We start from the raw sequence: 144,179 nt of genomic DNA, 5'->3' as shown, positions 1-144,179 counted from the left end.
GTTCCATATAAAATTTCTGGTTCTGTGAAAAATGACATTGGTAGTTTGATAGGAATAGCATTGAGGCCTTGTGCGGGGACTCACACCTGTAATCCTAGCACTTTGGGAAGCTGAGATAGGCGGATCACCTGAGGTCAGGAGTTTGAGACCAGACTGGCCAACATGGTGAAACCCCGTCTCTACTAAAAATACAGAAATTAGCCAGGTGTGGTGGCATGTACCTGTGATCCCAGCTACTTGGGAGGCTGAAGCAGGAGATTCATTTGAACTTAGGCGGGTGGAGGTTGCAATGAGCCAAGATCACGCCACTGCACTCCAGTCTGGGTGACAGAGCAAGACTTCATCTCAAAAAAAAAAAAAAAAAAAAAAAAAATTAAATTAAAAAATAAAAATAAAAGGAAAAGGAATAGCATTGACTCTGTAGATTGCTTTGGGTTTTATGGCCATTATAATGACATTAATTCTTTCAATCCATGAACATGGAAAGGTTTTTCCATTTGTTTGTGACTTCTATGATTTTCTTTTTCTTTTTTTTTTTTTGAGATGAGTCTCGCTCTGTCACCCAGGCTGGAGTGCAGTGGCGCAACCTCGGCTTACTGCAAGCTCTGCCTCCCAGGTTCGCGGCATTCTCCTGTCTCAGCCTCCCAAGTAGCTGGGACTACAGGCGCCTGCCACCACGCCTGGCTAATTTTTTTGTATTTTTTAGTAGAGACGGGGTTTCACCATGCTAGCCAGGATGGTCTCAATCTCTCCTGACCTCGTGATCCACCCACCTCAGCCTCCCAAAATGCTGGGATTACAGGCATGAGCCATCGCGCCCAGCCTGTGTCATCTATGATTTCTTTTACTGGTGTTTTGTAGTTCTTCTTGTAGAAATCTTTCACCTCCTTGGTTAAATGTGTTCTGAGGTATTTTATTTTTTGTGTGGCTACTGTAAATGGAATTGAATCATTGATTTGGTGCTCAGACTGATCATCATTGGTATATAGAAATGATACTGATTGTTGTACATTGATTTTTGTATCCTCAAATCTTGTTAAAATTGTTTATCAGTTATAGTAGCCTTTCGCAGAGTTTTCTAAACATACAATCATATCACCAATAAAGAGAGATAATTTGACTTCTTTTCCATTTGGATGCCTTTTATTTCCTTCTCTTGACTAATTGGTCTGACTAGCTCTTCCAGTATTATGTTGAGTAGGAGTGGTAACAGTGAGCATCTTTGTCTTATTCTAGTTCTCAAGGGGAGTGCTTCCAGTTTTTGACTGCTCAGTATGATGTTGGCTGCGGGTTTTTCATTAATAGCTCTTATTATTATGAGGTATTTTCCTTCACGCCTAGTGTCTTGAGGGTCATTCTCATGAAGGAATGTAGGATGTTACCAAAAGCTATTTCCATGTCTACTGTGATGATTATACGGTTTTTAATTTTATGTGGTGAATCACATTTATTGATTTGCATATGTTAGAACCAACCTTGAATCCTGGGAATGAAACCTACTTGATCATGGTAAATTAACTTTTTGTCATGTTGTTAAATTCAGTTTGCTAGTATTTTGTTGCAGATTTTTGCATCTGTGTTTATCAGGGATATTTGCCTGTAGTTTTCTTTTTTTGTTGTGTCTTTGCCAGGTTTTAGCATCAGGGTGATGCTGGATTCATAGAATAAGTTAGAGAGGAGTCTGTCCTCCCCCATTTTTTAGAATAGTTACAGTAGAATTGGTACCAGCTCTTCTTTGTACATTTGGTATAATTCTTTGGTACAATTTGACTGTGAATCCATCTGGTCTGGGGCTTATTTTGGTTGGTAGGTTTTTTATTACTGATTCCGTTTGGGAACTTGATATTGGTAGGTTCAGTGTTTCAATTTCTTCCTGATTCCATCTTGGGAGATTGTATCTTTCTAGAAATTTATACATTTCCTCTAGATTTTCCAGTTTGTGTGTGTAGAAGTGTTCTGAAGATCTTTTATATTCCTGTGGGATTCGTTGTAATGTCAGCTTTGTCATTTCTGGTTGTGCTTATTTGGATCACCTCTCTTTTTTCTTTGTTAATCTAACTAATGTTCTATTAATCTTGTTTATTCTTTAAAAAAAAACTTTTAAAAAAAATTCTTTGTATGAATGTTTGTCTCTCAATTTCATTCAGTTTTGCTTGATTGTAGTTATTTATTTTCTTTTGCTAGCTTTGGGGTTAGTTTTTTCTTGCTTTTTTAGTTTCTCTAGCTATGATGTTGATCATTAATTTGAGATATTTCTAACATTTTGAGATAGGTATTTAATTCTATAAACTTTCCTCTTAACACTGCTTTTACTGCATCCCAGAGATTTTTGGTACGTTGTGTCTGTTTTTATTAATTTCAAAGAAATTTTAAATTTCTGCTTTGGTTTTGTTGTTTTATAAAAAGTCATTCAGGAGGAAGTTATTTAATTTCCATGTAATTGTGTGTGTGTTTTGTTTTTGTTTTTGTTTTTTGTTTGTTTGTTTTGAGATTGAAGTCTTGCTCTGTCACCAAGCCAGAGTGCCGTGGCGCAATCTCGGCTCACTGCAACCTCTGCCTTCTGGGTTCAAGTGATTCTCCTGCCTCAGCCTCCCAAGTAGCTGAGACTACAAGCACGTGCCACCATGCCCCGCTAATTTTTGTATTTTTAGTAGAGATCGGGTTTCACCATGTTGGCCAGGATGGTCTCGACCTCTTGACCTCATGATCCACCTGCCTTGGCCTCCCAAAGTGCTGGGATTATAGGCAAATTGTGTGGTTTTGAGAGATCTTCTTGGTATTGATTTCTATTTTTATTCCACCGTGATCCAAGAGTATGATTGTTATGATTTTGAGTCTTGTGAATTTATTGAAACTTGCTTTATGGCTGAACAAGTGGTCAATCTTGGAGTATGTTTCATGTGTATATGAGAAGAATATATATTCTGTGTTTGATGAGCAGAGTATTCTGTGAATGTCTATTAGGTCCAATTGGTCAAGTGTCGAGTTTACGTCCAGAATTTGCTACTTTTCTGTCTTGATGATCTGTCTAACACTGCCAGTGGTGTTTTGAAGTCCCCTGTTATTATTATGTGGCTCTTTTGGTCTTTCTGTAAGTCCAGAAGTACTTGTTTTATAAATATGGGTGCTCCAATGTTGGGTGCATAGATACTTAGAATAGGTAAATCTTCTTGTTGAATTGAACTCTTTATCATTATGTCATGCCCTTCTTTGCCCCTTTTTACTGTTGTTGGTTTAAAGTCTATTTTATCCAATGTAAGAATAACAACTCCTGCTCTTTTTTGTTTTCTGTTTGCATGGTATATCTTTCTCCAACCCTTTACTTTGAGCCTATGGGTGTTATTACATGTGAGATGAGTCTCTTGAAGACAGTAGACAGATGGGTCTTGGTTTTGTTTGACACAGAGTCCTGTTCTGTCACCCAATCTGGAGTGCAGTGATGCAATCTCAGCTCACTGCAACCTCAGCCCCCCAGACTTAGGTGATCCTCCCACCTCAGTCTCCCAAGTAGCTGGGACTACAGGTGCATGCCACCATGTCTAGCTAATTTTTGTATTTTTCATAGGGACAGGGTTTTGCCATGTTGTTAAGGCTGATCTTAAACTCCTGGGCTCAAGCAATCCACCTGGGGTCTTGTTTGTTTTTTTAATTCAACTTGCCACCCTCTGCCTTTTAAGTGGGATGTACAGGCAATTTACATTCAAGGTTAGTATTGACATGTGAAGTTTTGATCCTATTATGAAGTTGTTAGCTTGTTGCTTTGTAGTTTTATTGTGTGGTTGTTTTGTATGATCTGTAGGCTATGTACTTATATGTGCTTTTGTGGTAGTAGGTATCATTCTTTTGCTTCCATGTGTGGAACTCCCTTAAGGATCTCTTGTAAGCCTGGTCTAGTGGTAATGAATTCCCTTAGTGCTTGTTTATCTAGAAGAGATTTTATGTAGTTTTAACTTATGAAGCTTATTTTGGCAAGATATTAAATTATTGGTTGGAATTTCTTTTCTTTAAGAATACTGAATGTAGGCCTCCAATCTCTCCTGGCTCATAGGGTTTCTGCTGAGAAGTCTGCTGTCAGCCTGATAGGGTTCCATTTGTATGTGATCTGCCCTTTATCTCTAGCTGCCTTTAAGTTTTTTCTTTAGTGTTGACCTTGGACAATCTGGTGACTGTATACCTTGGTGATGTTTATTTCGTATGGTATTTTCAGGTGTTCTCCGTGTTTCTTGTATCTGAATGTCTCCCTCTCTAGCAAGATTAGGGATGTTTTCTCAAATTATTCCCTCAAATATATTGTCCAGGTTGTTTACTTTTTCTCCTTCTTTCTCAAGAATGCCAATAATTTCATAGGTTTCATCACTTTACATAATCCCATATTTCTCAAAGACTTTGTTCATTTTTGGAGTCTTTATTCTCTATTTTCGTCTGACTGGGTTAGTTCAAAACACCAATCTTCAAGCTCTGAAATTCTTTCTTCTGCTTGGTCCAATCTATCAATAAAGCTTTCTATTGTATTTTCAAATTCCTTAAGTGAGTTTTAAAATCTAAAAGCTCTTATTGATTTCTTTTTAAGACGCTTTTCTCTTCCTTCACTTCCTGGATTGCTTTATAAGTTTCTTTGTGTTGATTTTCAGTCTTGCCTTGGATCTCATTGAGCTTCCTTGCAATCCATGCTTTGAATTCATCTATCATTTCTGAGTTTCCATTTTTACTAGGGATTATTGCTGGAGAGCTAGTGGAATCCTTTGGTGCTGTCACTACATTCAGATTTTTCATGGTGCCAAAAGTCTTGCCCTGGTTCCTTGTCATCTGGAGACACTCGCACTTCTGATTTTTGTAATATATTTTCATGTGGGTAGGATTTTTCTTTTTTTTTTTTTTCTTTCCCTATAATGTTATTTTTTTTTTCTCTCCCTTTTCCTTTTCCCCCGCTCCCAGTGGGGAGGGGTAACTGTAGTGAATGCCGGGTAGGGTATTTTGACTTTGTTCTATAGCCCTATGCACTTCTTTCAGAATGTTTTATATTGGGCTGTGCAGTTTAGCTTGAAAGCCCATAGATGGCGCTATAGGTAAGAGCTGGCTATAGCCAACATGGTATATACTTGATCCTTGTTTCCTGGCAGCTCTCAGGAAAATGGTCTGACTCATGGAATGCACAGTGGTCTAAGCTCCCTGCTCAACCCTGGGGAGGTGTAGGGCTATGAAGGGCAGGGCCAGGCTTAGCAGGTACACCTTCTTTTCCCCCAATAGCAGGCACCGGCACCAGCACTGAGGGAGAATCCAGTGCGCAGTCCACTAAGTGCCCAGAGGTGTGCCTAGGCATGACGTTGGGAAACCTTGGCTCCAGGTTCACTGCAAGGGGTTTGGAGATGGCCTAAAGTTCTAATCCAAGAGAGTGGGTACTCCAGATGCCTAGAGATCTGCCTGGATGTGTAGCAGAGAGGGCCCCACATACAAGGATCTCTTCACAGGAAGGGTGGGATGACTCAGACTGCTGAACCAAGCAAGTAGGTGCTCTGAATGCTTTAAGGTCTGCCTAGGTGTGTAGCACAGAGGGCCACCCTGTACCAGGATCTCTGCATAGGAAGGGTAGGATGGCTCAGGCTACTGATCCATGTTAGACAATGCTGCAAGTGCTTAGAGATCTGCCTGGGTGTGGCACAGAGAAAGTCCCATTGCACCATGATCTATGTCTGGGAAAGGTGGAGTGGCTCAGGCTGTTGAACCATTCCAAGTGGATACTCCTAAAGCCTGGAGATCTGCCTGGGCACAGGACAAAGAGGGCCCCCTATTCCAAGATCTCTGCAGAGGAGGGATGGGGTGGCTCAGGCTGTTGGACTAAGCAAGCAGGTGCTCTGCATGCCTGAAGATTTGCCTTGGTGTGGAGCACAGAGAGCCCCACTGCACCATGATCTCTTCATAGGAAGGGTGGAGTGGGTCAGGCTGGTAATACAGGCGAGTGAATGCTCTGAATGCCTGGAGATCTGCCTGGACATGGTGCAGAGAGAGCCCCACTGCACCATGACCTCTGCACAGAAAGGGTGGGTCAGTCTGGTGAATCAGGTGAATGGGTGCTCCAAATGCCTGCAGATCTACCTGGGTATGGAGCAGAAAGAGCCCACTGCAAAATATCTATGTCCAGGAATGATGGGAAAATTAAGGTGCTCATCCAGGCAAGCAGGTGCTCCAAATGCCTGGATTTCAGCCTAGGGGTAGAGCAGAGAGGGCCCCACTCCATTGCTATCTCAGGAGAGCAGGATGGAGGACCCAGCAATGGCACACACAGACCAGTTCCAGGTCACCAAGCTGGCCCTGGCTGCAAGTCTTGACACCCAGGAGAAACTGCAGCTACAGCAGCTCTCCTCCCACCCTAGGCTTGCAATAGGGGAGAATACGATTCCAGAGCCTACTGGTGAGACACTTTCCTCATTTCTGGCTATGGAAGCTCCTACTCAGCTCCAAAGCAAGTGCAAAAATCTGTGGCCTGGGACTAAAATGCCTGCACAGCCATGCGGCTGGCTCACCAAGGAACGGCTGATTTTTGTATGCGTCCAGATTAAAAATGGCATCCTGTTCTCAGCCCTAGGTCTAGGAAAATGTCTGCAGCTCTTCCTGGTGTTTTTCATTCAGTGTCTCCAAGCCTCCTCCCCAAGTTAGCTGCAGGGCTTGGGAGAAACAAAGTGCTCTCCTATGGTCTGGGATGCTGAGCTCCACAGTGGCAAGGTGAGTCACAGAATGAGGCCCTCTGCCTGTCTCACGTACTGGGGCTTCACTCACTTATATCAGCTGGACACCATTATGGAAGCTTTTGCTGGCATTCTCCTTTCCAGGACTCGGACTGTCCTTCATGATTCCGGTGGATTCCTATTTTCCTTCTTAAATTAAAGCTCACGGAGTTGATCTTCATGTACTATCTTGCTGTTTCTAAGTGGCTGAGGCATGCTGAAAGTCTCTAATCTGCCATCTTGGGGGAAAAAAGCTTTTTCTGCTTCATAGATATTTTCTTGTGTACCATTTTATTCCCTCCTGTTTTTTTAACTACAAATTTTTTAGTTATTTTCTAACTAGTCATCTAGCAATTACAATTAACATCTTAATTTATAACAACCTGGTTCAAATTCATACCAAGTTAGTTTCAGCAGTATGCAAAAAACTTAGCCTTTATGTTGCTATTGTCATAAGTTACATCTTTGTACATTGGGTTATAAATTATAAACATATATTTATAATTATTGTTTTATGCATTTGCCTTTTAAATCATATAGGAAAGAGAGTTACAAATCAAAAATACATTAAAACTGACTTTGTATTTACCTATTAGTTACCATTCTTTAAAATTTATATATATTTTTTGATACGGAGTCTCGCTGTGTTGCCATGCTGGAGTGCAGTAGTGTGATCTCAGCTCACTGCAACTTCCACCTCCCAGGTTCAAGCAATTCTTCTGCCTCAGCTTCCCAAGTAGCTGGGACTACAGGTGTGCATCACCATTCCTGACTAATTTTTGTATTTTTAGTAGAGACAGGGTTTCACCATGTTGGCCAAGATGGTCTTGATCTCCTGACCTTGTGATCTGCCCACACTGGCCTCCCAAAGTGCTAGGATTACAGGTGTGAGCCACCACACCCAGCCATTAGTTATCTTTACCAGTGTTTTTTATTTCTTCATGTGGATCTGAGCAGGTCTATAGCACTGTCAAAGTTTATCTGGGAATATCTTAATTTCTCCTTCATTTTTAAAGCATAGTCTTGCAAAATATAGAATTTTTGCTTGTCTTAGTCTGCTAGGACTGCAATAACCACAGACTGGGAGGCTTAAACAGCGGAAATTTGTTTTCTCACAGTTCTAGAGGCTGGAAGTATAAGATCAAGGTGCCAGCAGGGTTGGTTTCTGGTAAGGCCTATCACTTTGGCTTGCAGGTGGCCCCTTCTTACTATGCCCTCACATGGCCTTTTCTCTGTGTTTGTGCACTGAGAGAGGTCTCTGGTGTCTCTTCCTCTTTTTATAAGGACATCAGTCCTATTGGATTAGGACCTCCACCTTTATGACCTTATTTAACCTTAGTTACCTCCTTAGAATCCCTATATTTGAATACTGTCACATTAGGAGTTAGGACTTAATATATGAATTTTGTAAGGGACTACAACTCAGTCTGTAAGAATTGTCTTTTGACAATTTGATTATAATGTGTCTTGGTGTGTACCTCATTGAGTTTATCTTACACTCTTTTGAGCTTCTTAGATGTGTATATTCATGTCTTTCATCCCTTTGGGCCATTACTTCTTCATTTATTCTTTCTGCCTCTTTCTCTTCTCTCCTCTGGAACACATTTTTTATGTTATGTAAAGGGGTTGGAGATGGCCCTTCAATTCTGGCCTAAAATAATTCCCATGTTGTTTACCTCTTGACAGCAGCCCAGGACCATTAGCCCAAAGCCCACTGGTGCCAAACACAAATTCTCACACATCCAGTTCCTTTGGACATAGTCCAAACAATTTTTAGCCATTTACAACCTACTCACTTTACACATTCCCTGAAACTGCTCTCAATATTTTCTAACCATAGATAAGACAAACCCTGTAACTATATTTAAAACCCAACAAACCCACTGCTACTTTTTGAAGCTCTCTGACTTCCCACATTGCTACTTAGCAACATCACCTAGACATCTAAGCCCCTTCTCCTATTTTCACTTCTTCCCTGGGAGTGCTCTTGTCCTATTTCCTTTCTAGTTGGTGGGTTCATGATGTTGTCTCAAAGATTTCTTCTTGGGAGGAACATCTTTCATGCAGCCCTATCTAAGCACTGCCTAACAAAGCTCATGTATTACTTCTTCTCATGGTCCTGTCTCTGCCTTAATTCTAGATGTTTGATGGTGACTCAGAAGTATCATTACCTCTGTTTACTTTTTCATCATTCATTTTCTTTTCTCCTACTCACACTGGATAATATCAATGGACCTGTCTTCAAGTTCAGGGATCCTTTCTTTTGCATGCTCAGATCTGCTGTTGAACGCCTCAGTGATTGCTTCATTTCAGTTATTGTACTTTTAAACTTCAGGATTTCTATTTGATACCTTTCTATGATTTCTTACTCTTTGGCTAGGTGCAGGACCTCACACTTGCAATCCCAACATGTTGGGAGGCCAAAGCAGGATAATTGCTTGAGTTCAGGAGTTCAAGACCAGACTTGGTAACATAGGGAGACCTCGTTTCTACAAAAAATGAAAAATTAGCTGGGTGCAGTTGCATGCACCTGTAGTCCCAGTTCCATAAGAGGCTAAGGCTGGAAGATTGCTTGAGCCCAGGAGTTTGATGCTGCAGTGAGCTGTGATAACACCACTTGCTCTTCAGCCTGGGCAACAGATCAAGACCCCAAGAAAGAAAAAAGAATACATTTCTTACTCTTTGATGTTCTTTGATGAGGCATTTTTCTTGTGGTTTCTTTTCATTCTGTATATATTTTTTCCTTAAGCACTTTGAGCACACTTAAAATTACTTGAATTAAAGTCTAGTAAGTCCAATAACTGAGCTTCCTCAGAGACAATTTCTATTTTTTTTTTCTTCTTATATATGGGCCATACCATATTGTTTATTTGCATGCTTTGTAATGTTGTGTTGAAACTGGACATTTCAAAATCTAAAATGTAGCAATATTATAACATTCTCCTCCCTCAACAGGTTTCTTATTGCTGCTTGTTGTAGCTGTGAACTCAAAAGTATCTGAGACAGGTCCAAATCAATTTAGAAAGTTTGTTTTGCCAAAGTTAAGGATGTGCCCATGACACACACAACCTTGGAAGGTCCTGATGACATGTGCTTGAGGTGGTTGTGACACAGCTTGCTTTTATATATTTTAGGGAGACATAATACATCAGTCAATACCTATAAGATGCATACTGGTTCAATCTGGAAAGGCAGGACAACTTGAAGCACAGGCTTTCAAGTTATACATAGATTTAAATTTTTTCTGATTGGTAATTGGTTGAAAGAGTTAAGTTACTATCTGAAGACCTGAAATCAACAGAAAAGAATGGTGTGATGATAAGGAGTTGTGAGGACCAAAGTTTTATAATGCAGCTGAAGCCTCCAGGTAGTAGGCTTCTGAAAGAATAGATTGCAAATGTTTCTTGTCAGACTTAAGGTCTAGGTTGATGTTAATGCTGTTTGGTTTTTCCCGAATTCCAAAAGGGAAGAGGGTTTAATGAGGCACGTCCTGCCTCCCTTCCCATAATGGCCTGAACTAGTTTTTTAGGTTAACTTTGGAATGCCCTTGGCTGAAAGAAGGGGTCTGTTCAGATGGTTGGAGGGCCTTAAAATTTTATTTTTGGTTTACATAGTCATTGCTTGTTTATTCAATTAATAGCTGTACAAACTAATTTTCTGAAGTCTGTATCCTTTATCATATGTAGCCACTGAAGTCTCTGTTTCATTAACTTAGTGGTCAGCTAGTGATTTGATAGAGATTTCTTTAAACAACTGGAACAGCAACAACAAAACTCTCTTTGACTTTGCCAACACTCCCTGTGTTGGTTAGGGCACTGAGCCAAGCAGTTTACAACTCTACCTTGGCCTTCCCTTTCTGTTTGTGTGGACTCTGAGGGTCAGATAGAGATGAAGACATAAGGCCTCCTGAGGTATTTTCTAAAATGCACCCATCACTGGGCATCATATGACCTTCTAGATTGCCAACAATATGCAGGAATTTATCAAAGTCCTTATTCCCCAAAGCATCTCTTCTCTACCCTTGCCTTCCAGGCTTTTTAGCTTCTCTGTTGTTCATGCCAACTATTATTCCTTGCTCCAAGTGGCAGCAGCAAATACCTTTGCATTGTAAGTTAGGCAAAATAAAGGCAAAGTTCTAAACTGGTATTTGGGAAGACCACCACAGGTCAAAACTAACAGCCACAATTCTTTGAGAATAATGCCTATATTGCTCTTTCAGGTACCAGCAATATGTACTAGGAATGAGGGCTGTGCTTCTTAAAGGTCACTGCCATGCTGGGGAGTGAGAAATGATATCAATGGTTCCAAGGAAAATTGTACCAAGTTGTGTATAATTTATTAAGGGTTTCCTTTCTTGTAATCTTTAGTTAGATTCCATAATCTCCACCCCCACCCTTGCAACACACACACACACACACACACACACACACACACACACACACACACACACAGAGTTAATTCTGAGTTTTTGCCAGCTTATTCATTGCTTTTGTGGAATGATGGACTTTCGGAGTTCCCTTTTCTGTCATTTTCACTAATATCTCTCCAATCATCAAATTGGTTTGTTTGTTTTCCTATTGTTGAGTTTTAAGAGTTCTTTGTGCATTTTGGATACAAATTCTTAATTTTTTTTTTTTTTTTTTTTTTTTTTTGAGATGGAGTCTGGCTCTGTCGCCCAGGCTGGAGTGCAGTGGCCGGATCTCAGCTCACTGCAAGCTCCGCCTCCCGGGTTTACGCCATTCTCCTGCCTCAGCCTCCCGAGTAGCTGGGACTACAGGTGCCCGCCACCTCTCCCGGCTAGTTTTTTTGTATTTTTTAGTAGAGACGGGGTTTCACCGTGTTAGCCAGGATGGTCTCGATCTCCTGACCTCGTGATCCGCCCGTCTCGGCCTCCCAAAGTGCTGGGATTACAGGCTTGAGCCACCGCGCCCGGCCACAAATTCTTTATATTATATGTAATCTGTATATATTATTTCCTAGTTGATGACTCATTTTTCATTTTCTTAACAGTGCTTTTTTGCAAAGCAAAGGTCTGTAATTGTATTAAACTAATGTATCAAAGTTTTTCTTTTACAAATCATGCTTTTGGTATTGTATCTAAAACCTCATCACCAAACTCAAAATTATGTAGATTGTCTCATATGTTTTCTTCTTCAAGCTTCATAAATTTTCACTTTGTAGGTCTATAATCTATTTTAAGTTAACTTAAAATAATGAGTGTAATGAGTAAGGCCTGTGCCTAGGTTTACTTTTTTTCTTTTTGCACATGGTTGCCTGATCATTCCAGCACTATTTGTGAAAAGACTATTCTTTCTCCATTGAATTGACTTTGTGTTTTTATCAAAAATCATTTTACTATATTTGTGCCAATATATTTCTTTATTCTATTAATATATGCTATTTCATCTATCTATGTGTGTATTCTTTCACTAATACATGCTGCTTGATTATTGCAGCGTTGGAGTAGGTATTAAAATAGGGCAGTGTCAGCTGGGTACAGTGGCTCACGCCTGTAATCCCAATGCTTTGGGAGCCTGAGGCAGGTGGATCAGCTGAGTCAGGAGCTCAAGACCAGCCTGACCAATGTGGTAAAACCCTGTCTTTACGGAAAATACAAAAATTAGACAGGTGTGGTGACACACACCTGTGGTCCCAGCTATTCAGGAGGCTAAGGCAGGAGAATCACTGGAACCCAGGAGGCAGAGGTTGCAGTGAGCCAAGATAGTGCCACTGCACTCCAGCCTGGCAACAGAGCAAGACTCAGTCTCAAAAAATTAAAATAAAATAAATAAAATAAAATAAAATAGGTCAGTGTGAGTCCTCCCATTTCTTTTTCTTTTTTTCTGGGAGGGGTCTTGTGTTGGCTATTCTGGGATCAGATCTATATCTTTGGCATTGTCTTTTTTAAACACCTCATAAAAGAACCACCACCAAGCATGGTGACCTTTAAACTATGCATTAGGTAAATGTGTTTGAGAAAGAGGAATAAAGGTGTACCAATTGTCCTCTGTTAGTCAAACATGAAAAACAATAAAAGGATTTGTTGAAAAGACATTTAAAAATGTATGAAACATTAGAAAATGTGTGAAGCTTGCTACCCTAAAAAACTGTGGAGAATGTGGAGTTATTAATACCACCATTTTGGATCCCTAGACTCCATATATGATTATCACACAAAAGATTTAGTTAGATCAATGTTTGAATTTGTGAATCTACTATTAAAAAAAACTATTACTATTACCAGAACTACTATGACACCTTGATCACGATAGAGATCTAACTTTACTAGATTTAACACACAAAGGCTTTGACCCAAGCCTATGCTTTAAAATTAGGATAACTAAGAGTATTGGGATTTTTATCTAAAAGTAACGTCTGTGACAAAATGCACCCAAGAGATAGTCTGTCACATTCCATGCTAGTTTTGCCAGTGAATTTTTTTTAACTTTTTTTATTTACTTTAATTTCTGGGATACATGTGCAGAATGTGCAGGTTTGTTACATAGGTATACACGTGCTATGGTGGTTTGCTGCACCCATCAATCCATTATCTACATTGGGTATTTCTCCTAATGCTATCCCTCCCCTAGCCCTCCACCCCCTTACAAGCAATGGTGTGTGATGTTCCCCTCCCTATGTCCATGTGTTTTCACTGTTCAACTCCCACTTATGAGTGAGAACATGCAGTGTTTGGTTTTCTGTTCTTGTGTTAGTTTTCTGAGAATGATGGTTTCCAGCTGCATCCACGTCTCTGCAAAGGACAGGAACTCATCCTTTTTATGGCTGCATAGTATTCCATGGTGTATATGTGCCGCATTTTCTTAATCCAGTCTATCATTGACGGGCATTTGGGTTGGTTCCAAGTCTTTGCTATTGTTAAGAGTGCTGCAATAAACATACATGTGCGTGTGTCTTCATAGTACAATGATTTATAATCCTTTGGGTATATACCCAGTAATGGGATTGCTGGGTCAAATGGTATTTCTGGTTCTAGATCCTTGAGGGAATGCCACACTGTCTTCCACAATGGTTGAACAAATTTATATTCCCACCAACAGTGTAAAAGCATTCCTGTTTCTCCACATCCTCTCCAGCACCTGTTGTTTCCTGAGTTTTTAATGATCACCATTCTTAGTGGTGCGAGACGGTATCTCATTGTGGTTTTTATTTGCATTTCTCTAATGACCAGTGATGATGAGCTTTTTTTTCATATTCGTTGGCCCCATAAATGTCTTCTTTTGAGAAGTGTCTGTTCATATCCTTTGCCCACTTTTTGATGGGGTTGATTTTTCTTTTAAATTTGTTTAAGTTCTTTGTAGAGTCTGGATATTAACCCTTTGTCAGAAAGATAGATTGCAAAAATTTTCTCCCATTCTGTAGGTTGCCTGTTCACTCTAATGATAGTTTCTTTTGCTGTGCAGAAGCTCTTTAGTTTAATTAGATCCCATTTGTCTATTTTGGTTTGTTGCCATTGCTTTTTGTGTGTTAGTCCTGAAGTCTTTGCCCATGCCTATGTCCTGAGTGGTATTGCCTAGGTTTTCTTCTAGGGTTTCTATGGTTATAGGTCTTACATTTAAGTGTTAATCCATCTTGAATTAATTTTTGTATATGGTGTAAAAAAACGGTCCAGTTTCAGTTTTTTTGCATATGGCTAGCCAGTTTTCCCAACAAGATTTATTAAATAGGGAATCCTTTCCCCATTGATTGTTTTTGTCAGGTTTGTCAAAGATCAGATGGTTGTAGATGTGTGGCATTATTTCTGAGGCCTGTGTTCTGTTCCATTGGTTTATATCTCTGTTTTGGTACCAGTCCCATGCTGTTTTGGTTACTGTAGCCTTGTAGTATGGTTTGAAGTCAGGTAGCATGATGCCTCCAGCTTTGATCTTTTTGCTTAGAATAGTCTTGGCTATACAGGCTCTTTTTTGGTTCCATATGAAATTTAAAGTAGTTTTTTCTAATTCTATGAAGAAAATCAATGCTAGCTTGATGGGGATAGCATTGAATTTATAAATTACTTTGGTCAGTATGGCCATTTTCATGATATTGATTCTTCCTATCCATTAAAATGGAATGTTTTTCCATTTGTTTGTGTCCTCTCTTATTTTCTTGTGTAGTGGTTTGTAGTTCTCCTTGAAGAGGTCCTTCATGTCCTTTGTAAGTTGTATTCCTAGGCATTTTATTCTCTTTGTAGCAATTGTGAATGGGACTTCACTCATGATTTGGCTCTCTGTTTGTCTATTATTGGTGTATAGGAATGCTTGTGATTTTTGCACATTGATTTTGTATCCTGAGACTTTGCTGAAGTTGCTTATCAGCCTAAGGAGGTTTTGGGCTGAGATGATGGGGTTTTCTAAATATACAATCATGTCATCTGCAAACAAGGACAATTTAACTTCCTCTCTTCTTATTTGAACATGCTTTATTTCTTTCTCTTGTCTGATTGCCCTGGTCAGAACTTCCAATACTATGTTGAATAGGAGTGGTGAGAGAGGGCATCCTTGTCTTGTGCCAGTTTTCAAAGGGAATGCTTCCAGCTTTTGCTCATTGAGTATGATATTGGCTGTGGGTTTGTCATAAATATCTCTTATTATTTTGAGATACATTCCATCAATACCTAGTTTATTGAAAGTTTTTAGCATGAAAGGGAGTTGAATTTTATCGAAGGCCTTTTCCGCATCTATTGAGACAATCATGTGGTTTTTGTCATTGGTTCTCTTTATGTGATGGATTACACTTATTGATTTTCATATGTTGAACCAGCTTTGCATCCCAGGGATGAAGCTGACTTGATCGTGCTGCTGGTTTGCCAGTATTTTATTCAGGATTTTCACATCAATATTCATCAGGGATATTGGCCTGAAATTGTTGTTGTTGTTGTGTCTCTGCCAGGTTTTTGTATCAGAATGATGCTGGCCTCATAAAATGAGTTAGGGAGGAGTCCCTCTTTTTCTATTGCTTGGAATAGTTTCAGAAGAAATGGTAGCAGCTCCCCTTTGTACCTCTGGTGGAGTTTGGCTGTGAATCCATCTGGTCGTGGGCTTTTTTAGGTTGGTAGGCTATTAATTACTGCCTAAATTTTAGAATTTGTTATTTGTCTATTCAGAGACTAAATTTCTTCCTGGTTTAGTCTTGGGAGGGTGTATGCATCCAGGAATTTATCCATTTCTTCCAGATTTTCTAGTTTATTTGTGTAGAGGTGTTTATAGTATTCTCTGAGGGTAGTTTGTATTTCCTTGGGATCAGTGGTGATATCCCCTCGATCATGTTTTATTGTGTCTATAGGATTCTTCTCTTTTCTTCTTTATTAGACTGGCTAGAAGTCTATCTTTTTTGTTAATCTTTAAAAAAAAAAACAGCTCCTGGATTCATTGACTTTTTGAAGGATTTTTTGTGTCTCTATCTCCTTTAGTTCTGCTCTGATCTTAGTTATTTTTTGTCTCCTGCTAGCTTTTGAATTTGTTTGCTCTTGCTTCTCTAGTTCTTTTAATTGTGATGTTAGGGTGTCGATTTTAGATCTTTCCTGCTTTCTCTTGTGGGTATTTGGTGCCATAAACTTCCCTCTACACACTGTGTTAACTGTGTCCCAGAGATTCTGGTACATTGTGTCTTTGTTCTCATTGGTTTCAAATAACTTATTTATTTCTGCCTTAATTTCGTTATTTTCCCAGTAGTCATTCAGGAGCAGGTTGTTCAGTATCCATGTAGTTGTGCAGTTTTGAGTGAAATTCTTAATCCTGAGTTCTAATTTGATTGCACTGTGGTCTGAGAGACTGTTTGTTATGATTTCCATTCTTCTGCATTTGCTGAGGAGTGTTTTACTTCCAATTATGTGGTCAATTTTAGAATAAGTGCAATGTGGTGCTGAGAAGAATGTATATTCTGTTGATTTGAAATGGAGAGTTCTGTAGATGTTTATTAGGTCTGCTTGGTCCAGAGCTGAGTTCAATTCCTGGATATCCTTGTTAATTTTCTGTCTCGTTGATCTGTCTAATATTGACAATGGGGTGTTAAAATCTCCCACTATTATTGTGTGAGAGTCTAAGTCTCTTTGTAGATCTCTTACAACTTGCTTCATGAATCTGGGTGCTCCTTTATTGGGTTCATATATATTTAGGATTGTTAGCTCCTCTTGTTGCATTGATCCATTTACTATTATGTAATGCCCTTCATTGTCTTTTTTTAATCTTTGCTGGTTTAAAGTCTGTTTTAATCAGAGGCTAGGATTACAATCCCTGCTTTTTTTTTTTTTTTTTTTTTTTTTTTTGGCTTTCCATTTGCTTGGCAAATATTCCTCCAGCCCTTTATTTTGAGCCTATGTGTGTCTTTGCGTGAGAGATGGGTGTCCTGAATACAGCACATCAATGGGACTTGACTCTTTATCTAATTTGCCAGTCTGTGTCTTTTAATTGGGGCATTCAGCCCATTTACATTTAAGGTTAATATTGTTATGTGTGAATTTCATCCTGTCATTATGATGCTAGCTGTTTATTTTGCCCGTTAGTTGATGCAGTTTCTTCATAGTGTTGATGGTCTTTACAATTTGGTATGTTTTTGCAGTGGCTGGTACTCTTTTTTTCCTTCCATGATTAGTGCTTCCTTCAGGAGATCTTGTAAGGCAGGCCTGGTGGTGACAAAAATCTCTCAGCATTTGCTTGTCTGTAAAGGGTTTTAGTTCTCCTTCACTTATGAAGCTTAGTTTGGCTGGATATGAAATTCTGGGTTGAAAATTCTTTTATTTAAGAATGTTGACTATTGGCCCCCACTCTCTTATGGCTTATAGGGTTTCTGTAGAGAGATCGGCTGTTAGTCTGATGGTTTCCCTTTGTGGATAACCCGACCTTTCTCTCTGGCTGCCCTTAACATTTTTTCCTTCATTTCAACCTTGGTGAGTCTGACCATTCAGTGCCTTGGGGTTGCTATTCCTGAGGAGTATCTTCATGGTGTCCTCTGTAAGTCCTGTATTTGAATGTTGGCCTATCTTGCTAGGTTGGGGAAGTTCTCCTGGATAATAACCTGAAGAGTGTTTTCAAATTTGGTTCCATTCTCCCTGTCACTTTCAAGTACACCAATCAAACCCAGGTTTGGTCTTTTCACATAGTACCATATTTCTTGGAGGCTTTGTTCATTCCTTTTCATTCTTTTTTCTCTGAGCTTGTCTTCAGGCTTTATTTCATTAAGCTGAGCTTCAATTTCTGATACCCTTTCTTCTACGTGATCAATTTGGCTATTGATATTTGTGTATGCTTCACGAAGTTCTTGTGCTGTGTTTTTCAGCTCCATCAGGTCATTTATGTTCTCTTTAAACTGGTTATTCTAGTTAGCAATTCCTCTAACCTTTTTTCAAGGTTCTTAGCTTCCTTGCATTGCATTAGAACATGCTCTTTTAGCTCGGAAGAGTTTGTTATTACCCACCTTCTGAAGTCTACCTCTGTCAGTTCATCAAACTCATTCTCTGTCCAGTTTTGTTCCCTTGCTGTCGAGGAGTTGTGATCCTTTGGAGGAGAAGAGGCATTCTGGTTTTGGGAATTTTCGGACTTTTTGCACTGGTTTTTCCTCATCTTTGTGGATTTATCTACCTTTGATCTTTGTTATTGGTGACCTTTGGATGGGGTCTCTGTGTTGATGTCCTCTTTGTTGATGTTGATGCTATTCCTTTCTGTTTATTAGTTTTCCTTCTACCAGACAGGCCCCTCTGCTGCAAGTCTGCTGGGGTTTGCTGGAGGTACCCTCCAGACCCTGTTTGCCTGGGTATCACCAGTGAAGGCTGCAAAACAGCAAAGACTGCTGCCTGTTCCTTCATCTATAAGCTTTGTCCCAGAGGGGCACCCGCCAGATGTCAGCAGGATCTCTCCTGTATGAGGTGTCTGTCAACCCCTGCTGGGAGGTGTCTCCCAATTAGGAATCATGGGGGTCAGGGACCCACTTGAGGAGGCAGTCTGTCCCTTAGCAGAGCTTGAGCACTGTGCTGGGAGGTTCACTGCCCTCTTCGGGGCTGGCAGGCAGAAACTTCTAAATCTGCTGAAGCTGCGTCCACAGCTTCCCCTTCCCCCAGGTTCTCTGTCCCTGGGAGATGGGAGTGTTATCTATAAGCCTCTGACTGTGGCTGCTGCGTTTCTTTCAGAGATGCCCTGCCCAGAGAGGACGAATCTAGAGAGGCAGTCTGGCTACAGCAGCTTTGCTGAGTTGCAGTGGGCTCCACCCTGTTCGAACTTCCCTGTGATTTTGTTTACACTGTGAGGGGAAATATCGCCTACTCAAGCTTCAGTAATGGTGGACGCCCATCCCCCCACCAAGTTCCAGAGTCCCAGGCGGACTTCAGACTGCTGTGCCAGCAGTGAGAATTTCAAGCCAGTGGATCTCAACTTGCTGGGCTCTGTGGGTATGGGATCCACTGAGCTAGACCACTTGGCTCCCTGGCTTCAGTTCCTTTTCCAGGGGGGTGAACGGTTCTGTGTTGCTGGCATTCCAGTCACCACTGGGTATGAAAAGAAACTCCTGTAGCTAGCTTGGTGTCTGCCCAAACAGCCTCCCAGTTTTATGCTTGAAACCCAGGGCACTGGTGGCATAGGAACCCAAGAGAATCTCCTGGTCTGAGGGTTGAGAAGACCATGGGAAAAGAGTAGTTTCTGGGCCAGAATGCACCATTCCTCACGACACAGTCCCTCAAGGCTTCCCTTGGCTAGGGGAGGGAGTTCCCCGACTCCTTATGCTTTCCAGGTGAGGTGACACCCTACCCTGCTTCGGCTTGCCGTATGTGGGCTGCACCCACTATCTAACCAGTCCCAATGAGATAAGCCAGGTACCTCAATTGGAAATGCAGAAATCACCCACCTTCTGCGTTGATCTCACTGGGAGCTGCAGACCAGAGCTGTTCCTATTCGGCCATCTTGCCAGCCCTCTACCAATGAATAAATTTTTAAGAAAATGTTGCTAATATGGACAAATGCCCCATATTGATCCCTGATGTCTCTGGAAGACGTGAGTAAATCTGAGAAAAAGTCATGAGAGTAGGCTCTTTTAAAGGACTGTAAAAACCCTTTCAGCTTCAGGGACAATTCAAGGCTGCAAACGAATTAATGTTCCTGCCTCTAAATTAGTCAAGGTACTCAGAATGATGGATTTTTTAAACAAGCAAGAAATCTCAGGGAAATTCATTTTTATTATAATTTAAAAAGAAACAATAATTCTCACTTCTTCCCTTGAGTAATATAAATTTCAAATGTCTTCTCTTTAGTAAAAAATGTTTCAGAATTTTCAGGAAATGTTAAATATTAGAACTAAAACAATATGATATTAAAATAATCAATGAGGATTCCACTTGAAATAACTTTATCTCTACTTAAGGGAAACTGTCTATCCAATATTTTCCTCAGGAGACAATATAGCAGGACAGCATTACATGGGCAATTATCTAACATCTCACTTCCTTGTACCTCCAGAACACAGGAATTCTTTCTTTGGGGCTCTGTAATGAAGAAACTTTTTCTGTTTGATGCTATTAAAATTTTCTTTGTGTGTTTTAATTTGGAAGAGACAGTGTCGAGGTTGGTGGTCTTTAAATTAGATTTGTACTTTATTTTAAAATGTGCTGTGGGTGGGGGAGTGGAAGTTCTTCAATTTCCTTAGAAGAAATTAGGAAGAGTCCTTTCTTCAATATAGATTAATATAAAAAAAAATCATTGTGAAGAAGGAATAATGTGATTTATGGGTAATAAATATTGGCTTGCTCTATCCCCTTTCACGCTGTATGTAAGCCCATGAATGATACTTCAACCTCTCAGCAGATGAGTAGTTGTGATTTTAGCAGAGGTTCTTTCACCTTATTTGCCTCATTCCTTCAATGATTGCACTTCAGTCTAAGAAAAAAATCTTCTTACTTATGGTAACAAGAGTAGGGAGGGCACAAGTCAAGGTATTACATGGATATTAATATAGTACAGCCTAAATTTCATTTGGCATCACAAATTATGACACAATGTTATTAAGGCCCACATTTATCTCCTGGTTACTCCCTGATGATGATGCACAGTCTCTGATTTCTTACAAAGTGTCCTCTAAGTATTCCTGAAACATCTCATTTGTCCTAAACTTCTGCCATATTTATTTCATTGGACTGCAAAAAAACAAACAAAAAAAATCTCCTGCTGTTCCATCTAGCAAAGTAATTCTCTACTGATGACTAGTGCTACTCTATCAAGCACTTGTGGAAATTTAACGCCATCCCACACTGTTCCCCTATATTCAATATAATCCACCTACTGAGACTTTGCCACATGCAGCAGTTCTCCAGAGGTACACTTAGACCTCAAGGTGTGCAAACTGCATTGCTGTGCATATCAGGGATTAGCAGATGTTTCCTCAGCATTATAACTCAACTCTATGAGTGTAATACTAAAGACATTTGGGAACCCATGGGTTAAAAATTTTAATGAAACAGCTGTTTTGGGTTTTACTTAAATATGTAGTTTTCTCTGCCTGAAACCCAGAAATGTATCCAAAAGGCTGGATTGAAGACAGATTGATCAACAACCATGAAGCTTTATGCAGAATCTTTTTTCTCTCAGAAGAAAATATGGCCAAATCTCAAGCTGAGATTTGAGAATCTTCTGTGCTCAATTAGAGAGAAACTTCAACAAGTTGTTGTTTTTCTTATTAAATATAGTGTTCAAAGGGATAATATCTAACTTTCAACTGTTTTATTTTTGATTTGGCAATTATTTATTATTCCTTCAAGTTCTTGTTTTAATCACTGTAAAGCTATCATGAGACTTTTGGTCTCTGCTCTAGCATGTAAAGAAATTGAAAGTCACCATGCCATCCTAATTACAAGTAAAAGCCGGAACAAACTGAAAAAGGAACAACTCTTCTTAGATCTGTCAGAGGAGTAAGGTCATAGGGCAAACCATCGTCCTACAAATTGGAGAGACAGAGAATCACAACTTATAGGAACTGAAACTCTTAAGAAAAAATCTCCATGGGAACCAATGCCTGGGTAGCAAAATGTGAACTGTAATTGATGAATTGCTGGAGGCTCAGTGTGGAAAAACTCCAGTGCAATCCAGTCCTAGGGCTGAAGCCACAGTTTTGTGAAGTTTAATATCCAGAAGGTTGACCCGGTTTTCACAGTGAATATTGGAGGAAAATTCATTCATGCTTATGGTGGTGAAGGGGGAAAGAAACCTTTTGAAATTTGCCAGAACCTTTTGTTCTTCTTAAGAAGGTCTGCACTCTCCAGAGAAAGTATTTTACCAGAGCCTAAATTATTGAGGCTTTGCAAGAGCCTAACTGACTTGAGGGAAGGAAAATAACCAACTCCAGCCTACTCTAACCATCTTGTCTCCAAATCTAAGAGGTGGGGGAGAGTGTGGGAGACGGAGAAGCACTTGGGAAATTCATAGTCTAGAGACACAGGTTCACTAAAAGACTGAGACCTAATCGTAGGACTACAGAACACATCCCATTCCCACAATTTACCACCACATTACTAAGGTCTCATTTATAGCAATTCTTTAACTGCAATACATCAAAAAAAGATTATAAGGCACACTAAGAGGCAAAAGATACATTTTGAAGAGAAGAACATGCACAAGATCCAGACTTCAACATGGCAGGGATATTGAAATTATCAGAAAGGGAATTTAGAACTATGACTAATATGCTTAATGTGGCTATAACTAACCTGCAGATAATCACCAGAGGTCCTCCCCCTAGCTTAGCACAGAAAGAGTAGGCAATAAACTCGAGCTCACAGCTTCTTCCAGAAGAGTAAAAGAGTTGGACTGCACATCTAGTGCCCCAAAGTATTTAGGTGCTACCTGAGGAACTGGCTTCCATCTTCCTGTCTTAGAAAGTTGATATGGCCTGGCATACACTGTCTTCTAGGAGTAACAGAGAACAAAGCAGTGGTTTGAACTAGTATCCAGGCAGTCAGCACAAATTCTCTCTATGGCTCAATTCAGAGCAAGTGGGTAAAAAAACAAAAACCCCAAAAACTTCAGCAACCAGCTTATTCCTGGAGAGGGAAAGAGTTGGACCATGCACCTAGAGTTCCAACTTCTATAGGAGCTACCTGATGACTTGGCTTCTTTTCCAGCTATTCAAGAGTGTTGACAGAACCTGGCGAACTCTAAAGGCCTGGAAATCACTTAGAACAAAGACAGAAGTTTGAACTAGCATTAAGGTTTGAGAGGCCCGCAAAAGTTTGGACTAGGTTGATTGGTGAAGCTCTTCTCCTATACAAGGTAAATCCAGAAAGACTGGGAGATGGTAAAGTTTTTTCTAATACACAGATACCAACAGGAAGAATCAAGGAAAATTAAGAAACAGAGAGAAACATTATCCAAACAAAAGAAAAAGATAAAATTCCAGAAAATGATCATAATGAAATGGGAATATACAAATTACTTCAGAGAAAAATCAAAATAAGTGTCACAAAAAATACTTCATGAGCTTGGGGGAGAAATGTAAAAACGAAAGGATAATTTCAACTGAGAGAGAAAATTTTTTAAAGGACCAAACAAATCATGGAGCTGAAGGATACAATAGCTGAATTGGAAAAATCAAAAAAATCAAAAGGGGGTAAAACGTGAGTAAAGCAAACAGAAGAGAAAGAGGGAACTTGGAGAAAGATCACATGAAATTATTCATCAGAGGAGTAAAAAGAAAAAGAGCAAAGACAGCTTAAGGGATATATAGCACACCATTAAGAAAGACCAATACAAGCATTATAGAAGTCTCAGAAGAGGAAGAGAGACAGACAGTGAGAGAAAAAAGAAGCAGAAATCTTATTCTAAGAAATAATTGCTGAAAAAGTCCCAAATGTGAGAAAGGAAATGGACATTTAGATGCAGGATACTTAAGGAACCCAACTTAAGATGAACCTTAACAATCCACACTAAGAAACATTATAATTAAATTGTCAAAGATAAAGAAAGATTTTTGAAAAAACACCAAGAGAAGAACAACATATCACATACAAGAGAATCCTCATGAGACTATCACTGGTTTTTAGCAGAAATCTTGCAGGTCTGAATGGCATGGGATGATATATATTCCAAGTGCTGTGGGAAAAAACAAACAAACAATCAAATAATAATATACATGGCAACACTATCCTTCAAGAATGAAAAAGAGATAAAGACACTCTGAGACAGAAAGGGGCTTCCAGTTCCAAAAGTGGCATACAGGGCTGAGATTACCACCAGCAATATCCCAGAACTAAAAAATGAAGATAAAGCAGTTCCTGGGGTCACAGGGAAGTGAAAAAACTCTGAGGAGATGATAAGAAAATCAGACTTCCATGTCCATAACACCCCTTCCCTCGATTTGCCCCACACCAAACATGCAGAAAATTTCTACCCAACTCACAATTTATACACTGGAAAAAGTGAGATCAAGATGAATAACCAGCTTCCCCACTATGTTGAGTTCCATGACAGAAGACATGTCCCTGCCCCAACCCAGAGGAAGCATTGCAAATGCCTAATAGGAGAAATAGCCCTGTGGACAGCCAGAGACAAAGGGAGATGGTGGGACTACCATCCCCTACCCTGGAAACTGCTCTGTAACTCAGCCAAAGACAATACTAAACCAGAATGAATGTTCAGCAGCACCATGCTATAGGAAATGTGTTCCATAGGTCTCCTGGACATGCACCCCTAACCAGCCTTCCCACACTGCTAGGATGTACCTTTGGGGCATTCTCCATTTGGGACAGGCAGCACTTTAATCCTTTTCTAGACCTGAAATAAACCTGGGCTTAAAATACTATCTATTGCTAAATGGACACAGCAATCTAGTGGGAAAAAGGGAAAGAAATTCAACACGAAAGCTAGGCGCTGTGGCTCACGCCTGTAATCCCAGCACTTTGGGAGGCCGAGGCAGGTAGATCACGAGGTCAGGAAATTGAGACCATCCTGGCTAACATGGTGAAACCCCGTCTTTACTAAAAATACAAAAAAAATTAGCCAGGCATGGTGGCAGGCACCTGTAGTCCCAGCTACTCGGAGGCTGAGGCAGGAGAATGGCGTCAACTTGTGAGGCGGAGCTTGCAGTGAGCCGAGATCATGCCACTGCACTCCAGCCTAAGCGATAGAGCAAGACTCCGTCTCAAAAAAAAAAAAACACAAAAAACAAAAAATGGAAAAAAAATAAATTCAACAGGAAAATTATCCAAAAAAAAAAAAAAAAGGTCTAAGAAAAATATCCAATTAAAAAAAAAAAACAAGCTAGTCAGAGAAAACTGGAAAAATAAATAATCCGTGCAAAGACAGAGATGTACATCATCAATAAACAACAGCAAACAGGGAATCAAGACCTCCACAAACTAATGAAGCAAGAAACCAGTGACGGACCCTAAAGAGATGGCAATACGTAAGCTCTCTGACCAAGAATTCAAAAGAGCAAATTGCTAGGTGTGTCAACTCACACCTGTAATCCTAGCACTTTGGGAGGCCAAGGTAGGAGGGTCAGTTGAGCCCAGGAGTTCAAGACCAGCCTGGGCAACATGGTAAGACCTCATCTCTACACACACACACACACACACACACACACACACACACACACACAATGTAAAAATTAGCCAGGCATGGTGATGCGTGCCTATAGTTGCAGCTACTCAGGTGGCTGAGGCAGGAGGATCGCTTAAGCCCAGGAGGTCAAGGCTGCAGTAAGTCAGGTTCAGGTCACTGCACTCCAGTCTGGGTGACAGAGTGAGACCCTGTCTCCAAACATACACACACACACACACACACACACACCAAGGCACAGTTTTAAGAAAATTCAGTGATCTCCAAGATAACACAGAAAAGCAATTCAGAAACTTATCAAAAAATTTAACAGAGATTGAAATAATGAAATCAAAAAGAAATCTTGGAACTGAGAAATACATTGGCTGAACTAAAAAACTCATTAAGGGGTCCTCAATAGCGGAATAGATCATGCAGAGGAAAGAATCAGTGAGCTTCCCCTCCCCTGCTCCCAAGATGGGGAACTGGAGGCAATGTTAGCATGACTCTCCCACTTGGAAGGACAAAATAGTGTGTAGAGATTCACATTGTGAACTTTTTTTCCAAGAAGCAACGCAGGAACTTCACAGGAAAAGTGAAAGAATCCACAGACTCTTTGAAAGAAGTGGCAGGCTTCAGCCTACAACATGAAACAGGCCAAAAACTAAGTCCCCAGAGTGTTAGAGTGGGAGAGACTGCCTCCAGGATATACATCCCCACCAGGGAACCTAAAAATCCAGGCCACAGGGGAAGGCCTTAATCTAACACAGAACTGGAACAGTGAAATATAAAACTAGAAGCAGCAGTGGGAAGTGCCTTGCAGGCATCCCCAATCTCCAGTGCAGACCAAGGGAAACCATTTCTTGTTATATCTCACAGGAACCTCAGGTAAGTCAACCAACAAGCTCAGGTAGTAGTCACAACTCCCAGCTGAATTTCACAATATAACATTGAGTGGGGACAAATTGTCTTGGCCAGAACCCCAGAAGGGTGGGGGTGGCAAGCATAAAGTATGCTATATTCATGAGCACAGGAGCCAGGCATCCATCCTTGCAGGTGGATGGGGAAGGATGTGGCCTGAAAGCTGTGGTTGCTATCCTCATGGGGAAAGTTTATGGCCTGAGAAAGGTTTGAGTTCTGAGTGCAGGCTACCTGAAACTTAGCCCAGTGCTACTAGCAGGGCACTGTGGGAGTGAGATCTGCCTGGCCAACTGTGTGGGATCTAAGTGAGGCTTACTGTCACCTGCTATTCCCCACTTCTTGTAAAAGTTCTTCTGAACAGTAGATGCAATTACACTCACCTATGGAACATTACCTCAGAGGCTTAAGAACCACCTTCCTGCCCCCAACAGGGGTCACAGCTTGCCCCACACACAGACAGTCAGAACACAGACCCACCTAACTCAGATCCCACCTGGTTGTGGCCCTCCACCCACCCTGGTAGCTTAACACAAAGGACAGAACTTTGGGGAATTTTATGTCCTCACCCATCACCTGAGAACCCAAAATACCTTCCCTGGGCAACATAAGGTAAGCTCAAATCCCACAGTTACTACTGCAGCTGCTGCTCTTTTGCAAGCACCACCTGCTGGCTGGAGGGTAACTGACAGTTCATTACAACATCTGCAGGCACACTAACATAGTACCCAGGAAGAAGAAAACCAGTGTGTGACCTCAGCTATCATCATTGTTAATCAGGAGGTCCTGAGTCTGTCCACATGACTAGTTTACTACTATTGTAACAAGCATTTGAGAAAGCCAGCATGCTAAGGCTATCTATAACCAAGGAATATCACAGAGTTTACATTACTCTCCTGCCCCCTTCATTGGAGCTGGTGCTGGCACTCACTGCTGGGAGACTTGAGGACAGGTCACATCACCAGATCGCTTGCAGACATTTCCCAGCACCAACCTGGAGTATGGCAGCCCCACGGGTGGCTAGACCCAGAAGAGCAATAGCAATCACTGCAGTCTTGCTCTCAGAAACTCCTACTCCTAGGGGAAGGGGGAGAACATTACATGAAAGGAACACCTCATAGGACAAAAGAATCTGTACAGCAGGCCTTGAGTTCCAGATCTTCACTCTGGTGGGAAGTTTCTTTCTGCAGAAATGCTATTGCAGTGCTGGGTTCAGCAGGGAAAGTCTGCAGTTCTATCCCAACAGTCAGGCAGCCTTGGTGCTCATGAAGGGTCTTCTTTCTCTCCTTGTCCACCACTGGAGACACAGCTGAGGCTTCTTCTGTGGTAGCTCAGCATGGATGCACCTACAGATATCCTTTCTGGAACATTTCAGGGTGACTGCATCCCCACAGGAGGAGCACCTTCCAGGTTCAGGCTTCCATGAGAGGCAGAGTCACAATTCTTCTTCACGTGGAATGTCAACATTCATGCAAAAGAAAAGGGGTGCCTGTCTAATCTGAATAGCTGAAACATTGGGACAGGAGTGAGTCTTGGAGGTGGACAGCTTTCCTGCTGGCCTGGCAGGTGAGCTGGGGTGGCTCCTACCCTTTCCCCTGTTAAGAGCTCAGTGCATCTAATGGAGAGCCCTCCCAGCTACCATTATCAAGGCTGGGATCTCTGCCCACCACTGGCTATTGCACTTACCCACCTGCTTTAGCTACAACCACTTTCTACCTAGGAAAATTTACAGTACTCACCTGAGACCTGAATCATCAACTCAGTAAACAGAATACTGGGGAATAAATAAATAAATAAATAAGTGCACACCACAGGAAAATGGGATAAGCTTCAAGAGACCTCTGCCATTCCAACCCCATAGGAGGCAGTGAACTTACCCACACACCAAGTACACAGCTTCTACAACCAGTATCTGAGGAAGCCATCATACAAACACTCTTCATAACCAAGGAACTCATACAGAGTCGTCACCCTAAAAGCACCAAGAACCAAATTATGCTATAATAAACTGCACACATTAAAGTCACATCCTTAAGGATAGAAAGAAAGAAAGAAAAAAAAATCTTAAATTCAAGAATAATTAACAGAAATAATCTACCCAAATGAGAAGGAATCAGAAAAGTAATTTTGGTGATACGAAAAAAAAACAAAAAAAACCCAAAAAACAGGGTTCTATAACAGAAGATCACACTAGCTCCCCAGCAATGGATCCAAACCAAGATGAAATCTTTGAAATACCAAATAAGGATTCAGAAGGTTATTTATTAAGCTACTTGAAGAGATACCACAGAACGGTGAAAATCAACATAAAGAAATTTTAAAAACAATTCAGGATATATGCCAGGCATATAATAGGTCACAAAACAGGTCTCAATAAGTTTAAGAAAATCAAAATCATCTCAAGTATCTTTCAGACCAAGGTATAAGTGGTTCACACCTGTAATCATAATCATAGCACTCTGAGAGGCCAAGGTGGTGGATTTCTTGAGCTCAGGAGTTCAACACTAGCCTGGGCAACATGGTGAAACTCCATCTCTACAAAAAATAGAAAAATTAGTTGGGTATGGTGGCACATGCCTGTAGTCCCAGCTACTCAGGAGGCTGAGAGGTTGAAGGATTAATTGAGCCTTGGTAGTGGAGGCTGCAGCGAGCTGTGATCATACCTACTGCACTCCAGTCTGAGTAACAGAGCGAGACTCTGTCTCAAAAAAAAAAAGGAGGATAGAATGAAAAGTGTGTTAGAGAGATCGATAACATAAAGAAAAACCAGGCCGGGCGCGGTGGCTCACGCCTGTAATCTCAGCACTTTGGGAGGCTGAGACGGGCAGATCATGAGGGCAGGAGATGGAGACCATCCTGGCTAACACGGTGAAACCCCATCTCTATTAAAAATACAAAAAAAAAAAAAAAAAAAGAGCCGGGCATGGTGGCAGGCACCTGTAGTCCCAGCTACTCGGGAGGCTGAGGCAGGAGAATGGTGTTAACCCGGGAGGTGGAGCTTGTAGTGAGCCGAGATCGTGCCACTGCACTCAAGCTTAGGTGATGAGCGAGACTCTGTCTCAAAAAAAAAAAAAAAAAAAAAAAAAAAGAAAGAAAGAAAAACCAGTCAGAACTTCTGGAAATGAAAGACACACTTAGAGAAATATAAAATGCAGTGGGAAGTTTAAACAACAGATTAGAACAAGTAGAAGAAAGAATTTCAGAGCTCAAAGACAAGGCTTTTGAATTAACTCAGTCAGAAAAAGATAAAGGAAAAAGAATAAAAAGAAAGAACACAGTCTCTAAGAAATACGGTATTATGTAAAATGGCCAAACCTAAGAATAATTGGTGTTTCTGAGGGAAAAGAGAAGGCTAAAAGTTTGAAAAATTTATTTGAGGAAATAATTGAGAAAAACATCCCTGGCCTTGCTAAAGATTTAAATTTCCAAATACAAGAACCTCAAAGAAAAGAAAATACTGAGAAATTCACTGTAAAAAGATTACACCAAGGAACATGACCATCAGGCCACCTAAAGTCAACAACAAGGAAAGAATGCCAAGAGCTGTGAGACAAAAGCAGCAAGTAAGTTATAAAGGAAAAACTTTTCAGACTAACAGGAGAGTTCTTAGCAAAAACCTTACAAACTAGAAGAGATTAGAATCCTACATTTAGCCTCTAGAAATGAAATCATTTCCAGACAAGTAAATGCTGAGGGAATTTGCCACTACCAGACCAGCGCTACAGGAAATATTAAAAGGAGTTCTAAATCTTGAAACAAAAGCCTAATACGCATCCAAATAGAACCTCTTGAAAGCATAAAACAGGGCCTATAAAACAATAACACAACAAAAAAGTATCTAGGCAACATCTAACATGATGAATGGAACAGTACCTCATATCTCAATATTAATGTTGAATGTAAATGGCCTAAGTGCTCCAATTAAAAGATACTGGATGGTAGCATGGATTAAAAAAACCTCACAAACCAAATATCTGCTGTCTTCAAGAGACTCACCTAACATATAAGGACTCTTATAAACTCAAGGTAAAGGGGTGGAAAAGAAACTCCATGCAAATGGAAACAAAAAGTGAGCAGGAGGAGCTATTCTTATATCAGACCAAACAGGCTTTAAAGCAACAACAGCAAAAAGGAAAAAGGTCATTATATAATGATTAAAAGACCAATCCAACAAGATTACAATTCTTAATTTATATGCACCTAATATTTGAACTTCCAGAAGTATAAAGCAATTACTACTAGATCTAAAAAGTGAAGTAGACAGCAACACAATATTAGTGGGGGACTTAAATACTCCACTGACAGGACTAGAAAGATCACTGAGACAGAAAGTAAACACAGAAACAATGGACTGAAACTACATTCTAGAACAAATGGACTTAACAGATATTTACAGAACATTCTACCTAAGAACTGCAGAATATACATTCTTCTCCTCAGCGCATGGAAAATTCTCCAAGATAGACCATATAATAGGTCACAAAACAAGTCTCAATAAATTTAAGAAAATCAAAATAATCTCAAGTATCTTTCAGATCAAAGTATAATAAAACTAGAACTCAATGGCAAAAGAATCCTCAACACTATACAAATACATAAAAATTAATCTGGTTCTGAATGATTTTTGGATTAACAATGAAATCAAGATGGAAATTTTTAAATTATTTGAAATGAATGATGGTAGTGACACAAGTTATCAAAACCCCTGATATACAGCAAAAGCAACGCTAAGAAGAAAGTTCATAGCATTAAATACCTACATCAAAAAGTCTGAAAGAGCACAAAGTGACAACCTAAGGTCACACCTCAAAAAACCAGAGAAATAGGAATAAACTAAACCTAAAGCCAGCAGAAGAAAATAAATAACAAAAATCAGAGAAGAAATAAATGAAATTGAGACCAAAAAATACAAAAAATAAATGCAATAAAAAGCTGGTACTTTGAAAAGATAAAATTGATAGAACGTTAGCAAGATTAATCGAGAAAATAAGAGAGAAGATCTAAATAAGCTCAATTAGAAATGAAACCGGAGACATTACAACTGATACTACAGAAATACAGAAGATAATTCAAGACAACTATGAACACGTTTATGTGCACAAATTAGAAAATCTAGAGGAAATGTATAAACTCCTGGAAACATACAACTCTCCTAGATTAAATCAGGAAGAAATAAAAACCCTAAACAGATCAAAAAATAAATAAATAAAAGCAGAAAGATGGAATCAATAATAAAAAAAAAAATTGCCAACAACAACAAAAAAAGCCAAGGAGCAGATGGATTCACAGCTGAATTCTACCAGGCATTCAAAGAAAGAATTGGTACCAATTTTACTTAAACTTATTCAAAAAGATTGAGAAAATGGGTAATATCTTGAGACACATGCCAAATAAATAAATAAAAGAGAAAGAGGGAATCCTCTATAAATCATTCTATGAAGCCCATATCACCCTGATTCCAAAACCAGGAAAGGTATTTAAAAAAGAAAACTACAGACCAATATTCCTGATGAACAGAGCTGGAAAAATCCTCAACAAAATCCAGCTAACCAAATCCAACAGCACATTAAAAAGAAAATATATCATGATCAAGTGGGTTTCATCCCATTGAGGCAGAGATGATTTAATATATGCAAGTCAGTAAATATGATAGATCACATAAACAGAATTAAAAACAAAAACAATATGATCATCTCAATAGATGCAGAAAACACATTTGATAAAATCCAGTATCCCTTATGATTAAAAATTCTCAATAAACTAGGCACAGAAGGGATTTACCTCAAAATAATAAAAGCCATGCATAACAAACCCATAGCCAACATTATACTGGATTGGGAAAAGTGGAAAACATTCCCTCTGAGAACTGGAACAAGACAAGGATGCCCACTTGTACCACTTCTATTCAGCATAGTACTGGAAGTCCTAGCCAGAGCAACCAGGCAAGAGAAAGAAATAAAGTACATCCAAATTGGAAAAGAGGAAATCAAACTAGCATTGTTTGCTGATGATATGATTGTATACCTAGAAAACCCTAAAGACTCATCCAAAAGATTCCTAGACATAATGCATAAATTCAGCAAAGTCTAAGGTTACAGAATCAATGTACACAAATTAGTTGTCCTACTATACAACAACAATGACCAAGCTGAGAATAAAATCAAGAACTCAATCCCTTTTACAATGGCTGCAAAAATAATAATAAAAGTAAAATACTTAGCAATATCCTTAACCAGAGTTGAAAGATATCTACAAAGAAAACCACAAAACACTACTGAAAGAAATCATAAATGACACAAATGAATGGAAACACATTCCATGATGATAGATGAAAAGAATCAATAGTATGAAAATAACCATAACTGCCCAAAGCAATCTATAGATTTAATGTAATTTCCATCAAAATACCATCATCATTTTTCAAAGAACTATAAAAAGCAATCCAAAACTTCATATGGAACCAAAAAAGAGCCCAAATAACCCCACTAAGCAAAAAGAACAAAACTGGAGGCATCACATTACTGGATTTCAAATTATACAGAACTAGAATAAACAATTATAAAATTCATATGGAACCAAAAAAGAGCCCACATAGCCCAAGAAACCCTAAGGAAGAAGAACAAATCTGGATTTGTTCATATTACCCAACCTCAAACTATACTAAAAGGCTACAGTTACCAAAACAGCATGGTACTGATATAAAAATAGGCATGTAGACCAATGGAACAGAATAGAGAATCCAGAAATAAAGCCAAATACTTACAACCAAATGATCTTTGATAAGGCATACAAAAGCATAAATTGGGGAAAGGACATCCCATTCAATAAATGGTGCTAGGAAATCTGGCAAGCCACATGTAGAAGAATGAAACTGGATTCCCATCTCTCACCTTATACAAAAATCAACTCAAGACTGATCAAAGACTTAAGTCTTAAACCTGAAACAATAAAAATTCTAAAAGATAATACTGGGCAAACACTTCTGGGCATTGGCCTAGGAAAAGAATTCATGACTAAGACCCCAAAAGCAAATACAACAATAACAAAAATAAATGAATAAGACCTAATTAAACAAAAAAGCTTCTACCCAGCAAAAGAGATAGTCATCAGAGTAAACAGACAATCCACAGAATAGGAGAATATATTTGCAAACTATGCATCTGAGAAAGGGCTAGTATGCAGAATCTATAAGGAACTTAAATGAATTAGAAAAAAAAACACAAATAATCCATCAAAAAGTAGGCAAAAGACACGAATAGAAATTTATCAAAAAAAGATATACAAATAGCCAAAAAATGTATGAAAAAATTCTCAACATCACTAATCATCAGGAAAATACAAATTAAAACCACAGTGAGATACCACCTTACTCCTGCAAGAATGGCCATGATAAAACAGTCAAAAAACAATAGATGTTGGTGTGGATGTGGTGAAAAGGGAACACTTTTACACTACTGGTAGGAATATAAATTAGTACAACCTCTGTGGGAAACAGCATAGAGATCCCTTAAAGAACTAAAAGTAGATCTATCATTCGATCTAACAATCCCACTACTGGGTATCTACCCAAAAGTAAAGAAGACTATATGAAAAAGACACATGCACAAGTATGTTCATAGCAGCACAATTCACAATTGCAAAGATATGGAACCAACCTAAGTACCCATTGACAAATGAGTAGGTAAAGAGAATGTGGTATATATATACACCACATATATACATGGTATGTATGTATAGACACCATATATATACATGGTATATGTGTATAGACACCATATATACACATGGTATGTGTGTATAGACACTATACACATGGTATGTATGTATAGACACCATATATATACATGTGTATATATATATATACACACATACCATGGAATACTACTCAGCCATAAAAAGGAATGAAATAAGGCCAGGCGTGGTAATCATGCCTGTAATCACAGCACTTTGGGAGGATGAGGCAGGTGCATCACGAGGTCAGGAGATCAAGACCATCCTGGCTAACACGGTGAAACCCCATCTCTACTAAAAATACAAAAAATTAGCCACACATGGTGGCGGGTGCCTGTAGTCCCAGCTACTCGTGAGGCTGAGGCAGGAGAATGGTGTGAACCCGGGAAGCGGAGCTTGTATTGAGCGGAGATCACACCACTGCACTCTAGCCTGTGCAACAGAGTGAAACTCTGTCTTAAAAAAAAAACAAAGAAAAGAATGAAATAATGTATTCTGCAGTAACTTTTGCAGCAACTGGGATGAAGCTAGAGGCCATTATGCTAAGTGAAGTAACTCAGAAATGGAAAACCAAATACCATATGTTCTCACTTATACATGGGAGCTAAGCTATGAGGATGCAAAGATATACACAGTGATGTAATGACATTGGGGACTCGGTGGAGGGGGGGAGGGATAAAAGACTAACTATTGGGTACAGCATACACTGCTCAGGTGATGAGTGCACTAAAATCTCAGAACTCACTACTATAGAATTCATCCATGTAACCAAAAATGACTTGTACCTCAAAAGCTATTGAAATAAAAAATAAACAGAATTTTAAAAGAATTAGTGAACTTGAAGACAGAATATTTGAAAATACATAGTCTAAGTAGAAATAATGAAAAAGAATACAAAGGAACAAAGATTGCTTTCAAGATACAGAAAATTACCTCAAAAGACCAAATGTAAGAATCACTGGTGTCCAAGAGGGGGTTGAGCAAGAACAGGGTTAGAAAACTTATTGAAAGACATAATAACAGAAAACTCTCCACACTTTGAGAAAGATATAAATATCAAGGTACCAGAAGGTCAGAGAACACCAAACCGATTTGATCCAAATAAGACTACCCCAAGTTATCTAATAATCAAACTCTCAAACGTCAAGGACAAAGAGAGGAGCCAAAGGTGGCAAAATAAAAGAATCAAATAACATATAAAGGAGCTCCAATTTGTTTGGCAATGGCCTTCTCTATGGAGATCAGATAGGCCAGGAAAAAGCAGAATGGTAAGTTGAAAGTGCCGAAATTCTAAAAACTGCTATCAAAGTATACTATATCCAGAAAAGCTATCCTTCAAATATGGAGACATAAAGTCCTTCACAGAAAAACAAAAGGTGAGAACATTTAATACCACCAGACCCATCTTACTAGAACTATTATAGGGAATTATTCAGTCTGAAAGGAAAAGAAAAACACTAACATGCAAAAAAACTATTTGAAGGTATAAAATCCAAGGTAAAAATTAAGCATATAGACAAACCCAGAATAATACTGTAATTGTGGTGTGCAATCAATCCACTCACAACTCTAGTACAAAGTCTAAAATGCAAATCTAATTTTTTAAAAAAGACACAGCAACCTGTTAAGAGATAGGTAATATAAAAATATGTACTCGAGTAAAAATTTATAAAAATATAATAATTATATATAACATGCATAATGATATATATTGTTACTAATATAGAATGTAATATAATAATTATATATAAATTATGTAAATTGAGACAACAAAAAGTCAAAATGTGGGATGCAAGGAGCTAAAGTGTATTGTTTTCATTTTTTTTATATTTGATTGTTTCTATTATTGTCTTTTTGATCTAAGATAAGTTGTCTTTTTAAAACAACTTGTTATATCTATAAGATGTTTTTTGTAAGCCTCATGGTAACCACAATACAAAAACCTATAAAGATTCACTAAAAATTAAAAGCAAAAAGTTAAAACATACTACCAGAGAAAATCACTTACCCACAAAGTAAGGGAGCAAGAAAGGAAGAAGGAAAAAAAGGCGTTACAAAACAATCAGAAAACAAGCAACAAATAGCAGTAGTAAGTCCTTACTTATCCATAATAACACAATGTAAAATGGACTCAAATCTCCAATTAAAAGGTATACTGTTGCTGAATGGATAAAGAAACAAGACCCAACTCTATCCTACCTGCAAGAAACCCACTTCACCTATAAGGACACATATAAACTGAAGGTGAAAGGATAGAAAAGATATTCCACACAACAGGAAACCAAGAAAAAGCAGGAGTAGCTATATGTATGTCAGATAAAATAGACTACACGTGAAAGACTGTAAAGACAGACAAAGATCACTATATAATAATAATGGGGTCAATACAGTAAGAGGAACTAACAGTTATAAATATGTATGCACCCGGCTGGGTGCAGTGGCTCACGCCTGTAATCCTAGCATTTTTGGAGGCCAAGGCGGGAGGATCACCTGAGGTCAGGAGTTTGAGATCAGCTTGACCAACATGGTGAAACCCTGTATACAAAATTAGCTGGGTGTGGTGGCGTATGTCTGTAATCCCAGCTACTCAGAAGGCTGAGGCAGGAGACTAGCTTGAACACAGGAGGCAGAGGATGCAGTGAGCCAGGATTGGGCCATTGTACTCCAGCCTGGACAACAAGAGTGAAACTCCATCTCAAAAAAAACAAAAAACAAAACAAAACAAAAAAATAAATATGCAACCAACAATGGAGCCCCTAAAAGTATAAAGCAAACACTAATAGATATAAAGGGAGAGATAGACTGCAATATTATTGAAGGGGATTTTAACACTCCATTGTCAGTAATGGTCAAATCATTCAAACAGAAAATCAACAACAACAACAAAAAACACTGAAATTAAACTGCGCACGAGATCAAAGTACCTAAGTGACATGTACAGAACATTTTACCCAGCTGCTGTAGAATATACATTCTTTTCATCAGTACCTGGAACCTTCTGCAGAATAGACCATATCTCAAGTCATAAAACAAGTCTCAACAATTTTAAAAAAGCAGACATCATATGACAAGTCTTTTCTGTCCACAATGAAATAAAACTAGAAATCAGGCCAGGCACAGTGGCTCACGTCCATAATCCCAGAACTTTGGGAGGCCAAGGCAGGCAGATCACTTGCAGTCGGGAGTTCGAGACCAGCCTGAGCAACAGGGTGAAACCCCGTCTCTACTAAAAATACAAAAATTAGTTGGGTATAATGGTGCATGCCTGTAGTCCCAGCTACTTGGGAGACTAAAGTGGGAGGATCGCTTGAACCTGGGAGGTAGAGGTTGCAATGAGCTGAGATTGCACCACCGCACTCCAGCCTGGGTGACAAAGTGAGATTCCATCTCAAAACAAAAATTTAAAAAAAGTAAATTAAACTAAATTTTTTTCATTTTTTATTTTTTGTGGAGACAGGGTCCCACTATATTGCCCAGGATGGTCTTGAACTCCTGGCCTCAAGCAATCCTCCTGCCTAAGCTTCTCAAAGTGCTGGGATTATAGACGTGAGCCACTGTGCTTGGTCTCCCATATGTTTTAATAAAGAAAATCATGAATGTGAATATACATTTGTCTAATAAGTCCTAATGTGTCTTTTCAATTATCAGTGTTTAAGAGAGTATTTCTTTTTATTTCCTAAGAGAGCTTCCAGAAAATAGTCATAATTTTTAAAGGGTAAAAAAACTCACTTAACATTAAAATTTTTAATTAAGAAAGGTACTGCTAATTATGCATTAATGCTTTGAGTAGGACCACCATCTTTTCTGTAGCCTATTTCTTTTAATTAGTTGTAAGACCTTGGGCAAGTCATATTATCAATCTGGACATCAGTTTTCTAATTTTTAATGAATTACAGGTGGAGAAAAAAGACACATAAACAGTTATATGATTTTTGTGCCAAAGGCAGTGGGGGCAGCTTATCTAAAGATGACATGAAATCTAGATGTCATAAAGAAAGCTTTTATTTCTTAGAAACAAAATGAAAAAGTCTGTTTTGCTTTTTAGGAAAACAAGCAAAACTTCATCATAAACAATGTCAAATGTCAAATAACAACCTGGGAAACAATTTGCAATATTTATGCTATGTACTAATATTCCCTGTATATGAAGAGCTTAAAAGAATCTACAAAAGAATAAGAAAAAGACTAATATTTCAACGTGGAAAAATAGTTAAAATAACGGACAATTCAGAAAAGAAGAAATCCTAGTCCACAATTTAAAAAAATGCGATAGGCTGGGCACAGTGTCTCATGCCTGTAATCCCAGCATTTTGGGAGGCTGAGGCGGGCAGATAACCTGAGGTCAGGAGTTTGAAACCAGCCTCGTCAACATGGTGAAACCCCGTCTCTACTAAAAACACAAAAAAATTAGCCAAGAGTGGTGGTGGACACCTGTAATCCCAGCTACTTGGGAGGCTGAGACCGGAGAATTCCTTGAGCCCAGAAGGCAAAGGTTGCAGTAAGCTGAGATCACTCCACTGCACTCCAGCTTGGGTGACCGAGTGAGACTCTGTCCAAAAACAACAACAATAAATGCAACAAATCTGAGTTTGTATAAGTGTGATATCTTTTGTTACCTGTCAGATTGGCAATGACAAAGCAACATGCAATTGTAATGTGGTGGTCTGTTCACACACTGCTATAAAGAAACACCCGAAACTGGGTAATTTATAAAGGGAAGAGGTTTAATTGACTCACAGTTCGGCATGGCTGGGGAGACCTCAGAAAACTTACAATGATAGCAGAAGGGGAAGAGACATATCTTACATAGCAGCAGGTGAGAGACAGCCAGCAACAGTCGGGAAAACTGCCTTATAAAACCATCAGATCGGCCGGGCGCCGTGGCTCTCGCCTGTAATCCCAGCACTTTGGGAGGCCGAGGCAGGCGGATCACGAGGTCAGGAGATCGAGACCATCCTGGCTAACACGGTGAAACCCCATCTTTACTAAAAACACAAAAAATTAGCCAGGCGTGGTAGTGGGCGCCTGTAGTCCCAGCTACTGGGGAGGCTGAGGCAGGAGAATGGTGTGAACCCGGGAGGCGGAGCTTGCAGTGAGCCCAGATCGCGCCACTGCACTCCAGCCTGGGCACAAAGCGAGCCTCAGTCAAAAACAAAACAAAACAAAACAAAAAACCAAAAAACACCATCAGATCTCATGAGGACTCACTCTTACAAGAACAGCATGGGGGAAACAGCCCTATTATCCAATCACCTCCCTCAGTCAACACACGGGGATTACAAGTCCCTCCCTTGACATGTGGGGATTACAATTTGAGACGAGATTTGGGTGGGACCACAGAGCCAAACCATATCAGGTGGGATGAAACAAAAGGGGAACCATTTTGTTTTAGGGAAAAGAGGTGCCTTTATTTGTGAAAAGTTCTTTAAAACTTACTTGGGATTGGCGAGAAAAAAGAGTTAGATAAACTCCTCTACTTAAGAAATGATCAAGGATTTAGGGATGGAGCCGGGAGAATAAAATGTAAAGAGAATGGAGTAAAGCACTTTGTGGAAGGCTGGGGCCATGTTGGGAGGAATGGACAACACTATTCTTTTCAAAATGAAAGTCAAATATTCAATATTAAATTATTTTCTGTATGGTTCGTCATTGATGTAATCTCTGACATCATCTCCTGAATTACTGCTATTAGTCAACTAACAACAATGCCATATGTGAGTGTTTTATCTGACAAGGCTACTAGTTGCTCTTAATAAAAGTGGACTATGGCTGAATTAAGCAAAAAGGGACTTATTAAAAGGAAATTGTTTGCTCATGGTGATCAAAAAGAAAAATAAAAGTAAAAAAAACTTGGCAGTGCCATGAATTACTAAGAGAGCTAGAGAACTAGGCTTGAGACTAAATAGCTGAATAAAACACCCTAAATCATGCCTCAAGCCTGATTCTGCTATGCAAACAGTATCGCTGTAGAAAGAAAGACCTTACTTTAGGTGTCATTCACTACCAAATTAAGTATTAATTAATGTATGTCTGAATGACCATATGCCTCTTCCCTAGCACCAAGGAAGATAGCAAAAGTAAATTTTTTTTTAATTCTTTTTTTTTTTTTTTTTTTTTTGAGCTAGGATCTCACTCTGTTGCCCAGGCTGGAGTGCCATGCAGTGGTGTGATCACAGCTCAATGCAAGCTCCAACTCCTGGGCTCAAATAATCCTCCCTCCTCAGCCTCCTGTGTAGCTGGGACTACAGGCACAAGTCACCACACCTGACTTTCCTTTTTATTTTTTGAGACGGGATTTCAACATGTTACCCAGGCTAGTCTTGAACTCCTGGGCTCAAGCGATCTGCCCATCTTGGCCTACCAATTACAGGCATGAGCCACCATGCCTAGCTTTTAATTCTTATAGTAAGAAATAATATTAAACTCATACAGTAATAATAATTTGTTTTAATTCTTACAGTAAGAAATGGACTTTGTTCCCTAGCAAGACTCATAAAGAGTTCCATTTCCAGGCACCAGAATGAGTGAAAAATGACCAAAACAGTCTTATCTAGGAAAATATCAAAAAGTGGACATGCCCCATATTTGGCCTAATATCTGGACATTGACAAAGAATCAATTGCAAAGTATAGAAGAGAACTAGCAAACGGAATCCAGAAACACATAAAAAGAATTATACACCATGACTAAGTGGGATTTATCCCTGAAATGCAAGCTGGCTAATATCAGAAAATCAATTAATTTAATATACCATTATCATTAGAATAAGAAACAAAAATGACATAATTATATAAATACACGCAGAAAGAGCATTTGACAAAATCCCTTCAGGATGAAAACATTAAACAAACTAAGAATACAAAGGAACTTCTTCAGCCTGATAAAAGATGTGTGTTTTATCAGGCATCGGACTTCTCCCTCCTCAACCGCCTACAGTGTTAAGATTACAGACATGGTGGCTCACTCCTGTAATCTCCACGCTTTAAGAGGCCAAGGTGGGAGGACTGCTTGAGCCCATGAGTTCAGGACAAGCCTAGGCAACACAGTGAGACCTCTTTATTAAAAAAAAAAAAAAAAAAGCCAGGCATGCTGGCACACACCTGTGATCCCAGATACTCCAGAGGCTAAGGTAGGAGGATTGCTTGAGCCTGGGAAGTTGAGGCTGCAGTGAACCAAGATTGGACTACTGCTCTCCAGCCTAAGTGACAGAGTGAGACCCTGTCGCAAAAAAGAAAAAAAAAGACATCTACGAAAAGCCACAACTAACATTATACTTAATGATGAAAGACTGAAAGCTTTCCTCCTAAGATCAAGAACAAGAAAAGAATGTCTGCTCTCACCACTTTTATTCAACATTGCATTGGAGGTTGTAGAAAGGGCAATTGGGCAAGAAAAAGAAGTAAAAGGCATTCAGATTGGAAAGAAAGAAGTAAAACTATATTTGTAGATGACACAATCTTGTATGTAGAAAATCCTAAGGAATCCACTAAAACATCATTACAACTAATAAACAAGTTCAGCAAGGTTTCAGGCTACAAGATTGATATACAAAAATTAGTTATATTTCTATATGCTGCAATGAACAATCTGAAAATAAAAGTAAGAAAACTGATGCAATAGCATCAAAAAGTATAAAATAGTTGGGAATAAGTTAAACCAAAAAACTGTAAAACTTATACCCTAAAAACTACAAAACATTGTTAAAATAAATTAAAGAAGAATTAAATAAATGAAAAGGCACTCCAGGTGCTAGATTGAAAGACTTATTACTGTTAAAATGGCAGTATTTCTCAGTTGATCTACAGATTCAACCTATCGTTGTCAAAATCCCAGTTAAATTTTTTATAGAAATTGACAAGCTGACCCTGAAATTTATATGGAAATTCTCTTGAATTTCCTTTAGAATAAGTTTGAATTTGCTTTAGAATAAGCAAAACAACCTTGAAAAAAAAGGAGCAAAGTTGAAAGACTCACACTTCCCAATTCCAAAATTTACTACAAAACGACACTAGCCAAAATGGTAAGGTACTGGCATTAAAGATGGAAATAAAGAGCAATGGAGGAGAATTAAGGGTCTAGAAATAAACTCTCAAATTCATGGTCAATTGGTTTTTGACAAGGCTGTCATGACAATTCAATGGGGAAAGGATAATCTTTCCAGCAAATGATGCTGGTACGACTGCATATCCAGAAGCAAAAGAATAAAGTTGCATGTACACAAAATTTATGCATATACATAAGCAAAAACCAATGGATCAAAGGCCTAACTGTATGAGCTAAAACTATTAAATTCTTGGAAGAAAACATAGGCATAACTATAACTCTTTGTGACATTAGATGAGACAATAGTTTCTTAGATATGACACCAAAGCACACTCAAGGAAAGAAAAGAAAGGATAAATTGGGCATCATGAAAATTAAAAACATTTGTGTTTTGCAAAGGACACCATCAAGAAAGTGAAGACAATCCATAGAATGGGAGAAAATACTTGCAAACACATATCTAATAAGAGACTTGTATCTAGAATACGTTAAGAATTATTACAATTCAATAATAAAGAACCAAATAGCTCAATTAAAAGTGCACAAATGATCTAAGTGACAGTCAAAAAAGATACACAAATGACCAATAAGCACATGAAAAGATGTTCAGCATCATTAGCTATGAGGGAAAGGCTAATTAAAACCACAATGAGATACCAATCCACACTCAATGGAATGGCAATAACCAACAACACAGACTATTACAAGCATTGTTGAGGGCATGAAGAAATTGGAACTCTCATGCACTGCTGGCGGGAATGTCAAATGGTGCAGCTGCTTTGGAAAAGCAGTTTGGCAGTTCCTCAAAAGGTTAGACAGAGTTACCATATGACATTTCACTCCTAGATATATACCCAATATATATACCTAGATATATAGAAAAACTTGTACATGAATGTTTATAACAGCATCATTCATAACAGCCAAAAAGTAGATACAACCCAAATGTTCATTAACTGATGAATGGATAAATAAAATGTGATATGTATATATAACAGACTATTATTCAACAATAGAAAAGAAGTACTACTACATGCTATAAGATGAATGAATCCTGAAAACATTATGCTAAGTAAAAGAAGCCATGGCAAAAGCCCCCATACTTGACTATTCTATTTTTATATAATATCCACAAAGGGTAAATCCACCCAAAAAGTAGATTAGTGGTTGCCTAGGACTGGGGGATTATGAGAAAATAGGGAGTGACTGCTGAGGTATATGGGGTTTTAGAGGGTGATGAAAAAACCATTGTGCAGGGCCCAGTGGCCCACCCCTGTAATCCCAACAATTTGGGAGGTTGAGGTCAGTGGTTTGCTTGAGCCCAGGAGTTAGTGAAACTCCATCTCTACCAAAAATACAAAAATTAGCTGGGCATGGTGGTGTGAACCTGTAGTCCCAGCTACTTGGGCGGTTGAGGTGGGAGGATCACTTGAGCCTGGGAGGTGGAGGTTGCAGTGAGCTGAGACTGGCCACTGCACTCCAGCCTGGGCAAATGAGTGAGACCCTGTCTCAAAAAACAAAAAGAAAAGAAAAGAAAAGAAAAGAGAAAAACATGTTCTAAAATTGATTGTAGTAGTAGTTGCATGTCTCTGTGAATGTACTAAAAACCACTGAAGTGTACACATTAAATATGTGAATTGTGTAGTGTATGAAGTATATCTCAATATAGCTGTTATTTTTAAAAAGTGGAAAAGAGAAATCAATTAAAGTCAGAAATTAAAACCAGAAATTACTAGAAATAAAGTAAAATCCTGGAACTTTCAGAATCACATGAAGGACTCTACCCTAGGACACAGAATAGAAATTTTAAGAAAATCTTAACTAGCTTTTAAGGGAAGAGTGACTTGCATATGGAAGAGGACTACATTTGTCACAGTCCCCACTTAAGTGTTGCTGTAATGGAATACCTGAAGCTGGGTAATTTATACAGAAAATAGATTTAGTTGGTTCATGATTCTGGTGACTGGAAAGTTCAAGATTGGGCAGCTGTATCTAGAGAGGTCCTCATACTGCTTCCTTACACTCATGATAGAGAGTGGAAGGTGGGGCAGGTGTATGCAAAGAGGCCACATGGTAAGAGAAGAAGCAAGAGAGAGAAACTGAGGAACCCAGGCACTATTTAGCAAGCTGCTGTCTCTGATGTAAAATAATCCATTCCTGAGAAAGGAAGAACTCATTGCAGCCAGAAGGCATTCATGACAGTGGTGTCCCTGTAACCTAAACATCCCCAAGTAGGTCCCACCTCTGAACACTGCTGCCACATTAGGTATCAAATTTCAATATGAGTTTTGGCAAAATAATCACATCCAAACCATGGCAACATTATTGTTGGTGAACATATGAGGAAACTGGCACTCTCATGCCCTGTTGGTATATAGGTGAATTGGTACAATGTGCCGAATTTCTGCACATGTGGACCATCTGGCCTAACAAACCCACTGCAAAACATGAGTATACAAAGGTGTTCATCAGAATATTTTTAGTATTGAAAATTGAAGATACTCTGTGTTCATCTATAAGCAGTGCTTCTCAATCCCAGCTGACTTCATGCCCTTTTGATAATAAATACTTTGTAACACTCCCTTACAGTCCTGAAATGAAAGTCATAGGTACATACAACAAAATATACCTAACTGTAATGTGAAAAGGAATTTATAACAAAATATGCATTTCATCGTGTAAATAGTAAAAAAAAAAGATGTATGTCTAAATTCATTGACATAGTGTTTAGTTTTTTAAAAAAAGCAATTTGGATGGATTCAGTAGCTCATGCCTATAACCAAAGCACCTTGGGAGGCTGAGGAGGGAGGATTGCTTGACACCAGGAATTTAAGGTCAGCTTGGGCAACATAGCGATGCCCTGTCTGTACAACAAACAAACAAACAAACAAAAAACAATTAACCAGATGTGGTGGTGTGCCTATAGTCCCAGCTACTGGGGAGGCTGAGATGGGAGGGTCATTTGATCCCATGAGTTGGAGGCTGCAGTGAGTTTGATTATGCCACAGCACTCCTGCCTGGGTGACAGAGCAAGACCCCGTCTCTATAAACAAAGTAAATAATAAATAAAAAACAAAATTTAAAAAAAGCAGCAATTACAGACGTAGTTCTCTTTGTATAAATATATAGTAAAAGGTCTAAAAGAATGCTCACTAGGATATTGATGAATTGACAAATTGTCTCCAGTTATGGGATTTGGAAAGATTTTTATTTTCTTACGCATTTCAATGTTTGAATTTCCTTGCCTTTGTAAAAATTAAAAAGTTTGCATCAAGTCCCATTTAAAGATCACAACACAGATCTCTATGGTTATGGAGCAAGGTCATGCCATCTGCAGTGCAGACTTAAACCCCTTTGGTAAAATAGTTTCTGGCCTTTTCCAAGTGGCTGTTGAAGATGTTGAAGGGGCAGGTTCTGGTAATCGGATGGCCTAGGCCTTTCCTGAGTTGCCTGGTGGTCATAATGGCCAAGCAGGTACTGCTGGGCAGGAAGCTGGAGGTCCTGCACTGCAAGGACATCAGCATTTTTGTCAACTTCTACAGGAACAAGTTTCAGTATCTAACCTTCCACAAGACCATGAGCACCAACTCTCTCTTTAGACCCTACCACTTCTGAGTCTCTTCCACTTTCGGGCACCTAACTGCATCTTTTGGCTGAACCATGAGTGGCATATTGCCCCATAAAACCAAGTGAGGCCTGGCCACCTTGGACCACCTCAAGGTATTTGATGGGATCCACACTCCCTGTGCCCTGCCCTTTGCAAAAGTGGATGGTGATTTCTGCTCTACTCAGGGTTGTGCACCTGAAGCCCACACAGAAGTTTGCCTACCTGGGGCGCCTGGTTCATAAATTTGCCTGGAAGTTCCAAGCAGTGACAGCCATTCTGGAGGAGAAGAGGAAGGAGAAAGTCAAGATCCATTAGGAGAAAGAATGGGGAGGGGCAAAGGGGGAAGGAGCAGTTTATGAGGCTGCAGAAACAGGCTGAGAAGAATGTGAAGAAGAGTATCGGCAGATACACAGAGGTACTCAAGACCCATGGACTCCTGGTCCGAACCCAATAAAGAGTATTTATTCCTCACTCTTGGCCTAGCCTGCCCTTTTTCCGTTGCTGCCCTAGTTTTTGGGGGAACCCAAAGGTGACAGTTCTGATGTCCAAGTGCCACAGGCAATCACTAAGGAGTGGCCTGAAAGACAGCAGTGAGGGGAATACCTGTAAGTGGGCAGAGCTTTGGTTTATGGCTCAAAGTAAAGTTATACATTAATTTATGGGCACTAGCAAAAGGCTTCCTGTTTGGTCACGGGCTGGAAGGACAAATATTGGGGATAAAGAGGTCTGGGAAAGAGGCATGTGGATGACCCTATAAAATGGACATGAAATGTGAAGATCTTTGCTTCATGTGTTAATACCCAACAGAGAGAATCCATCAAAGAAGCACCAGATAACCATAAGGAACGACGTCCCGGCCAGATGACATCAGCCAGTCTCTGCCATTGGCTACACTAGTATTGGCCCAATAGGTAGCCATAGGTGCAGAGATGGAGGTTATACATGGGCCTAATAGCATGGCTCCCAATTAACAAGGCTGATCTAGCTACCACCACTGTCAAATGTCCAATTTACCAGCAACAGAGGCCAATGCTTGGCCCCCAAGGCAGCACCATTCCTTCAGCAGACCTACGAGCTATTTGGTGACAAGTTGTCTACACAGGACCCATTCCATCCTGGAAGTAGTATCAATTTATCTTTATTGGAACTGAAACATATTCCAAGTTGGATCTCCTGCCTGAAGGGTCTCAGGTAGTACCACTGAGGGCTTAAAGTGTTTGATCCACTGACCTAGGATTTGGTACAGCAGTGAGCACAGGACCATGGGCTCCACTGGTCCTACTATATACTACACCACCTAGAAACTGGTACTGATTGAGCACTGGGATGACCTGTTAGAGGTTCAGCTGGGGTGCTAGGTTGCAAAGGATACCCTGTGAGGAGGCACCATACCCCAGGACTCAGTGTACACTCTAAACTGATATTCTCAAATGTGAGAATACAAGAATCCAGGAGCTAAAGAGTAGAAATAGGAATATCTCTGTATATTATGATTCCCAGAGATTTGCTTAGGGAAGTCGTACCTTCTTTCTCCTTAACTTAGAGATTTCGGCTACCAGAGAGAAAATGTTTCCACTAGCAGACACAACAAGAGTCCCATGGAGTGGAGTGTAAGCTGCTGCCTGGTCATTTTAGACTTCTCATTCCAAGAAACAAGGAGACAAGGAGAGGAGTCACCATTCTGGCAAGGGTAATTGATCCTGATTTCAGTAGGGTAGCTGTTCCACAAAAGGGATACGAAAGAATATGTTTGATACCCAAGTGACCCATTTGTGTTTCTCTTGGTTTTTGCTTGCCCAATTTACATGGTCCATGGAAAAGTGTAGCAGCTACAACCTGAGAAGAATTTGGTGATGAAGGACTTGGGCCCCTCACTGAAGAGGGTTTGAGTTATTCCACTAGCTAAGCTACTGTCTTAGTGTGTTTGGGCTGCTATAATAAGTATCACAAATTACATGGCCTATAACAACAGAGTTATTTCTTGTAGTTCTGTAACCTGTAAAATGCAAGATCAAGGTACAAGCAAATTTAGTGTTTAATGAGGGCTCACTTCCTGGTACCTTCTTGCTGTGTCTTCACATGGTGGAAGAGGCAAGGCAGGTGTCTGGGACCTCTTTTATAAAGGCACTAATTGTATTCACGAGGGCTCTGTCTTCATGACCTAATCACTTCCAAATCACCCACCTAATACTATCACATTGGTGACTAGTTTCAACATACAAATTCTGGGGATACCCAAACATTCAGTCCATAGCAGCTACCTAGACCAGCAGAGAGTGAGGGGAATCTAGAATGGGTAGTGGAGGAAGGAAATTACTGCACCAATTATGGCCCCAAGAGCAGCTTTCGAGGCTGTAATTAATCCCACCAACCTTCCTCTAGTAAGTTTCTCCAGTTTCTTGGAAGCCCCACAGAATTTTGGAAGAGCTGCTCCTAGATCTTATATTCATAGAGGTAGACAGTAGCGGATATCATGCGTGGTGTACTACAGATTTCCCCCAATCCAGGAATGAAGCAGTCATTCCACCAGATGCTGAAAGTGTTCAAGGCTGACAACTCTCAACTGAATCCTTCACCATCACTTACCCTCTGCTGAAGAAGGCCTTCTCACCTTTCTGGGTACAGCCAAAATGATTGGTCAATGAGATGGCATAAAGTCTTCAGAATTCCCTGCAGGAATGGCTGAGGCCTCTGTTGGACTTCACTGCAGGTCAACTTCTTCCTTTGCCTAAGCCTGCTTTCTTTACTTGTTCTACAGGTGGATCCTAAGAGCACCCACCAATGAAATATCTGCACTCTAATCTTTATCTCAAAATATTTCCCATGGAATTTGACCTGTGACAGTTTCCTTTCCCCACATATCCCTTAACTGTGAAGACCCTTAATATTGTAAATTTTTAAAAAATCAAAATTGCTTAAATAATGAAGGAGACTTATTGGCTTACATAACTAGACAGGTATCAGGATTTATTTGATCAGGGGCTTACTAATTTCAACAAGAACCTAGTTTTGCTCCACCTGCTTTCTGGGCCTTCCACAGAGGCAGCATTATTCCAAAGCTAGGCTAGTTCATGATAACAGAGTAGCTACAGTAATTCTAGGTTTAAATTCTCACCTCTCATCATCCAAACAGGAAGAGAGCACGCTTTTAGTAGCTTTATCTGAAGAACAAGGAAGTCTTTCTCAGTCACCAGCTCTTCGAGTGTTAGTGACACAAATTGGCCAAAGGAATGTTTGGGTTTCCTAAACTATCCACTGTAGCAAGAAGTATAGGATTACCTTGAATGGTCTGAAATAGTCAGGGCTGCTTCCTGGAATTTGTGTTGTGTTTTAATCTTTGCCCCCAACAATCACATGACTACTACACAAGGTGTTAGAATGGAAGTGATGTTGTGGAGGCAAAGTCTATTGGTTTGTTAGGGCTGCCATAAGGAAAAAAAAAAAAAAATCACAGACTAAGAGGCTTCAACAAACAGAAATTTATTCTCTCACAGTTCTGGAGGCTTGAAGTCCAAGATCAAGGTGTTGGCAGGAGTGCTTCTTCAGAACCCTCTCTACTTAACTTGTAGATGGCTGTCTTGTCTCTGTTTTTATGGTCTTCCTTCTGTGTGCACACATGTCTGTGTCTGTATCTCCTCTTCCTAAAAGGACATCAGTCATATTGGATTGAGGCCTACCCTAAAGAGCTCATTTTAAAACAGTCACCTCTTTAAAGACCTTATATACAATATGGTTATGTTCTCAGTTACTGGGAGTTAGGACTTCAACACATGAATTTCAGGGGACACATTTCAGCCCGTAACACAAACCCAACATCAGCATCAATTACATATTATGTTCATCTGCTTGACTGCTGCACTAAATTGTAATTTCTTTAAGGGCAGGGACAACATCCCTCGTGTAGAGCCCAGTACACAGTAGGTACTCAATATGAGATAACTGCTTGTTGAAGACTATAAAGAGTTCATTGTAGGCCAGGGGTGCTGGCTCACACCTATAATTCCAGCATTTTGGGAGGTCAAGGCAGGCGGATCACCTGAGGTCAGGAGTTTGAGACCAGCCTGGCTAACTAATAGCAAAACCCTGACTCTACTAAATATACAAAAATTAGCTGGGCGTGGTGGTGATGCCTGTAGTCCCAGCTACTCGGGAGGCTGAGGCAGGGAGAATTGCTTGAACCGGGGAGGCAGAGGAGGTTGCAGTGAGCCGAGATTGCGTCACTGCACTCCAGCCTGGGTGACAGAGCAAGACTCCTTCTCAAAAAAACCAAAACCAAAACAAAACAAAAAAAGAGTTCAGTGTATTTGGCACTTACGAGGTCACAGTGACTTTTTCCAGGTCAGACTTCACAATATAAAAATTAAAACCTTATGACAAAAGCTACCATGAGCAAAGTCCAAAGATGATTATGAAAAAAAAATAGTACCTGCACATATGGAACACCAGGAGTTAAGAGTTGTAATACACAAGGGATCATATAGATAGATCAGAAAAGGATGAAAACTCAACACAAAATACGACGACTATGAACAGTCCAAAAATATGAAAAGAATTCAACTCCACTAGCAGTCAGCAAAAAGCGAATTGAAACAACAGTGAAATAGCATTTAATGCCTATCAGACTGACAAAAATTTAAGATTCATGCGTTAGTCCTGGCAAGGGTGTGGGAAATGGGTTTGTTCTACATTTAGATTGGAATATGAACTAAAATAATTCTAGCAGTAGAGGTAATCTGGCAGTGTGTCAGTCATAACAGCATTGGTCACAAGTAACAGCAAACTCAACTCAAAAAAGTTACTTATTAAGTCACATAATTGAAAGTCTACACACAGCCCTATTTAGGTTACCTAAATGGTATCATTAGAACCTAGTCTCTTTTCATGTCTTACTTTTGTCCTCTGAGGAGAAGTCATTCTCAGTAAGGGTCTCTTTTTGTGAAGGGAGGTTACGTATTCCCATCGACAAGTCCAGCACAGAACAAACGTCTCTGATCTAATTCTGGTTGGCTTGAATTGATTCATGTGCCTATCCCTGAACTACAGAACATTAAAACTAGTGGGGTACTACATTCTTATTAGCCAGTCCTGAGTCAAAGTCCAATGTAGAAGCCAACGGAGGACCCAATTCCATTTGTAACCTACAGATTGAGAGGAAGAAGACTAATTCATCTGAAAACTGTTATGGAAAAAACCCAACAAAACAACAAAACATAAAACCCACAACCCTCTACAGGCAGTATCTATTAAAATATATTTTTAAAGGCACATATCTATGGTTTTGACAATCTCACTTTTAGGATCAATTCTATACAAAAATGCGTAATTTTAAAAAGATATACATATAAGGATATTTATTCCAGCATCACTTGTAATGACACAAAATCTAATCTGTATTATCTATCAATACAGAAATAGTTTCAAAAATTATGGTACAACAGGCCAAGTATGGTGGCTCACATCTGTAATCCTAGTGCTTTGGGAAGCTAAGGCAGGAGGATCACTTGAGGCCAGGAGCTGGACACCAGCCTGGGCAACATTGCAAGACCCTGTTTCTACCAAAAGTTAAAAAAAAAAAAAAAAAAATTAGCCAGGCATGGTGGCTCATGCCTGTAGTCCCAGCTACTGGCAAAGTTGAGTCCAGGAATTCAAGGCTGCTGCAGTCAGCTATGATCACTCCTGGGTGATGATACAGAAAGATCCCTCCCCCCCAAAAAATGGTACATTAATACTATAAAATATTATGCAACTAGTTAAAAGAATGAGCTGAATATTTATAATTAACTATTGAGTTAGAAAATGTGCAGAAAAACATACATAGTGTGATTATTTGTAAAAATAAAAATAAAGCCGGGCGCGGTGGCTCACGCCTGTAATCCCAGCACTTTGGGAGGCCGAGGCGGGCGGATCACAAGGTCAGGAGATCGAGACCATGGTGAAACCCCGTCTCTACTAAAAATACAAAAAAAAAAATTAGCCGGGCGCGGTTGTGGGCGCCTGTAGTCCCAGCTACTCGGGAGGCTGAGGCAGGAGAATGGCGTGAACCCGGGAGGCGGAGCTTGCAGTGAGCCGAGATCGCGCCACTGCACTCCAGCCTGGGCGACAGAGCGAGACTCCGTCTCAAAAAAAAAAAAAAAAAAAAAAAAAAAAACCTATGTGTTTCTAAAACACATTAGAAAAAGTATTGAGAGAAACGCCAATCTTTTAACATTGGTATTGTCTAGGACTGGGATAGGGAGAAGAAAATGATCTTTTTCTTTATATACTTCTGAATATATTCTATATAGTTCTGTGTGGTTAGAATTGTTAAAATTAATGCGTATTACCTTTTAAAAAGAGTAAATAGAAACTGAAATGAAGAAGCAGTCTTAGAATTTAAATTGTGTTTAAACCTGGAGGAAAGAGACATAAGATAGTCTTCAGTAAAGGAGACATTAAACCTATTGAAGACCAACTAACTCACGGAGCCACATCCTGAGGGGACAGAAGGGAGCTGTTTCAGATCAGAGTCCCAATGTACAAGGGCTGTGATGGTTTCACTGTTCCACAGGGAAATGTAAACAAACAGAATAGTATTACATAACATTTAGTTTTTTTGGCTTGAAAATGCATTTCTTTTCTTTCTTTTTTTTTTTTTTTGATACGGAATCTCGCTCTGTTGCCCAGGCTGGAGTGCAGTGGCCGGATCTCAGCTCACTGCAAGCTCCGCCTCCCGGGTTTACGCCATTCTCCTGCCTCAGCCTCCCGAGTAGCTGGGACTACAGGTGCCCGCCACCTCCCCCGGCTAATTTTTTGTATTTTTTAGTAGAGATGGGGTTTCACCGTGTTAGCCAGGATGGTCTCCATCTCCTGATCTCATGATCTGGAAAATGTATTTCTTTTAAAGAAATCATGGTGACAAAAGATGGAAGGACTTCACAAATATATACTGTTACTTGTCAAGATTAAAAAGATACCAGCCCTATATCTGCTTTCAAATTGTTAGAAATGTGAATGGTCTATAAAGCAAGTCTGAAAAAAACAGATCTATGGCACAAGTAGAAAGCTAAGCCATGCCTAGTGTTCCATTATTGGAACGCTAAGCATGTGGGAGTTATATCCTACTGCTCAAGGTCATCGCCTAGGTCTGATTGCAAAAATTCAAAAAATTGCAGCCAGGCGTGGTGGCTCACGCCTGTAATCACAGTACTTTGGGAGACCAAGGCAGGCGGATCACAAGGTCAGGAGATCGAGACCATCCTAGCTAACATGGTGAAACTCCGAGGCTACTAAAAATACAAAAAATTAGTAGGGCATCGTGGCGGGAGCCTGTAGTCCCAGCTACTCGGGAGGCTGAGGCAGGAGAATGGCGTGAACCCGGGAGGCGGAGGTTGCAGTGAGCCCTGATCGCGCCACTGCACTCCAGCCTGAGCGACAGAGTGAGACTCGGTCTCAAAAAAAAATTGCAACCTCAGGCATAAATGGGTTAAACAAGAGAATAGATAGTTCTTCCTCTGTGATAGAGGAAGACAACTAGGCATGGATGTACACAGTTGTAGATAGACTGTTGGTAGAGGGAAAGAAGTTGAGGAGTTTCTCTCTTACAATGACTGGTGAGATCGTTTGCTGGGTTCAGGGTTAAGGGGCTCAGCAGCAGTGGCTGTGAGGCTGAGACTTGAGGGGAGTGATAAACATGTAGAAGAGGTGCTGTTGGGGATGGAAGACCAACCTGAGAGTGTACTAGAGTCTTCAAATTTGGATATACCTGTCTGTATTTGGTTTGGGTTACCAGCCCTTTAATGAAATTGTCTTTGGTTCCTGTATTAGGGTTCTCCAAAGAGAGTTCTCCGTCTCAAAAAAAAAAAAAAAAAAAAAAAATTATGGTACATTAATTCTACATAATATTATGCAGCTAGTTAAAAGAATGAGCTATTTATAATTAACTGTTGAGTTAGAAAGAGTTGAAGAAAAATATATATGGTGTGATTATTTGTAAATACACAAATGAAAACTTCCATGTGTTTTAAAACGTTAGAAAAAGTATTGAGAGAAACTTCAATCTGTTAACATTGGTTTTGTCTAGGACTGGGATATGGAGAAGAAAACAATCTTTTTCTTTATATACTTCTGAGTATATTTTACATACTTCTGTGTTGTTTGAATTGTTAAAATGAATGCCTATTACGTTTAAAAAAGAGTAAATATAAACTGAAAAGAAGAAGTACTCTTAGAATTTAAACTATTTTTAGATCTGAGGCAAACAGAACTAATAGGATATATAGATACATGAGAGGGGATTTATTACGGGAATTGGCTCCTGTGATTATGGAGGCTAACAAGTCCCACAACAGGCTATTTGCAAGCTGGAGATGCTGGTATGCTGGGAGTGCAGCTCAGTCTAAGTCTGAAGACCTGATGGTGGGGGTGCTGGTGTTAAGCACTGGAGCCCAAAGGCCAGAGAGCCTGGCGTTTTGATGTCCAAGGCCAGGAGAAGAGTGTATCCCAGTTCCAGAAGAGAGACCGTTTTTGTTCTACCCAGGCTCCCAGCTGATTGGATAGTGCCTGCCCACATTGAGGGTGGATCCTTCCCTTTTAGTCCACTCAGACTCACATGCCAATCTCCTCTGTAAACACCCTCACTGACATACCCAAAAATAATGCTTTACCAATTCTCTAGGTATTCCTAATCCAGTCAAGTTGACATCTAAAATTAACCATCACAGTTTCCTTTCTATGTTCTCCTTCTTTTATTCCATCTCCCTCCCCAGGCTTTGTTTTTATTATTTTATATTCTTTTTATATTTATATTCTTCCTTAGTTTTTTGCTAAGGAATTTTTCAAGGAATGCAATTTTGTTTTTGTACATATTTGAAACCACTATACTGTCTGAGACACTGTATTCATTTATATACATTCTCAAAGCACCTCCCAAATAGATGTCCAATTAATTGTTGCTGAAATAAATTTAATTCCACATAGAAAATAATTGGATAGTATCATCCTGATTAAAACACTTCATAGTTGTGACATGAAATAACTATTCTTCTTCTTATTATTGGAGACAGGGTCTTACTCTGTTGCCCAGCCTGGAGTGAGGTGGCATGATCATGGTTCACTGCAGCCTCAACCTCCTGGGCTCAAACGATTCTCCCACCTCAGCCTCCCAAGTAGCTGGACTACAGGTGTGTGCCACCATGCTGGGTCACCATTAGGTTTTTAAAAAATTCCTGCAAACTATTTTTTCCTCACATGGATATTGTATATTTGGTCATGTTTTCCTTATATGAATTTTAAAATTTATATCACTCCTTTCTTTTTTTGAGACAGTGTCTTGCTCTGTCATCCAGGCTGGAGTGCAGTGGCATGATCACAGCTCACTGCATCCCTGACCTCCCAGGCTCAAGCAATCCTTCCAGTGCGCACCACTACAGCTGGTGTTTTTTTATTTTTAGTAGAAACTAGGTCTCACTGTGTTGCCCAGGCAGTATATCCTTTGAATTCACACATTTTTATTGCCATAAAAATGCCAGAGATCATTAAAATAAAAATATCCTCTCTTATAGAAACTAAGGACCAAAAAGTTAGGTGATTTGTTCAAAACTGAAAAGGTGTTAAGTGACAGTATTAGAACCATACTTTTTCTTTTTTGTTTTTTTGAGATGGAGTCTCACTCTGTCGCCCAGGCTGGAGTGCAGTGGCGCCATCTTGACTCACTGCAACCTCCACCTCCCAAGTTCAAGTGATTCTCCTGCCTCAGCCTCCTGAGTAGCTGGTAGCTGGGATTACAGGCATATGCCACCATGCCTGGCTAATTTTTGTATTTTCAGTAGAGATGGGGTTTCACCATGTTGGCCAGTCTGGTCTCGAACTCCTGACCTCAAGTGATCCACCCACCTCAGCCTCCCAAAGTGCTGGAATTACAGGTGTGAGCCACCACGCCTGGCCAGAACCATGTTTTTCAATCCAGTATATTTATACCATGATTTCCTCCCTTAATTTGATTTTTATACTGTATTCTATTCATAACAGTTAAATTAAAACAGCAGTTATTTCTGAAAAAGCTCCATCAAAATTAATACGTTGATTACCCATTTTTAAAGGTGCCATTGTAGGTTTCTGTTGCTATGTGACAGGATTGATATTTTAAGTGCCTGGTAAAGTGCAATACACCAAGTGGACATTCAGTTGAAGGCTGTTTTATGATGCGTATCATTTGTGCTTTTTATGGTTAAAATCAAATCTAAAATGTTGACAACAATGGTTGGTATATCAACTTTACTCTTCCATTTTATAGCTCATCTTTTATATTTAGAACTCTGTACCTCTTCATTAAATTGTACATTTTAAAAATATGAAAACATCAGAGAATAATAAATCTTTACGTCCAAACCTAATGATGCTACTGCTGCATACGGAGAAATACACATGATCTTTTCTCTGGGAAGAATGGCCTATTGCAAACCACCACTCTCTTCTATTTGCACATGAAGGTAGAAACCACAGTGGCATTAAGAGCATTTTTCCTTAAGACATGCTCACATGATATCTAGGAGGCCACTGGTAAGAACGTTAAAACTTAGTCTCTGCTAGGAAATAAATACGTCGAAAGATTTGGTATTTTTTAGTTTTGATGAAACCATACTGTTATCATCAATTTAAAATAGTTTTCTATTTGGCAGATTTTATCATTTGGGCTTTAATTAAATTTTGAGAAAAAACACTTTCCTAAAACAAAACTGAGATTTTTAAAAAATATAAAACATACGCAGAAGCATGTTGCACCAGAAGTCCATATCAGGAGTTACACTCCTAGAGGCAGGACTCTCTAGAGTGAGTCCTAGAGATTGTATACATAGCAAAGCTACACCCTTATTCTGTTGGATGGCTCCTAAGTGTTGATCGGGTTATATCTTTCTACACTAATTTTCACTATTTCTCTTAACAATCATCCTTTATAATCATTCTTTATATCCAAATAGTATATATCCTGTACTATTTGCTCTGATTTTGACAGGGAAAGGTCCTTCATAAGAATTTTGTTCTTCCATGAGAAGAAAGCATTTTAATGTCTCTAGCTCATTTTTCCCTCAAATATCCCAAATACAGTAAAGCCATCTAAATTCCCTAACCCCATATCAAAAACAGTACACTGAAAAACTCCAAAGACTTTGACAGCGACAAGGCTGCCATTCATGTGTTCCTTCAGCAAGTGCCAGACGCTGTTATGAAAGTGATAAGACACTGTCCCAATTCTCACAGTGTGAGACAGTGAGCAGACTCAACAGAATGCACACGATGAGAGTGCCAGAAAAGCGACGTCCTCAGGGCGGGAGCAGGGGACGCGGCAACGTAGTCTGCGAGAATGCGGGAAGGCGGCAGCGAAGCGGCCGGTAGGTAGGGCCGCGACAAAGTGGGGAGGAAACTCATCCCGGGCAGGCGTCAGCGTGGCTGGGAGAGCGCAGCGCGCGCGGACAGAACGGGTGCAGGCGACAGGAAAAGGTGTGAACGCGCGGCTGAAAGCGACTGGGACCTGGGTGATCCGCGCGCAGGGAGCAGAGCTGAGTCCTGCGGAAGCCGCAAGCAGGACAAGGGCGTGGGTGGGAGGACTGGAAGGTCAGCTGGTAGATGGGGGACACTGAGGGCGGACAGAGCAACTGGAAGCTTGCTGCAATCGACAAGAGAAACTAGGAGGTTAAAGAGTCACTGGCTTTGAAAAAGTCAAAATACTTCCGAGGTAAAACAAAACATTTAACAACCCGCCGAGGAAAAAAGCGGAGGCTGGCACACACGTCACTAACCACAACGTGGAGGTCTTTAAAGTAAATCATGATAAAGTTTTTGTTGTTGTTGCTTGAGACAGGGTCTCGCTCTGTCGCCCAGGCTGGAGTGCAGTGGAACGATCTCGGCTCACTGCAACCTCAGCCTCCCGAGTTCAAGCGATTCTCCCACCTCAACCTCCCGAACGAGGCCTTAATACGTTGCTGAAGCTGGTCTCGAACTCCTGGGCTCAAGGGATCCGTCAGCCTCGGCCTCCCAAAGTGCTGGGATTACCGGCGTAAAAGACCGTTAATTTTGTGATGTGGGGTTAAGACAGGGGAAAGCCCCTAGGCTCGGGGAGTCAGAGGGGAAAGCTCTCCCTCCGGCATCTAAAAAAATGCCCACCAGAAAGGAGGAAAAGTGGGCTTCTAAGTTACCTACTCTTCACCCCACTGGCTGCATTTCAGGTGGGCAGCGCCGCCAGGTGAACACTCAATCCACCGCAAACATACGAACACTCTTTTCAATATCAGATTACCATAAAGATAGAGGAACACACCCTGAGCAAAATCCTTCCTGTCCAGTCACCTTAAAGCCTCTTTCATTGTTCTCCGCGACGCAGCCTGTAAAACTGCCAAAGGAGCGCTGAGGCCAAAGTCCACGCGCTGCGCAGGCGCACCATCCGCAGCGTTGGCGAAAGGCGGGGCAGGAAGGACGTTTCCCAGAAGGCCCCTCCATCGCAGCTGCCCTTCCTCCCGCTCACAGGCCGCGCGACGTGACTCCACCCACCACGCTTCTCGGTCGCAAACAGCAGTTTGCCAGCGCCCCCCTGCGGCCCGGCTGGGCACTGCGAACATGCACTCAGGGCCAGAGCGAGAGAGTAGGCCGAGCGCGGCGAGTCCGGCAGCCGCCGTCGTCACCTTAGCGCGCCGACAGTGAGCCAAGCGAGCGAGGGAAGGGAGGAGGAGGGAGACGCGCGGGGAGGGGAGGGGAGGGGAGGGAGGAGGCTAGACAAGGCGGGGGAAGGGGGAGTAGCGGTGGCGCAAGTCGCGCGGAGCAGCGCAACCCGGGTCGCTCCCTGCTTCGCCGCCGCCTCCGGACCGAGCCAGCGGAGTCAGTGTCCCAGAGATCCTATAACACCACAAAGCGGACGAAGGAGTCCATGTTGGGGAACTTGTTGGCGGAGTGACTGGGACCTGGGAACCTGCTGTGTGGCCGCGGCCAGACCGAGCGCCTCGACCTCGGCCTGAGGTAAACACTGGTCGACCCGCGGGGTGGATGGGCTTGGGCAGCTGTCTGGGCTAGACGAGGATTAGCGGCCGGCGCAGAGCGCTGGAGCGGGCCTAGGGCGACGGGAGGGCTGACAAAGTTTCGGAATCTCGCGCGGCCCGTGCGACGTCGTGCGCTGGGAGGAAAGTTGGAGCTGCCTCTCGAGGTGGGGGAGGCTGCGGCCGGGAGGGCCGCTTTCCCTCTCGCTGCCCCGCGAGGGAGGCCCGGTCCGACCCTGGGCCGCCGCCGCCTCTCTGTCGCACTCCGTCCCATTTCCTCCTTGTGGCCTACGCGCCTCCCGCCGCCTTAGCCGGCGAAGCCCGTCCCCGCCCGGGTGCAGGGTCCTACGGGGGGACAAGGGGCTCCACGCCAGAACCGCCGCAGACGCCCTCCTCCCTGCGGTGGAAACGTGTCCTGCTGAGCTTCCGGGCGCTCCCGACCGCGGGGTGGGCTTTTCTTGGGAGACTTTGGTCGCGAGCCTCCAAGCCCGCTAGTGAAACCAAACTTTACTACGCCGTGACCTCTCGTGTGCGCGAATGGGGAAGAGCCGGCGCTTCTAAGCATCAGCCTTTTTCACTCCGTGATCTGAACTTCAAACTACTCACCCACCCCCAGTGTTTTAAATTCGCTACCTGGGCTGACAGCTACGGGGCCGGGAGATATAAATTTAGCCTAATCGGTCGCCCCTCCTCAGACTTAGGAATTTTGAACCATTAGAAAGATTTCTTACAGATGGCTGGCGGTCTTGCCACCAACACGTATTTTGGAGTATTGTTTCAAAAGTAGACGCTCGATTTAGAGTACTAGATTTAGACATTCACAGATTCAAATATTGAATTTTGAAATACCTTCAATATATTTCCGTACTGTATTACATACAGTGTCTACCAGCTGACTGTTGTTCATTCATTTTGGGTTACATTTTGGCTAACATGCTACCACTGACCTAAGATACGTAAGCAAAACTGCTGAAAAATGTTTTTAATGCTTTGTGTAGTAGATGCTGATGTTACATTTTCTCCGCTTTGGGAATTTCCCCCGAAATTTGGGAAAAGCATATTAATAAATGCATTATTTTTTCATTTTAAAAAGAAAAATTAATTTCTACATATCACTACCTGCCTCAGCAGCAGAATATCAGGGCAGTACATTTTAAAATAACGGTTTTTGTATTTTATTAGTAATTGTATTAAAATTTTGACATGTAATCAAGTCTGTTTCTAAACAATTGCTTTCTCTTTCCTGTTTCTTGGGCAGTTGGCTTGATCATCTCACTATTTTGGTCAAAAGATGCAAGAAAAAAGTTCATGGGCCTTTTGTTTTTGTTGTTTTAACTCGGTGGGCAAGAGAAATGAAATCTTGAAACTGTCTTTGGATTTCTTGTGTTCTATATTATCCTATCGGATAATCTGAATTTACATTTTTTATGCAATGTGAGTTTTTTAAAAATAGTAGTTCTTAGAGTAGCTGTATTTTAGTTGTATTTTTTGGTGCTTGCAAAGTATTTTTTGGTGCTTGCAAATATTTTAACAGTCATTCAGTTTTTCACATTCAGATAGTGAACTTTTTGCCTGAGAGTTTGAGTACATTTTAAGATTTCATTGGGGTAAAATTTGAATGTTTGCTTACTGTAAGTATACTCATGCTTTAAAGACATTCTTCAGTATAAAGGGGAAGAAAACTGTAGAAGAAAATTTAAAGTTTCTAAATATGTTGCCTGAAAACATGTCATGGAGGATATATTACGGAGAGTTTTTTTACTTTTTCTGTTAATACCTTCGTGTGGTAATGGGGCCAGTGTGTTAAGATCAAAACTTTTCAGGAGTTACTTAGCTCCCTATCGTCGTTTGGCACCAGCTAGGGCTTAGACAGTTTTCTTGAAAACCTGTGCTTTTATTCACAGAGATAGGATGAATCAGTGCAGTTACATGATACTGTTGATTCATCATCAATAACATCTTTTAGTAATCAGAAAGTGCAGTATTATACTACCCATCAACTTAATACTGAACTTTTAAAGTATACTATCGGAGATAGTCGTAGCATCTTAAAGAGAGTAGCAGGCATAAAAGTAATAAAAGGGAAGTCAACTGTAGATTAATTTTCATTGTAACTTCCCTTTAGCAAACCCTGCTATCACCTGCTCTTGTCTTTTAATGATGTAAATTGTACCTTGACAAGGTTTACCTTGCCCAGTGAAATAAACTTAAAATCCAGATTTTTAATTATAGTCTGTCCCCCAAAATAAATTAATAGCCTTGCACCTTGTCTTGCTTCTGAGCAGTAATACTGTTAGTAATACTATTACTCAGCAGTAATACTGAGTAGAGCCCAGAGTTAAAATATCCAGTATCATTTTCTTGCTATTCCCAAAACTCATCTTTGCATTATATATTTTTTTTAGTTGTATCTATCAACTTAATATATGAATTCCTAGTACATAGACACATAAAAATTCAATACAAAGCATAAAAACACAACCACTATTTTGCTTTCAGAAATATCTTCCTAAAAAGTCACTGTGATCTTTGCTGATCTACAGTCTTTAACACTCCATAGCCAGAGTGATCCTGATAAAATGTCAGGTCATGTAACTTCTATTCTCAGATGACTTCCCTTCTCAGTCATAGTAAATTCCATACTCCTATGGTCTACAAGGCTCTATGATTTGAGTGTCTTCTTTCTCTCTGACTTCATCTCCTCATTGTTTCTCCAATCTCCTTTCCCCTATGCTGTTGTGGTCTTTTCTAACTACTATGCATAAAACAACAGCCTTCCCCCCGGTATTTCGTATCTGTTTTTATACCAGATTTTTCTCCATAGCATTTATCGTTTTGCAACATGCTGTGTAATTTACTAACTGAGGTTTATTGTTTATTTTCTTCACTCTAATTTAGCTTCTGTGAGGTCAGCATTTGTCAGTATTGGTCACTGTTTTGTCCCTAAACACCTGAACAATGCCTTACATGTAAGTTAATGAATTAACATGCTTTCAGCTATAAACATTACAAATAGTGATTGTGGTTTGAAAGTTTAGACTAAGCAAGTCTCTGTGGCATAAACTGCCCAGTTACTTATATCCATGCACATGAGCCATGTTCATTTCAGGGGTCCTTGTTTTTTGTTGTTATTGTTTGTTTTGTTTTTGCTTTCAGATAGCATCTCACTCTGTCTCCCAGACTGGAGTGCAGTGGTGTGATCACAGCTCTCACTATGGTGCCCAGGCTGGTCTCAAATTCCTGGGCTTAAGTAATCCTCCCACCTTGGCCTCGCAAAGTGCTGGGATTGCAGGAATGAACCCCCACACCCAGCCTAAGGGGTGTGTGTTTTTAGAGGAGTGTGACAGTATGTGACCTTGAAACTATCATTTGTCTTAATATAGAAGGAGCTAAGAATGCCTCAGCTAAGAGTAGAGCAGTGTAATAGTTTGTTTTCACGCTGCTAATATACCTGAGACTGGGAAGAAAAATAGGTTTAATTGGACTTACAGTTCCACATAGCTAGGGAGGCCTCAGAATCATGGTGGGAGGAGAAAGGCACTTCTTACATAGTGGTGGCAAGAGAAAATGAGGAAAATGCAAAAGCGGAAACTCCTGTTAAAACCGTCAGATCTTGTGAGACTACCATGAGAACAGTATGGGGGAAACTGCCCTGTAATTCAAATTATCTCCCAACAGGTTGCTCCCACAACAGGTGGAAGTTATGGGAATACAATTCAAGATGAGATTTGGGTGGGGACACAGCCAAACCATATCAAGCAGTATAACTATCTTATTGTTAAAATTGTTGTCATTTAGAAGCCATATTAATTTCTTATAGTTCCAGAAGGCAGAACTAGGATTGTGGTGATATGTATTGAAAGGGAGGAGAGAGGCAGCAAGAGGAGATCTGGGAGAATTAGTTAGCAGGCTTTTCTAGTAGTCTGGGAGAGATGAGGATAACTTGAATTAGGATGATAATTGTGGAGATGGGCTCAGTGGATGGGATTTGAGACCAGCAGGCCTCAGTTAATAGATTGAAAGTGAGGGAGAAAGAAATTTGAAAGATGACTTCTGGATTACATTCCTAAGTTGTGCCAGATAAGGACAAGAGCTCTTTTGGTTTTAATATATCAGGCTTAAAGTACCTTTGGAGCTTTCAGGTAGAAGTTCCTGTAAGTAATTAGATGTATGGTTCTAAAATCCAGAGGAGGAATATGGGCCGGAAATGGAAAACTGGAGTCACCCATACAGATAATTGGAACTATAGGTATGGATGAAATTGCCTAGGTGAGGGAATATAACTTGAGGGGAAAAAAGCTTAGGATGGAACCACAATGACCTCTAACATTTAGAAAACTTGGCTGGAAGAATGTGAGCTCCCAGAGAATACTGTGAAGATCAGAGAAGTAGAGGGTGAGTGGGGTGTTACAGAAACCAAAGGAAGAGAGTGTTACAAGGAGAGAGAAGTCAAGAAGAGAGAGTTGGGTCAAGTGTTGATAAAAGTTTAATAAGGTAAGAACTAAAAAAAAAATTTGTTGACTGTAACAATGTGAAGTTCATTGGCCCTTTGAACAAGCAGGACAGTAAGGTGATGCTTCTATAATTGCTTAACTAGATCTAAAAGTATTGAGATCAAAGTTTAATTATCACCCATATTACAGAAGACAGCTAATGTTTATCGGATATTTACTATGTGTCAGCCACTCTGTTGTAGACATTTTACATAAATTTTCATTTGATCTTTTCAGTAGCCTTGCAGTGTTGAATGTATTAGTCCATTTTACAGAAATGAGTCTGGGGTTCTGGAGAAGTTAAATGACTTAAGTGTCAGAGAAGTTGCTAAGTATCTATACCTGGGTCCATCTGACTTTCAGTCTTCGGTTGTTTCACTGATCTAGAGGCCTGTCAACCTCTAGATCAGTGCTGTCCAGTAGACAGTTCTGTAATGATGGAAATGTTTTGAATCTGTATTGCCCGGTGTAGTAACTGATAGTGACGTGGTTGTTGAGCACTTGCAAAGTGGGTAGTGCAGTTGAGGTACTGAATAGTGGTTATCATATTGGACGATGCAGAGACCAAAGGTCATTGACAATCTCCTAAATAATAAAGCAGGGTCTTATAAAAAGAAGAGGTGAAAATACATACTGTCATACTGTTCTTCATTTAAAAGGAACACTGCTTTGCTTATCTTCTGTAAGTGAATTTTATAGGTAACTGTAAAAAAAAATTCTCAAAGTTTCAGAAAAGTTCCTAGTACAGTACAAAGAACTTTTCCCCCTTGAGTCTTTTGAGAGTAAATTGTAGAATCCCACTTAAGCTCCATGTACTCTACAAAGACCTTTTTTCTCCTAAACCAGTTGAGAGTAAGTTGCAGGTACAGTCTCATCACCTCAAACAAGTACAAGGATTTTGTGTTGCACAACTACAGTATAACCATCAAAATTAGGAAACTGGCATGGTGCGGTAGCTCACAGTTCGAGAACTTTGGGAGACAGAGGCAGTAGGATCACTTGAGCCTAGGAGTTTGAGACTAGCCTGGGCAACATAGTGAGAACTTGTCTCTACAAAAAAGAAACAAAACTAGGTGTGGTAGCATGCACCTGTGGTCTCAGCTACTCAGGAGGCTGAGATGGGGGGATCACTTGAGCCCAGGAGGTTCAAGGCTGCAGTGAGCTAAGACTGTGCCACTGCATTACAGTCCGGGCATCAGAGCAAGACCCTGTCTCAAAAAAAAAAAAAAAAAAAAATTAAGAAATTAATCTTCCTATATTATTAGAATCTAACCTCAGACCACATTCAAGTTTTGCCAGTTTCCACAGTAATTTCCTTTGTAACAAAATAATTCAGAATTCTGTGTTGCATTTAACTGTAACATCTTTTTAGACTCCTTCTACTTGGAACAGTCCCCCAGTCTTGACTTTCATGACCTTGTTTGTACTCCTTAAAGCTTATAGATTAGTTCTGTTCCAAAATGTCTCTCCATTTGGGTTTGCATGATACTTTCTTTTTTTTTTTTTTTTTTCCAGATGTACTTTTCTTTCTGTAGGATGCCAGATATTTCCTTATGTTTAGATTCAGGTTGTACGCTATTTGACAGTAATGATGTTGCATTTTTCTCATTGTGTCCGATCAAATGGCATACAATTTCTGTTTGCCTCATTACTGATGACATGATAACTTGATATCACATAGTGTGCACTATGATAACTTGATTGAGGTAATATCATCCAAGCTTCTTCACTGTAAAGTTACTTTTGTCCCATTGGTAATTAACATGTATTTTTGTGGAAAAGTATTTTGAGACTGTAAAAATAGCCCATTCCTTGTTAAACTTGCTATTTATTTATTCCCAGATTGTCTTAGCTTTGGCTATTGAAAGCCCTTCAAGATAGTTTCTGTTTTCTTTTGACTTGTTCTTCATACTTCCTTTTTTGTTTTTTGAGGTGGAGTCTTGCTTTGTTGCCCAGGCTGTAGTGCAGTGTGGTGATCTTGGCTCACCACAAACTCCGCCTCCCGGGTTCAAGTGATTCTTGTGCCTCAGCCTCCCAAGTAGCTGGGATTACAGGCGTGGGCCACTACACCTGGCTAAATTTTGTATTTTTAGTAGAGACGGGATTTTGCCATGTTGGCCAGGCTGACCTTGAACTCCTGACCTCGAACTCCTGACCTCAAGTGATCTGCCTGCCTTGGCCTCCCAAAGTGCTGGGATTACAGGTGTGAGCCACCATACCCAGCCACTTCCTTCCTTTTGGGCATAAGAAAATGAAGCTTACCTTGTACTTTCCCTGCCCCAGCACTGGAATCAACCATTCCTCCAAAGAGTGGTTGCTTTTAGTGGAGAAAGGTATTTAGCAAACAAGATTTGGATGCTCTAATTATTTCGATGTCTGTGGGTAGAAAACCATGAATTGGTACTAATTTCTCCAATTTCAGTCCACAAGATTTGTTCTCTTTTTTTCCATTACCAAATTTATAACTCCCTTCTCACGAGGAGAACTCTGACTCATTGTCATTACTTACTAAATTTGATAAATCCCCTGCATATGGCCAGTTTCCCATTGCCTTAACTTTTTTCTCCACGTAGGCTCTGACATCCTGTCCTGGGATGCACCCCTTACTCCATACTTCTTAGATACCCCATACTGAAGATTTTACCATTCTGTTTGAGCTCTAGTACCTTAATCTGGGTTCCCTCACTATTCCTAACATGGGCATTTTGCTCACTAACTTGGTCTCCAATGCCTCTAGCCAGAATAGCAGCATACAGACGTGTTCTTTTAAAGTTTATACTTACTCCTTTTTGTAAAAGAGTATTATACCAACACTTTTAGTGAAAATTAAAAGTGTTCTCAGTCTTCAAATTTAAACCCTTTAGAGTACATTTAAACTCTCTTGAGACTCACATCTCTGTTAGGGATAAGACTAAACTTCCTTTTTTATCCTTTTTTTACTCTAGACTTCTCAGATGTACTTTTAGGGTTGTCTTTTTATCGTAATTTTGACAATAAGGTAAAAATTAGTTTAGTCTTTTGTGTGTGCGTGTGTGTGTGTGTTTGTGTATGTGTGTGTAGGTTTAGGAGTCAGTCAGACCTGGTTTCGAACTCTGGTTGTCCTAGATGACTGTCACCTTTTATAGGCGATCTAATCAGTATCTCAATTTCCTCACCTAATTTTTTAATAACATTTATCTAAGTCCAGTGGTAATAGCAACTAACTCTGTCTCTTGTTCATACTCTTAAGTTAGCTCTGTTTAATGGGTGATTTTTAAGCCTTTTTAATGCGGTGTTCTATTGTTCAGTATTGACGGTGTTTTAAGTTTTTAAATGTACCGTGTTCTGGTATTTTGCGGATTAAACGTGGAAAGGCATGCCAGAATGTGTAGTTCATTACCTAGTATGTTGTAGGCATTCACTCTACCCATAGTTCTGAACTCCAGGTTTGTTGATGTCTATGTATCTATTAGGTCTGTGCCCTAGGGGAGCTTAGCTCTAATCAGGCCTTCTTTATTGATATGTAGTCTTCTTTCCATTTTCTCCTGACTGGTTTCCCCTACTTTCCATCTCCCCACTGCCGCCACGTTTCTGCTACTGCATTAAGCTCAAAATCCCCAATTTAAACATCTTATAAACAACTTTAAAAACAGATAAATGGGAGAGAGGTGGACTTGAAGTCCACCTAAGAAAACACAATTTAAGTCCTAATTTAGACTGAAGAACATTAACTTTTTGCACTTTATTATTTTTCTTTTTCTTTACTTGCCTCAGTCGTTAGTTACTCCCCCACTGGTACATTTAAAAAATGTCTTAGGAACTCTTTGCCTATTTCTTAAATTTCGCACTTAGCATATGCTATCTTGTTCATCTTCTGTATCCTATGTCTCCAAGTCTACTCTTTGTACCAGGAAGGGATACAGTATCTTAATCTGTCTTTTTATTCCAATACCAGGCTTAGTACCCTGACCACAGTAGTTATTTAGCAGCTTAAAGCAAACCAAAACAGAAATACAAACATGAAAGAGAGCAGCCAAAACAACACTGTTTTAAAAATTCTCTGGGATCAAACAGTTTACAAATAATAGGTCTTGTTTGTTTTTTTTTTGTTTTGAGACACAGTCTCATTCCGTCACCCAGGCTGGAGTGCAGTGGCACAATCTCGGTTCACTGTAACCTCTGCTTCCCAAGTTCAAGCAATTCTCCTGCCTCAGCCTCCTGAGTAGCTGGGATTACAGGCATGCACCACTACACCTGGCTGATTTTTGTATTTTTAGTAGAAACAGTGTGTCGCCATGTTGGTCAGGCTGATCTCGAACTCCTGACCTCTGCCCTCCTCAGCCTCCAGAATTGCCGGGATTACAGTCATGAGCCACCGCACCCAGCCCTGATAGGTGACTTTTTTAAATGTAAATATACTTATAGCACTATTTTGTATGCCTAGATGGCTTGTCAAGAAGAATGTTTCGGTAAACTGTTATAATGGGGAATAAATATTAATGACTCAAAAAATTTGTAAGCTATCATTCACCTGAAAACCTCATCATAGAAAACCCATCAGACAGTTTTAATGTAATAGGTCATATTTCTTTAGGAACTGCTGTGCGTGTCCAGTTACTTAATGCATCAACATGAGTAATGTGAGGGAGATGCATGAAAGGAAATAGCTTCGTTGTTTCAAAACTACCACAGAACTAGATATAATTAAAACTGAATGGAGGGTAAACAAATCCAATTAGACTCTTTAAAAAGGTTTAAAATATAGTTCATATTAATATAGCCATTCCAACCATCTTTTATTATTGTTTGTATTGTTTGGCGTATCTTGGTCTATACGTTTAACCTATCTTTATTTTTAAAGGGAGTTTCTTGTAGACAGGCATATAATTCAGTCTTTCTTTAAAATCCAGTTTGATAATCTCTTTTAATTGGTGTGCACAATTATTTACATTATTTACATTTAATATAATTATTACTGTTTGCTCCTCTATTTTCTTCCTTTTTTGGGAGGTGTGGGGAGAGACAAGGTCTCGCTCTGTCCCCTGGCTGGAATGCTATGGGATGGCCGTAGTTCCCTGCAACCTTAATCTCCTGGGCTCAAGTAATTCTCCTGCTTCAGCCTCCAGAGTACCTAGTACTACAGGTGCATGCCACCACACTTGGCTAAATTTTTAAATTTTTTGTAGAGGTAGGTGTCTCATTGTGTTACCCAGGCTAGTCTTGAACTCAGCCTCAAGCAATCCTCCTGCCTCAGCCTCCCAAAGTGTCTGTCCTTTTTTAGATTATATGAATATATTTTGATATTTTATTTTCAATGTATCCCTTGGTTTTTTAACTCTTATCTCTTCGCATTATTTTTTAGTGGTTGCATTAGAGCTTCATGCTTCAGTTGAGTAGCCAGTAACTAAATATGTGACTCTTGCACTCGAAATGTGGTTAGTTTGAATTGAGATGTACTGTAAGTATAAAATACACACTGGATTTTACAAAAAGAATGTAAAATAGCTCATTAAACAATTATTAAATCGATTACATCTGTAATAATTTTTAAATTTATTACATGGTGAAATGATAATATTTTGGACATATTGGGATCTACCATTCAATCCAACAGTTCCACTACTCAGTACCTAAAGGAAAAGAAGTCATTGGATGAAAAACACACATGCACACACATGTTTATAGTAGCATAGTTCGCATTTGCAAAGATACGGAACCAACCTCAAGTGCCCATCAACTAAGTGAATAAAGAGAATGTAGTATATATACACCATGGAATACTACTCAGGCATAATGTCATTTGCAGCAACTTAGATGGAGCTGGAGGCCATTATTCTAGGTGAAGTATCTCAGGAATGGAAAACCAGATATTGTATGTTCTCACTTATAAGTGGGAGCTAAGCTATGATGATGCAAAGGCATAAGAATGACATAATGGACTTTGGGCTGGGCACTGTGGCTCATGCCTGTAATACCAGCACTTTGGGAGGCCGAGGTGGGCGGATCACTTGAGGCCGGGAGTTTGAGACCAGCCTGGCCAACATGGTGAAACCCCGTCTCTACTAAAAATACAACAATCAGCCAGGTGTAGTGGTGCGTGCCTGTAATCCCAGCTACTCCAGAGGCTGAGGCATGAGAATTGCTTAAGCCTGGGAGGTGGAGATTGCAGTGAGCTGAGATCGTACCACTGCACTCCAGCCTGGGCAACAGGGCAAAACTCTGTCTCAAAAATAAGTAAGTAGAAGGATACAGTGGACTTTGGGGACTCAGGGTGAAGGTTGGCAGGGAGTGAGGGATAAAAGACTACATACTGGGTACAGTGTAACGTTGCTCAGGTGGCAACTGCACCAGAATCCTAGAAATCACCACTAATGAACTCATTAATGTAACCAAGAACCACCTGTACCTCAAAAACTATTGACATAAAAATAAATTTTAAAAAAGATTTTTTTCTTCATGTTTGCTTTGTTGCAGTTGATTATGATTTATTTATTTGTTTATTTTTGAGATGGAGTTTCGCTCTTTTTGCCCAGGCTGGAGTGCGGTGGCACGATCTCAGCTCACTGCAACCTCCGCCGCCACGGGTTCAAGTGATTCTCCTGCCTCAGCCTCTTGACTAGCTGGGATTATAGGTGCCCACCACCATGCTCAACTAATTTTTGTATTTTTAGTAGAGACGGGGTTTCTCCATGTTGGCCAGTCTGGTCTTGAACTCCTGACCTCAGGCAATCCACCTGCCTCAGCTCCCCAAAGTGCTAGTATTACAGGTGTGAGCCACTGTGCCCGGCCTTTGATTATAATTTATAAGCTTGTTTTTCTATTGCATTTATCCGATTTGGTGTTCTCTGAGCTTGGTGAATTTCTAAATTTGTGCCCTTCTTCAAGTTTAGGAGGCTTATGAACCTTATTTCTTCCAGTATTTTTTTTCTGTACCAATTTCTTTCTGTTTCTGGTACTCAAGTGACAGAACTTTTGATGTTGTCCACAGGACCCTGAGACTCTTTATTTTTTTCTTCTTTTATTTCTCTCTTCTTCAGATTAGATCATTTCTTTTAATTTGGCTTCATGTTCACTGACTTCTTTGCATTTCTATTCTGTTATTGTACCCTTTTTTTAGACATCATATTTCTTACCTCTAAAATTTTAATTTTTTATACCTACTATTTCACTGCTGAGAATTCTGTCTTGTCTTTTTTTGAAAGTGTTTATTTTTTTCTCCATAGAGCATAGTTATAATAGGTAAAGTCCTCAGTAATTCCAATATTTGAGTTATCTTGGTGTTGGCAGTTATAGATTGTCTGTTCCCTTGAGAATTGGTCACATTTTCTGGTGCTTGGAATGTCAAGTAAGTTGGAACTGTATCCTGGATAATATTATGTTATATCGACTCTAGGCTGTGTAAATAGCCTTCTAGAGATGTTTTGTTTTAGCAAATAGCCCATTAGATTCAGACCATACATTTTGGTGGGGTTTTTTGTTGTTGTTGTTGTTGTTTTGTTTTTGAGACAGGATCTCTGTTGCATAGGCTGGAGTGCAGTGGCATGACTATAGCTCAACCTCCCAAGTAGCTGGGGCTGCCTGTGTGCACTACCACACCTGGCTAATTTTTTTTTGTTTGTTTGTTTGGTAGCAATGAGATCTCACTATGTTGCCCAGGCTGGTCTTGAACTCCTGAGCTCAAGCAGTCTTGCCACCTTACCTCCCAAAGTGCTAGGATTACAGGCATGGGCCATCATGCCTGGCCTCAGACTGCAAACTTTTTCTTACCTTTTGGGGGTGATAGTTCACCTTTAGTTTAGTTTTCACAGCCTTTGCTGTATTGCCCTGGGTCTGTCCTGTGCTAACTGAATGCTTGCATAGCTCAGCTAGGACTTGTGTAGATTCATGCAGAGAATTAAGGAATCCTCTTGATCAGACTCTCCAGGATTTTTTCTCTACCCTGCAGTGTCCCCTTTTCCTGGTTCCTTTGGCTAGAAATGCCCAGAAAAATGGGGCTTCTCTCAGACTTTTAGCCGCCTGTGCCACTGCCACCATGTAACCACCCTAAGGACAAAGCTATCAGAGAAAAGATGAAAAATAAAACGGGAAGACTCAATGCAGTTTGCTTCTCTAGGTTTTTACTCCCCTCCACATTTCACCCACTTTAATTTACTTTTCAGAGTGTAGTACTTAGATGAATTATTTAGTATTCTGCCCAGATTTTTTGAGGTAGGCTATAATGGGGCCTACTTTGTGTTAGCCAAAACCATATTCTAAAATATATCTGAAAATAAAATTTGAATCAAATATTTATAAAACTTAAGAAATTTGAAAACCAGTAGACTAGGGAGAATACTCCAAATTTTCAGACTGAATAGCCCTGTAAACAGCCTAAAGTTAATCTGTAGCTAGAATAACTAGGGGAAATGAAATAAAAAACAAAAACGTATTTATTCAAGGATGACAGATTATATTTATTCTTCAGAAAATGGGAGAACGGTGTTTCAGTTTTTTGATCTTTTTGGAAGACAGGAATCTCAGAGCTCTAAGGGGCTGTTTGTTTAGGGGTTGTTTTGATACAACTTTAAGGGACTTGGATTAATATCAAGGTTATTTTTTGGCATGGATTTGTAAAACTTCTCTAAATTATCACATCATTTAGAATAGTTTGTTTTAGGGATGTGTTCATTCATCATTTTTGACTCTTCATCCCTGTTTCCTTTCTCATTAACATGTCTTACTGATACACTTTATGGTGTCGAACAAATCATATCCTGTGTTAGTTATGGCGAACATAGCAGAAGACTGACCAGTTAGAGATTTCACTTGAAAAAGTAGTTGGCAGTTTGTAGCATTTATAATAAGATTACATTTAGGAGATAATCCCAATATCACTCAATCTCTAACAGCATCATTTTGGTCTGAGTTGTCTCTTCCAAAAACAAACTATATATACTCTTTAACAATTATTTCTTTATTTTGTTAATTTATAAATCAGCTGCCCTGTTTCCCTAAAGCAAACTATTCTAAATGATTTGATACATTAGGTTATGTCTTAAGACATTGACAACTGGTATCTTACTAATATCAGTTTAGTTTTTCCTATTAGTGTATTTTGGGAAGAGGAATGCTAATGGTATTTTGGAACCTGGTGGAGCAGGACAGTCTTGATCCAGTCGTTCTACTCTCAGGTTCTTTGCACTAAAAGGGCATGAAAATCACTCACTAAATAGAGCTAATTTAAGAGAATGGAACATAGAGTTAACTGCTATTTATTACCACTGGACTCAGATAAATGTTACTTAATTAGTTACTTAAATACTGTAAGGAGATGGTATTCAGGTGAGTTGTTGGGTAACTTATGACCAGTATCTGGGTTAGAGTTGTAGTATTTCATAGGAGTAGGATTGTGAAATTCTTCTTTAAATTATGTGTAAATTATGAGGGCACATTGATACATATACATTTATGTAACATAATTGTACTTATCTCTGAGATAGCTAGCAGGATGAGTTTGTGTTTCAGAAATTCATATAATAGGCATAGCTAGAGAAAAGAGTAGATGTTGTGTTTATACTGTGCAAGATAATTGCTTTTTTCCATCTGGGTTTTATAATAGCTACTTGTACCAATTTGTAAGGGATTAGTATGAAGAAAGTGATAAATTCTCGAGAAACCAATGAAAGTTAACTTTCAGCATTTTGCAAAAGAAACTAATTTCTGGAATTGAAACTCTGTAAAGTTTTAGAAATCTTGTTTAAACAGAACGGGGTAAAATTTCAGAAGCAGTGATTTGAACATCATCCCTTTTTTCCTATTAAATCCATTCTCATTTTTCTGTGACAAGCATTTTTATGTGGTCATTTATTTTCACTAATTCTCACCCTTTAACTCTTAGGATTTTTCTGTGGTTTCAATGTTTATGCCCTCTCCAAAATTCTTGTTGAAACTTAATCCTGAATGCAACAGTATTAAGTGGTGGGGCTTTTGGGAGGTGATTAGGCTGTAAGGGCTCTGCCCTCATGGATGGAATTAGTGCCTTCTATAAGGGCTGGAGAGAACTAACAGGGCCCTTTTATAAGGCACTAATTCCATCCATGAGGGCATAGCCCTCACAGCCTAATCACCTCCTGAAAGGCCCCCACTTAATACTTGAAGATGCAGTAACAGGTGCCATCTTGGAAGCAGGGACCGGATCCTCACCAGGCACTGAACCTGCTGATGCCTTGATCTTAGACTTCTTAGCCTCCACAACTGTGAGAAATTTCTATTTTTTATAAATTACCTGTCTCAAGTGTGTTTTGTTTTGTTTTTGTTTTTTGTTTTTTTTGGTACAGCAGCACAAATGAACTAAGAGAGCTTTGTTTGTTATTTGGACAGGCGTTATCATTTGTGCTCAGAAGTCTTTCCAAGGTACACCAAGTGTTAAAGTAAAAATACAGTTGACAGTTTTCCTGTTTTTCTTAAAAGGATAAAAATTCACCAGTTCTTCCTCTACTTCCATACTTCCACCCAGGATGCCTTTCTTGTCTTTGTTATTCTGCCTCCCAGATGTGAAAATACAGTGCTGTTGATCCCAAGTGCTCCTGTAGTCTTCTTGGGAGGTTTGGTTATAAAATGAGTCTGTAACATCTCATTGCTCTTTTGCTTTTTGTCTCTAATAGGCATAAAGTTTAGTTTTCTACATGTAAACTCTACTTTTCCACACGTATAACTCTTTCCTTTAAAGTACCTGTAACATGCATTCAGAAATTGCCTGGTGGAAATAAAAATAAGAGAGCTTTAGGTTTGCCCTTAGCATATAAATTAGTTATGTCATTGTACTTTAGTAAATGGGGATGAGAATCTTGAGGATAAATGAAGATTATGTAATCAACTCTTTGTATTCTGTTCTCCATACCTTAAGCAGGGGTGGGGTTATTAGACAACAATTGCATAAATATATTGAAGGTATCAAAGGACATATGCTACTGTTTACAGTTGTTTCTTATTTGGAAAATAATGGAAGCCTGTCTCATATAATGATTTTTCAGACTGTCATGGTAAACTATCCAGGCACATAAAAGGCACTCATTTTTATTTTCTTAAATAAAGTACTGCATTGTAAATACATTCTTCCCATAGAGTGAATGACTGTCACATAAGAGTGTAACCTAACTGGGAGTCATAATAGATGTCTTCCTTCGGTGATCACCCATGCTATCATTAGGATTTTGGAACTGATCTGTTCTGCACCTCTGCCTTAGAATTTAGTGGAGTTGTTAAATTGAGCCTGTTGTTTTTCATCTCTGTATCTCGACAGGTTATGGATATCTGTTGTGTCTCAGACTTGTCAGTGCTGTAGAAATGGAGAAAGCAGAGATAAAACATTCAAACACCCCCTCCCAAGCTCATCTTGTGGCGGTATAATTTGGGTGGCTTCTGTGTTGGCAGTAGTTATAAGAATTGGAACAACTGAAAGTATGAAGTTGACAGTGAAAAAGTGCCTTTCTTGAAAATGTTAACAATTTATATTTTAGTTCATAATATTTTCAAAAAATTGCTCTCATGTTAGTCTTAAGAAAATTTAACTTTTATTATATACAGTAAAATTGAGCTTTTTGAGGTATATAGTTCTGTGAGTTTTAATACATGTATAGATCTGTATTACCACTACAGTCAAGATTTGCAATGGTTTTATCACCCCCCCCAAAAAAAACTGTGTTGTTCTATCTCTGTAGTCATACGTTCCCCTAACCCAGGTAACTGCTGACAAGTTCTCTATCACTATAGTTTTGCGTGTAAATGCAATTCTAGAATATGTTGCCTTTTGAGACTGGCTTCTTTCACAAAATAGAATGCCTTTAAGATGCGTCCAATTTGTTGAATGAAGTGCTAGTTCATTCCTTTTTATTGCTGAGCAGTATTTCATTATATGATTGAATGTACCATAGTTTTTATTTTGATAAGGAGCAGAATATAAATTTGTTCTTTTCATGTACGTATAAGGATAATGCTGGATTCATAAAACGATTTGGGAAGTGCTCATCTTCCATTTTCTGGAAGAGATTGTGTTGATTTGGTGTAATTTCTTCTTTAAATATTTGTTAGAATTCACCAGGGAAATTACGTGGGTCTAGAGGTCTCTTTTTTAACTAGAGGCTTTTAACTACAAATTCAATTTCTTCAAATAGTCCTAAGGCTATTCAGGCTATCTACATCAGCAGTCTGGCAAGAGGTTTAAATTTTATTGATCTTTTCAAAGAATGAGCTTTTTTTGGTTTCGTTGATTTTTATCTGTTTTTCTGTTTTTGATTTCATTGATTTCTGTTCCTTTATTTTCTTTCCTTCTGCCAGTTTTGTATATAGTTTGCTCCTTTTTTAGTTTAAGGTGCAAGTTTAAATTACTGATTTGAGACCTTTTCTGATAGAAGAAATTTAATATTCTAGTGCTTTTGCTGCATCTCACATATTTTAAATATGGGTATGTTTGGATTCAGGTCTATTTTCTGTTTGTTCCCTCTGTTTTTGTTCCTCTGTAAGCTCCTTCTTTGGGTTATGTAAACATTTTTTTAGTATTCCATTTTAACTGGCCAACCTGGACTGATTTGAAGGGAACTGGGTATAGTAGTTACCCCCTTTTCCATGTGGGAGCTATTCCAGGTAGATGCCTGAAACTGCAGATAGTACCAAACTCTATGTATATCATGTTTTTTCCTATATGTACATACTCATGATAAAGTTTAACTTATACATTAGGTGCAGGAAAGATTAACAACATTAATGAACAATAGAACAATTATAACAATATACTACAATAAAAGTTATGTGAATGCGGGCTCTCTCAAAATATCTTACTGTATTTTACTCACCCTTCTTGAGATGAAGGTAGAGTGACAGAAGACATTGACTAATGTTTTTAGTGGTAGCTCTAAGAATTATACATACTTAACATTTTAGTCTACTTAGAATTGATATTTTACCACTTGAAGTGAAATAGAGGTCTTACCACCATGTATGTCCCTTTACCTTCCTCCCTTTATGTTGCAGTTGTCTTGTGTTAAATGTGCATATATAGGCATACCTCTTTTTATTGTAGTTCAGTTTATTGTGTTTCGTAGATACTGCATATTTTACAAATTGAAGATTGTGGCAGTTCAGCATCAAGCAGGTTTGCCGCCATTTTTCCAACAACTTGTGTTTATTTCATGTTTCTTTCACAGTTTGGTAATTCTCACAGTATTTCAAATATTTTTGTTTTTATTATATCTGTTGTGATCTGTGATCAGTGATCTTTGATGTTACTATTGTAATTATTTTGGGGCACCACGAAGAGCGCCCATATAAGACAGATAATTTATGTTTGCCTTTGTGCTGACTGCTCCACTGACCAGCTGTTCCCTCGTCTCTCCCCTTCTCTTTGGACCTCCCTATTTCTCCACAATATTGAAATTAGACCAAACAGCCTTATCACTGATATGAAGAAAGTTTGACTGATCTGGGTGGAAGGTCAAACCAGTCATAACATTCTATTAACTCAAAGCCTAATCCACTCTTCAAGCCTATGAAATCTGAGAGGTATAAGGAAGCTGCATAAGAAAAGTTTGAAGCTAGCAGAGGTTGGTTCATGAAGTTTAAGGAAAGAAGCCATCTCCATAACATAAAAGTGCAAGATAAAGCAGCAAGTGCTGATGCCGAAGCTGCGTCAGGTTATCCAGAAGACCTAGCCAACATCATTTATGAAAGTGGCTATACTAAACAAAAGATTTTTAATGCAGACGAACCAGCCTTCTATTGAAAGAAGACACCATCTAGGACTCATAGGTAGAGAGGAGAAGTCAGTGCTTGACTTCAAAGTTTCCAAGGACAGGCTGACTGTCTTGTTAGGAGCTAATGCAGCTGGTGACTATAAATTTATAAACCTGTACTCATTGACCATTCTGAAAATTCCAGGACTCTTAAGAATTATGCTGAATCTATTCTGTGCTCTATAAATGGAACAACAAAGCTTGGATGATAACACATCCTTTTACAGCATGGTTTACTGAATATTTTGAGCTCACTGTTGAGACCAAATGCTCAGATAAAAAGATTCCTTTCAACATAGTACTTACTCATTGACACCTAGCCATCCAAGAGCTCTGATGGAAATATTTAGAGATAAATGTTGTTTTCATGCCTGCTAACACAACATCCATTCTTCAACCCAGTGATCAAGAAGTAATTTTGACTGTTAAGTCTTATTCTGTTAGAAATACATTTCATAAGGCTACAGCTGCTTTAGACAGTGATTTCTTGGATGGATATGGGCAAAGTAATGGAAAGGATTCACCATTCTAGATGCCATGAAGAACATTTGTAATTCATGGAAGGAGATTAAAATATGAACAGGATTGTGAAGAAGTTGATTCCAACCCTCATGGATGACTTTTAAGGATTCGAAACTTGTGTGGAGGAACTAACTATTACAGGTGTGGTGTAAACAGCAAGAGAACTATTATAGAATTAGAAGTGGAGCCTGAAGACATGACTGAATTCCTGCAATTTTATGATTAAATATTGAATGAAGAGTTGTTTCTGGGGAATGAACAAAGAAAGTGGTTTCTTGAGATGGAATGTGTTCTTGCTGAAGACATTGTGAACATTGTTAAAATAGTATATAAACTTAGTTGAGAACACAGTGGCAGAGTTTGGGAAGATTGACTCCAATTTTGAAAGACATTCTGCTGTGGGTAAAATGCTGTCAAATAGCGTCTCATACGCAGAGAATTTTTTTGCTAAAGGAAGAGTCGGTCAGTGTGGCATACTTGAATGTTATCTTATTTTAAGAAATTGCCACAGCCAGCCTGCCCTTCAGCAACTACCATCCTGTGATTAGTCAGCAACCATCAATATCAAAGCAAGACCCTCCACCATGCTGAAGGCTTGCTTAGATGATTATTAGCATTTTTAGCAATAAGTTATTTTTAAATCAACTATGTACAGTTTTTAGACATAATGTTGCACACTTAATAGACTACAGTGTAATATAAACCTTTATATATACTGGGAAATCAAAAATTTTGTGTGACTTGCTTTATTGCAATATTGTTTTATTACTCTGGTCTGGACCTAGACCCATGATGTCTTTGAGGTATGCCTGTATTGGAAATCTTATCAGAAAGTGTTACAAATATTTGCTTTAATGCCAAACATATTTTAAAGAATTTAAGATGAGAATAGTTAACTATGTTTACTCAGGCATTTACTGTTTCTGTTGATCTCCCATCATTCCTAACATTGTTTTTCTTCTGACACAACTTCATTTAAGAATTTTTTAGAGCTGGAAAATAATTCTCATCATTTTTCTTCCACTTTGAATAGCTTTTGTTTCACATTCATTCCTGAAGGATATTTTCACTAGATAAAGGATTTTAAGTTTACAGTTCTTTTCCATTTTAGCATTTGAAGGATGTTGTTCCCCTTTCTTCTGACTTGCATGGTTTCTGATGAGAAATCACCAGTGATTCAAATCATTAAACTCCCTCCCCCTCGTAAGTAATGAATCATTTTTTTTTCTGGTTGCTTTCAAGGTTTTCCTTTGTAATTTTCAGCACTTTGACTCTGATGTGTGTCCAGGCATGGATTTCATTGGGATTATTCTGTCTGAGATTTGTGAGAACTCCTTAAATGTAGCAGTTTATGCCTTTCACCAAATTTCAGGAAGTTTCCAGCCATTATTTCTTCTTCTTTCTTTTTTCTTCTTTTTCTTCTTCTGTCTACTTTTTTCTTCTTTTCTGCGGTGATTTTCCTTTCCTTGCATTCTTGATGTGAATGTTGGGTTTTTGGTACTGCCTCACAGGTCCCTAAGCCTTTAATTTGTTTTTTTTTTTTCAATATTTTTCTCTTTGTTTTTTAGATTGGGTAATTTCTGTTGGTTTATCTTCAAGTTCACTGACTCTTTACTCTTATTTCCGTTCTACTGTTGAGTCTATCCAATGTATTTTTATTTCCGTTTTCACTTTTTTTTAGTTTCCATTCGGTTGTTCTTTATATCTTCCATTTGTTTGCTGTGATCTTTTGGCTTTCCATTTGTTTCAAAAGTGTTTGCTTATACTTGTTGGAATATATATACTGGCTTTACATCTTTGTCTACTTGTTAGAGAATTCATTTTAGAAAATTCACCCAGCTGTGTCATCTTGGTGTTTTCTTTTAATTGTCTTTTCCCATGAGAGTGTTATTTTTCCCAGCTCTCTCTATGCCAAGTAATTTTGGATTGTGTTCTGTACATTTTGAACATTATGTTACAAAACTTTGTCTTTTTGTTTAAATGCTCTGGAAAATGTCGATGTTTTTGTTTTAGTTTTTTGGATTTTTTTTTTTTAAGAGACAGGGTTTTGCTGTCGCATCCAGGCTAAAGTGCATGGCATGATTGTACCTTACTGCATCCTTCAACTCCTGGGCTCAAGGGATCCTCCTGCCCCAGTCACCTGATTAGCTGGGACTACAATCACACACCACTATGCTTGGCTACTTTATTTTTTATTTTTTGTAGAGAGAGGATCTCCTTTTGTTGCCCAGACTGGTCTCAAACTACTAGCTTTAAGCAATCCTTCTATCTTGGCCTCTTAAAGTGCTGGGATTACATGCTTGAGTCACTGTGCCCAGCTAATATTTTTATTTTTACAGGCAGTTGATCCAGCTGGGTTCAGGTTGGTCACAAGTTCCAACCGGCTTTCTGTAGGTTGTATTTTTTTTTAACTTCAGTTCTGTTTTCAAAACTTTACATTACTATTTATACTTTTTCAGTATATACTACCCAGTAGCCAGTCTGTGATGTGTGTGGAGGTTTATCTTATATTTCAGATTTCAGAGTCTGTGGTGTGCTGCTTGGGTTTAAATCCACATATGTTCAGCTTGGGTGAGTTAGGAGTCCAAAAACAGCTGTTACTTTCTTGAGTTCTTTCCTGTCTGTTATATCCATGGTATTTTCTAGATCCCTGGGACACTCTTTTCTGTCTTTTGGCCAGAAAATTGGTTTTCATTTACTCCATTTCCCACAACTGTGTCTGGATCCAAGTATCAGGAAGACAGAGAGAAGTCAACAAGATTGGCCCAGAGTTTATTTGGTGAGAATGGTTCCTCTCTTTCTTAAGAGTTTTAGGTTCCTGCTGCTGCCACTGTTGTACCCACTACTACCACCAGATCATTTGGGAATAGGGACATGAGGAATGGGGAACAGAGAAAGGAAAAAAAAAAAAAAAGGAGCGGAATGGGGAACAGTGAAAGGAAAAAAAAAAGGAGCAGTTTACCCCTCTCTTTCTGAACATTAGGAGACACTCCTTCCCCGCCAACTCCCCTCCCTGTTACCCACCTCGCTTTATATTTAGAGGGATTCTCTTAGAGCTTGGTCTCTGTCGTTACCAATGCCTACTTTCTAGATTTCAGGCTTTATTAATCCCAGGCCAGGGGATTCTGGATGGGGAAAAGGTGGTAAACTTACTGACAGTTTGATGATGCATCAGATTCTGGTGTCTTCTCTAGTCCAAATGCTATTATTTACTTCTGAGTCTTCAGATAACTGCTCCATTCATTCTGTCAGTATTTTGTAGTTTCATTCAGTGAGATTAACAATGTGGGATGTGTTTATTCCATCTTACCTGGAACTGGAACTCCCTGATCTCACTTTTGATCTATTTTAGAATGTAATGCCAACTTTAATCACCTCATATTCATATTAAATACAGTTTGGGAATTATATTCAGTAATTTTTTTCAGCATATATGTGACACTGCTGCATGCAACAGTACAATTTCTGTTAAAGAGATGATGCTACATTAAATGAAGAAGGAAGCAGGAAAATTAATTTCTTTTTTTAGAACACTTTTGATGAACTTTCTAAATAAATATATTAGCTTTGAAAAACTTGTCCTATTTTCAATTCAATCTTAATTGTCTGGCTGAGGATTTCTGGCTTGCCTTTCACTTTGGAAATGTTTTATTCTTTATTCATTTTACTCTTTAAAACATGATTTGTTTCAATAATTAGGTTTTTGACCATTGTAGAGCATAGTATGAGGTGACGTGCATCATTATGGATTATTTTGGCACTCACTTCCTGTTGAAAACACTGCACAGGAATTTTAGAGACGTTCTAAAACATATCCTTACTTCCTGGTTTGATATAGGAAACTGATTTTATTAAAAGACCTGTAAATGTAGGTGACTTCAGCTTTTAATTTTAATTTTCCATTTATCTGGTAAGCCACAAGATAATAGGATAATTTGTTCTTCAGTGAATGGTGCTTGGTCCTTTTCTTAATATAGGTCCACAGTGGTGGAAGTGAATATGAAAGATTCTTAGAAATTGCTTTTGTTGATCAACTGCTAACAAGCAGTCAGATCACTGATAATCTTTTTTAGAAACTGAACTAGAAAGTAATTCCGGGAACTGATATGCCCTTGGCGTAAGTGTGCCCAACATAGAGACTGCTCCTACTTGCCCTTTTATTCAACTCTGTCTCTCATTTATCATATCAGTACTCTTCCATAGTAGGGTTTGTCATGGCAAGATTGCGCTTGGGAGTAGGGTTGGTAATAGTGTGATATTTCCTCATGGCCATTTATATCCCTCTTCTTTGTTTGTAACCAAAGAATCTGATTCAACCCTTTTGACAAAATATCACTAGGAGGCTGGGCATAGTGGCACATACTTATAATCCCAGCATTTTAGGAGACCAAGGTGGGAAGATTGCTTGAGGTCAGGAGTTTGAGACCAACCTGGGCAACAGAGTGAGACTCCATCTCTACAAATAAAAAAATTAGTTGAGGCCGGGCACGGTGGCTCACGCCTGTAATCCCAGCACTTTGGGAGGCCAAGGCGGGTAGATCATGAGGTCAGGAGTTCAAGACCAGCCTGGCCAAGATGGGGAAACTGCATCTCTACTAAAAATACAAAAGTTAGCCAGGCATGGTGGTGGGCACCTGCAATCCCAGCTAATCAGGAGGCTGAGGCACAGAATTGCGTGAACTCAGGAGGCGGAGGGTGCAGTGAGCTGAGATGTGCCACTGAACTCCAGCCTGGGTGACAAAGTGAGACTCTGTCTAAAAAAACAAAACAAAACAAAAGTTGAGTGTGGTGCTGTGCACCTGCAGTCCTAGCTACTTGGGAGGCTGAGGCAGGAGGATTGCTTGAGCCCAGGAGTTCAAGGCTGCAGTGAGCTGTAATCATGCCACCACGCTCCAGCCTGGATGACAGAGCAAGACTGTTTCTCTTAAAACACACACACACACACACACACACACACACACTCTCTCTCTCTCTCTCTCTCTCTCTCTCTGTCTAGTAGGAGACTTGATCAATTTAGTTGTTATTTAGTAATGTTGATTTGTCTTTTTTCAGTCCTTGCATTTGCTTTAGGGAAAACAAAGAAAGCGGCAAGCAACAGTTTTATTACTATTTCCTATTTCTGTGTTGTTTCTGACAATAAGAATAATAATGATCTTGATAACAGCCATTTGTTGAATGATGGTAGAGTTAGGATTTGAATCTAGACCTGTTGGACTCTAAAGTTTGTGGTATTAACCAGGATGTAGATATCTTTAGGTACCGTGGGCTGACTTGAAGAACAGCAAGCAGGGAGAGGGAGTTTTGAAGTGAACTGGAAGGGAAAGGAGCTTTGTTTTGTAATAGCAGAAAGAAACACACTTTGGAAGAAAAAAGAAGGAAAGAAGGGTAGTAATTTGAAACCAAACCAGACTAGGCTAAAGAATAGTTTACATTATTAGGAACCCCTGACTACTTCTGATTCCCTGAGGCTAGAGGTGCCCAGCAGCTGTTCAAATGGAACGTACATTCTTAGCATCCCAAATATAACTTAAAACAGGTTTTTAACAGCTGTGCTCTACAGTAGCAGTGCAGTTATTAAATATATTTTTAAATAGCTGTACAGTAGCACATTGGCTATTTAATAAAACTTCACAAACATTTAAAATTTAGTTTCTCACATGCACTGCACATACTTGAAGTGCTTGATAGAAGAATTCCCTGTTGGGCAGCACTGTTCTAGAGAACTGAAATGTGTTAATACACTACCATTATTTGTTTTTTTTTGGGGGGGGGAGGTTTCTTTGAGATGGAGTCTCGCTGTGTCGCCCAGGCTGGAGTGCAGTGGCGCGATCTTGGCTCACTGCAACCTCCACCTCCTGGGTTCAAGTGATTCTTCTGCCTCAGCCTGTAGTTGGGATTACACCATACCCGGCTAACTTTTTGTATTTTTGGTAGAGATGGTGTTTCACCATGTTGGTCAGGCGAGTCTCGAACTCCTGACTTCAAGTGATCCACCTGCCTCAGCCTCCCAAAGTGCTGGGACTACAGGTGTGAGCCACTGTGCCCTGCCTCACTACCATTATTTGAATGCGGTGTAGTGGCTGGACTAGGACTCTCATTTCCATGTATACTACTGTGTGAAAATGAGTTTTGAGTTCCTAAAAACTGATTTGTTTCAGTGCTTTTTTTTTTAATTTCAAATTTAAAAAAATTTCTTATATGATAAATAAAATTCAAAACTTAGACCATTTGGCCGGGCGCGGTGGCTCACGCCTGTAATCCCAGCACTTTGGGAGGCCGAGGCGGGCGGATCACAAGGTCAGGAGATCGAGACCACCCTGGCTAACACGGTGAAACCCCGTCTCTACTAAAAATACAAAAAAATTAGCCGGGCGCGGTGGCGGGTGCCTGTAGTCCCAGCTACTCAGGAGGCTGAGGCAGGAGAATGGCATGATCCCGGGAGGCGGAGCTTGCAGTGAGCTGAGATCGCGCCACTGCACTCCAGCCAGGGGGACAGAGTGAGACTCTGTCTCAAAAAAAAAAAAAAACTTAGACCATTATTCCCTAATTATTATATGAACATATTTGGAGTATCACTTTCAGTATCTAGCAGAAACAATATGTTATGAAATGGAAAAGAGCAACTGGAAGACAGAAGTATGTTAGATCATTATATTAGGGGTAACAGACTAAAAAGATATTTTAGCTTGGAAAGATAAAGCCTAGGAAGAAACATTAAAGATTGACATTTGTAAATTAAAATAATCGGAAAAGGAAAGTTTACCGAAAATCTAGAATTAACATTCATTTAGTAAATTTAGAACCATTAAAAGAAAATACAATTTGACTTACAGATAATTAACTTACAGAACTTAGTAGAACAAATAAGTAGTATAGGTAGAAAATAACTTATGATTATAGAGCCATAAATAGTTAATAACACAAAATTGGGATGTATCTAACTTTTCAGGTAACTACACGGAAGGGTAGTGCTACCTAACCACATCTTACCTCTTAGGTCTGTTGACCACAAATTACTGGCTAGGACCATGACTGTGTGGTATTAGTGTGTTCCTGTTACGGGATATTCAAAGCAAAGCTTTTATTCAAAAATATGTGTGGATCCTTAGATTGAAAACTTGAGTCCAAGCAGATAGAAAAGATAAACAGGACAAGTTGCAAGTTTATAAGTTGTTGAACTGAGACTTAGGACTTTTATCTAGCAAAATGCTAAGTTCCTGTCATTTTAAATGACTAAATTAGTAACATGGCGTAATCATTTTCAGGTATAAAAACAGTTAATACAGGACATGTTAAGGAAAAAAGCATGCAACTTCTAAAACTTTGGAATGCTTTAACAGTTTTGAAAGCAGATTTCTTTCTTTTTGAGATGGAGCCTGACTCTGTTGCCCAGGCTGGAGTGCAGTGGCACGATCTCGATTCACTGTAACCTCTGCCTCCTGGGTTCAGGCAATTCTCCTGCCTTGGCCTCCCGAGCAGCTGGGATTATAGGTGCCTGACACTACCCCTGGCTAATTTTTGTATTTTCAGTAGAGACAAGATTTTGCCATGTTGGCTAGGCTGGTCTCAAACTTCTAATCTCAGACGCTCCTCCTGCCTTGGCCTCCCAAAGTGCTGGGATTACAGGTGTGAGCCACTGTACCTGGCCATTAAAGCAGATTTCTAACAAAGGCAGTCTGTAACTTTATTGAGGTTTCTCAATGTCTCATATGTATTTCACTATATGGGTCTTAAAATAGAGAAGACAGTGCTTACTATAAAATACTAATTATAGGTTTGTGTGTGTGTGTGTGTATGTGTGTGTGTGTTTTTAACAGGGTCTTGCTGTGTTGCCCAGGCTGGTCTTGAACTTCTTGGGCTCAAGTGATCCTCCCACCTCAGCCTCCTAAGTAGCTAGGATTACAAGCATACACAACACACCCCAGTTTAAAATATAAATTATAAATTATATATGAGGTTAGTATGCCAAAGGAGGAAATGTGAAAATAGCATAGGTTAGACTATTAAATAGGACAAATAAATCATTGAGTTATGTAAAGGGATAGTATATTACATCTGAACATCTCTTAGGTTTTTAAAATATTGTGTTAACTTTCAAATGACATTTTATCACATTGAATTAACTCCAACCTTAATTTTTTTAAATTCTCAGATATTTAGGATAATGAAGGAGATAGTATAGTGTGAATTTCCCCAAATAAAAAATTATACTTAATATACAGCAGTGCAATATAACTCTAAAAGCAACTAAATTGGGAAGTTGTCTAGCGCAGTGCTTCTCAGACTTTAATGCACATGTGAATTATGTAGAGATCTTGACAGAATGCAGATTTTGATTCACTTGGTATGGATGGTACCTGAGATATCCTGCATTTGTAACAAGTTCCTAGGTGGTACTGATGTTGCCTTTCTGCATGAATAGCAAGGAGATTAACCTGTAACTCTGAATTTTTAAAAAAGTTTTTCTTGATGCATAATAGATGTATCATTTTTCTTGATACATAATAGGTGTATCAAAATGCATGTACATATTTTGGGGGTACATATATAATACTTTGATACATTCATATAAGATATGATCAAACCAAGGTAATTGGGATATCCATCACCTTAAACATTTTTCTTTATGCTGGGAATATTCAAATTCTCCTTTTCTAGCTGGTTTTGAAATATACAGTAGATTAATTATAGTCACCCTATAGACCTTACTCTGGGTCTCATTTCTTCTATCTTAACTGTACTTTTGTATTAATCAACCTCATTTTATCCCCTGGCCCCCAGCCTCTTGTAATCACCAGTTTACTCTCTGTTCTCATGAGATCCACTTTTTTAGCTCCCACATATGAGTGAGACCATACGATATTTCTCTCTGTGCCTGCCTTATTTCACTTTACATAATGACCTCCAGTTTCATTCATGTTGCTGCGAATGATAGGATTTATTCCTTTTTGTGGCCGAATAATGTTCCCTTGTGTATATATACCACATTTTCTTTATTCATCCATTGATAGACATTTGGATTGATTTCATATTTTGATTGTTGTGAATAGTGCTGCAGTAAATATGGGATTGCAGATAACTCTTCATTATATTGATTTCCTTTCTTTTGGATATATACCCAATAGTGGAATTGCTGGATTATATGGTAGTTCTATTTTAGGTTTGTTTTTGTTTTTGAGGTGGGGTCTTGTTCTGTTGCCTGGACTGGTCTTGAGCAACTTGGCTCAAATTGTCCTCCCACTTCAGCTTCCTGGGTAACGGATTATAGGTGCACACCTATAAGCACCTGGCTTATTTTTAGTTTTTTTGAGGAGCCATACTAATTTCATATCTAAATTTTTAAAATAATAATCTTCTGTTCAATCAGCTGTATCATTTGAGCTGCTTAGATCAAAATACTTTGGAGTTATCCTGGATCCTTGCCCTCTAACAAATATTCCACATTGAATTTACCAGCAAATCCTGATGGCTGTATTTTCAAAACATCTGACATCTGAGTACATTTCATCACCTTTGCTACCACTATGGTATGAGCCACATCTATCTGTCTCCTAGATTATTGCAGTAGTCTCCTTGCTGGCCTCTGCTTTTTCCCTTGCTTCCTCTGTTCAGAAACCGCTAGTCACTCATGTCACTCAGAGAAGCCAGTCTTACCTTAGCCTAGAAGGTGCTTCATGATCTTATATTACCTCTCTGTCCTCATCTACTACTTTTCTTCTTTCACTGTATTCTAGTCATTCATCTCTTGTTGTTCCTTGAACATACCAGACATGCCTTAGGACTTTCATATTGGCTATTCTCTGCCAAGAAAGCTCAACCTGGAAGCACTGGATGATATTCACATACCTGTCTCCCTTACTGCTTTTTGATTGCCGGTTCAAATGTCCCTTTATCACAGAAGCTTTCCCTGAGTATTCTGTATGAAACAACAGCTTCCTCTGTTTTTATTCCTTAATAGCCACACTGTTTTAAATTTTTCTCAATAGCACTTCTCAACATCTAACATATTAGATATTTTACTTATTATTTTGTTTATTTTGTCTTCACCACTAGAGCATAAAGGTAGAGATTTCTGCCTTGTTCAGTACTAAGAGAATTGACTAGTATACCTATAGTATTCTATAAATCTTGGAGCTAAAAAAAGAAAAAAAAAATCCCACAAAAGGTCATTGGGCCTTTGCTTGAATACTTTCATTGATAGATTATTCTACCTCCCTTCAGAACAGTTCATTTTATTTGAATATAATTGCTAATGTTCTTCTTAAGCTTTCTGTTCTTCCAAACTAAACATTCTTACTAGTTTACCTTTCTCCATGTGATAGGGTTTCCAGGGCTGTCACCATTTTAGTCATCTTCCCTGTACATTTATCATTATGTTGTTTGTCCTTAAATACCAGAACTAAAACAAGTGAGTTTGCACCAGAACTAAAACAAATGTTGCACACATAGGCTAAGAGTGGGAAATATTCCTCATCCAACTTTTATTGTCAGATTGATTGGATTGAAAAAATTTTTTAGATTCTAATGCTCACTCATTTTGAGGTTGTATTTAATCTGCCACAACCTTTAAATCATTCTTACATATGCTACTAAGTTTCTTCTGCTTTTACAGTTGGTTTTTGAACTATAAGTGTGGGACTTTGTATTTCTCCTTATTTAACCAAATAGGGAATTTTCCTGGGCAGTTCATACCTTTAATATAGAAACTACCATATGTAAATTATTTTAGAAACTAATAGAAAAATCAATTCACATACATATAGGAGAATCACAACTGATGAAATCAGGGATTTCTTGTGCCTAGATATAAATGCATATTTGGAATTTCATTGCAATTATGTCTTTCATCAGTTCAGGAAGGAATAGTAAGAGTTGATTTAAGTCTAGATGCAGTGGGTCATGCCTGTAATTCCAGCACTTTGGGAGGTGGAGGCAAGAGGATCGCTTGAGCCGAGGGGTTGGAGACCAGCCTGGGCAACATAGCAAGACCCCATCTTTTAGGAAGAAAGAGTTGATTAAAAAAAATGTTACTGTATAAATTTCTTCCCTTTGACTGCCAAATTAACATCCTTTCCCACTTTCTCATTTTTACCTCTTTATAAGCACCATTTTCCTAGTCTTTTAGGTCAAGATATTGTCTCCTTCACTGTATTTGCTCACCAAATCTCAGAAATTCTTCAGCCCTTTAATTTCGTGCTTTTCAAATTTACTTCACAGCCAGTTACTTTAACTATGCAAATCTCTCTGCTTATAATCTCTTTCCATTGTAATCCAATCCATACTTGGCTGGCATATCAATCTTTCTTTAAAAAAACCCACTTGTATCACTTTTATCTTGTCACTCTTCTTCAGAGAATCTGTAAGATTGAATCTGAGGTTCTCAGTCATTAGTGATCCATCTATAATCTAGCCACACTTGATTTACATTGCTCTGCTTATTTCTTTTTTATTACACCTCACTGTGATTTTCAGATAAAATTCATGGCTTACATGCCAACCCCCTCCTCAATAGAGACACACACATACACATACACAACTGTTTCCTTGGTAGATACACACACACACAAAACACACACACACACTTTCTCTCACCCTCACCCACTCTTTTCTCTCACCCACTCAATTGTGAGATTGGCCTAGCTAAATGCTACTTTATTTCTCCATACTATGTTGCTCCTTGGATGCCTGAAGTTCCTCAACACATACAACCTATCACATTCTCTGAAAACTCCATTCCAAATTGATCTCTGTTCCTTAAGCTTCAATTGCATTTATGTCTGTGCCACAAAATGTATCATTTAGGCTTTGTTGCTTAATAGTTACATAAGGCTTTTCCTTTCCTTTTTTTTTTTTTTTTTTTTTTTTTTTTTTTTGAGACAGAGTCTTGCTCTGTCGCCCAGGCTGGAGTGCAGTGGCACAATCTTGGCTCACTGTAAGCTTTGCCTCCTGGGTTCGTGCCATTCTCCTGCCTCAGCCTCCCGAGCAGCTGAGACCTCCCGCGCAGCTGCCTGCCACCATGCCCGGCTAATTTTTTGTGTTTTTAGTAGAGATGGGGTTTCACCGTGTTAGCCAGGCTGGTCTCAGTCTCCTGACCTTGTGATCCGCCCGCCTCGGCCTCCCAAAGTGCTGGGATTACAGGCATGAGCCGCCGTGCATGGCCAAGGCTTTTCATTTCGATAAGACTGTGCATTTGGATAGCAAGGAGTATAAAGAGTACTGGATTATCCACAAACTGTTTGGCTTGGCTCGTACTGTGTTCTTTTATGTGTAAAATAATTTCTTACAGTTTAGGATTTTTTTTTAATTGATACTATTGGAAGAAGGCAAACATAAAAATTCTCTGATTTATCTTACAGGAAACCCTTTTCCAAAGAGAAATGAAGAAGAAAACTGTATATACCCTAAATATGGGAGATAAGAAGTATGAAGACATGGAAGGTAACTTTTCATTTTTATAGAGTTTGTTGAAAGCAAAACAGTTGTTTCCAAACTGTTCACTTGTATACATTTCAAAATACACAGGAGTTTTTTGTTGTTGTTGTTCTTAAATTCCAAAATAAGCTAAGTATACATGTTTTTTTCTTCCCATATCTTATTTTCAATTGATCAAGTTTTTTGATTTGTTACTTTTTTCTTAAAGCTTTACTCTCTACTGGTTTAGGAATTACTATTTTTGTTTTTGTCCTTGTCTTTTTAAAAAAGAAAAAAGTTAGCTTTAATACTGTCCTCTGCTTCTAAAGCTAGTTTAATTTTCACTACCAACAGAAGAACCCAAGAATGCTTTAACTCTGATCATCCTAATCTCAATTTATAGGTTATAGTTCCATTATTTGAGTTCTTTTTTTTCAGACACCACCAGTTAGATGATGTTTTATGCTGTGTTTGCTTGAGTTTATTTCCTCTTTATTTCTTTTCTTTCTGAAAATAAATCTGAGAAGTTTCAGTAGTCAAGGTCTATTGGTGGTAAACTCTTTAAGTTTTTGTATCTATTTTACCCACTTAAAACTATTCAAAGATTGTTTTACTGGATATATAATTCTGGAATGATAGTTTTTTTTCTCTTAGCACTTTGAAGATATTATTTAATCTTTTTTTTTCCTTGCTGTCTGGAAATTTCTTCGCAGTCTAATTATCATTCTTTTTCGTAGGTGATCTTTTCCCATTTTCTGCTTTTAAGGTCTTGGTTTCGTCTTTGATATTTTACAGTTTTACTCCATTGTTTCTAGACATGAATTGTTTTTATGTGTTTTAACAGTATACATTGTGTTTCCTTTGTCTGTTGGTTCATGTTTTTAATCATTTCCCAACCATTACCTCTTTACTGCCTTTCCTTTATTCTCTTTTGGATTTCAATTAGTATGGTAGACCTTTCTGTAACCTCATTTCTTAACCTCTGTTTCACAGGCTATGTCTTATATTTCCTTTTCTGTCTGCTAGAGTCTAGTTAGTTTCCTCAGATTTGTCTTCTAATTCACAAGTATTTTTCTTGGATCTAATCTGCTGATTGTCCATTTTATGTGATATTTGAAACTTCTGATATTTGAAGTTAGTGGATTTCTAAATGTGTTTCCTGCTGCTTCTCATGCAAGACAGCTTATTTTCTTAGGTTTGGTAATGTTTGATTAGGAGCTCACATTTGATAAATTAAATCTATAAGGGCCTAATTTAGGTATTCTTTCCTGTAGAGGATTTGTATCTGTTTCTTCCCAGGTCCATGCTGGGCCCTCTTTAGCCCCATTTAAGAGTCTTGGCTTGACATTGGAGTCTATCAGGATTAGTTTTCCTTCCTGGAGTGGTTCTAAGGCTTAGTCTCCAGATCTAAACACTAGTTTGGACAATTGTGCTCAGGACAATTCCAACTTTGCTTGATATTTACTGTTCACATTTCAGCTGACCATTCCTTTATTTTTGTTTTATTTTTATCTTCAATTTCAGAGTATCTTTTATTTTCTTATGAGCCAGTGATGCCTACTTTTGTATGAGTTGGTTACATTACTGGTGGGAGTTTAAAGTAGTACAAATCCTAAGGACAATAATTTGGCAATACCTATTCATAATACAAATGTATACACACATTCCTCTAGCAGTTCCATTTTTAGGAACTTGCGCTACAGATATACTTTTAAAAATGTGAAATAACTAAATTTTTATTGCAACATTGTTTGTCATAGCCAAAAGTTGAAAACAAGTGAATGTCCATCAGTAGATTTGAATGAAGGAAAAAGCATACTGGTGTGTATAGTATTCTTGCATTTGTGTAAAGGAAGGAATATGGAAGAGTTTGCATTAGCATTTGTTTTTCTGTACATTAAAAATTCTTAGGAAGAACACAAAAGAAATTTAACAGTTGTTACTTATTGGATTAGTTGTTAGTAGATGGGGATAAATTTGAATGAGAAATTTGCTCTTAAATTTTTGAACTGTGTGAATATTACTCACTTTAAATTTAATTAATGAAAAGTTTGTTTCACTCCCCTGTTAAAAAAAATATACAAGAAAATGTTGGGCTCAAGCAGTATGTTTGTTATAATTTATTTAAGATCTATTTGCTTTATAGTAGGAGGGCCCTTTAGAGTATCTAATCCACTATACTCCTAGAAATGCAAGATTTTTGGTCTGGAGAACTTGAAAGCACATATGGCTGTTTTACCTTAACAGGTGAAGAAAACGGAGATAATACTGTTCCCACTGGTCTGTTGTACAGTGAGGCTGACAGATGCCCAATATGTCTTAATTGTCTATTCGAAAAGGAAGTTGGTTTTCCAGAAAGCTGTAATCATGTCTTCTGTATGACTTGTATTCTTAAATGGGCAGAGGTAAGTCTGACACATTAATGTATTTTAATTTCCTAGCATGATTTTATTTCACCTAAAAAGTTGATACTGCCTTTCATAAATTATTTCACAGTAATGTATTTTCTTCCTACTTTGGACAAATTTCCTTTTATTATTCAAATTCTGTCAGTCATTTTCTTCTAATTTTCTTTTATCAGCTTTTTACTTTGCAAATAACATTTTAAATGCATATTCTTTTTTAAAAAGTTAATAACCTTACAGGAAGAACAGATCAAACCATTTTTTTTCTGGTAGAAATGCAGTAATTAATTTTTCAGTGTACTTTACTCTGTACTTAATAGGATAATATCTGTTTATCACTAATAACACCTTCTGTCTGCTTTTTGTTTTGTATTTTTCAGGGACTTTTCACATAGGTTATTTGATTTCTTCTTTATATCAGCCTTGTGGAATAACCAGAGCAGATACGATAGTGTCCTTCCATTTTACAGATGAGGAAACTTGGATTTTATGTTCTATGACTTGGTCAAGATCTCATAGTTTAAGAGGCAGAAGTGAATTTAGAACTGATTTTCTAATTCCTGTTTTTAATTTAGTATGGACTAATTTCAGATAGAGATATTACCGTCATAGACGGCAAATAAGAAACAAGACATTCGTGACTTTTACTGTATTATGTTGACTCAATTTGGGCCAAATACTTTGAAGTAAATATTAATTTAATATAAGCCTTATTATGAAATGTTAAGTACAAAATTATTGTTCATATTAATCATGCTATATTTTCTGAGTTAATATTTGTCTGTAAAAATTAGTAAAGAAGATAATATCTTAAAAATATTTTAACATTAGCTGCATTCAAATTGTTAATGTTCTTAAATACATTGGAATTAATTGCATATTACATAATTGGGGTTTTCAAAGCGCTATATTTTGCTTAAATTTTCATTAATAGTGTAGAAAGGAGAATATAACTGTATAATGACTCTGGCTGAGTTCTCAGAAGAGGGAAGAGAAGATTTATTATACAAATTGAATTAATAATAGTATACATAGAAACTATTTTAATTTAGTAAAACCTAAATTGATCTTTAGCAAGAAGTGACACTAAGGATAGGTGAAAATGTATTTTGGGGAAAAGTATTTTGAGTTTTGCTGAATTCATATGGTTGGTAAAAATCTCTCTGTTTGTAGGATCACTGTTTAATGAAATAATGCATATTTTTTTTTCTGCCACCCAAATAAAGATTTTTATCTGTGTTGAATTTAGTGCATATGGTTGCTTTGTGGTTAATTTTTTTTAGAGATTTTGCTTCGGGTAAAGAAATAATATTGCTGGATGGGTGGAAGGTTTCAATACAGTGCTTTTTATAAGATTGTATTTGGTGACCACATAATTGTGAACTTCAGCAACTTAATCTGAGTATATGTTTTTCTCTAAGAAAATTATAATGTATATGTAATAAGTAGATAATTGTTCTCCATCCTTTCTTGCAACTTCAAGTGCATCTTTCACACAACTTTTACCCTGATGTGCATGTTGCACGTTTCTTTAGGGTATGTATCTAGAGGTGGAATTACGGGTTGTAGATGATGCACATCCTCAACTCTACTAGATACTTGCAAACTTGTCTATATTTTTAACTCTTGTTGAATATTTTTAAATTGAAAATACTGGATAGCATACATGGTATGGCAGCCAACACCTTTCCCGCATGTAATATTTTTCAAATTTTCAAAAGAAAGTGCTTATCTTTATACTGCTATCATAAACTGTAATGCCGGGTAGGCAGGGAGGAGTTGTGATAGTGTTTAAACAAAGGTAATTAACCTTTAAAGGGGAGAATAAACAGAACATTCTGAATTATTTCATTGTTCCTGATGGGGATAGCAGTCATCAGTTAAATAAACCTTTCAGTTGAGCAATAACAAGAGAACAATCTATTAATAAATTTCTTATTATAAATTATAAGTGAATGCTGGCTAAAAAAAATCACGTAGACTAAGTTTTCAGTTTGAATCTTTTATTGCTGTGATAAAAATAGGTATGGTTTGAAGTATGTAAGTGCTTTCACAAATAGAATCAGATTTCAAATTCAGGAATATATTCCTTTTTTTCATCATTATAAATTAAGTTCCATCCTCTCATTTCCGTCAATCTCCTTCCATCTTGAAAGCAAAGTTTACAGTTTACTTTGGATTTCAGGATCAGGAATAAGTGTCTTCAGTCTTCTAACAGGCCATGCCTTATGCCTAGGCTTTCATACACATTCTAACGTTTCATTTCATTTAATTCACTATGTTAATATTTGTTTGCTATACAAGACAAGGAGTCTAAACTTACGATTTTTAAGTGCCTCAAGGGATAGCCTGAAGTTAAAATATTTTTTAAAAATTGCTCTGTGGTTTACAATTTTACGAATGTTCACTTTTTTTTTTTTTTTTTTGAGACAGAGTCTCACTCTGTCACTCAGGCTGGAGTGCAGTGGCACCATCTCAGCTCACTGCAACTTCTGCCTCCCAGGCCAAGCGATTCTTGTGCCACAGCTCCTGAGTAGCTGGGATTACAGGCGCGTTTCACCATGTCAGGCTCATTTTTTGTATTTTCAGTAGAGACAGAGTTTTGCCGAGTTGGCCAAGCTGGCCTCAAACTCCTGACCTCAAGTGGCCCACTCACCTCAGCTTCCCAAAGTGCTGGAATGAATGTTCACTTATAGTAGTAGAGTAGAAATCAAAGTGAGATTTACAGTGGTTGGAAATCTGCATAATAAGAGAACGTACAATTTGCATTTAGGATCCTCTTTCTAGATTTCTGTATCTTTCAAAATTTCTGTGCTTTCTGAGATTTGTACCCAAGGTTCACTGAAATATGATTCAGAGTGGATATTAAGCACCAAAAAAGGACTCATGTATTTACTTTCACCTTAATGTTTTAGGCATCGAACACATTCTTACAAACACTGGTCTGTAAGAAGCTGGTGTTTTGAGAAATTAAAGTGTGTTGTGGTCTAGTATATGTATTTTGGACACGTAGATCAAAGTTAGTTTCAGTCTTTTCAAGCTCTAAAATTTTGGTTCTGTGGTTAAACAAAACCTATGTAAGAACTTTAAAGTGATTGAGTAAAAGTCTTTAGGTATGTCACAGTCCTCTTTACTTAGGGCAAAAGGTTTCAGAGTGAACCTGTGGTAGCCTTCATGGCCCATAGCCTAATTGCCTGCCCTTAGGGACACTAGAGCAAATTGAAATTAATCATGTCCACTATGATTATCTTTAGTTTCAAGGAATTCATACATGGTAAGCCTGTTGATTTATAAAATAATGATGATTATATAGAAATAGAATATTAAACAATGACACAATAATTGACATTAAGGAAGGCTGAAATTGTTAAACCATCACTGTTAGAGCCAACAATCTGAAATTAAACAAAAGATATTTGAACTGATGAAATGTATATAGAGCCAGTATGCTAAAGCATATCTGCTATTCATTAGGAAGTTATTTATTTTACCCATATGGTGGGCAAAAACAATCTGTGCTTATTGATAGCTTTTAATAAATGTGTCTGAGTTTGCATACTTTAGGAAGGTAAAGGACAGAGAAGTCTTGACACACATTGTAGTAGCGACAATTGATTATGATTTCCTACGGACAAGATAATCTCCAACACACACAGGTTGAGTAAATGGGATTTATTGGCCAGGCATGATGGCTCACGCCTCTAATACCAGCACTTTGGGAGGCCAAGGAGGACGGATCACTTGAGCCCAGGAGTTCAAGACCAGCCTGGGCAACATGGCAAGAGCTCATCTCTACCAGAAAAAAATAAATAAATAAAATAAGCCAGGCATGGTAGAGTATGCCTATAGTCCCAGTTACTTGGGAAGCTGAGGTGGGAAGGTTGGAGGGTCACTTGAGCCTGGGAGGTTGAGACTACAGTGAGCTGTGATTATGCCGCTGCACTTCAGCCTGGGTGACAAAATAAGATCCTGTCTCAAAAAAAAAAAAAAAAAAAAAAAAAAAAAAGAGAAAGTGGGATTCATTATTCCCACAGTTGCCAAGAAGTGATTAAAAATTTGGCCCTTCAAAGGTCATGGTTTGAAGACACATGTTTAAAGCATTTAAGAGTTCTTACACTATTTAATGGAACTTGCAGTATATGTGATGAGGATGTTCTGGATGTCTGCTGGCATTCTTTTCCCTTTTACATAATATAAAATATTTCCCTTATCTTTTAAGTATTATTTTTAAAAATGTGATTAGTTTCCCATTATAAGCAAAGTATTCTCCCTCAATTTATTTACTTCAGTCATCTATTTTGTATCAAATGCTGACAGCTTCAGTATGAGTAAGGTTAATGAAATCAAAATTGGGCAGTTGGCAAAGGCATGGTTTCTCTCATAAACTAGAAATGAAGTGTCTTATTAAGGTGACATTCAGTCCTTGAAGAAGTCAGACAACAGTGTTCAACATAGATGAGGATTATATTTTTGAATTAATAATACCAAAAAATCAAGATGTGAGTTCTTATGTCTGAACTTATGATTATCATTAAGTCCAGAACTTATATCTGGACTGCAAATGTGTTTTATATGCAGGTTTCTTTATGCAGTAAGTAGACATTTGTCCATTCTGGTCATTAGACTACTTTTAAGTAATATAATTCAGTAAAGCTTTGTCTAGAATTTTCAATCAGTTTTTCCTCAAATTTTAATTTAAATAAAATTAGCCAGAACTAACTCAGACTCCTCTGTTATGTAGCTCTCTGTGGACAGTAATGTAAATGTACCTGCGTAGTACCACTAACATTAGTCCTTTATAATTTATAAAGTATTATGAAATACATTTTTTAAATTTATTACACCTGTGCATTAGATGATCAGGGCTCTCTCCATCTTCATCCTTAGTGTGAGGTGGAGTGATTGCTAGCTCCACAAGAACTTGAACTTGTAGCTAATTTCTTCAGATCCACCACTATTTTCTCCCTGTGAATTAATCCTTTGGGATATTTTTTAGTAGAGCAAAGAGGATTTTTGCTTTGCGAACACCCATTACATAAAGCATGTATCTATAAGAGTGTCAAGTACTATGTCTACCAGTAAGGTAAATTAACATGCATTTCTTTGTGCCTAGTTTTAAATGTCAGAATATGTAAAATGATTTATACGGGTAGTTTACTGAGTTTTTTGTTTTTACACTAGATAAAGTGTTAGCTATTAATTGTCAGAAGAAATTAAGATTAAATGTAATTCTCCCCAACTGTTATCTTGGAGAACATGAAAGGATTTTAAGTAGTTTGATGAAATGCATTCTTACTGGGGGTTAATTTTATCACTGACAGCCATTGTCCTTTAGGGATACACTTTTGAATACTGGTATAAAGAACCACAGTTTCACTAATATGGATTGACAAAGACTGTCTTGAAATAACTGGTTAAATGTGATAGGGAACATGTAGGCTGACTGCAGGTGAACAATTAATTTGGAAGTCCAGGTGAAGTGTCTTGGAACCATAAATGAAAAAAGATAGGTCCTGGGAAATAACTTTGAAATAAGCGTTAGCCACTAATGGTATGCATTCTTAAGTCATCTTTATTTGATTTTGAACTAGAATTTTATATAATATGCTCTATTTTGTTAGTAGATAGATAGATGTTCGAGATTCCCACAAACAGGCAAACCTACCTATAAGCATAGGTATTCAGATGTAATCTTTAAGCACTTATCTTAACACTTGTTTCTCTCTCTCTAAGAGGAGCTATCTATAAGCAGCCTATGTGATTGAGGATAGAGCAGCAGCAGGAAGCAAGAAATTAGAAATGGAGGATCCTGAATTCCCAAATAAGGAAGGTTTCTTGTTCTTACATTTAAATGTGGGTTTGTCTGAGCTGAGAGTTTACAATGCTTCAGAATAGTAGGGTGTGTTTTACTGAAATCATTAGGAAGATTTTTTTTTTTCTATCAAAATTGCCTCCTTAACTGATACAACCTTAGTACAGAGCATTCACAGTAAAACGTATGCTCTGTTTAATACACATTACACTGTAAAGCAGTGAGCAAATTCCATTAATTTTGTAGCTGTATCATAAAGCCAATGATGTTATTAGACTACTTGGTTATGAAACTGAATTAGGTACTTTCACAATTATTGAAATGAAAGTAATTCAAACAAGTGAATCATTGAAGGATATGTTGTTGTATATAAGGAATCAAAATGGTAAATAATTGAAGGATATTTTTATTGTATTTAAGGAAACAAAATTTGAGATACTTTTCTTCAAAATTAAAATAACTTTTAAAAAATAGAGTATTAGTTAAAATTTCTCTGCATTAGTTTAAAATGTGAACTTTTAAAACCTCACAACTTGGAAATTTAATCATAAATTTTACTCTGAAAACTAAAAACATCTTCCAGACCTTTCTGGATGGATATCTGCCGGATATGAGAGTGAGGCATCCTTGGGAGTTCCTTAAAATTAGGCCAGTCAGGGCTGGGTGTGGTGGCTCATGTTTGTAATCCGAACACTTTGGGAAGCTGAGGTGGGCCAATACCTTTGAGCTCGGGAGTTCAAGAACAGCCTGGGCAACATGGCAAAACCTGATCTCTACAAAAAATACAAAAAATTAGCTGGACATGGTGGTGTGTGCCTGTAGTCCCAACTACATGGGAAACTGAGGTGAGGGCATTGCTTGAACCTAGGAGGTTGAGGTTGCAGTGAGCCATGATGCTGCGGCACTACAGCCTGGGTGAGAGGGTGAGACCCTGTCTAAAAAAAAATTCTGATGGCTGAGCCTGTGTCACAAAGAAAATTAACTTATTTTTTGATGTTAACTAAATTATCTTTAAGAAATTATATAGACTGTGATGATATATGGCAGTAGTTTTCCTGTTACTTCTACTTTTTTTGTTGTTGTTTTTCCTTTTGTTTTTGTAATACCAGTGGAACCTTTTCTTAAAATGAAACTTTAGACAAATCCAAGGCAATTATGCTTAAGGGAAAAAAAAGCGGGGGAAATCTTACTCAGAACTCTGTTTTTTGAAACAGATATGGAATGGCTCAGAACAGGCGTGGTGTAAGCCCAGCACTTTGGGAGGCTGAGGTGGGAGGATCATTTGAGCACAGGAGTTCAAGTCGAGCCTGAGCAACGTAGTGAGACCCTGTCTCTATGAAAAAAGTTAAAAAGGCTAGGCACGGTGTGGGAGGCGAAAGTGGAAGAATTGCTTGAGCCCCAGGAGTTCAAGCCTGCAGTAAGCTGTGATCAGGTGACTGCCCTCCAACGTGGGCAACAGAGTGAAACCCTATCTTAAAAAAAGTAACAGCTTGGATTAAAACTGTCATAATTCAAAATTGTAAAGGAAGGCTGGGCACAGCGACTCGTGCCATTAACCCCTCCAAGGCAGGTTGATCGCTTGAGCCCAGGAGTCCAAGACCACCCTGGGCAACGTGGTAAAACCCCATCTCTACGAAAAATACAAAAATTAGCTGGGTATGGTGGCATGCACTTGTAGTCCCAGCTACTCAGGAGGCTGACATGGGAGGATCATCTGATCTCAGTCTGGGAGGCAAAGGCTACAGTGACCCATGATAGTGCCACTGCACTCCAGCCTGGGTGACAGAGCGAGACCCTGTCTCAAAAAATAAAATAATTGAAAGAAAAAATTGTAAAGGAAAGAATGTAATTTAGCTAATGTCAATAGAGGAAATGTAGTGAAGAAAAAATGAGATTGTATGATTTGAGAGTCTTTGAAAGATTTGATGCATCTGATATAAATTTCTTGAACACGTGACTTTCTTTGGATCTTAGTGTCCCAAATTAAAATAGCTAAAATAATAAAGTACTTGGATTTCCATCTACGTCATAAACTTTGCAAATTCCAATAAAAATTCTTAAGAACTCATGTCTCACGTGTATCATATTGTGGTTGTCTTTAGTTAATTAACCAAGTTTTTTTGTTACTAAAATTAGTTGATTACAGGACCTTACATAATATTTAGTATATGCCACACTTCTAGAAATTATTTATTCCCATAAAAACCTTAGAGGTAAGTTGTTTTTTTTTTCTCATTTTCACAAATAAGATTACTGAGGCACAGAGAGACTGTTAACTTGCTCAAGTTTACGCAAAAGACAAGATACGAAAGTAGTACAGTAAATTCACAGCCTATACACCTTAGTTTAAAAAAAAATTTTTTTCATTTTTTACTGTATAGCCTTTTTATTAATGTTTCTCTAAATTTACCTTTAAGAATAAAAATATATTTTGAAGCTTTTGTAAAAATAGGAAGTACTAGAAATATTTCACTTTTTATTTTATTTATCTGTGTTTCAGAGATGGGATCTCACTCTGTTGCCTAGGCTGCAGTACAGTGGTGTGATCATGGCTCACTGCAGCCTCGAACTCCTGTGCTCAAGGGACACTCCTGCCTTGGCCTCTCAAAGTGTTGGGATTACAGGCATGCACCACCATACTCAGCCAGATTTTAACTTCTAAATATTTTTGAAAACCGTAAATGTAGCATTAATATAATATCTAAGAAATTTCATACAGTGTATGCCACCGAGATAAACAACAAGTTATGATATTAAGTTCTTTGAATTAGACAATGCATTATTTAAAAATATATGAACTACTTTGTTGCTGAAGCAAAGCTTCTTAAGGTCAAGTTTTCTGTAGGGAAACTAATAGCCTCCAAAATCCATAGTACTTAAAAGTAGGCTGAACTGGCTTCTTCCAGTCTGAACCAATTTAATATAGTAAGGTCACATTTCCTAATTCTGACGTGGTAAAGCTGTTTTCCCATTGAAGCCCACTTAAAAGAGAAAGAAAATAGTAACTCAGCTCATATTTTGGCGGCTCCCAAAGTGACTTGTGAGCTTTGTGAAAATGTATTAAATGATCAAGGACCGTACACAATCTGCTCTACTTTTACTTGTGTAAGCATGTCTTGATAAAACCCAGAAAGGCAAAGATGACTTTTTGGTTTTTTTTTTTTTGAGACGGAGTCTCGCTCTGTCGCCCAAGCTGGAGTGCAGTGGCCGGATCTCAGCTCACTGCAAGCTCCGCCTCCCAGGTTCACGCCATTCGCCTGCCTCAGCCTCCCGAGTAGCTGGGACTACAGGCGCCCGCCACCTCGCCCGGCTAGGTTTTTTTTTGTATTTTTTTAGTAGAGATGGGGTTTCACCGTGTTAGCCAGGCTGGTCTCGATCTCCTGACCTCGTGATCCACCCGTCTCGGCCTCCCAAAGTGCTGGGATTACAGGCTTGAGCCACCGCGCCCGGCCAAAGATGACATTTTTTTATATAGGAATAATATATCTAGATTCCATTACTATCTTTGGTCTTTGACAGTATTGCTATTAGATTGTTAAAATTCTGTTTTATTTTTGTAACCATAAGTATTAATAATATCACCTTTTGGTACTCTCTTTGCAGTTTTCCCTCCTACTCTAATAGAAAATACACTTCATTTTAAATACTTTAAATAATGTAAACCCATTCTTATACAAATATTTAATAGTTTTATCGAAGAAACTCTTATAGTTGATGCACAGGAATTTTAAAAGGACAGGAAATAAAGCAGGATAATAATGTTGACTTACAATCATAGAATGATTTAAGGAGCTATTTTCTTAATAAAGAGCACCTACAACTCAATTTGAAAAAGAGTAGCAACTTAATAAAAGCCTAAGCAAAGAACTTGAATAGACAGCTTAAAGAAAAGGAACTTTGAATAGTCCTTAAAAATAGGAAAATATGCTCAACCTTACTCCTATAAAAGGAAATGTAAACTAAAAAACTCATTCATATTACGCTGTTAAGGATAAAGCAGCTCTGAATTACTAATGTGAATCAATCTTAAGTTTATATATTAAATATATACACATATATGCATATGCAGTGGATATCCACAAAAGGTTATGTGACTGAGGGAGGGGTGGAGGAGTACTTCATTTTCTTCATATCTTTTAAATATTTTTATTGCTGGCACAACTGCCTATTTAATGTAACTAGTTTGGGGGGTAAAATATTAAGTCATAGAATATTAAAATTTGTGAGGGACCTTTCGGAGCCGTTTGGAGTGGCCCAAGTTTATCATAACAGCCAGCTTTATATCACAGAACTGCTGCTGTCAGCCCAACTCGTCTTTCACTATATTAGTAATTCTCAACTGGGCAGCATATCTTAATGGGATTTTAATAACAGATTGTCTCGTTCATCATTGTATTCCAATTACCTAGCATACAGGAGGTATTCAGTAAATGTTTGAATGAAACAAATTTAAGGTATAAAATATTTTTTTTCTTTGGAAGATAGAGATGAAAACAATTTTTCTTTTTTATGGAAAATTTATAATTGTATTTATAATTTTGATCTAAAGAAACATTTGTAAAGATATAATTTGTTAATCACTTTTCAGACACTGGCTTCATGTCCTATTGACCGTAAACCTTTTCAGGCAGTGTTTAAATTCAGTGCATTGGAAGGTTATGTTAAGGTAAGTCTTTTTATTCTGCAACATGAATTATGTAAAAATTAATTGAAGCTGTTTGACTTTGATTTCCAGTTTGTGTATATTTGAAAATTGTTCAACTTAAGGTTTAATATGTTATTTTAATCCTCCTTAGCATGATAAATTTATACCTTTCAACTAGGATACTTAAATTCTGAACCTTTTACTCATTTGCCCCCTAAAGAGGGCATATCCATAATGATCACCTTGTAATATACCACAAAATGCATTAGATCTCTGATAATCTAAAGGACATTTCATACTAAGGCTTAATTATAAAATACTTAACATTTTAGAATATCTTGAATGTGAGGACTTCCCATATTTCAAACAATTTAATTGGATAGCACTTTGAATACATGTTTTCCACTGGAAAAAAGTTTGAAATAAGACCAACTCCCACAAAACCTTAAGTCCAAAGTACCTGAAAACTGTGTTTTCCTGAAAAACGTAATTTTGAAATTAGCCAGTAAAATTAAATTCTGCTTGCCTCCTTAATGTTACTATTGTGAGCCATGATTATGATGATTTATATTTAAGTTCATTTTTTGCTTACCTGAAAAAAAGCAAAAAAACATGTCTGAGGTGAGTAAGAGAAGAAAAAAGGAGAAGAGTTAAGTATATGAGAAAGATTTCTTGATGTATCACTACCAAGTCATGAATGAAAAATAGCTAAAAGTGAGAGTACTCAATATCAACGTAAGTGATGCCATTAATAGGAGAAACAAACCGTTTTTAGGTAGCACTGTTAGTCTCTGTCCACTTGGTTACTGTCTATGTAAGTAGAAAAGGAGATGGAAGCAACGTACAACTATTATTTGTCTTAGTGTAGTTCTTATAATTTGTTTTGATATAGTTTTACCAGATGAATCTTGAAGCAAGGTACAAACAGGACTGCAATTCAAATAAAATGGTTTGCTTATTGTAATTGTGTAACTTTGCTATCAATGCAAATTAGTTTATATCTCGGAAAAAAGATAAAACATTATAGAAGTGTAATATAGTAAGTGTGGCTTTTCCTGAAGACATATTCTCCATTTTTCCAAACCCTATGTATGTGTGTGTGTGTATAATTACGTTGCAAAAGATACATTAGTGTGAACTAGATTCCAAATATATTTTTCTACGAAATTATGTTTTCTTGCTTAGAATAAAATTTTATTTGATAGAGTTTATATTTTACTTAAAAGTTTGGTACAGTGCTAATTTAATTTTGTTCAACTTAAAAGGTATTTCTTGGCACATGAGATATCTTCCACATTCTTTTAAATGCCTTCCCTAGACCTTTACTTCTTTCAAATCTTCACTTCATTATCTTTTTCCCTTTGCAACTGAACTTCTTGAATGAGACAACTCCCTCCTCTCAATTCTTACTCACTTTTCAGTTCCCATAGAACATTTACCTCTATTATCTTATTTTACAAACACTACCCTCACCAAGGTCCAGACTCAGACTTCCACATTCCATGGTTTGTTTTCTGCGTATAGTGCTGCTGACTACCCTTTACTTCCTCGGCTTCTAAAACATCCTTCTCTTGTGGTTATGTATATATGTATGTATGTATGAATGATTGTTTTACTTCTCCATCCTTTCACAATCTTCTTTGTCATATCTTTACGCTCCTGTTCCTTTTCTTAATCATTAGAGCTCATAGGATCTTCATTTAAATTCTCTCAGTATGCTTTCTTTCTAAGTCTTCTCAGCTATTATACTTCAGTAGCTTTAAGTACTACCTATATTTGGATGCTTCTACAATTCTGTCACTATCCTAGACTTCTTTACTGAGAGCCAGACCTATATTTACAGCCACTTGTGCGTCTCCTTCTGGAATACCAAGAAAATCTGACATTAACAAACTCCAAATTAATCACATTCCCTACCCCTTTCCCCAGCCCCAATTGTTAATGGAATCACAACCCCAGTCACCAAGATCAGAAATATCTGGGACTTTTCCAGTTTTCGCTCCCTCATCTGTTTTTTTCTGCTCAATGTCTTCAATATGTTTCTTCTTTATCCCTCCATTGTTCCCTCTTTGTAGACCCCTATTCTGTCATCTAACTAGTGCTGTCCAATAGAAGTATACTATAAACCACTAAATAACTAAACTTTTAAGTAGGCATCCTAAAAAAATAAAAAAAAACAAATGAAATAAATTGAGTGATATATTTTATTTTTTATCTAATGTATTAGCCCAACATGTAATATTTTAAAATTATTGTTATTGAGAGATTTTACATTCTTTTAAAAAATTATACTAAGTCTTTGAAATCTTGTGTCTATTTTATACTTGCAGCACATTCCAATTTAGACGAGCCACATTTCAAGCACTGAGTAGCCATATGTGGCTATTGACTGTTGTCTTGCACAGCATAGATCTAGTCTATCTTAAGAGCTTTCTTTTTGATTTCCTGGTTTTTATAGTCTCTCCTTAATTGGTTGATTCTCCATATCACACCAAAGTTATTTTCCTAAAAACAAATTTGATCATCGCATTTACTTTCTTTAAAAAGTCCACTCTGATGCCTGTAGAATTATTTTCTTATTCAAGAACCTTTACAGTTGAGTCCTAACACATTTCACCAATTTCATATCTAGCTACTCTCTTTTTGCCTGTCTACATTGGCTTCTCACTATTCCTTACAACTCTGTTCTTTCCTCCATCTAGAATATTTTTTCTTAGACCAATTCCTAACTATCCTTTAAGACGAACTCATAAATCATTTACTCATTAAAGTCTTCTGTGACATCCTCAGTTAACTTCTGAGTCCTATATGTATATACAAATCTGTGTTCATATCTCTGTTATAAGCACTTGATCTGTTTATTCTTAGCTCTCACTATTTTGTTTCCCCAGAGCTAAGCACACTCGCTAAGCTTATGGTTTAGCATGCTTGAATGAATAAGCATATGTATTTGGACTACACTTTTTAATCAGACAATTTTGTTCCTGTAATTTTAATCATTTCAAGGAAGAATTAAAAAGTTATTTCTAATGCTAGATTGTTGCTCTAAATTAAGTTTGCTTTTCTCATAGGTTCAAGTAAAAAAACAGCTGAGAGAAACAAAAAACAGGAAAAATGAAAACTCATTTGAGAAACAGTTCTCCTGTCATGAAAATTCTAAAAGCTGTATAAGGTTAGTGATTAACTTTAGAAGTGGAATGCAAACGAGTGGAACTGAAGTTAACTAGTACCAAAAGGGTATTTAAAAAAAATGAAGTGGGGTTTAAATGTGTTTAATCATTTATTCAAAAGCACACCCTTGATAATTTAAGGAGGGACTAGCTGAAATCTGAGAATCTAATTTGAGCTATACTTGGTTTTTGGTGAATAACTGGTTCTGGCCGGGCATAGTGGCTCACTCCTGTAATCCCAGTGCTTTGGGAGGCTAAGGTGAGAGGATCACATGAGACCAGGAGTTTGGTACCAGCCTGGGGAACATAGTGAGGACCGTTCTCTCCTCCTCTGTCTCTACTAAAAAATAACACAAAATAAAAATAATTAAAAGAATTTGTTCTTTTAGGTTTATTTCTGAATCTGTTTTAGACCAAACCTTTTGTAAAATAAAATGTTCAGCAATGTCAAATTTGTGAATGCTGGCCAGGTGTGGTGGCTCACACCTGTAAGGCCAGCACTTTGGGAGGCTGAAGTGGGAGGATCACTTGAGCTCAGGAGTTCAAGACCAGCCTAGGCAACATAATGAGACCCTGTCTCTACTAAAAATTTACAGATTAGCTGGCCATGGTGACACATGACTGCAGTCCCAGCTACTCAGGAAATTGAGGCAGGGGGATATCTTGAACCCAAGAATCTGAGGCTGCAGTGAGCTATGATCACACCAGTACACTCCAGCCTGAGCAACAGAGCAAGACTCTGTCTCAACAACAAACCAAAATTCTGAATGCTTACCCTCATTGTTGTACTTAATCACATACCAATATTAAACACCTAATAGATAAGCATTGGTGCTCATACCACACTGTAAATAGCACTGACCAAGTTATTTTTTATTTTTTATTTTTTTTGAGACGGAGTCTCGCTCTGTCGCCCAGACTGGAGTGCAGTGGCACTATCTCGGCTCACTGCAAACTCCGCCTCCCGGGTTTACGCCATTCTCCTGCCTCAGCCTCCCGAGTAGCTGGGACTACAGGCGCCCGCCACCTCGCCCGGCTAATTTTTTTGTATTTTTAGTAAAGACGGGGTTTCATTGTGTTAGCCAGGATGGTCTCGATCTCCTGACCTCGTGATCCGCCCGTCTCGGCCTCCCAAAGTGCTGGGATTACAGGCTTGAGCCACCGCGCCCGGCCGACAGCACTGACCAAGTTATTTATGGACAAAAAGTAGAGACTACCTAATGGTATAGCACAACATTCTTCATCAATTATAATTTAAACTGCTTATTAACCTTCACATATTGCTTTCCTGTGTTGCAGCAGGCACTTGCTATCTGCTATAACAAGTGTTTATGTTAAAACATTTGTGTATATATATGTTTTTTTTTTTCTGGCTGCTATTAAAACCATTGCCTGTTTTAACATAAATGCCCAGAAATGCAGTGTTGAGTACTTGAGTTTAATAGGTGTTTAACACATTTTTGAACTAAATTGAATATGAGTAGTACACTGGAAATTAATGCTTAAAATAACTTGTTCTAATACATTTGAAACATAAGCTCATTTTGATCTGAAATGTGTTTAGAGCTGTCCAAAAGTTGAATTTTTAAGTCAACATGTTGTCACACTCATAATTAAATATATGATTCATTAGTACTTTTCATCAGAATACTAATTTCTTAAAAGAGTAAGTTTATTTAGTTCCCAAAACAGTTGGCAATAGTCACTGAGGTTTATTGAACCTATGACTAATTTATAACATTGTAGCTCCTTAGATGTTAACTTTTGGGTAGTTATGGTATTCTTTAAGAATATGAAGAATGATTCAGATCCCTTCTGCTAGAAGAATACACATTTACAGACGTAAAACTTTGTATATGATTTCAGGGTATTCACGGAATACCCACTCCAAGAGTTTACCCATGAGCCCCAAAGTTAGTAACTGCATTAGACCAAATTTTATAATTATTTCTGCAAAATACTTATCAGCTTTGGTTCTTGTATTAGTACACTTTTCCCAGGCGTAGTGAAGAAATGCCTTTTGGTAGAAATACTTTAATTCTTGGTACAACTCATATCACTGGCTGTGACAATATCATAGATGTGCATTTTTTTTTGTTTGTTTGCTCCCTCAAAATTACCCAATTCTCTTGGCTCTTACCAAGAGTGTAGTGGTCATCACAAAATGACCTATAAGGCTCACAGTTCTTATTTTAGTCTAACATAGCAAAAGTCGTCCCCATATTTAACTGCTTTTTCTCAGAGATTCGTCGTAAGGAAATAACAGCTGCAACATTAATAATTTGCCTTTGCCCACCAAGGCTTAGCTTAACAATTTTTCCCAAGGTGGAAAATCTCTGTCAGCTGTTGGATATTTACATTATACTCTTTTGGAGTCTTGGATGTTTTTAGTAGTCCTGTCATTCAGTCTTCTGTTTACTGGATGCTTGGTCTTCCAACATGCAGACAAACTCCATTCAATTTTCCTCTCCCTTCCAAAGCAATAAAACCCTGGGACCTCTCTCTTTCTGATACTTTTTACCAGTTCCAAAGAAGGCACTACAGTGGTATTTTGTTTCTTGGTAGTGAACCTCCATTTTAAGTCATTGTAGAGAATGGTAACTAAGTGAGGAGTGGAACTAATTATGCTTTCTTTGCTAAAATTTCCTAATGGTCTTTTTAAAAAATGTAATATCTGCTTACCTCTACTCTGCATGGCTCAGTAGCCAGTCAGTCATGATCAGCCAATAAGATTATTGTTTAAAGACTGAGATGAGGCTAGACGTGGTGGCTCATGCATGTAATCCCAGCACTTTGGGAGGCTGAGGCAGGAGAATCGCTTGAAATGAGGGATTTGAGACCAGCCTGGGCAACGTAGTGAGACCTCATGTCTAGTTAAAAAAAAATAATAATAAATAAAAAATATACTAGCAAGGCATGGTAGCTTACACCTGTAAGCCCAGCACTTAGGGAAGCCAAGGCGGGAGGATCACTTGAGCCCAGGAGTTCAAGAATAGCCTCAGGAACAAAGGGAAACTCTCTGCAAAAATAGAAAAAATTAACTTGACAAGGTGGTGCATGCCTGTAGTCCCAGCTACTCAGGAGGCTGAGCTGGGAGGATTGCTTCCGCCCAGGAGGTCAAGAGTGCAGTGAGCCGTGATTGCACCACACCAGTCCAGCCTGGGTGTCAGCAAAATCTGGTCTCTAAAAAAAAAAGACTGAGATAATACAACTCAATAGTTATTGAAACCTAACTTGACATTCTAATATCTCATGGGAGTCTGTGAGAATATCCTTAAACCATTTACCAGATTTCAGCATAATTACTAAAATCAGTGCATAATAGATTTCGTTTTGATGGAGGAGAATGAGTTGAAAATAAGTGGGCAAAATGACAGTTTTTTTTCTTAATTCTTTCCTGTCTTTATTAATGTTTACAGAAGAAAAGCCATCATAAGAGAAGATCTATTAAGTGCAAAAGTTTGTGATTTGAAGTTGATACATAGTAAGTGACTTTTTGCCTGTGTATTCTACCTTTTTTGTTGTTTTTTAATTTAATGGTTGTGCCAGAGTTCTCATCAGTAACACCTTGGGCTGGAAAATAGTCCTCAGAGGTCTGTACATTGTGTTAAATCCTACATAAATTTTGTTTTCATGGAGCTATTTATACTGTTTTCTGCCCTTTTTTTTCTTCTTGCTCCTCTTAAAAGGTAGGGGTGTGTGTGTGTGTGTGTGTGTGTGTGTGTGTGTGTGTGTTGGGAGAAAAGAGTGTTTCACAATTTTTTGGTGTTGACCAGCTCATATTGTGGCCTTATTCCACCCATTAGTGCAGAAGTCCGTAGGGGAGATGAGATTAAATACCTTGTGGGCCAGTAACTGTAAGCAGTAGCAAAGGAAGACTGTGACAGCAAGAAAGTAATTCACAGTTCCCAAAGGAAATTGTAGTTTGGCCTCTAGCCTTACTTCTAATTTGAAACTTAAAAATAAAGCATCTCTAACATGTTTATCTACATGAGCAGTTAAATATTCCTGTCTTCTGTTTTTGTCTGGTACATGATTTTCTAATATACCGGAAGGCTTTGCACCAGAGCCTGCATAAAAATGACAACATTCATAGTTCTTTGTGACTCCTCCTTGGGGATTCAGGCTGTTTATTCTGTCCCAGAGAACATCTAACTATGGTCTGTTTGTAAGCAAGGAGGTGGGCATTTATTTTCCAGACTAAGTCACAGTGAATTTCCGCTTACAGCTAGAACTAGTGAATTAGTGAGCTGTGAAAGAATTAATTGTTTTAAAAAGTGAATAACTTCATTTTTTATGCATTATGAATACCAGGTTTTATTGGTTTTTTGTTGGTTTTGTTTTTGATTAGAATTAATATGATCCCTCAGGTTAGATTTATAGATTAACAAACGTTCTACCTTTGAAATTTTACTATTAAAGTGAAATTGAAACGAAAGTTGTTTTGATCTCTGGACTTTTGTGGTTGAAAAGGCATTTTTCTTTTGTCAGCTTTAGATATGAAAACAGTCTTTGCTTTTCTATGTCATTGTTGTAGATTAGCATTCTTTTTTTTATGAATAGCATTCGCTTGCCAGTTCTAAGACCCAAAATAAAATTTGCTGCAGAGGAAGATTAAATGATGTTACAGATTTTCTCTAGATAATTTGGCCCACTAAATTATGCTAGTCTTAGTTTTAAGACCACTGCCCACTGTAATTTTCTTAAAGTGTGTATCTCTTGCCTGGGCTCATTTTTAGAAGGTGAAATATAGGAAAATCTTAAATTCCATATGCTTCAACATAGTAAAGGTCATTTATAAGCATCTATGATTAATTCTGATTTGAGATTTTGTTTTACTGTTTAGAATGTGGAATATTAGATTGGATAGCTATTTTAAAATGATAGTGAGGAAAAAAACCATTTCTGCCAGAAGGTTAACATTGTCTAAGGCCTGTAACTCAATGCTGTATCTACTTAAGATGCCTGTAGTCATTTGTTTGGTTTAGGATAGGCAGAAATACTGATTATACTTTGAGTGGATAATACAAGAGTGCTGATGCTGAGGTAATTATGAGCAAATGTCTTCACTGACCAACCTGGACTGATTTGAAGGGAACTGGGTATAGTAGTTACCCCTTGTCCATGGGTGGTATGTTCCAAGTTGATGCCTGAAACTACAGATAGTACCTAACTCTGTGTATATTATGTTTTTTCCTATATGTACATTCCCATGATAAAGTTTTATTTATAAATTAGGTGGTGGAAAGATTAACAATAATGAATAATAATGTAGAACAATTATAACAATATACTGTAATAAAAGGTGAATGTGGGCTGTCTCTCAAAATATCTTACTGTACTTACTCTTCTTGTGATGAAGGTAGAGTGACACAAGATTTCATCATGTTATTCAGGATGGTGTACAATTTAAAACTTAGAAATTGTTTATATCTGGAATTTTCCATTTAATATTTTTGGGCTGCAGTTGACCACAGGTAACTGAAACTGCAGAAAGAGAAACCGTGAATAAGGGGGGACCACTGTACTCATTGATTATCCAATTAGTTATTAATACTTTTGCTATGATGTTACTTTTTACTGGGTAAATTTGATAAGTCTAACATGGTCAGTTTTTCTTCCTGTATTGAAATAGATTATTTATTGGATGAAGTAGCTTATATTTAGGTATTACATTTGATGAAAATTGTTCAGGTTTAAATTCTAGATTCATATTCAGTACATACTCAGTATTGGATGTTCATACTCGGAGAAGCAAAAGGGAATTGAGATCACTCATACATTCAACAAATACCTAACTGTACTGAGCACAGTGACTCTTAGGGGTATAGTAGTGAACAAAAACAACAGAGTGCTTGCCAATGAGATCTCATAGACAAACAAAAATATAAATATATATAAAACAGGTGGTAATAAATGCTTTAAAGAGAATAAAGCTGGGTAAAAGGTTAAAGGTGATGACATTGTGGAGATGACCGTTTATTTAAAGTGTTAGGGAAACCCTCTTGAATAAAGATATATTTGAGCAGTGACCTTCAAGAAGTAAGAATTTAAGCCATGAAGATATCTCAGGGAAGATTGTTTGGGGAAAGGGAACAGCAAGTGTAAAAGCCTGAGACAGGAATATTCTTGGAATGTCTCCAAAGAATAGCAAGGAGGTTATTGTGGCTAGAATGACTGAATTAGGTCGATGGAGGAGAAACAGTAAAACATAAGGGGAGATCATTTAGGGCCAGTGTGAGCTAGGGAGTGTTTTCAGGAGTAATATGATCTGGTACATTTTTAAAGGATTACTCTGGCTGTGAAGGCCACAAATTATAGTGGCTTGGGCCAGGAAGATATTAGTGGATGAGAAGTGGTTCAATTCTGTATGTACCATTGATCTTTGAACAACACAAGAGTTAGGTCAAAAATCAGTGTATAACTTTTGACTCCTTCAGAACTTGACTAATAGCCTACTGTTGACTGGAAACCTTACAGATAAAACATAAACTGTTGATAAACACATTTTATATGTTACATGTATAATATACAGTATTCTTACAATAAAGTAAGCTAGTGAAAGAATGTTTTTAAGAAATCATAAGGAGGAGAAAATATATTTACTGTTCATTGAGCGGAAGTGGATCATCATAAAGGTCTTTATCCTTGTTGTCTTCACATTGAGTGGGCCAAGGAAGAGAAGGGGTTGATCTTGCTGTCTTGGATGGCAATGGCAGAAAAGGTGGAAGGGGAGGCAGAAGAGGCAAGCACACTCAGTGTAACTTTTACTGAAAAACATTCATGAATAAGCAGACCATTGGAGTTCAAACACATGTTGTTCGAGGGTCAACTACATCGTACTTGAAAGATGAAGCTAACAGGATTCATTGATGGATTGGATATAGGCTACAAGAAAGAAGGAAGTCAGGGTTGACTTACAAGGTCTTGACCTAAGGAACTGGTAAAATAGGAGTTGCCAGCTACTGAGATGGGGAAGGCTGGTGGGAGAACATCTGGGAGGGTATAATGAAGAATTATCTTTTGGAAGTAGAATGGTGGTGATTTATAGGGAGATGTTTGTCAAGGGATTCAGAGGTTCAGTTATGCAAGATGAATAAATTCTGGATATTTAATGTATAGATGTACAGCAATGTGGATATAATTAACAGTGGTGTATTGTACACTTGAAATTTGCCGACCCAGTAGATCTTGTGTTCTCACTACAAGAAAAAGGGAGAATGGTAACTGTGAGGGGATGCATATGTTTAGTTTTTGTGATTATTTTCACAATGTGTACATACATCAGAACATTAAGTAGTATACCTTAAATATATACAATTTTTGTCAATTGTACCTCAGTAAAGATGAGGGGCAAATTCGTTTTTCGATAAGTAAGGTGTCTACGACCATAGAGATGCTCTGAAGAAATTGGATGTTTACATTTCATGTACAAATAAGATCTATTCATCTTCATGTTATTTTAATGAACAGTTTTTGTTGATATATATGTTTATTTATGCTTGACTCCTCAGTTAAATTGATGGTTTCTTCCAGTTGTCATTTCTTTTCTCACTCTTGAGTTCAGGCAGAATGTTTAAGATTATGATGATCAGAAATAAGACTGAGGCAACATGGTGAAACTCACCTCTACAAAAAATACAAAAATTAGCCAAGTGTGGTGATACACACCTGTAGTCCCAGCTACTTGGGAGGCTGAGGTGGGAGGACCACCTGAGCCTGGGGAAGTTGAGGCTTCAGGTGAGTCATGATTATGCCACCGCACTCCGGTGTGGGTGCCAGAGTAAGACCCTTTCTCAAAAAAATAAATAAATAAAAGGAAATGAGACTGAAAAGGAAGATTGCTATGCAGGTAGACACAAAAGTTTTTTTTCATTGAGATACAATGCGGTGAAACTGTTGTAGAAAAACTAACCTGGTTAAAGTATTCCAAAAGGATGGGAAGCCAAGTATCTGTTAGAAAGTTTCTAAAGATGTCAAAAGAGGAGGTTAATAAACTAACTCTGTCTTCTGAGATTGCGTATTAACAGCATTTTGTAAAGTCTTTTTTAAAAGGCTAAATGTCTTGTGCAAGATCACATTGCTAATAATTGGAGCCACCAGAATTTGATCCAGTCTTCTGACTCCATATCCAATGCCACTTTCTACTACAAAATAATACTAAAGCATGATATTGTTAGTGTTACCGACCTTAATTAAGCCTCTCACTTTATGGTTGTCTGCAACCTTTGTAACTTAAATTATTGGCATTCTGATGGATCTTGTTTGGATGTACTTTCAAGCTCAAAAATAATTTTTAATGTAAAATTAGCTCTCTTTGATTTTGATAACAGAATGTCTGCTTGCCACTTATCAGTTAACTGTAATTTTTTGTTCCTTCAGGCTAAAGGTCATAAATCATAGCTGTAAGATTAGAACTTTTAAGAGTTTTCACCTTTAATTTGGACATTTTTTTTGTTTCAAATATTTCCTTTAATTTTCACATTTCTTATAAGGTTTCTTAGACAGTATTTATTAACAAATGGACTAATTAGAAGACCAAGAGAACCTGTAAGTGTAACTTGGAATTATTGCAAAGTTTAGGGGCAGAAATGAGCCTGTCATGCAACAGAAAAGACAGCTTGTATCCTTAAATGTTGACATTTGATGACTAAGCAAGGAACCAAGAGACAAAGTCAAGGTGAAGGTAGAGTTAGTGAGGGATTGTGCAAATTGAATACATCTTTGTTTGCCCAGTTACACTGAACAGAAACCATGATATAGCCTAAGGATAATTTAAATTTCTTTTAATAAAAGAACTACTTGAGAAACTATTGTCTGTCTCTTTATCTAGGATTGATTGGTTAGATTTTAGAAGCAACTCTGCTTAGCCTAGCTTCTTTTTTTTGGTTTCTTATTTATTTACATATATTTTTTGAGATGGAGTTTTGGTCTTGTTGCCCAGGCTGGAGTGCAATGGCACGATCTTGGCTCACTGCAACCTCTGCCCCTGAGTTCAGACAATTCTTCTGTCTCAGCCTCCCAAGTAGCTTGGATTACAGGCATGCACCACCATGCCCAGCTACTTTTGTATTTTTAGTAGAGATGGGGTTTCACCATGTTGGTCAGGCTAGTCTAACTCCTGACCTCCGATGATCTGCTGGTCTCGGCCTCCAAAAGTGCTCAGATTACAGGTGTGAGCCACTGCACCTGGCCAAACTTCTTTAATTTCTTCAAGTTTTGTGAAGCAGGATGGGACTGTTCTTTAAACATAGGTGTGTGACTTTCTATCTGAAGTCATTTTTTATACAGTAATCAAACTAATGAGTAGAGCTTATGAAGTTGTAAATTCTTATATCTTGATTAGAAATTATTATAGCCTATAAATATAGTATATTAGTTAAAACTTCAGCAGGTCTAATAGATGGTTTTACTGGAAGTCAAGCCCCTTGAGTTTTGTACAGTTTTTTTACCATTAAAACACCTGTGACTTTAGTAAAATTATATAAACTGTCTAGTTTTCTCATATAATGAAGATGATGTTGCCACACTAGAGGTATTGCGAAAGGTTAGACAGCAAACCTATTAGCAAATTTGTTGAGGAAATACCACTTTCTTCTGTCATACTAGGTAACTGAATTACACCTTTTTGTTTTTAATCTCCTTTATATTCACTTTGTTTCTTGGAATGAACATTAATCTTTGGTTTGGGATAGTAGTTTATAATTGATATAGTTTACAGAAGGATCTCCCTTTCAGGCATTTCTTAATGTAGTATTTCTTTAAGTACATGCTAGATCCATCTAAGTATGTCTTTATTAAAATTTGGAATCAATTAATCAAACTTTAATTGGATGCCTGCCAAGTACTGGGTTCTAAGCTCTGAGCCTTTATTATACTTGTTTATATTGTACAAAAGGATGTTTTAATGAAACATCCTTTGGGATTAGTGTTTCATGAAACATGTTTGGGGATATGCTGAATTAAAATAAATGAAACAAACTTCTAGTTAAGCATAGCAGATTGAGTACTTGTTTAATGCTCTGATCCCTCTCATCCCAAATCTCTACTAAAATGACAATAAAGGAATGAAAGAAAAGTGTGGGTGTTGTTTTTTTTTTTTTTTTTTTTTTGAGATGGGGTATCGCTCTTGTCACCCAGGCTGGAGTGCTGTGGCGCCATCTTGACTCACTGCAACCTCTGCCTCCCGGGTTCAAGCGATTCTCCTGCCTCAGCCTCCTGAGTAGCTGGGATTACAGGTGCCCGCCACCATGCCTGGCTAATTTTGATATTTTTAGTAGAGCAGGGTTTCACCATGTTGGCCAGGCTGGTCTCGAACTCCTGACCTCAGGTGATCCACCAACCTCGGCCTCCCAGAATGCCGGGATTACAGGCGTGAGCCGCCGCGCCTGGCTGGAAAGAAAAGTTTTAAGCCACAAAGTTTAAGCCACAAAGACAAGAAAGCTGGAGAGGAGGGGATAGCACATAAGTGTCCACAAAATAGTAAAATGGTATGAGGGGGATGGTAAATTGTCTTAGCAGAAAGCTGATACATAGACATTTCACGAGGAGAATGGAGTTAAGAATCTCAAGACAGTTCACATACCATCGAACCTTAGAAAGTTGAGTTTGAAGGCCTCCATTATCTGTGAAGGCAGAGATATGGGGTGGTTGCAGAAAACAGAATTGATTAAAAATTTTTAGATCCTGAAGATTCCTGGCTGAACAGGGTAGAACAAGGGGACTATGCAATGAAAGACTGGAGATTTTTACTCTCTAAAATGAGTATTTGAACCAGATTTAAACTTTAGCATAAATGATGGTACAGCAAACAACAGAGAGGGAAATTAAGTCAAATGATGAGGCTTCTAGTCCTCTACCCAAGATCATTTTTCAAAGCACTGGCAATCTTTATTATTATTATTTTCCAAAGTAGGAGATAAGGGGCATCTTTTGGAAAACTGACTTGCCCAAAAGAAAAGACTTAAAGATAATGTCATTTGAGAGTCTCCCAATGAAATAACCAGATGTCTGCTTGATCACCTACAGTGAAACAGCTGAAAGGCTCTGACCACCCATCTACATAATTTTCAATCAATATTTTAGTGTCCCACCAACAATCAAGGATCTCCAGATATTTGAGGGAAATCAATATAATAAAGATGAAAACAGATACAAAAGGAACCTGATGGGACAGACCCATTGCTGGAAAATAGGGAATAACTTTAAAAAATTTAATATCTTCAAAGCCTGAAAGAAGGGATGTTTTATCAATGATTTAAGAAAAATAATATTTAAGAAAAACCTTTTAGAAGTTAAAAATATTACAGCAAAAATATGAAAATTCAACAGGAGTAGAAGATAAGCTCATAAGTCTCAGAAAGTAGTACTTAAAGTCAAAGAGATGATAGGATATTCATTTAAGTGATTCAATATCAAATAATAAAATTTCAGAAAGGAAAAATGCAAAAATTTATTTTTTAAAAAGTAATACAAAGGGAATTTTTCTGTAATAGTAGAGCACAGGTGTCCAGATATGAAGAAATAATATAATACCCTAGTAAATGAAAAAATAATTATACCAGGTACTTCATAAAGTTCTAGAAGTCTGAGGATGACAAGAGAGAGAGAATAAAAAAAGACCACATAGAGGACTGGGGTTACACAGTGTCATCAACAATAGTTGGAGCAGTGAAGCAATGCCTTGAAAACTCTAGGGAAAATGATTACTAACCCAGAAAATTCTGTAACCTATCAAACTATCCATCATGTATTAACTCAGAATTCCCACCCTTTTCCACTTCTGCTGGAGGATGTATATACTTCACTAAATGAGATAGTAAATGGAAGAACAATGTGAGATTCAGAAAATGAGTTCCAACTCAGGAAAAGATAAAGAGGACAAAGAGGATTATTAGGATAATGACAAAGGACAATCCCAGAATGACTATTGAACAGCAGTTTTGAGAGTTACCAGTTCATATTGGACCAGGACAAAGAAAGAGTTTTGCAAGGAGAGTGGGGAACAGACTTCATGGATGAGTTGTTGTAACTGAGTGTATTAAACTCAGATTTATACTTTTGTTGTAGTTAGCTAAATTAATGGTGGATAATAAGGAAGAAAAGGAAAAGAAAAAACAAAGCCATTATTAACCCTAGGAAAATATCTGAAGCCAGCTAGGCGCAGTGGCTCACGCCTGTGATCCCAGCACTTTGGGAGGCGGAGGTGGGTGGATCACCTGAGGTCAGGAGTTCAAGACCAGCCTGACCAATATGTTGAAACCCCATCTCTACTAAAAATACCAAAATTAGCCAGGCGTGGTGGTATGCGCCTATAGTCCCAGCTACTTAGGAGGCTGAGACAGGAGAATTGCTTGAACCCAGGAGGCAGAGGTTGCAGTGAGCTGAGATTGTGCCACTGCACTCCAGCCTGGCCAACAAAGCGAGACTCTGTCTCAAAAAAAAAAAAAAAAAAAAAAAAAAAAAAAAAAAGAGTAGTATAAGGATGTTATTTAGAAATAAAGAAGTAAATGTTAGAAGAAACAGCCAAAAGATTTGATGAGTGCTTTGGGGAAGTGGAAATCAAGAGCGGGTATTTCCATAATTTTTCTTTATAAATTTGGAAGTACTGTTTGACACCTTAAAGTATGTACATGCATTACTTTGATAAAAACTAAATGAAAAGGTGTATCACTGCCCTCCAAAAACAGACAAGTAGGGTGGATTTGTGAAACGATCTTCAGGAAACCACAATTTAGACAAATTCACCAGTATTGAATACTTTGAGGGATTGTCATTGAAGCTGCTCAGTAATTATCTGAGAATTACCCAGAAATACGTGAAATAGCTTTTGGACTGGATTTTCCCATGTAGCATTGCCCACAGAAAACTAACAGTTCTTTCAGTAGAGAGCGTTTTATCTAATGAAGGCTTTCTGAGATAGGTTTCCAAGTGAAAGAATGCTGTGTAAACACTACATACTCATTAAGTGTTGAGTGAATGCAACCTGAAACAAAACAACTCAGTATCCTTAGGGCATAAAAGACACTATGTAGGTATAGCACAGCAATTCTATGTCTAGCTGAAGGAACATGGTTATTTCTAAGAGTGTATCTATGTACCTACCACACGTTTTTACTTCTTGCCTCATAAGCAATTTTAAAAATCAGCGTATCATCTTTTAGATACAGATTTTTAGATACAGATTTTCAAAGGGGTAAGGCAGTAAGTTCCAGAACTCAGCCTGTTCGCCTGCCACTAACATTGAAATTACATTTGTTACAATAGTTCTGAGAGGGACTTGTGCAAAACCAAACAGCTGTTATATAATAACTAAAAAGGAAATTAGTATGCTATTAAGTAGAAAGTAGTTTATTACCAACTGGACTAACAGAAGTAAAACAAAATATATATGATCTTGCAGTGCAGGAAACAAGCCTCCTAGTTAGTGTGATTTATTTTGAACTATGTCAATAGGCCCTTTGTGAGGCAAGCAAGGGGGAAAATTAAAAGGCAGTTGTCATATGCACTGTAGACAGGTCGTAAGCAGTGAAGCCACCAACATTGTTGTAACAAAAAGCAGTTTCAGACAACACGTCTGCTTTTCCCTCTTAGTATAAAATTTGAAGGAAAGAACACACCTGAAGTGGGTGCCAGTGGCTAAATGGTAATTTATGGTTAAGAAGAGTTGATGGCCCCAGGCCCCCTAGTCAGCCTGTACTTGAGATAGCTACCTGTTTTCTAGATGATAGCTGGATAAGAAATGTTAAGTGCATTATTGATATTAAATAGCTTGACTTCTTGTGTATACCTTTTGTTACAAGATAGTTTAAGTTTGCATAAGGTGGCAGAAAATGATTAGAATTTTAACTCACATGTTGTAAACATAGCAGGTTTTACATACTTCACCCAGTTTTCTCTATTGTGGCCTTTTATATTTTACTTGTATTTGTAGCTTAACAAGATAAGATGAAATCGGCATTTGGGAAAATTGTGTAAAAAATGTGTATTATTTGAAATGCAGCTTTTCTACATATTTCAACCCTTGGCAGTATACTGGTATCAGTGCTGGTTTATAGCCTTTTTAATAAAAATTAATACAAGGTAACCAAGTCCTTTTATGTCTTTGTACAGGAAACTCTTTATACAGTGAAACAGGAGGAGAGAAAAATGCAGCAATAAAGATAAATAAGGTTTGTTGAAACCAAGAAAAATCTTTTTCTTAAATAATAACACTTTAGGGTTATTTAGTCCATAAATAACCAGTGCTTCAGGTATATCAAAATATTTAAGTATAACTATTATTTACCTATTAGAGATATTTTTATTTGCGGTTTCACTAACTACTTTTTACTTTTCTAGCCTCAGAGATCAAATTGGAGTACAAATCAGTGCTTCAGAAATTTTTTCTGCAATATGTTTTCTTCTGTTAGTCACCCTGGAGAATCTTCCTTTACCTCCTATAGAGCTTATTGGTTAGTATTTTCTACTTTTAATTTATGCTGTTTATACTTGATGTTTAATTATTAACTTTGCTAGAAATTTAAACTCTAGGCCCAATAAAATCTGAAAGGCCCACCTTGGTTTTTTTGCTTTAGTTTTTTTCTTTTTTTTTTTTTTTAATTTTTGGAATGTAAAGTAGCTCTAGCCAAGAGAAAACCTGTTAATTTGGGGAGCTTCTCTATTGTGCAATGATTGCCTATGCCAGTGTGCTTTGTTTTCATTAATAAGTTGTTCTATATAAGCTCTATATATGATAGAGAAGTAGGTTATTTATTAGATTGTGGGGATGTTACCTAAAGAAGAACCCTTTTAGAGCTGATCCATTCATCTTTGAATCCTAGTGACTGGCATGTAGATACAAAGTTGATATTTATGGAATTTGCAGATTAAATTGAGGCTTTAAAATCACGTATAGTTAGTTGAGCCAGCAGCACATAATAAGATTGTGTGATTTAATTTTAGAGCTTGGCAAGGTACCAAAATATCTAGGCTTTTGAAAAGCTGAACTATGCCCATTTTTGGTTGCAGTCATCTTACCCTCCTTTATTTTCTTCTTTTGTCTTAGGCTTAGTTTCAAGTAGGAAACCATTGCACCTAGAATTTCTTTCTTTCAATAATGAGGATATTACTCTGACTTGACTTTATTTAAAAAATTCTGTGACTTAAGATAGAAATTCAAGTGTTATTTTTAACAAATAAATACAATTCTAATTTGCGATATAAAAATTGTACTTATTTTAGGAATGAGTTTATTTTGAAAGTGTTTAAATAGAAAAAAGCTCACATTCTGGTAAGTGTGATTCATAATGCTAGGTACAAAAACAGCTGCTATTCTTTGTACGACCTAATTGTTTTTTTGAACCTAAAATTGTGAGATTCTGATGAAGGTCTAAAATTTATCTTTTAGTACAGAATTTATAGAAGCCAGTGAAATCAGTACATTGATTAGGCAGAAGAGACATGAACTGGAATTGTCATGGTTTCCTGATACATTTCCTGGAATTGGAAGGTAAAAATAAAATATTATTTACTCAGATGTTTACATGCTAACGTGAACAAGATAGCATTAGTACTTAAATACAGGGGTACCTTATTCAGTTGTTATTTTCCTAAGGAAGTTTTGTGCAAATTAAACTTTGGTGTTTCAAATGCCCAACAAAGATTGTTACATAAAGGACCCCTTAGAAAGTAAAGAACCCTTAATTTATCTGTTTAACAAGTATAGCTGTGTATATGCTAGATTTATTTAAAAGGGAGAGAACCTGAATATTAAGATTTATTATTAGTAATACATCTGTCACCATTCCTGTACTGTTCTCCTGTTCTAGTCTTACCTGTATGCTGTCAGCTGAATCACACTTTTACCATATTCCTCTCCTCAAAAATGTTCTTCTAAATAACTATTTGATCAAGTGCCTACTCTACCCAGACACTCGTGACTTTCTGTAATCTCGTTTTTTATTTCTTAGTTTAGTCCTGAAGCTACTAAGATGGTGCTAGATATGTAATATATACTTAAATCAAGCTCCTAAGTTAAGATTAGGGTCGCTGCCTGAGTGTTATGTTAATTCCTATAACATATTATGACTTTATTTTATATGTCACTATAATATAGTTCTGTATAGGGCATTCACCCTCTAGGAATGATGGCAGAACATAATAGAAGTCAAATGAAGAAGTCCAGATGTATGTACTATGAAACCCTTCCTTATAGTTACATATTTTTATACATGTACAAGTTACATTTTTTTTCTCCATGCTTCTCTTCTCTTACTCCAGAATCTCACCTTATACTGAAACAGATAGTCTTTTGTTAGGAGACCTAAATGAGTAAGAAAAAAAAAAGCTGAGAAGTGGTTTGGGTTTGAATGGAGAAAATTTGAAGGGGAGGGAGTCTTAACAGATCTCTAGGGACACTGAGAACTTTGAAGAGCCATCCCCAGGTCGAGGAATTTTAGAATATAACATAGTGATATAAATCAGTTCCTTGGTTGCCTGGAAAGGAGGGAGAAGGATTACAAAGGAGTGTGAGGATACTTTCTGCAGGGGTGGAAACGTTCTCTTTCTTGATTGGGGTGGTGGTTAACACAGACATATATATATATGTACACACTTTGGTCAAAAGTTACCAAATGTACTCTTAAAATCTGTGCATTTTATGTTGAATTACACCTCAAAGTTGATTTTATTTTTTTAGACTAGTGAAGAACATGATGAAAGCTGGAAAATATCTTGTCAAAATACTACATAAATTATTTCAAAGAGAAACGTCTGTGTTAAGTTGCTTTCATCTTTTCTTTGCCATGAATTTATCAGAAAAACATAGTTTTAAAGATTTTTTTCTGAATTGCAGCCAATTGGTAGCTACTTCAGACAAGGAGTAACCTTGAATTTACATTTTTAGTTATTTGGGCAAAAAACGTTCAAGCACTGTATTTTAATATTGCTAACCTGATTTAGAGAATTAATACTTTTAGATTGCTGGTTTAATTTTTTAAACCATTTAAACAAAAATATTTTTATTATGTTTTCAGAATTGCTTTTATACCCTGGAATGTTGAAACAGAAGTCCTTCCTCTCATTTCTTCTACGTTGCCAAGAACTATTTTTCCAACAAGTACCATATCTTTAGAACATTTTGGTAAAGTTTGTGAAATCATTTTCTACTTTAAAAATTGTTGTTATTATTTTCTTCCAGTTTCATAAAAATGTGTGTTTGATGACTTAGAAAAGCTGTAAAGTAAGGCATAGTAACTTGTAAATACTTCTATAAATATTTGGACAGCGACTTAACTTTAAAATTGCTTCAACTAGAGTGTGTGTGTGTACATACACACACTGTATGTATCCTATATACACACAATGGAATATTATTCTGCTACAAAAAGAAGGAAATCTTGTCTTTTGTGTCAACATGGATGAACCTGGAGGACATTATACTAAGTGAATAAGGCAGGCACAGAAAGAAATACCACATGATCCACTTACATGTGGAATCTAAAAAAGTTGATCTCATAGAACTAGACTATAGACTAGGGCGTGGGGTAGCCTGGTGGGGTGGAGGTTGTTGGTCAATGGATAGAAAGTTTCAGCTAGATAGAATAAGTTCTAAAGGTCTATTGTGTAACGTGATGACTATAATAATGCAGTTGACCCTTGAAAAACACAGGTTTTAACTGGGTGGCGATATTTATACATGAATTTAAAAAAATAAATATATCGGAAAATTTTTGGAGATTTGCAACAATGAAAAAACAGACAAATCGCATAGTCTATAAATAGTGAAAAAATTAAGGAAAAGGTATGTCATTAATGCATGAAATATATGTAGATACTAGTCTATTTCATCATTTACTACCATAAAATATATACATATCTATGATAAAAAGTTAAAATTTATCAAAACATATACACACTCAAACTACATGGTTCCACCATTTGCAGTCATGAGAAATGTAAACAGCTGTAAAGATACAGTATTAACTCATAACTGTGTAAAATTAAATATAGTGCATATTTACCAGTGTAATAATTTTTGTGGCTGCCACCTGTTGCTATTTTGGTGAGCTCAAGTGGAGGCTGAGGCTACAATGTGCTGTGATTGCACCACTGCACTGCAGCCTGTGCAACAGAACAAGGGCCTGTCTCAAAAAAAAAAAAAAAAAACCTGCAAAACTTGGTGTAATGTAATCATCTCCATGTGAGCATTTGTCTTTCTAATAGATTGCATATCACAGTAAAAAGTGATCTCTTGCAGTGCTTGCGTATTTTTCATAGTGTTTAGTGCAATACTGTAAACCTTGAGTAACACCTTTGGGACCCACATGAAGTGCCATTGGTGATGTAGGAAGTGCTCCCAAGAAGCAAAGTTATGGCTTTATGAGAAGAAGTTTAATTCCTTGGTAGGAACTGATCGAGATCTATAGCTACAATTGCCCACCATTTCAGACAGATGATTCATCTTGTAAACAAATGATATATTAAAAAAAAAATGATACAAACTTAGGGTATCAGTAAATACAGTATAGCACTGCAATGTATTTTCTCTTATGGTTTTTGTAATAACCTTTAGCTTCTTTTATTGTAAGAATACAGTATGTAACACATATAACATTAAAAATATGTTAATTCACTGTTATCGGTGAGGAGTCTGGTGAACAACAGTTCAGTTTCGGGGAGTAAAAACTATGCCAATTTTTGACTGTGTGGGGGGTTGGTGCTTCTAATCCCTTTGTTGTTAAAGGGTCAACTATATCTGACAATTGCTGGAGAGTGGATGTAAAGTGTTCTCACTAAACAAATTGTAACTATGTGAGGTAGCACATATATTAAGTAGCTAGATTTGGTCATTCCACAATGTTTATGTACTTCAAAACATCATGTTGTACATGGTAAACACATACAGTTTTATCTGTCAGTCAGTTTTAAAAATAAAAAATATTCCAACTAGAAACTCTCTTCTACAGTTTTTAGAAATTACAACTTGGAGGCTTTGAGGAGCTGATTCGAAGTCTCCTGTTTCAGGCTTTCATATCCAAACCATAGATCTTTAGAAGTAACATCTGTTAATTAATTATTAATAAATAGTTTGAGTCTTTATTAATTCATGAATAACTTGACCATTTTCTCTCTCCTTTTGCCTAGATAATCCCAGGTCATGGCCGGGCGCAGTAGCTCACGCCTGTATTCCCAGCACTTTTGGGAGGCCGAGGCAGGCAGATCACTTGATTTCAGCTTGGGCAACATGGCGAAACCCTGTCTCTATTAAAAATACAAAATAGCTGGACATGGTAGCGCGTGCCTGTAGTCCCAGCTACCCAGGAGGCTGAGGCGGGAGGATCGCTTGAGCCTGGGAGGTTGAGGCTTCTGTGAGCGATGATTGCTCCAGTGATCACACCATTGCACTCCAGCCTGGGTGACAGAGTGAGACCCTGTCTCTGAAAAAAAAAAAAAAAAATTAAGCAAGTAGCAGTTACGAGACCAAAAGTTATTTTCCTTTTTTTTCTCTATAAAATTGCCCACTTGGACCAAATCTAGTTATAACTTATTTCAGTGTCATTAAGAAAGTTGATGAATACCTCATATTACTCAGAGGTTAGTAGCTGTGCATTTATTAATAGTTTTATTTGTAAGTATTTTGTTTCACTCTGTTGCAGACTGTTTTATGCTAAAATTAGCTAAAGCCAAATTACTGTTTCTTAAAACACATATTTTTTACCCTTTATTTTTTTAAAAAAATATTAGGTACTTCTTGCAAAGGATATGCATTAGCACATCCTCAAGAAGGGGAAGAAAAGAAGCAAACTTCTGGTACATCAAATACCAGAGGATCAAGACGGAAACCTGCAATGACAACTCCTACGAGGAGGTCTACACGTAACACAAGAGCCGAAACAGCCAGTCAGTCTCAGAGATCCCCAATATCAAACAATTCTGGGTGTGATGCCCCAGGTAACAGTAATCCATCTTTAAGTGTTCCCTCTTCAGCTGAGTCAGAAAAGCAAACAAGACAGGCTCCAAAACGGAAGTCTGTAAGAAGAGGAAGAAAACCACCTTTACTGAAAAAGAAACTTCGGAGCTCTGTAGCTGCCCCTGAAAAATCATCTTCCAATGATTCAGTAGATGAAGAAACAGCAGAATCTGACACATCACCTGTGTTAGAAAAAGAGCACCAATCAGATGTAGACAGTAGTAACATTTGTACTGTGCAGACACATGTAGAAAACCAGTCTGCTGATTGCTTGAAAAGTTGCAATGAGCAAATAGAAGAAAGTAAGAAGCATACTGCAAATCATGATACAGAGGAAAGAGTAGAATCTTCATCTTCTGAGTCTTGTGCTCAGGATCCTCCTATGCTAGTTGGTGAGGAAGGGGAAGTTAAAAAACTTGAGAATACAGGTATAGAGGCTAAAGTTTTGTGTTTGGAAAGTGAGACTTCTAAAAATATTTTTGGAAAAGGAGGTGATCCGTTGGAAAAGCAAGACCCAATATCTGGACTTTCAGAATCAGAGGTAAAGGCAGATATATGTACAGTTCATCTTCCAAATGATTTTCCTACATGTTTAACATCTGAAAGCAAAGTGCACCAACCTGTATCTAGTCCCCTAAGTGAGTTATCTGAGAATGTAGAGTCAGTGGTTAATGAAGAAAAAATGACAGAGAGTTCCATAGTAGAAGTTACTGAACATAAAGATTCTACACTAAAAACAGAGGAGCTTATAGAGAGCCCCAAGTTAAAATCTTCTGAGGGTGAAATTATACAAACGGTGGACGGACAATCTATTGAGAGCCCAGAGGTTCAATTGCTTGGGTGTGTTGAAACTGAAGATGTAGAAATAATTGCAACATGTGATACTTTTGGGAATGAAGATTTCAATAATGTTCAAGACTCTGAAAATAATTTATTAAAAAATAATCTTATGAACACCAAATTGGAAAAATCTTTAGAAGAAAAGAATGAATCGCTGACCGAACATCCTGGATCTACAGAGTTGCCTAAAACACACATTGAACAGATTCAGAAGCATTTTAGTGAGGACAACAATGAAATGATACCTATGGAGTGTGATTCATTTTGCAGTGACCAAAATGAATGTGAAGTTGAACCATCTGTAAATGCTGATCTTAAGCAAATGAATGACAATTCTGTGACACACAGTTCCGAAAATAATATGCCATCTTCTGATCTTGCAGATGAAAAGGTTGAAACTGTTTCTCAACCATCTGAAAGCCCAAAAGATACCATAGATAAAGCCAGAAAGCCTCGTACTCGAAGATCTAGATTTCATTCTCCATCTACAACTTGGTCTCCCAACAAAGACACTCCACAAGAAAAGAAGCGGCCCCAGTCTCCATCTCCCAGAAGAGAAACTGGGAAAGAAAGCAGGAAGTCTCAATCACCATCTCCTAAGAATGAGTCAGCCAGAGGCCGGAAAAAATCCCGTTCTCAGTCCCCAAAAAAAGATATTGCAAGAGAAAGGAGACAATCTCAGTCTCGGTCTCCAAAAAGGGATACTACTAGGGAAAGCAGAAGATCTGAATCACTGTCACCAAGAAGAGAAACTTCTAGAGAGAACAAAAGATCTCAGCCAAGAGTGAAAGATTCCTCCCCAGGAGAAAAATCCAGGTCCCAGAGCAGAGAACGAGAAAGTGATAGAGATGGGCAGAGGAGAGAGAGAGAGAGGAGAACCAGAAAGTGGTCTAGGTCCAGATCTCATTCTAGGTCCCCCTCAAGATGTAGAGCAAAAAGTAAGAGTTCATCATTTGGTAGAATTGACAGAGATAGTTACTCTCCCCGGTGGAAGGGAAGATGGGCAAATGATGGTTGGAGATGTCCACGAGGAAATGATCGGTACAGAAAGAATGACCCAGAGAAACAGAATGAAAATACAAGAAAAGAAAAAAATGACATCCATCTAGATGCTGATGATCCAAATTCTGCTGACAAACATAGAAATGACTGTCCCAGTTGGATAACAGAAAAAATAAACTCTGGGCCTGATCCAAGAACCAGAAATCCAGAAAAGTTGAAAGAGTCTCACTGGGAAGAAAATAGAAATGAAAATTCAGGAAATTCTTGGAATAAAAACTTTGGTTCTGGTTGGGTATCTAACCGTGGTAGAGGCAGAGGCAACCGTGGCAGAGGCACTTACAGAAGTAGTTTTGCCTATAAAGATCAGAATGAAAATAGGTGGCAAAATCGAAAACCACTCTCAGGGAATTCAAACAGTTCAGGGAGTGAATCTTTCAAGTTTGTGGAACAGCAGTCCTATAAGCGGAAAAGTGAACAGGAGTTCTCATTTGATACACCAGCAGATAGATCTGGATGGACATCTGCATCTAGCTGGGCTGTGAGAAAGACTTTGCCAGCAGATGTACAAAACTACTACTCGCGACGAGGCAGAAATTCTACAGGTCCACAGTCTGGATGGATGAAACAAGAGGAGGAAACATCTGGACAGGGTAATGTATTCTTGTTGGTTTATTGATACTGTTTTATTCGAATAATTATAAATTTAATATGTTATTTGTGTGAGTTGAAATGATCCTTATTTGTAGTTTTTATAATAAGCTGAACCCTAGTTGTTTGCAGGTCACTTTGCATTATATAAATGTATATACACGCACATTTATCTACATAAGTATATTATTAACGCTACCTCTGCTCCAGACCTTGCCAAAGACTTAAATATTTTCAGCACTGTTTGCTACAACAGAAGAGTTTGGGATATTCCTATGCAGGATTTAACCTCTAATTTGTTGATTTCAGATATGTATACTTTTAATTTTTTTGATAATTGTTCTCATACAAATAAAATAAGCCATTGTTTTAATAGTAAAGATTTATATTTCCTTTTTTTTTCTTGTTAAGAACATTGCAAGAAAAAGGCTGTTGAAGATATAAAAATTGAATAATCGTATAATTTAGTAACTAAATTTTATGTGATTTTTTTAACTAGTCAGTTTCTTGAGCTACTGATTGTTGATGTATGTTTTGCATGAACTTACTCTTAAAACATATTTTCAGGTGAATGTTTGTTTTGTTTTTTGAGGTGGAGTTTCTCTTTTTTTGCCCAGGCTAGAGTGCAATGGCATGATCTCTGCTCACTGCAGCCTCCACCCGCTGGGCTCCAGCGATTCTCCAGCCTCCCGAATAGCTGGGATTACAGGCGCCCACCACCACACCTAGCTAATTTTTGTAATTTTTTAGTAGAGATGGGGTTTCACCATGTTGGCCAGGCTGCTCTCGAACTCCTGAACTCAGGTGATCCGCCTGCCTCAGCCTCCCAAAGTGCTGGGATTACAAGCTTGCACCACCGCGCCTGGCCAAATGTTTTCTTTCAGTTAGAAAATCAGTTCACATTATTTAGAAATGACAGGACAAAATTAAGCAGTTGGAGATTGGTACTGTTATACTGAGCCTATTAATTGCTATTTAATTTTACTGTAACCAGTGGTTGTTTCTCTGTCTATAGAGATTTATAACATGATTTTTTTCACAAGCTTTTTTTCTTTTGATAGATTCTAGCCTAAAAGACCAAACAAACCAGCAAGTTGATGGTTCTCAGCTACCTATAAATATGATGCAACCACAAATGAATGTAATGCAGCAACAAATGAATGCACAACACCAGCCTATGAATATCTTCCCATATCCAGTGGGTGTTCATACTCCTTTGATGAACATCCAGCGCAATCCATTTAATGTTCATCCTCAGCTACCCTTGCATCTCCACACAGGAGTGCCCCTCATGCAGGTAGCCGCTCCTACCGGTGTATCTCAGGGATTACCACCACCACCACCTCCTCCCCCACCATCCCAACAAGTCAACTACATTACTTCACAACCAGATGGAAAGCAATTGCAGGTATGTTTTTAGCAATTCAAGTTTAATCAATATAGCCATTGTAAACATTTAGCTGTTCAGGACAGATGTTCAAAAAAAGGCATCCTGGCATTCAAAAACAATTTGTTTATTTGATTTTAGTTATGGTAAACCTTCATAGTCCCTCTTTCACTATCCTTCTCAAAACCCCCCAACTCCCAAATTAGAAAATTAATTAAATACTTATTACCAAATCCAAGCTACATATATGCTGTTACTTATATCTGAACAGGATTTTTTTTTTTCATATTAAGTAAACCAAATTATAAACCAAATTAGGATCAAGTGGTGGGCGCTTTACATTTTTCTGCTGTTTTGCATTGTTTATGGGGGGTGTATGGGGCGGTGGGAATTAGTGATTAAGTACTATGATGAAGTTTTTATTGTCTTGTTCAGACAAACACTAGATAAAGCTGTTCATTATCCATTACCATCTGTGTTTCATTTTCATGAATTTATCATGCTGAAAAGAAAGGAGAAGTGCCTCTGTGAGACATAGAAAATTTGAATAATTTGCAAACATTGTGTTGCTTATAATTTTATGACTGCCTTTAAAAAATTTTAGAATCCTAGGCGGGCACGGTGGCTCACACCTGTTATCCCAGCACGTTGGGAGGCCAAGGCAGGTGGATCAGTTGAAGTCAGGAGTTCGTGACCAGCTTGGCCAACATGGTGAAATCCCATCTCTACCAAAAATACAAAAATTAGGCCAGGCACGGTGGCTCACGCCTGTAATCCCAGCACTTTGGGAGGCCAAGGTGGACGGATCACGAGCTCAGGATCAGCCTGGCCAACATGGTGAAACCCTGCCTCTACTAAAAATACAAAAATTAGCTGGGTGTGGTGGCGGGCACCTGTAATCCCAGCTACTCAGGAAGCTGAGGCTGGAGAATTGCTTGAACTCAGGAGCTGGAGGGTGCAGTGAGCTGAGATCGTGCCACTGCACTCCAGCCTGAGTGACAGAGCAAGACTCTGTCTTGAAAAAAATATATATACAAAAATTAGCCAGGCGTGGTGATGCATGCCTGTAATCCCAGCTACTTGGAGGCTGAGGCTTGAGAATCACTTGAACCAGTAGTCAGAGATTGCATTGAGCCAAGATTGTGCCACTGAACTCTAGCGTGGGAGAGAGTGAGACTTCGTCTCTAAATAAATAAATAAATAAATAAATAAATAAATAAAAGTAGAATCCTGACAGTACGATAGAGTTGAAAGAATAGGGAAATTGGATTTTAGTATTTTGTATCTTAATCTTTTTCTCCTATCAACTTACTACAAGCCATTTGATTTTACTGCCTTATTTTTTCCAATCTTTAAAGTGGGGGCACTTATTTTCATTAATATTCCTGAATATCCTTGCAGGAAAGATACAGTTCTTTAAAAGCTCTTCTCCTCCTTGTTTTTAGTGTTGCTGTCAGAAGGTTACAATCCATATATATAATTTAAAACTCATCTTGACATATCTAAATAAGGCCCTGTTTAAGAGTGTTAATCATTTTTCTTTAAAGGGCCCTTTAGATATAATTACCTGAAATATGCATTTTTCTTTAGTACTAAGGTTGGTTTGCTTTGTGTTTTTTAATGTTATTTCTAATACATCACTAAAAGACTTCTATTGAGTACAAGTAATTCATTAACTGATGATAACTCTTTAACACAGGGTATTCCTAGTTCTTCTCATGTAAGTAATAACATGAGTACACCAGTTTTGCCTGCTCCAACAGCAGCCCCAGGAAATACGGGAACGGTTCAGGGACCAAGTTCTGGTAATACTTCGTCATCAAGTCACAGCAAAGCCTCTATTGCTGCTGTAAAATTGGCAGAAAGCAAAGTAAGTGTTACAGTGGAAGCCAGCGCAGATAGCTCGAAGACAGACAAGGCAAGTTCAAGGTTGAGAGCAACCTCCATAATTCTGTATATGATAAAGGTGAAAAATATCAGCTTTTTATTGTATGAGTGGTGAAGGGAATTTCTTATTGGCAGTCTAAATGCCAGTATTATTTGAAGGATTCTCTCTAGATGAGTTGATGTCCAGTAAATTACTGGTAATACTTGACAGTTGTTTTTAGAAATGTTTGATATGTTTTAGTAAATAAACTGTTTTGTATTTGTCACGTTAATAGTTGGAGAGTCTCTTATTGTAAATGTGAAGTATTTTCAATTTCTTGTTTGAAATTTCGTGAGAGCATATGACTGGTTAATAATAAATTATACATTTTCTTCTCATCAGAAATTGCAAATTCAAGAAAAAGCAGCACAAGAGGTAAAATTGGCCATTAAGCCATTTTACCAAAATAAAGATATCACCAAGGAAGAATATAAAGAAATTGTACGGAAAGCAGTAGATAAAGTAAGTTATGCCTTTAGTGGAGTATGTGCACATTGTTTTGAACCACCTCTGTTTTAATAAATGAATGCTGAGGTTTAATTAAAATAATAAAAGCTAGCTCCTACTAATTCCTGTCTACTTTTTTGCCTTTTGACTAGTTTGTATGAGATAATGAAACATGAAAATAAGTCTGGTTATCTCTTTGGGGTTGTTTTTCACAAAGCTTTCTATTTTGGCTTTAATCCCTTTAAGCATGAAAAAAGTTTACCCTCCACCCCTTTTTTCTTAGGTTTGTCATAGTAAGAGTGGAGAAGTAAATTCTACTAAAGTGGCAAATCTGGTTAAAGCCTATGTAGACAAATACAAATATTCACGGAAGGGGAGCCAAAAGAAAACTCTGGAAGAACCTGTGTCTACTGAAAAAAACATAGGCTGAAATGGGGACGCTGTCAAAGACATTATCAGGATATCTGCAAAGTGCAATTTCAACATGTACCATTAACTGAAAATCATACATAACTGTGATTGAAATTTGGTTTTGATAAAATTATTTTTTTAACATAGGATATGATGTTTTGTTCTAAATAAATATAGGTCTGCACTGCAACTTCTGTATCCTTCCTTCCCCTCCAACCTCCCCCACAAAATTCAAGGGAAAGTAAAGTGTTGAAAGGAATGTGCATCTTTACTAGGACTGTGTTATAGTGTGGATACTGAAAGATGTATAGCTTTTTGATTAGAGCAATGGAGTGCATAAATTAGAAACTTCTAAGTGCACTGGTTTTCAAAGATATATATATATAAAATGCATTTATTCTGTCAGGTTAAAATATAAAGTATGATCTTTATGATTGATTTTTTCCCTCTAATTATAGAAAGTTAAATAATGTATTACCATGAAAAATGTTTCTAATATTAAATAGAACATATCAGTTGCAGAGTTCCTAATGTGTATTTTTAAAGCACATATCTGAATAAATTGCCTAGATAGAAAAAAATTATCACATGAGTAAAATTTAGTGTTCAAAACATTGAGACACTCTTCACCTGTTGTATGACCAAATAAAGGTTATGCTGCTTGTTTTTCTTTTGTGCCTTTTTTTACCCTGAATTGAGATAAGCAGTTTGACTTACTAGATTACAACTTTGGCAGTTCAAAGTCTTTGTTGAAGACTTTGAAGAAAAAGATTTGGAAAAATTGTTGACTTTTGGCCGGGCATGATGGCTCACGCCTATAATCCCAGCATTTTGGGAGGCCGAAGCGGGTGGATCACCTGAGGTTAGATCATCGAGACCAGCCTGGCTAACATGGTGAAACCCCGTCTCTACTAAAAATACAAAAATTAGCCAGGCGTGTTGGTGCATGCCTGTAATCCCAGCTATTCGGGAGGCTGAGGCAGGAGAATCAGTTGAACCCAGGAGGCAGAAGTTGCAGTGAGCCGAGACCGTGCCATTGCACTTCAGCCTGGGCAACAAGAGCAAATCTCCATCTCAAAAAAAAAAAAAAAAGTGTTGACTTTGTAGAAATTATGTTCTTTCGTAGTATCTTCTTCTACCCATTGCAGATGATAAATTATTTGTGCCAATTTGAGAATTGCTGTTAAGCTGTTATCCTCCCTTCCTTGGGACTAAGAATTACAAGACTCATGGCACTGGCATAAAGTCGTTGTTTAATCACTGATGAAATTATTTTCACACTTGTTACGATGAATGAAGTGTTAATTTGGTGATCAGGTGGTAGCCATTAGCCATGTTGCAGAATTCTAAAATTCTAGCCAATGAAACCTGTGTTTTAGAAATGCAGAGGAAAATTGAATAATGGAGTCTTGGTTAGCCTTTCAGGGACTAGGGATTTGTTTTTTTGTTTTGTTTTTTTTGTTTGTTTGTTTTCCTCTTTTTAGTACTAGAATATCTCAGTTTTTATAAAAGGTAAGTTTAAAATGTTTATCGTGCCATTATTTTAACTGGCATCTTGAAAGAACAATGCGTTTTCTCCATGATAAACTCTGATTCCAGTAGGAATTTTCAGTACATACCAAGTACCTGGAAAGTTCTTCAGATAAGTTAATGGATCCAAGGAGATACATGCCTCCATGAGATAAACTGACCCTTTTACTAGCTAAACTAGCCAGAGCAATACTCTGTAGAACTGTGCTTTTCTAAAGTAAGGATTATCTGTTTCTCAATTTTACGTGCATAATACTTTTCCTGGTGCTAGCTTTGATAGGCAAAATATCTTGAAATGTTGGCCCCATAATGATTGTGCTAGTTCATAAGCTTTGTTAAGTTATGAGTTTAATCATAAAAATATTTCCAAGCAGTTTTTGACCTTCATTCTACATTTCTGGGCATTTGTAATATGGTATTCTACTGGTATATATTTTTAAAGTTTGCATTTAGATTATGATAAAGAAATTTCAAGTGTATTTCTTCTAATAAAGTATTAAGACAGTGTTTCAGAATATCAAGGCACACCTCCTTAGTTGTTTTAGGTTAGAACTCTACAAACAATTTTGTGAATGTTCAAAGTATTTTGAGTTAAGGCTAGTTCATACTTTGAAATTTTTGCAGCAAATTGCTGTGTCTAAGTTGATTAATCACACAATACATACTTTTCCTGCATTTTCTTTCAGTGACATTTGAGAATTGGGTGACATTTTAAAATGTGCTTTATACCATTTAGCTTTTGCAAACAAGTTCTAAAGTTTTGGAGCAAAAGTGGTGTGGTCAAGAGTTGAAGTCTCATATATCTTTAGTAGCACTCCCATGAATTATTTCCATGACAATAACAAGTGTGTGTTCCATATCTGATTGGGGCACTGGTTAGACTGCATTAATAGCTAATGAAGAGTGTTATTTGATTAGAATTCAAACTTTTAAAATTTTGAAATGTTTAAGAATGTATTAGAAAATGCATGCTTTATGTTGAAAAAATACATTGCTTTAACATTCCTCATTCTTTAAGAAATTTATGTTAATTTTGCATGGGCACAAACTTAATCAGAAACATTTTGTGGAGTTACATTTCCTCTTGTTATTTATCAAGGTTCAGTATTGACTTGATCTTTGAAACCTTGGTCCCTTTCATTTACTAGTCACATTGACCGATGTTTTATAGAAATGCCTAGAATTTTGAGACTAATAGTAGTTATCCATTAACATTCTAAAAGTTTTGTGCTTTTTTAAAATTTGTTTTGGTAATTACCACATTTTTTTCTCTTACCTTCCTTTAAATGCCCACAGTGTATACTGCTTGAATGTTCCATCCAAAAGATGTAGCTTCAGAAGCACAGTGATTGCCCCAGGGTCCATGAGATATTGTTTTTATTATGAAGTTGGAGTGCTGTCTACTGAAATTATACTCTTAAATAAATATGTATGTAGTGTGTAATATTTTCTAATAAATTCTTTTGATAAACTAATGTCTTTAACATTTTATTATTAAGTTTCCAGGGGAATGGTGACTTGTTGATTATAATTCCTTACAAATGTGTTGAAGTGTTACTTGGATTTGTACCAAAGTCATTCGCATCATGGTTACATAATACCCAAGCTCTAAAGCAAGCCTAGAGTTAGCTATAAGCATATATTTTAATGGCATTTCCCCTAATTACATAATTATTGTAAGAAATTAGAAAAACTTTAGTAAATGTGTAAAAGACACTGAAAAAGGAGAAAAATCACCTGTAATCCTACCAAAGGTAACAACTAATGCCAAACAAACTGCACATAATTATGTTGTAACCTTTCATTTTCACTTAATGATGTACTGAGAATTTTCCATTTTAATAAAAATTATAGCTTATTATTTTGTCAAAAAATGATAGGGGCTGGGCGCGGTGGCTCAAGCCTGTAATCCCAGCACTTTGGGAGGCCGAGACGGGCGGATCATGAGGTCAGGAGATCGAGACCATCCTGGCTAACCCGGTGAAACCCCGTCTGTACTAAAAAATACAAAAAACTAGCCGGGCGAGGTGGCGGGCGCCTGTAGTCCCAGCTACTCGGGAGGCTGAGGCAGGAGAATGGCTTAAACCCGGGAGGCGGAGCTTGCAGTGAGCTGAGATCCGGCCACTGCACTCCAGCCTGGGCGACAGAGCGAGACTCCGTCTCAAAAAAAAAACAAAAAGATATATACTAGCTATATAGTGTTTTTTTGTTTTTTGTTTTTTGTTTTGAGATGGAGTATCGCTCTGTTGCCCAGGCTGGAATGCAGTGGCACCATCTCAGCTCACTGCACCGTCCACCTTCTGGGTTCAAGCAATTCTCCTGCCTCAGCCTCTTGAGTAGCTGGGATTACAGGCACCTGCCACTATACCTGGCTAGTTTTTGTACTTTTAGTAGAGATGGGGTTTCACTATGTTGGTCTTGAATTCCTGACCTCAAGTGATCTGCCTGCTCAGCCTCCCAAAGTGCTTGAATTACAGGCGTGAGCCACTGCACCTGGCCCAAATGGCTGTATAGTAGTCTATAACGTGACTGTACCATTAAAACAATCCTCCACTGTTGGATGTTAAGTTGCCTTTTTTTTTTTTTGAGACGGTGGTTCACTCTTGTCACCCAGGCTGGAGTGCAGTGGTGCGATCTCAGCTCACTGCAACCTCTGCCTCCCAGGTTCAAGTGAGTCTTCTGCCTCAGCCTCTTGAGTAACTGGGATTACAGGTGCCTGCCACCACGCCTGGCTAATTTTGGTATTTTTAGTAGAGACAGGGTTTCACCATGTTGGCCAGGCCAGTCTCGAACTCCTAACCTCAGGTGATCTGCCCACCTCAGCCTCCCAGAGAGCTGGGATTACAGGTGTGAGCCACTGTGTCTGGCCTAAGTTGCTTTTATGAATATAAATTAGTAAAATATAAATAAGACATATAAACAATCTCTACCAATTTCAGATTTTCTTGGGCTTGATTCTACCAATAGAATATCTCATTTTATAAAAATTTTTTAATGTGATTATACACACATGATGCATACTTTCTAAAACTGAATTACATATACCTGTGAAACTTCATTTTCTTAAGCTGATTTTTCAACCACTACAAAGATTTGTTTGTATATATTTCCAAACTCTTTAATGCATTTACAAAAATTTTTTTAACTTGGTGGCAGAGTGGTTCCCACCTGTAATCCCAGCACTTTGGGAGGCCAAGCCAGGAGGACTGCTTGAGCTCAGGAGTTGGAAACAGTCTGGGTAACATAGCAAGACCCCGTCTCTGCAAAAAATCAAGAAGTTGCCCAGGCGAGGTGGTGTATACCTGTGGTCTCAAGATACTTGGGAGGCTGAAGTGGGAGAATTGCTTGAGCCCAGGAGGCAGAGGTTGCAGTGAGCCAAAATTGTGCCACTGCACTCCAGCCTGGGTGTTAGAGCGAGATACTATCTCAAAAACAATGTTTTGTAAGGTTCCAGGAAAGCAGGTTGCTCAGATCGTTTTTCCCAGCATATGAATTATATATTGTAAATTGTTCTGCATCTCTAGTTCCCTTAATAAACTGAAGATATAAAGTCAGTATGTATGAATGTGCCATGTTCTTTGTAATGGCTACATCATGTTCCTCTCTTGCTGGTCATTTAAGTTATGTGCAGGTTTTGGCTATTAGAAAGAACACTTTAATGAACACCCTTTGTGACTTACCACTGAACAATTTTTTTTTTTTTTTTAGCCAAGAGTCTCACTTTGTTGCCCTTGCAAGAGTGCAGTGGCACAATCACTGCTCACTGCAGCCTCAACCTCCCAGGCTCAAGCAGTCCTCCCACCTCAGCCTCCTGAGTAGCTGGGACTACAGGTGTGCACCACCACGCCTGGCTAACTTTTGTATTTTTTGTAGAGATGGGGTTTTGCTGTGTTGCCCAGGCTGGTCTCAAACTCCTGGATTCAAGCAATCCAGGGCCTCAGCCTCCCAAAGTGCTGGGATTACAGGCATGAGTCACTGCACATGGCCTGTTCATAGGTCTTCCAGAATGTTCAGTTCATCAAACGATGCACACCTACTGTGTATAAGGAATTCTTAGATTCTTCGTGTCAGGTTTTGAATAGTACAGTAAATATTACCATATTAAGCTTCTAGTATATGCTAGGCATTCTGTCAAACATTTCATATGTATTACCACATTTCATTTATAAAACCAATTCTAGTAATTTGACAAAAAAAATTGAGATGCATAAAGGATTAACTGAGTTATCTAGTTGCACAGCTACTTAGTGGAGCCAAGATTCACATCCAAGTCCATGCTAGACTTGGGGATGTTACATTGAGTTCACATATATAAACTTAAGTTCGTATAGTAACGCAGGAATGATAGCTGATATAGAGAAGTGAAAACAGCATGGGGAAAGTGAGAGGAAGGGACATGTATCATATGTCTAATTAGGTCCACTCATTTTTGACTTTTTTTTTTTTTTTTGGAGACAGTCTCGGTTTGTTGCCCAGGCTGGAGTGCAGTGGCGTGATCTCGGCTCACTGCAGTCTCAACCTCCTGGACTCAAGTTATTGTTAAACCTCAGCCTTCCAAGTAGCTGGGACTACAGTCATGGGCCACTCCGCTCGGCTAATTTTTTTAATTTTGTGGAGACAGGATCTTGCTTTGGTGCCCTGGCTGGTCTCAAACTCCTGAGCTCAAGCAATTGTCCTGCCTTGGCCTCCCAAAGTGCTGGGATTATAGGCATGGGCCATGGTGCCTGGCCTCATTTTTGACTTTTTAATAGCACTCCCATATTTCCTGTTTTGGAGATATTTAACCATGAAGCCATCTTTAGTGCATTCTTTGCTTTTCTTGCCCTGTTTTCATTTTCTCAGTTTCCTGTGCATTGATTCCTCCTTTACAATAAACTCCAGCTTGTTTCCAGCCATGTTACCTTTGACTTCTTTGAATAGTTTTAACTCTTACTTAAATTCTGTGGAAACCAGTTTCATCTTAGACACTATAGACTAATCATCCAATAGTACAGTTTTGGCCAAATTATTCCACATCATTTCTTCAACAGATAGTGCCAGCCTGTGTGTGTTACACAGTAGAGAAGAGGGAGCAAAACAATATCATCATGGAACCATATACTTGGTGGGGAAAACAGGTACATGTATAACTGATGAGGGTGCAAATAGGACAACCAGATGCTCCAAGAATCTGATGGGTTTATAAAGTCTAAGATTTGTCAGGGAGGACCCCTGGGGTGGGAAGGGCGTTGACACTTCAGCTAAGAGCCAGATGGTAGCTAGGGAGGGAGAGGATGAACTGGCAGAGGGAATGGGGCAAGAGTGGGTCTTGCCAGAGAGCATGGCATCCCTAAGCCTGGAATGGCTGGAACGAAGATTGAGAGGAGTTTTTTGGCAACATATTTTGTAAGGAAAAGCTTTTAAACTGGAGGTGTTTGACATGATGAGATTTACTTTTTGAAATGAGTGCTCAAAATGTTTCATGGCTCAATACAAGCGGTTAGAACATGAGAAGTGGGCCGGGCACGGTGGCTCATGCCTGTAATCCCAGCACTTTGGGAGGCCAAGGCGGGCAGGTCACCAGAGGTCAGGAGTTTCAGACCAGCCTGACCAACATGGAGAAACCCCATTTCTATTAAAAATACAAAATTAGCCGGGCATAGTAGTGCATGCCTGTAATCCCAGCTACTCGGGAGGCTGAGGCAGGAAAATCACTTGAACCTGGGAGGCAGAGGTTGTGGTGAGCCAAGATTGTGCCATTGCACTCCAGCCTGGGCAACAAGAGTGAAACTCTGTCTCAAAACAAAACAAAACAAAAAACATGAGAAGTGTTCAACCAAAAACATTAAACAACAGTGTTTTAAATTTTGTCAAACTGGTAATTTCCAATTGTGGCAAGAGTGCCACGATCAAACACTACTGTGAGGGGTGTGCAAATATGTACAATTTTTCTGAAAGGCAATTTGAAAATAGGTATAAAGAACCTTAAAGGGATTATGTATTCTTTTCATACTATAAACATCCTGGTCCCCATATTTCTTTCCCGTATTAGTGGAAAACTGGAGGGGGATGGTTAACATAAACTATGGTTCATTCATATAAAAATATTTTACAGCTATTTTAAATGTTTCCAGGGGACAGGAAGTGGAAGAATGTACTCCTTTAATATTAAATGGAGAAAACATAGACAAAAACTATATACAATTATCCTAACTTTCTTTAAAAACTTTAAGGCAAAAATATATATATTATTAATAGAAGTTGTTTCTGGATAATAGAGCATTTTTTCCCGTCTTTAAAAACTTTAAGGCAAAAAATATATATATTATTAATAGAAGTTGTTTCTGGGTAACAGAGGATTTTTTCCCCTGTATGCTTTTATCTCCCAGATTTCACAGTTAATAAAAATTGCATGATCAGAAAAACTATCTTCAAAATTGCAGGCCTCGCTGCTTGTGGTATGAGGGCGAGAGATGGGGTAAAGGCTTTGGTCTAGGCTGAAGAGCTGAAAGTTTCCCACGCTGGAACTGGTCTGAGTTCTCAGTTGCTTGAGCATCTGGCTGTGATGGGCAACTGTCTGATGTCTCCTCACACTCAGTTCCTCAGGGGGGAGCTTAACTTCTCTGGCAACTGATGAGTTCTAGTCTGTAAATAGTCAGCACCCACTGGCTTTGTGGAGTGAGAAACGCTTTAGTCATGAAGCAGTGGACTTCCCAAACCGTAACTAGCTGAGCATACTCCCCACCAATCCTGTGAGTTCGACAGAAGATAATCCATTTCTGGTGATAAGTAAGGGTATCTGGGCTTTAAAGCTCACAGAGGGCCCGGTTTTGTGACAGTGAGTATGTGCTCTCTGAACCTGAATTACCTTTAAAAAGGGGTGCTGCCTATCTACCTTGCAGGGTTACTGAGGATTGAGATAATAGATGGGAATGTCTTGAAATTTACTCCACATTTACTTGGGGAAATTCCTGCCTATATAACCAGGACTGTTTTCTCGCTGTTTTCATCCCTGCTGGACAGTGATGGAAATGCAACTTAACTTATCAAGTGGTTTGCAATCTAGCTGCATACTTAGGGTCATATGGAGAGTTTTATAAAAGGCCATGCACAAGCACAGGCCCACCTCCCAAACCAATTATATCTGTCTCTGGGATGGGGTATTTTAAAATCTCCCAGGTGGAGTCTAATGTGCAGCCAAGAAGCAAACCATGTAACTTTTTTAGATCCCCTGCAGATCACAGCTGTTCTGTTAGAGTAACATAATTAATTAGATTACAGCTTGTTGTCTTTTTGAGACAGTCTTGCTCTATCACTCAGGCTGGAGTGCAGCCACATGATCACAGCTCACTGTAGGCTCAACCTCCTGGGCTCTAGTGATCCTCTCAAATACTGGAAATACAGGCACGTGCTATCATGCTAATTTTTGTATTTTTTGTAGAAATGAGGGTTCACCATGTTGCCCAGGCTGGTCTCAAACTCCTAGGCTCAAGCAATCTACCTGACTCAGTCTCCCAAAATGCTGGGATTACAGGTGTGAGCCACTATGCCTGGCCAGATCACAGCTTGTGTGGATTCTACCCCGCTCTCAGAAACATCAACAGCACCTGATAGTTTGTACACACACGTAACTCTTTTTAACGTTGTTTTCAAATTCGAATTTACCACATTATCTGGGATTTTGAGCCCACTAAGCACTAGGAAGATGGCAAAACAGCACCTTCAGAGACAAGACGCCAAACATTTCCAGGGTGTTCACACAGTAGTCCACGGTGCAATCAACCTCTTGTACGAACCCAGCTGTTGGTAAGGTTAGGATGAGTATACTTAATGTAACAAGATTTTTATTTACACTCTTGCCTAATGGAGTTATAGCTTCTAAAATTATTGTAGTATTGCTTTTTCAAATAATTTCCAGAAATCTTTTTCTTATACAGTTTATATATAGCTGATAACACTTTATATATAGCACTATCTATATATAGATAGCACTTTATATATAGCTGATAAGTACAGTCAATCTTAATTACCAACAACAACAGTGGCTAACACTGAGCGCTTATTACTGGCTCTGTGCCAAGAATTTTATTTGTATTACCTACTTCAATTTTCCTAACAACCTTGAAAGGTAGGACCCATTATTAACTTCATTTTAGAATGGAAAAAATGCTCTCAAACATAATATTCCTCTCAGCTCATTACATGGTCTGCCCAGTGATATTTCCTTTGTGAAGTATCCAGGTCCTAACACTGACCCTTCCTCCAACCTATCTAGCAGTTTGGGCACTAGAAATAACTTCTAGTATATTTCTGTTTCCATTATCCTGCTCCAAAGTGTGTGAAATCCTTATAATCAGTCAAATATTATAACTATAATAAACTAAGTGGTCACCCTATTTAGTCTTTCAGATCATCCTGCAGACTTCTACTAATTATCTAATTCATCTAATATTAATTATGTACTTGTTATGAGCCACTTAACTCCTATATGCCACATTGCCAACAAACTTTACAGAACTCCAAACAAAATCTTAATTAAAAAGGAATGAGTCTGCTCAGGCTGAAGGTAAGGACTGCACACCTGCTCAGCCATCCTCTTGCCTATGACTCTCAATCTGACTTCCTTTGAGGCACTTCTGGTTAGTCCCATTCACCCTCAGAACCTAATTTGGACTGTATTTGTACTTGCCATTTGCACCCTCCCAGACTGCTCTGTGGAACTATCTTACTAGATAATAAGGGAAATTCAACTCCTAAGTTAATGTCCAACAGAAACACATGCCCCAGTGCATCAAGAGACAAGAGCAGAATGTTTATAGCATCATATGTAGTTGCCCCAAACTAGAAACAATCTAAATGCCATCAGTGTTGGGAATATTCAGCAATAAAAATAAGGGAACCATTGCTGCATCCAACAATATAGGTGAATCTCACAACCAAGCTGGGTGAAAGACAAAAAATATAAATCCAATACTGTATTTCTGTAATAGTTCAAAAATTGACGAAACTAAATTATAGTGTTTAGAGATCCATAATGACATAGTAAAAGTAAAAAAACCATAAAGAATAGAAGCAATTGCTTTGAAAATCCAGATAGTGGTTACTGATGGGGGTTTAGGGGCTTTGACGGAGATGGGACATGAGAGGCTTCTAGGGGGACTATCAAGGTCTTTTCTTGATCTGGGCAGTGGGTACGTAGGGTTTGCAGTAAAATAATAAGCCAGGCACTGTGAATCATGCCTGTAATCCCAGCTACTTGGGAGGTTGAGGCAGGAGGATTGCTTCAGGCCAGGAGTTCAAGATCAGCCTGAGCAACATAGCAAGACCCTGTCTCTAAAAAAATAAAAATAAAGCTCTACTCTATATTTTACTCACTTTGTTATATGTGTTATATTTCATAATTTAAAAGTTTTTAAAGAAAGTATCAAGGGGCTAGCAGTTAACCCAAAGCCATTGTTTTAGATTTGATAGTCAAATCTACATTTTCCCATTCTCTCAATCCAGTCCCAATGGGAAAAAGAAAATCCATGAACTTGAAGGGGGAAAAAAAAAAAATCTCCATTCAAAGAATAATTTTGCATCACATTAAGACATACATCTGTTTGGAACCAGAAATAAGTATAAAGCAACAAACATGCAAGGGCCTACTCTGCACAAGAGTGAAGTTGTGTGTTCATTTCCAATAGTGCTCAGCCAGGCATGGTGGCTCACGCCTATAAATCCCAGCACTTTGGGATGCCAAGGCAGTAGGATTGCTTGAGTCCAGGAGTTCAGACCACCAGCCTGGGCAACATAGTGAGACCTTGTCTCTATAGCCAATCAATCAATTGAAAACAGTGCTTTCTGTATTAGATTGCACCAACTTTCAGGTCCTTTGTTTTTCTAAGTTACTTTAACCATGCCATTTTTACCTAAAGATGAAAAACAAACTCATTTTCAATGGTTGTACAAGTTAGAAAATTGCCTGTCCCAGGCAGCTGCCTTGCAAAAGTGATTTTGTTTAAAAGGTCAACCTGAAAGCCAGTCTAGTTTTGTCTTTCACAGTTTAGCTATAAACAGCGCATATTTGATAATTCAAATCAATACATCTTCTCAAAAGCAAAGGCTAAACGTTTTCTGCAGTTTAGGGAAGTCATAATGTCTAGTCCAGAGATTCTGAAGCCCCTGTCAACCAAATGTGTTGGTCAAACTTATTACATTTGATTTCAAAACTACACTTTGTGGGGCCTGTTAGTTCCGTTTACTTGGTGGCCAAGCCGTTTCTGTCATCTCTGCTCCTCCCTGAAATTGTTGAGTTTCATTTTTGTATATTTTGTTTGTGGAGAA

At 38.2% G+C, this 144,179-nt stretch overlaps 1 protein-coding gene and 1 pseudogene across 2 annotated transcripts; both read left to right on the top strand.

Moving 5' to 3' along the window:
- The first annotated feature begins 45,382 nt into the window (after positions 1-45,382).
- On the top strand, positions 45,383-45,981 carry LOC126931582 (60S ribosomal protein L13a-like; annotated as a pseudogene).
- Positions 45,982-58,180: 12,199 nt separating this feature from the next.
- SCAF11 (SR-related CTD associated factor 11) lies at positions 58,181-135,349 on the top strand. 2 transcript variants are annotated; one of them, XM_050746853.1, is made up of 15 exons: positions 58,181-58,511; positions 89,645-89,726; positions 91,947-92,104; positions 102,505-102,582; positions 105,633-105,733; positions 109,151-109,215; positions 119,844-119,902; positions 120,072-120,184; positions 121,120-121,221; positions 122,747-122,853; positions 125,457-128,174; positions 129,234-129,580; positions 131,259-131,429; positions 131,829-131,948; positions 132,217-135,349. In XM_050746853.1, the coding sequence occupies exons 2-15, from the start codon at positions 89,666-89,668 to the stop codon at positions 132,361-132,363; spliced, it is 4,347 nt and encodes a 1,448-aa protein (XP_050602810.1). In that variant the 5' UTR covers positions 58,181-58,511; positions 89,645-89,665; the 3' UTR covers positions 132,364-135,349. The 2 variants fall into 2 exon arrangements, with proteins under 2 accessions (XP_050602810.1, XP_050602808.1); XM_050746851.1 differs by having other exon boundaries at positions 131,259-131,477.
- The last annotated feature ends 8,830 nt before the right edge of the window (positions 135,350-144,179 follow it).

Source organism: Macaca thibetana, chromosome 11 (assembly GCF_024542745.1).
Source record: "Macaca thibetana thibetana isolate TM-01 chromosome 11, ASM2454274v1, whole genome shotgun sequence".
NCBI classification, from domain to species: domain Eukaryota; kingdom Metazoa; phylum Chordata; class Mammalia; order Primates; family Cercopithecidae; genus Macaca; species Macaca thibetana.
Note: the sequence above shows the minus strand (reverse complement) of the source record. Positions and strands in the feature narration are given on the sequence as shown.

Excerpts from the sequence above, each read along its gene's own strand:
- SCAF11 (XM_050746851.1), top strand. The coding sequence starts at position 89,666 with ATGAAGAAGAAAACTGTATATACCCTAAATATGGGAGATAAGAAGTAT. Across the intron at positions 121,222-122,746 it reads ACATTTCCTGGAATTGGAAG|AATTGCTTTTATACCCTGGA; the intron begins GTAAAAATAAAA and ends TTATGTTTTCAG. Across the intron at positions 129,581-131,258 it reads CAGATGGAAAGCAATTGCAG|GGTATTCCTAGTTCTTCTCA; the intron begins GTATGTTTTTAG and ends TCTTTAACACAG.